The sequence below is a fragment of the Lepisosteus platostomus genome, chromosome 10 (genome assembly GCF_059453375.1).
Source record: "Lepisosteus platostomus isolate fLepPlt1 chromosome 10, fLepPlt1.hap1, whole genome shotgun sequence".
Lineage (NCBI taxonomy): Eukaryota > Metazoa > Chordata > Actinopteri > Semionotiformes > Lepisosteidae > Lepisosteus > Lepisosteus platostomus.
The window spans coordinates 51,506,737-51,644,329 of record NC_142620.1 but is presented as its reverse complement, the minus strand read 5'-3'; the positions used below and the strand labels follow the sequence as shown (position 1 = coordinate 51,644,329).

Sequence of the window (137,593 nt, the reverse complement as noted above, 5' to 3'; positions counted from 1 at the left end):
ATTGAGGTGTGCGTTGGGAAGAAAATACACACGAGAGAGCCCGTCCAGCTGACGAAAGGGGTCTCGATCAAATGGAGGGGGTTGTTTTCTTCTGCGGGATTAATAACGAGGGGGGAAATCTAAACAAGTAAAACACAGTACGTTTCGCGAGCTGTCTCAGTTCATTAGATATTCTGTATTATCCGGCGGTGAAACACCGTTATCATTTCGCGGTATTGCAAGGGTAGATTTACGCCTGTGCGACCCGTCACTGGCATTTGTAGGCTGGCGTGCTCGCAGAAATGCGTGGGTGTAAGAAACGAGGACCGGGGGGGGGGAGGCGGAGTGGGCTTATTCACGACTGGCTGACGCCCCCGCAGTTTTGTGCAGTTGTGATTTATTCACGCATGTGGGGAAAAAAAAATAATAAACGCCTTTTGCGTTTGTCACGACAAGGCAGCGTGGGGGCTGCAGTCACGCAGGGCGTACTACCCCAGCTGTCGTCGCCTCCGAGTGATGTTGGGCGAGGGACTGTAGCTACAGATACAGCTCCGCCGAGCACACCGCCCCGCCTTCCCCCGATGCTGGAGTTGTGACACAAAACAAACAGCGCGTCGTGAGGGACCTGAAATCTGAAGCAAACTTTGCGGGGGTAGTGGAATCGCTGCTCCCACCTCGCAAGCGAACGCATCACGTAGCGTTGTGTTACCGTCTGCCGTCATACCGTGCAGTATGACTGTCGTGTTCAGGCGAAAAGCCCCGGCGCGGACGTCATTCTGTCCCTCGAGCATCATTGCTTAGTTCAGTGCGCCAGTTACAATGAGAGAACAAGTGGCTGGAAAGTCGGGAATTTTGCTCTTTTAATGTGTTTGTGTGCGTTGTTTCCCTCCCCCCCCCCTCTGGATTTTAAATTACCTAAAAGAAATCTCCTCTGTTAACAATGGCCCTCAGGGGCAGATGGGTATTGTGTGATACGGAGTTCAACGCTTCAAGTCCCACAACTGACAGTGACAGGAGTGCTCAGTGACCTCTGACCCGACAGAGCCCAACCTTTGACTCTGCCTGCAAGCGTATTCCCAGACCGGATGACTCAGGACAGGCAGTGCCTTGAAACGGGGAGTCGGGCAGCTGTGGGTTTGTTTGTGTGTGTGCGTGGGGAGGGGGTATTCTTGACCCAGCAAGGAGTCACAATGGGACAGGAAAGATCAAAGGAGGGGGGGTCTTGGCTCTGAGGCGTCAGCTTTCTGTGCGGGGAAGATGGAGAGACTGCTCTCTGATGACACATTAACCTACAAAGAGATCATGGCCTGCACTACCATGTGGCCCCGGTGTGGAGCGGGCATTTCAAACTGGGAACAGGAGACGCTTCTTTACGCAAAGGGAGGTGGGGGTGTGGAACAAGCTGCCGGTTTCTTTTGAGAAACTGCTGGATGAAATCCTGGGATTAGTTAAACTACCAACTAGCAAACCGGCCATTTGGATGGCTGGATGGCTCCTCTCATTTGTGACTGGTCTGGTTTCCCTGGAATGGACACACCGGATTGAGCCGGGAAAAGGAGACTTCTGTAACAAACAACTGAACCTCATCGCTTTGTCGTACACACATTCAAACTGGAGATGGTCTTTTTCACAGTATAAGCTTTATTTCCATGAATTCCTTATATTAAAGAATTTAATAAAATAGTAAAAAAACCATATAAAAATACAAAAATAGCGCTTTTCAAATTTGACTTTGTACAATATAAGTTAAATTTACAAATATTATTAGAAATCTGAATAGTTTTACACCCAAAATACAAAGTTTCGACCCGGGATAAGAGGAGTCTCATCAGCCAGCAAAGCCTCTGTCCCAATATGGGACAATATTCCACATCTTCAGTCTCGGACTCTCTAGCCTGCAATGAACTCAGAGTTTCTGTCTGTTGTGTCAAATAAAACGGCCACCGACAGCTCTGGCACAGGACACCGAGAGGTGAGAACGGAGGGACAGGAGATAACCTGGGCCCAGCCCATGTCAATGCACGAGGGGGCTAAGAGCACCTTTCCTTAAAAGGGTAATAAATACAATCTAAACTTACTGATAGGAATCTCCCCCCCCACCTCGTCACTGCAACTCCCCGCTCAGCTTAAAACCTGACAAGTGTCGGTCTTCCATATTGAAATGCCCCCTCCCACATTTCCAGTTCCCCCTGGAGTCTTTCCCGGGATTCATCACAGGAGTTGATGTTCCATCAGCGCAGAGGCACCAGCTCCAGAGCTCCTGCCATCGGCGCTGTGCCGGCCGGGACAGCCTGGAGCCCGACTGGGATAGACGCGGCATGACCCGCTCTCTGCAGACGTTGCACAACCGGCGCTGTGTTTCGGATCAGTGCCGGGGCTCAGTTGTAGCAGGAGATGCCGGACGGAGGTTGGCGCGGGCTCGTCCGAGATGGGTGGCACCCCGACTCGCTTTCCTCCTCCTCCTCCGTCTCACACCCCTCGTCGTCGTCGTCATCCTCCTCCTCCTCCTCGCTGTCAGACTCTTCATAGAAGTTGATGGTAGCCTGGGCTGGAAAGTTCTTCAGGAGAGCCTGTCCGTCACTGTACAGGTAGTCATAGGACTTGGACTTCGGCCAGAACAGTCTGGGGGGGGAAATGAGAAGGACAGGTGAGCTCAGACTCAGTAGGAAAAGTGTTTTTGTCAATGGACCTCAAATACTGTGTAGTGTAATATCAATTTTTCACCTCTCATAAAATAATCATCGTTCTGTATCCCCTAATGGATGACGTGTGAAGCCATGACACCACATACAGTTTGGGTTCCCAGAGTTTTGCTGTAATCTTACGGCCTCTCTGCGCGAAAACGGAAACAGAACGTTTTCAGTCTCTAGCGGCACTCTGAATGCAATCGACTGGAGCTGCACTGGAATCATCTTCGGCATAATGGCTGCAATAATGAAGACTGATGCCACCACAGATGGTGAGGACAATGTCAAACTGTCAGGCCCGAATGAGGAACAGAGCTTGCCACTCTCTAAGAACAAATAATCTACAGAGTCTCCGGGTATCTTTTGAATTAAAAAAAAACCCATCAGGCCCTTTAGTACTTGAAAACTTGTGTTTAAAAACATGTATTCTACAGCTCACACGTGCACCCGCACTGGAGCACACTGTCGGAGCACTGGCCAGCCATGTGGTCGCCCACACACTGCTAACTCAGAGGTCGGGACAGGGTGAAGGCCGTAGCGAGATCAGTGGAGCAGCAGCTCACCTGACAGGGTGCTGGAAGAAGGACTGCGTCTTTCCATCGCTCACACAGCTGTGCGGGTCTGCTGCTCTGGAGTAGGGCTGCACAGGAGAGAACAGATCGTCAGGTCAGAAACCGCCCGGATCAGACCGCTGCTAAAACCGAGCAGCCTTGCCAGTCAAACCACTGTGCTCATCTAGTTGCCCGCTGACCCAGAATCCTGACGCTCCAGACTCTTCCTGAGCTCCCCTGCTCACTCAGAATTCAGCATGTGATCATTAGCCCCAGCTCTTGGTGGAAAGGAGCCTTTCTTGATGGCCGCCTCCTGAGTTTAGTCGGACTGTGTTTTCAGATCTCTGCCCCTGGGGCTGGATCCCGCACAGCGATTGTTTTCCTTTTAAAGTAAGGGAATAAAGGAGCGAACGCCATCCTGCCACGGGCAGCTCTGTGAGTGCGGGAAGCCCGACAGGCTTCAGAGCAGTGCCAATGGGAAACAGGCCCCAGGTCTGCCCCGGTCTGGCGCCCCCAAACGCACAGGGGCTGTGGGACTGACAGCAAGTGGGGCTGTGTTTGCACATCTCACCTCAGGCGTCAGCTCCGGGCTCAGTGCCTGAGCCTCTCTGCCCATATGGCATCGTGTCTCGGTGCTAAAATCCCTTTCTCTCCTTTCCCCACTCCGCCCTCTCTCAGGCCTGTCTGTCCAGGTGTCAGGAATCTGCCACACTTCTCCGGCACACCCCAGACACCCCCCCTTGTTAACCCTGCCCCCTCTCCCCCTTCCATGCCTGGACAAGCCAGTGCAGAACGGCACTGGATGAGTTGTTTCACCTCTTAAAAAAAAAAAAAATCTCATCTTCATATTGCAGAACGACAGATCGGGCAAACTAGGCCCGCCGATGTTTTCTTACAGTTCCTGCACAGGCAGAAACAACGAACAGCGTGCACGGGAAACGTGCTGTAGCTGCTGGGGAGGACTACAGATGGGAATGTGTACAATACGAATTGTGTAGAAAGGGGGAGTTACGTCTGTCCCGTGTATTGTAAAAGGTTTGCGGCTGGACTGCACAAACAGTTACGAAGAGAGAATAGAGACCGTGCGTGTAAATGCCTCTCACACATTGCACAACAAAGGCACAGACCGACGGGAACTTACACAGGTCAGCTGCCGTCTCCGAGCTGCTCTCCGCGCATCCTCGGCCGTCGCGAGCCAGGGTCTCCACAGGGCTGCCGGGCTGCGGGCAGGGCACGAGCGCACGGGGTTAGCGTCAATCAGCGCTGAGCGCGCGCGCACTTCATTCTAAACCCCATCCGCGCGGCTGTAGGAGTCACCGTCGTGCAACTGTGATTCTGATCTTAGCCGTGTCGGCATGCAGCGGCAGAGCGAGGATTTGGTTTAAACTGCACGGATCCTCCAAAACCTTCCCACATCACGCGTATTTTTTTAAATAACAGACATGACATTAATTTTGCAACGCACACGGTGCTCCATGCCGTTTTATTATTATTTCTTAATCTTAAGCACCGGTTAACTTCCCCCATTGCTCTTATGCTGTCGCGCAAAGAAGAGTAACATTTGCAAATCCACAGCAGAATGTCCTAAACCGGGAAGGCATTCGCCACTGATCGCGAGCGGGCACGAAGTCTATCGTCACCAGCCTCTCGGCGACAGGGGGAGATGCTGACTGCTGGCCTGGCGTGCGAGGGCTCACCTGCAGCCGAGGGGGGGCCCGCTGGTGCTCAGGGCACACCGGAACGACACCGGAGGCGTCCCGAGAGACGCCTGTTTGCTGGCGACGCAGGCGGCTTCCATTGTCTGTGGTCGCGGGGTCTTCTCCTGCAGCGCAGCGCGAGCCGTGTCTCCCTCTCTTCCTGCTCTGGACGCGTCTGCTCTCGCCCTGTCTCTCTCGTGGCCCCGGGACGGTCAGCTTCGCCTCGACAGAGAGGAGTCTGCTCTCGGTGCGTGTGATGGCTGCGGTTGTGCCTCTGTCCCGGCTTTTTAAAGACCTCAGCAAAGGTGGGGGGGGTGGTTGGGTAGAGGGAAGTGGGGGGGAGGGCGCACCGCTACCAAACGATGTGCATTTTGGTGTTAAAGTGTCCCACTTGGATAAACAGAGACACCCGCAGCGAGGGGGTGAGAAATGCGGTACCAGAGAGGCGGCAAGAGAAAACAAGAAGGCGGAAAGTCAGACACCATCTGTGAGAAAGTCCGCGGGGGGCGCGGGAGCAGGGGGGCGGGGGGCTAATTAAGACTGAAAATTACTTTCCAGCCCAGAGCTGATGATAAAGAGCGCTGTAGCTGCTCGGCCCGTGAGAAGCGAGGGCAGTTATTTTAAGATAAGAATATCGAGGGCGAAATCCCGATATGAGTTTGCCCTTATTAAAACCTTACTGTGGCACATACCTTGATATGTCACACACAATTTGTATATGAAAGCCCGTTGCGTATTAAGCTTGTTAAAAGAGTATGTTAAAAGGGCCATTTTTAACAGATCATACTGTTCAGTTACAAAATCATTGTAAGATATCTTATCACTGTTTGTGATCTATGTAATTAGTGTTGCAAGACCTAATAGCCCACGGACTTTGCTTGTTTAGGAGTTTTCGGGGTTCAGTCTAAACCCCCTGTCCTGGACTGCTTGCGCTCGCGAAAGAAGGCCCAACATTCTGACCACATTATCCGAGAACAACAAAAACTTCTGACGATTAAAGAGATTAATAAACCCATTTATGACTCAAAGATGAATAAACTACGTATTTTTACCTGGTTAAATGTTAATGACCGAACACTAGGGAGAAAGTCTTACGTCTTGCTTGATGTAAGGTGCGTCTTTATCTAAGTATACGAGTCTTGGGAGAGAGAAAACTGTGGAAATTGATTGGCTTTCAAGAATGAATGCAAGCAGTCCATTCTTTTTTTCTAACAACAAACAGAACATCATCAGAATCGTGCGACTATTCGAGAAAACAATACTCTCCTTTCTCGCTGTCTCTCGAAACATTTTTCTTCGGTGAAAACCGTGAAAGCCTACACGAAAGCCACCCGTCCTACAATTAAAAAAAGCCTAGCGTGTTGAAATCTGCTGGCTGCCCTTGGAAACCCGGAGCGCAAGCCGCACGCGCCTGCAGCCCGTGTGTGGCGAGGTGTGAGGTGGGAGAGGCGACTGTGTCTCTGGGTAATGACCCTCTAATGGGCTCTGAGGGCTTCGGGCTGATATCCCCCCCCCCCCACCACACACACACACAGCCCCCCCGCCAGGGCAGCAAACTGACACAAACGGCACAAATGGACGAGGTTCGAGCGATAGGAATCCCCATTATTTCTTAACAGTGCACAGATGCGATATGAGGTTCACTGAAAGCGAATAAACATACCCTCCACACACATACATAGAACAAGCTGCACAAAAACGCCGCTCATTCTTCATTGCATTTAGAATTCAAATATCATATATACTTTAATAACCCCCATAAATACTCCAGATGACCCATATCTACTTATATAACCCATATGTACTTCAAATAACTCGTATATTCTCCAGCTAACCTATATTAAAAGTAGATATGACCAGGTTTAAAGACGAGAAAGATATACCCTATCTGATTTTTTTTTCTTGTTTGATGGGCTAGACGCGATACTGGTAAGGACCTTTTTCACGTACAGTGTAGATAAACGAGACCCGCAGTCTGCAGTAAACCTCCAGTTTATTTTAAGGCTCGCCCCTTCGGAGTCTTTGAAAACGGACGTTTTGGGACCGGCTCCCTCCCGGGTCAGTCCTCCCCGCCCCGCGGTAGAGCGCCGCGACAAAAGTTCACCCCGCGGATCCAGATGTCCGCTCCCCCAGCCCGGGCCCCGACGCGGTTTGTTTGCTCCGCCAACTGGTCGCGGAGCGGGCGCTTCTGTTTTCACATTTGCCACCCGTTGGACAGCAGAGCTCTGCAATAACATCGTCCCCGGCCCCCGCTGAGACAGGAATGTCGACCATCTACCCCCTAAAATCAAGCAATTGACAACTAAATATACTGTATATATGTCAGCCGAAATTGTACCGTCCCTTCGACAGCTCAGTAAAACTATTAGTTGTAATATTTATTAATCATTACTATTCTTGCGCGGTTCCCCGAATTACCCTGCACTGTTTCTGTCCTGTTGTATTATTTTCTCTGCGGATTTTGCACAGTTTTTATTACATGTTATGTTATTACACTGTTATTGTTATTGTGTTACTGTCTATTGTCCTATCTTCTGTTCTATTTATATACTGCACCTGAGCGACTAATGAGAAACACAATAAAGTTGAATTGAACATATATTGCAACATATATATATATGTGTTCGTGATAATGCGGAGTACTGTAATGCTTATTTCACAGTGTGCACATAAATGGCTCGTCAGAGTATAACGGCAGTGCAGTTTGTCGAGTATTGGCAGCAGTTTGGAGTACTGGTTTGGGTTCTGGGCTCCTAACTGCAAGGACAGTGGGATTAGCAGTGCATCGGGCAGGTCAGCCCAATAACACGCCCAGCTGTGTGAATGAGCACCAGCGCTTGCTGCCTCGCATGAAAGTGTCAGCAAAGCAAGTTCACAATTAGACACACGGATGTACTTAATATGTACAGAACTAGGTCCACATTGATAAAGAGAAAGCATGTACAGTATGGAGTCAGCATATGGCCTCAATAAATACATTAACATGTACAGGATGCTAATACTTAGTCAAAGGCTGTAGTAAAGAAGTGCACTATGAGCACTGAAATTTGAAGCTCTCATCCACACTAAGTTCTAGTGGACAATGGCAGCACGCACCACACGGCACTGTGGTCACTGTTGTCCACACTGGGAGTGTGCTGTGTTCCCCGGGTACAGATCCAAGGGAGTCCCCTTGTTTTAAGAGCCCATAAATCTGCACTGTTGCTGTCCATGAGATACTGTTCCCCTTCAGCTGTAGCTTGGGGCGGCAGCGCGGAGCAAGGAACAGGTCCCAGGGGCACTGCGGCTGTCCACCAGAGACGCTCTGGGACAGGGACAGGGACAAGGGCCAGCAAGCTGCATTTCCAGAGGGCTTTCCTTCCAGTTGAGCTCTTCACCAGCCCCGTCAGCTCATTATTGGATTAATGGGACCAATTAATCAACAGCTTCCTGCAGCTCTTCAGGGGCTGCTACCCCCCAGATCAGAGGGTTCTTGACCTGCTACACTGGGACATGAACAGGAGACCAGAGTCAGACAAGTGAAGACTGCGAGGTGGGGTGAAGATGGTAAATCAGACAGGTACCGAGGTGCCAAGCCAAGGAGAGCCTTATAGGTGAGCATGAGGGTTCTGAAGTGGACACAAAACCTGATGGAAGCCAGTGCAAGGACTCCAGGACAGGAGTAACGTGAGCACCTGCACTAATAGGAGCTGATGAGAAACGTACTTGAAGTGACGATGTGATCATGGGGTACTCATCCATCTTCCCCTGGTTCCTTGTAGATTAATCCCTTATTGAGAAGGGTTAGCAAAAAGATCACAAGTATTCCAGACCAACCTACATCAGATCATTATCGGATTAACGGGATCAATTATTCAACAGCTTCCCGCAGCTCTTCAGGTGCTGCTGCTTTGGAGAGACCTGGCAAACCTGCAGACACAGCGCCCCCTCCCCCCCATGTATGAGTAAGGGTCTCAGGTTGTCATTGTAAATGAGCCTTCCTTTCTAACTGGGTCTATGAACAAAGGAGCACCTCTAACAGAATTTAATTGCTCCCCAGTACAGCAGCCTAAACAGGTCAACTCGTTTTTAAAAACACCCTGTACGGTATGCAGAGTAAGATGTGTCCATGCATAGAAATGCAATTGAATCTGTCAGTAATCCGTTTCAAAACTAAAATATTATCTTTTATTTAGATGAAATATTGCTCGGGCTTCAGTAGGTTTCCTACTGGAGCACAAGAGGGTGAGTTTCAGTTATGTTTATGAGTCACTGTATTCACACAACCCCCCACCTCAATTGTACAATCAAACCTGTGCTAGAATTAAGTGGAAAGTGCCTGACTGATGCACCAAAATCCTTGTTGATCTTTCAAACAAATACCAAGATGGCTTCTCAGGAGCCCCCTTTGGGAGATTTGCCACACACAGGGCAATACTGTACAATGTGAGGAAAACTGTTTTCTCCGACTCTCACACTGATGATCCAGCCAAGCACACAATAAGCAGCCTGAACCTCTTCATGGACGTCTTACTCAACTCTTCATAAACGACATCTAAAGTGAGTTTTCACTTTAAACGGCTCCGCTTGACAAGAGCAATTTCCTTCATGGCCTATAGTCTACAACACGACAAAGCAAGACACCAGTTCCACCCGAAGAAGACTCCGTAGCCGAAACGTCGTGTTTCTTTTCTTCTCTTTTCAGCCTGGAATAAACCTTTACCAATGGAAGATGCAGCGGAGGGGGGTGATTTCTGTGCAATGAAGCCGAGTCAGACCGTTCCCTGGATCAGGTCAGACCGTTCCCACCCCAGATCGCAGCTCGCACCTCCAGGCCTGGCAGCAGACTCACACCTCTGCAGGCACACTTCGGGGAGAGGCTGGGCCCCCCGCCCTCCCCGACGCCCCGGCACCTCCGCCTCACACCTTGTTGAGCTCGCGCCCGGAGGAGACACTCTCGGCACCTCCGGGATAGCTCTGGGATGGCCCCGGGATTGCTCCGCGATTCCCAGGCCAGCACTGATCCGCGCAGCGCAGCCCTGGCACGGCTCCAGGTGGACTGTGGGTGAAAACCACACAAGGCACTGACCCACCTGACCTTGGACAGCAGCTGTTCTCTGCAAGCCGCAGCCCAGCACCTCACTGGCCGTACAGTGGAGCCCAGACCTGGCCCCCAGGAGCCTTGTTATTAATGCTTGAATAGCACTAAGGTTAGATTTAGGGCCATGATTACAATTATGGTTAATGGTAGGATTGGGTTTATGCTTAAGGCTCAGCTTGACAGTTTAAGAGCAACCATCTAGACATGTCTGAAGACTTGTACCGCTGCCCCGGCTTGGGTTAATTTAACGTGTAAGTTATCCAGATAATTCAGGGGAGAGAGCGTCTCCGATCCCGGGACGTGGCTGGAACATTCCTGTGTTTCCATTCCAGGGGATCTCTGTGTCTCTCCATTGTTCATTTTCATTGCGTAAACATGACTGATATTTCTCGCAGTTCGAGCAGGGAGCTGTGTCGAGGCTGCAGAGGAACGGGTAAAAGGTTTATCTGTGCTGAAAGGTAAAGAAAAGAGACTCAACATTTCGGCTGTGGAGCCTTCTGCGAGTGTCATAAATATGTATTTATACATCGCTCCTTCTATGGTAATTCAGTGCAATAACACGCAAGGGTGACTATATTTTACAGGACCCCTGTGCCACCAAAATAGACCAAATCACTGCTGCTGGGAACCGTCTGCATGAAGTTACAGTACATAAAAGAGCCATTAAACGTGAAAACAACACACAGTTCTGTACCCAAAGGGTAGAGGGGGTGTGAAACAAGCTACCCAGCCACGTTGTTGAAGCCACTACCCTATTTTTTTTTTGTTGTTTTCAAGAGATAGATGGATGAGCTTCAATTTGGATCAATCGACTACCAGCCACCAAACAAACAAAATACGGGCCAAATGGTCCTCGCGACCTCGTGTCCTGTATGACTCTCGCTCTGTTCTCAATCCCCCGTCCGGCGGCCACAGCTGAAGCCCGCAGTAAAGGGCTCCCTCTAGTGGACGCAGACCGCATCGCAAGGTGATATTTTTTTTATTCCGGACGGATAAAGGATCAAAACATTTCAAAGCAGGTGCAGCGAAGATTGGTTCTGGATGGCCACGTCGCTGCAGGTTTCAATTCCTCAGTTTGTGAGTACTTGGGGCACAATAATTCTGGTTCCAGATTTATTCAAGGATGCAGTTTAGACATCCCCCCTGACACGAAATAAAAATCGCAAAACTACATGTCGGTCTCAAGGCCCATCGCTGACCCATTCCTGGGATAATCAAGTTACTACATTAACAAAAACGCACTTGTCCGCAGGGTTGCACACACCCGTGTTATAGGATCTCGCCTTTTGAAGAATACAATTGTAATTTAAACTCTTGCATGGTGAAGCATAATACAAAATGTTTACATTTATGTTAAAAAATACATCACCCACACTGGAGAGACATTGGGCCGTTTTCGCCGTGACCTGTCCGATCACAGAACGTCCTGTGCCTTATTTTTTTGAAAGGGAAAACCAGCTCAGCATTCCGAAATTAGACAAGACTCCTGCTCCTCCTAACCTGGCCTTCTGAATGGTTCGTGTGACACTTTATCTCTCCAAGGCAAACAGCACTAACTGTGGTGGTAAATGTTTTATGAATAAAGAACACATGTAAATACTGTGGTGTGGCAGGGTCACGGTTTCTATAAGGCACCTGTGTCAAACTATATATACAATAATATATATATAACCAGCAGCCTGGCCAGTACCTGGAGGGGAGACCTTCTGGAAAAACTAAGGTTGCTGCTGGAAGAGGTATTAGTGGGGCCAGCAGGGGGCGCTCACCCTGCGGTCTGTGTGGGTCCTAATGCCCCAGTATAGCGACGGGGACACTATACTGTAAACAGGCACCGTCCTTCGGATGAGACATAAAACCGAGGTCCTGACTCTCTGTGGTCATTAAAAATCCCAGGGCGTTTCTCGAAAAGAGTAGGGGTGTAACCCTGGCGTCCTGGCCAAATTTCCCCCTGGCCTTTACCCATCATGGCCTCCTAATCATCCCCATCTCTGAACTGGCTTCATCACTTTGCTCTCCTCCCCACTGATAGCTGGTGTGTGGGGAGTGTACTGGTGTCACATCATCCAGGTGGGGCTGCACACTGGTGGTGGTGGAGGGGAGTCCCTATTATCTGTAAAGCGCTTTGAGTGGAGTGTCCAGAAAAGCGCTATAGAAGTGTAAGCAATTAATTAATTAAACTCAATCTGTTTTAATCTGGCCCTTGGAAGACTTTTCCCGGTATATTGCATGAGTCCCGCGACAGAAGGAACTCCATTTCCCATGAGCCCTCGGCTCCAATCACATCACGCGACAACTGAGTATTGGCGTCCTCCCTTCCCCTCTGGAGTAAAACTAATTAGATTGGCTTCCTTTACGCAGATATCACCTCGAGTCTAGTAGTAGAAAAACACTATCATCTTGCTATTCAACGTGTAACTGTCGTGAAGGCAAGTTTTATCTTGGCTGAGGAAATAGCTAAATCAGGGAGACCATTCTGTGAGGGCGATTTTCTGAAGTAGTGTGTCCAGAGACAGGGCCTGCTTTTGCAAACATCAGTCGTCTCACTAGACGTACGATGGCTACTCGAGTGGACGAGATTGCTAACGATCTACAAGAGCAGCTTTCAGAGAAAGCGACCAAATTTATTGCACATTCCTTTGCCGTTCAGGATTTTATGCCCAGATTAGACTTTCTTGCCTCAAAGAAAAGAGCTCAGGTTGCTGGCCTGGCAAAGCAACAGTAGGCTTACAGTTTGTGATGCAGACCTATCCTTATCTGGGTTTGTTTGTTTTTATTTATTTCAATTCATGTATTTATTTCCATTCATTTTGTGCAATATAGTTACATTGCCAAACATTACCTAAAATGCTTGATCTTATTTTTATCTTGAATGCATTTTCTTTTATGAAATGCTCAACCATATTCTTAAATAGAGGAATACTGAAGCAATGTTTTGTTTGTAGAGGCTACATTCACTTGCATATGTGGAAAAATTTATAAGTTATAAAACTCTAATCAGTATGTATCTGCATGTGTGGCCCACGGCATAATTAAATGTTTTTAGTTTGGCCCCCCTTAAAAAGTAGTTTGACACCCCTGCTATAAGGCAATAAAGTGACTCAGAACATCATGTGCTCTGTTTATAGCACTGTAACAACTCATTAGCTCCTCCATCACAGTTTTCCATAGCAGGTTCACAACATAATCTTTGCTCTTTGTGCCCATGTGTTCATCACACATTTACCCTGTTCCAGTGCATTTGCTTCTGTCTTTGACCATGATTTGCCCCGCTGGGTTTCTGTAAAAGCTGTGGTGTGTCTGTGCTGTGTCTGGTGTGGGGTGTGTGTGTGATGTGTTGTGTCTGTTGTGGGGTGTGTGTGGTGTGCTGTGACTGGTGCAGGGTGTCTGTGGTGTGTTGTGTCTGGTGTGGGGTGTGTGTGATGTGTTGTGTCTGGTGTGGGGTGTGGGGTGTGTGTGGTGTGGGGTTCTGTGCTGTGTCTGGTGTGCGGTGTCTGTGCTGAGCCCTGTCTAGTTTTGCTGTACACAGTGCTGCCTGCCCAGTGCTCTTTGACCACTTCACTCAGACAGGAGCTGGATCGGGAGCTAATCTGATTACCTTGCCCCCGAACATGTGACACGGAATTAGGGGAGAGGTGAAGGATCTGATCCAGGAGGGAGGGGGCTGGAACAGCCAGGAAACAGGAAAACGGTAAGTCTGCTTCTCTCCTTCGTGCCCAGCCCCCAGAAGTCCAATACCACCCCCTACTGGAGGGGCAGGCCTGGGGGTTACTGTCCTGCAGTTTCTGCACTGGAAAGATCCAGCCTGTCAGCTTCCCTGCCCATCCTGCAGCCTGCGATGTGGACGCCACACACGCATCACGGTAAGTGCCTGTGTTTAGGTGTCCTGCCAGGGGCTGTTCTGAATGCTAACCTGCTAGAAATCCCCCGGTCTTTCCATCTTCTCAGAAAACCCTGCGGACAAAAGCCTGTCTTTCCCTTTTCTCCCCTTTCTTTCCTTCTGCCCTTGTCCTTCTTTCTTTAAATTATTTCAGCTCCCTTTGTGAGAGATGTTTTTTTTCGCAATGTTTTGTTTCGTGTGCCTTATAATCGGTATCACCATGAAGCTGTTCTGACAAATGTGTGTTGGTAACAGTATGTATTTTGCATTGTTAATCCCTCTCACTATACACACTATGTTTATTCCAGAGAAGCCTTATCTGGGTGTTTTTCGTGTCTTTGTTGGAAAAGTAAAGTCAGATGTTCATCTAGGAGTGAGATCATTGTCTTTCGGTGAAAGCCCTCTGATAATCCTATCATTTGACTGCAGCATCTGCACAATACTGGTAAGGCATCAGGAAAACCCCATAGGATTGTGCAAATCCTATCAAATGCCTATAGTAGTAAAAAGGGGGCTTACCTGTGGCTTTTCCTTGGAGATACGCTGATTCAGACAGGAAGGAAACACCTTTTTTGTCATGTACCCGCATTGCGATGGAGATCCATGAAGATGCAGCTGTCTGAGCATCAAACTGGGTTAATTGCTTTTTGCTTCATAATAATGAAACACACTAAAACAAAGCATCCATGACCTGGCTTTACAAAGGGGCTGTGCCAAACCAGTCTGTATGTGGGGAAGAAACCTTCTTCTGTGCTTTCTTGTGCTGACCAGTAATCTGATTAACTCATGACTGACCCTAACATTTTTCAGTAGTTCTCTATGACAGCTGTTTGCCTAGTCTACAGACTAAGACCAGGTACAGGATAATAGCTAAGGTTAAGGTTGTGGTTAAGACTTTGGCTATTGTGGAGTGAAGCTAAATCCAGCATTAGGACCAGGAATAGTATTAAGGTTAGATTTAGGGCTATGATTACAATTGTGGTTAATGTTAGGATTGGGTTCATGCTTAATGCTAGGGTTAGGGTTAGCACTAAGGCTAGGACTAGACCTAGGGTCTGAAACTGCCTGTCATTGTGATAGAGGCAATGAATTCCAGGACAACAGATTTAAATTAGAACTAGATACTGATTCGACGGTGAAGGACATTCAATAAAGATTAGTTTCATTTTAAGGTTCCGGCAATCGCTGACTCTGAGGCTGAGCCAGTCTGGTGAGCTGAAACTCCCTTAAGCAAAACAGTATCCCTGCTGAGCACTTGTGTTTCTCTCCCTGTGTCCCTGATGGATCGGAACACCTCAATACAGACGGGCTGTTCTCCAGCAGGAAAGCCTGCCCAATGTGGCCTGGAGTACATACAGACACTTACCTGAACTCACACACCTGCAGAATGAGTGACTGCTCCTGCTTCATGGTCAGGGATGGTGAAAATCAAACAGTTCTAAGACCGAAACTGTGGAATAACCAGGCAATAAAATAATTACCCGATTTCCAGGTGTCTAAGTCTTAAAAGAAGTTGACTTGTTATCTCTGTGCGTCTGAACAGAGGTATGCTGTGCTGTCCTATCAATATGACAGAGCCATTTCCCAGGCCAGCTTCTGGGAAACCACCCAAGACTCAAAGTCTTGCGCACTTCCTGCAAAAACTCCCTCAGGATATGTGCCAGATTCATGCAGGATATTTTGAGCAAAAGTTTCCAAAAACCCCTCAAGGAATCCTTTATCTTTTCTGCCAAAGACATCCTGAATTGATTTCTGAGGGAGTTCTGCAGGATAAAAATATGCAAAACGTTTGGCTACAAACGCCAGTATTTTTTATGCTTGTTTCGGGAAAAGGGGAACAGATGTAAGAACCTTGGGATTATTTTTTTAATTCTCTAGAAACAACATTGGAAAAAACCCATCTATCCATCCATCCATTTTCGTATCACTTTATCCGATTCAGGGTCACAGAGGAGCCCCAAGCCTGTCCCGCCAAGCAACCGGCACACGGCAGGACACACCCTGGGTGGGACGCTAGTCCGTCGCGGGGGACACACAGATACAACCTCACACACACTCCCACAGGGCCGGTTTTCCCAGAAGCAACCTCACCCACCAGCATGTCTTTGGACTGTGGGAGGAAACAGGATCACCTGGAGGAAACCCATGCGAACACAGGCAGGACATATAAACTCCACACAGACAGCTACCCAGAAACTGATACCAGGGCCGCCTATCTTTGGAAAACCTATAGACCATTCACTGTCAGTTTTGGGTCCTACCCAGAACATATATTTGATTCTTAATTAAATTAAAATAAATGACTATAATAGAGATGAAAGGAAGGAAAGCAGCCGGAAATATTTATAGACGATAGAAGTGCTGCCACCCTTCATTTGAAACAGTATTGCTACCTGCAAAGCAGCTGCAGGATGAATCGGTGTTCAACAAGAATTTGTAAAAGAGATAGACAAAGAATCACAACTACGTTAATACTATTTCCTATGGCTGGATGGATTAATGGATAGCAATGCTTCTGAAGGTGATGCAAGCATTTTGCTGCTGGTGTTAGCGACTCACTGGGATGGGAGGTGGCAAAGAGAGTTAGTTCGGGGCACCTGTAGAGAGCTCCACCACAGGTTAAAGATTTACAATTCGGTCGGATTATTGATTAACTGTCTGGGTCAAACAACAGATAAAACCTTGGAGGATAGCCAGCAGGGACAGAGGAGTAGGGAAGATTGTTTAGCTTCAGGAACATTAAAGAATTTGTTTCCGAAACAGGGTATTAATAATATTAGTAAGAGGGTTTTAGGTCCTAGTTTTATTTTTTCCTGTCAAGCTGCAGTCTGACCAGTGAGGGGGGGGCGGGGGGGGGGGGGGGCATTACATATTTACTGCAGTTCCAATAAAAGCTGTTATCCTATATTTTGGTCAAACCAAAGGTCTGTTTGAATGGATTTATCTGGGATCAGTGAATGTTTAACTAGCTGTAAATATATGTGTGTGTTTTTCTCGTGAGTTCCTGTATTGATAGATGTTGAGACAACAGAGAGATGAGAGCTGAACTTGAGCTTTCTCTCTCACACACACAGAGGCTCACCGGACACAGCCATCCCACCGACATGATCTGACCTGAGGAAGAGAAATACCAGAGAAACTGACTGGGGATCATAAAAGTCAGGAGAGGAGGATATAGAGCTTCAGCGCTTCCCCACGCTGCGGACGGAGGAAGAGAAGATTGGATTTGGGAAGACAGGAGACGGGCAGGACACGGCAGCACAGCGACCAGGAGCCGGGTAGCACAGAGAGGAAGGCAGACGAGCACGGGTACCTGCCCGACAGATGGGCTCGGCAGGGCTGGAGCTGGTGGGGTTCCTGCTGGCGCTGCTGGGGCTGCTGGGAACGCTGGTGTCCACCGTCCTGCCCTACTGGCGCACCACGGCCTTCATCGGCTCCAACATCATCACGGCCGTGGGCTACGTGAAGGGGCTGTGGATGGAGTGCGCCTACTACAGCACGGGCAGCTTCCAGTGCGAGACCTACAACTCCCTGCTGGCGCTGCCCGCTGACCTGCAGGCCGCCCGCGCCATGATGGTGGTGTCCTGCGTGCTGTCGGTGCTGGGCCTGGCCGTCTCCTGCCTGGGCATGCAGTGCACCACCTGCCTGCAGGGGCAGCCGGTGAAGCCGCGCGCGGCGGGGGCCGGGGGCTGCTGTCTGCTCCTAGCGGGGCTCCTGTGCCTCGTGCCCATTGCCTGGACCACCAACGAGGTGGTGAAGCTGTTCCACAATCCCATCGTGCCCTCCAGTTACAAGTCTGAGATCGGGGAGTGTCTGTATGTGGGCATGGCGGCGGCGCTCCTGTCCCTGATGGGCGGGGGGGTGCTGTGCCTGTCGTGTTGTGGGGAGGAGCCGCTGAGAGGGAGCCGAGGGGGCCGCCCCCGGGGTGGCAGGGGCATGGCGGGGTACCCTTACCCCGGGTCCTCCGCCCCCCACCCGCGCGCCCACGCCAACGCCATGACCTTCCGCAACCCGCTGGCGCACGCCGGGGTCCACGCCGCCAGCAAGAGCCCCCCCCACAGCAGCCACAGCGAGCAGAGCAGGAGCAGCGCCCCCACGCCCTCCCCCGGGCAGCGCGGCGCCAGTGGCTACGACCTCACGGGGTACGTCTGACCTCTGGGTGACCCCAGCCCACAGGGTGCCTGCCTTAGACCGGACAAGACCGCCACGGCCACTCCGTTTAACACCAGGGGGACGAAAAGTAAGGAGCCAGGGAGCAGCCTGCAGGACTGTCTAACTGCACAGTGCCCTAACATAGTAGTAATTCAGTGGTGATACAGCCTGTAGCACTGGACAGTGCAGTAATTCAGTGGTGATACAGCCTGTAGCACTGCACAGTGCAGTAATTCAGTGGTGATACAGCCTGTAGCACTGGACAGTGCAGTAATTCAGCAGTGATACAGCCTGCAGGACTGGACAGTGCAGTAATTCAGTGGTGATACAGCCTGCAGCACTGGACTGTGCAGTAATTCAGTGGTGATACAGCCTGTAGCACTGGACAGTGCAGTAATTCAGCAGTGATACAGCCTGTAGCACTGGACTGTGCATTAATTCAGTGGTGATACAGCCTGCAGCACTGGACTGTGCAGTAATTCAGTGGTGATACAGCCTGTAGCACTGGACAGTGCAGTAATTCAGCAGTGATACAGCCTGCAGGACTGGACAGTGCATTAATTCAGTGGTGATACAGCCTGCAGCACTGGACTGTGCAGTAATTCAGTGGTGATACAGCCTGTAGCACTGGACTGTGCATTAATTCAGTGGTGATACAGCCTGCAGCACTGGACTGTGCAGTAATTCAGTGGTGATACAGCCTGTAGCACTGGACAGTGCAGTAATTCAGCGGTGATACAGCCTGCAGGACTGGACTGTGCAGTAATTCAGCGGTGATACAGCCTGCAGGACTGGACTGTGCAGTAATTCAGTGGTGATACAGCCTGTAGCACTGGACTGTGCAGTAATTCAGTGGTGATACAGCCTGTAGCACTGGACTGTGCAGTAATTCAGTGGTGATACAGCCTGTAGCACTGGACAGTGCAGTAATTCAGTTGTGATACAGCCTGTAGCACTGGACTGTGCAGTAATTCAGTGGTGATACAGCCTGTAGCACTGGACAGTGCAGTAATTCAGCGGTGATACAGCCTGCAGGACTGGACTGTGCAGTAATTCAGTGGGTAACACACTGTGAAACTCCTGGACACATGGGACAGAGCAATGTCATAATGGAGAACTGTTAGCAGTTTTTAGAATGAGTTTATTACAACGGTATTCTGCTAAAGAGTCTGTTTTGATACAGCTGCTCATTTTTTTTTTTAGCTTTCACTTGACATCTGTGGCAGTCTACACAATTCCAAACACAAAACTAACATAAATCATCTTGAAATTACAAATTACATAAAAAAGTATATGAAGAAAATGATTCTCTATGGTGTACATAGCTCTTTTGAGCTATGTACACCACTGTATATAGCGGTGATATCGCTATAGTCAGTCACTATATCACTAATAAAAGCACTGGAGCTCAAGGTCTGATCTTGATGGTTACGAACTGACTGGATGTTTCATTTTCACCAGAGTGAGTAAACACTCGAGTTCCTCTTGAGCTCGTCACCCAGTGCAGCGCCTGGTTGTGACAGCACGGAGCCCAGCTGAAGCTCAGCCCGTCTGCCGCCCAGTAACTCTCAATGCGGCCGGTGGACGGAATATCTCACGAGCAGCACTGTTTAAGCCGAGGCTGCTACGGCGCACGCGAGGCTCTCTTTTAAATAAAGTCGGTAGGTTCTTCCGGTAGCGTCCCCTGTGGGAGAGCTTAGCCACAGCCCCTCCCAGAGGCTCAGGCAGCGGAAACGCCGAGCGCAGCAGCAGAAGGTGACTCCTAACGCCTGGTTCATCAGCTGCACCGCAAGGTTCTCCAGCATGCGCTATTATTATTCCGATGATAAGTATTGCCGCAAAACTTGAATGAACTCCAAAATACCTCCTTACACTTGTTTTCTTGTGTCAGCAGGATTGTTTTGCGGATGCGCTTTTTTTTTTTCAAACGAATTTGAAAAAAAAAGTGACAACCTTCCCAAAATCGCATTTACGGTTTAGGGTGACTTCGGCACGTGCGTGAGACCCCCCGCGGCTTCACGCGCCAGTCACAGCTTGTCTCGGGACCCGGGGTCGGACAGTCGATACGCCCGGGTTGCAAAACCTGATTCTCGGAACTGAGTCTTGTGAGAATTGTTACCAGAGGTGTACATGAGCTCTGTAATAACAGTGCATCCTGACTGCACTTCCGTGGCTTATGTAAGTGTATAAATATATCTGAATAAAGGGGAAAAGTCGTTTTTTTTTTACCATAGTCTCAATGTTTGCCGTTTTGTTACACGCAGAACAACACACAGTTGCAGACGAGGACCTTAGCTTTTGTTGAATCACATCTTTTCTAAATTTATTCTAAATTAGCTCATCTTGGCAAAGGTTAATTAAGGAACCAGTAATAGGTTTATTCCATGCTGGGGGGAAAAGGAAGAAAGAAAACACGTTCATTAAGTCCCGATGAAGTAATTAAGTTCAAGAAAACGACAATGCCGATTCCTACGTCTGCAAACATGATTTGTTCGGAAAGTCTATTGATCTGCCAGCACGCACGAACGTGACCGAAGCTGTCGATAAGCATCGCGCGCCCTCTCGACAGCGGGGCGGGTGGAGACCATATGCTGGCTCGCGCTGCCACTACACTGCCGCCGTGCTCGCAGCGGAGGTCTTCCTACAGGTGGGTTCTGCTCCGAGAGGCACGAAATCCCTCACGTGCAAATGATAAGGGTGAGATAAGGCCCGCGGGGGCGGGTTTACGGAATGCTTGCGAGAAGTTACATCAGACACACTCTCTCTCCTCGCGCTTCGCAAGCTGTCGCTGCGAGACACCGCCTCGGTCCAGTGACAACCCCCAGCACTGCGCGCAGGGATGTTCCTTCACTGCGTTACTGCACCGAAAAGTTTGACGGCCCTTCATTCTTCAGGCGTACCGCTGGCCGGAGCTCCTTATCGATCTTCCTCACGGGTGCAGGTGTTCTGGGGTTATCCCACCACCCACCAGAAACGGGCTGCACAGAAATGATCACTTTCACTTAAAAGAAAAAAGAGATCACACGGTGATCATTTTTACTGTGCCTTTACACGTGTTTACAGTGGTACTGTGACATTGGCGCATTTCTAGACTGCAGTTTGGAATGAGCTGCGCATCCGCGTAGCACCGACTCTCCGTCCCGAGCGTTCCGTGTCTCCACAGCAACGCCCGAGGGCGAGGGCGAGGGCGAGGGGTGGGGTGTCAAGAGAGCACGGAACGTCTTGCGCTCTCGGCCTCTTCCTTTCCAGCGCTTACCCGTTTGATGCACCGCGGTAGGAAGAGCGTTTGTAAAAAGCTCTTTTGCCGGGAGGGAAGTGAAGGCGCCGAAACCGTGCAGCTGAGTGACGATCGTTAACGGCCCGCTCGCCTCTGTCTTACAGGAAGAACAGGCTGCTATCTCGTTCCTGTAACTGGAGATAAGGCCAAGCTCACCAGGGCCCGTTTCCAACCGCTGGGCTGTAGCTTTCAGCAGCTGTAAAAAGTGCTGCAGGCTGCTGTAACGCTGAGTATTACAGACAGGAGTTCAAAATCACAATATATAGTAACATAACAACATAACAAACCAGAGGAAGTCAAGGGGATAGAACTAGCCCACATGGTTGTTAGTATCCACGTGGATTAGTAGTCCATTGGGCAAACTGAAAATGAAACTGAAAGTATCAAAGCTGGTTCACTGTATGGGTCTAAGGTTTACCGACGTTGAAGGATCATTCCTCCAAACACGTGCGAGCAGGTCTGAGACCGAGCAGGGCAGCACACAGGCACAGATCTCAAATTAGAGCTGTCCGAGGCTCCCAGCTGAAAGAGCTGTTGAATTGAGCTTTGTGTGTTCAAAGAGGCTCTGCCAGGTGCCCTGCTGTGGCCGGTCCACTCCCTTCTCCGGTCAGCTGCCAGGGAGGTCCAGGGCGCGCTGGCATGGTTTTCCTTCAGGACAGGACACGGACTCGGGGCAGCGCGAGCTGCTGCAGCTGTGTCCAGGGCTACATCCTCCAGCAGCAATCCAGCCGATCTGCTCCTCTGTTGATTTATTTTGCCATTTTATTCTAACCTGGGCCGCCCAACCGCTGCACCGATTTTTAAAACAACCGGGGGGTTCCGGGACCAAAGTCAAACGCGCACCCCTCCGAGCACCGAAATGATCTTTGTCGCAAATTAAAAACTTGGAAAAAGAAAAAAACCCGCCGTCACCGATGAAACCGTCGGGGAGGGCAGGCCGAGCTCTTACCCTGCGCTCTCGTCATTGTAATTCTGCTCAACTTGACGATTTCACAGTGTGCAGCACAAGGCGGCTCAGTTACTCTGGGGCTCCTGCGGGGCTGGGGGTTCGTCACGCCTTGACACATGCAAGGCACGAACCAAGCCTGCGAAGTCCGTTCTTCTGCCCCAGTATCGGGAAGTTCTGTTACCCCCAGCAGCTTTCCAACACTAAGGGTACTGCCATACTCCTGTGTTGGAACGGGCCGGCACGGTCACCGGGCCGGCCCGCCTGTGAGCTGCACGCAGCCATCTGTCTCACAAGCTGCAACACAGCAGCGTCCCCAGAACTGAAGAAGTCATCGGTCGCGGCTCATTTCTTTTCAGTATTCATAACCCAACACATCCTCCTGTAGTTCAAGCGAAAGCAGGAAGCTCGGGTCACTAAGATGGGCCCCGACACTTGTTCAAAGAAGCGACAGCACGTTGACTGCCCGTCTCCTCCAGCAGGCAGCTTCTGAGAGAAGATAATAATAATAATAATAATAATAATAATTGCTTACACTTATATAGCGCTTTCCTGGACACTCCACTCAAAGCGCTTTACAGGTAATGGGGATCCCCTCCACCACCACCAGTGTGCAGCCCCACCTGGATGATGCGACGGCAGCCATAGTGCGCCAGAACGCTGCCCACACATCAGCTCTCAGTGGGGAGGAGAGCAGAGTGATGAAGCCAATTTATAGAGGGGGATTGTTAAGAGGCCATGATTGATAAAGGCCGATGGAGAAATTTGGCCAGGACGCCGGGGTTACACCCCTACTCTTTTCGAGAGACGCCCCGGGATTTTTAATGACCACAGAGAGTCAGGACCTCGGTTTTACGTCTCATCCGAAGGACGGAGACGGGGACGCGGAGGACGGTTCGATTTGGGCCAGCAGGTCCTGGCAACAGGGCGGCATGTTCTATTTCCCTGCTAGTTCCTCCGAGAAGTGATGGCTGGGGATGACCTTGGCAAACCGCACGCTGGCTTTGCTCCGCGAGACTTTGCGATCGAAGGTTTGCCTTGGATTTGGACAGGAAGCCGGAGTGGGGGAGCGTCATTTCCTCCTCCTCGGGTTAGCAGCACATGTGGTTTAATTATTTCTAAAAGCAGACCTCAGATGTGACACTGGGTCAGAGCTCATGAGATTGCCCAAGCAGATGTGCGCCCTGTTTACACTGAACTGCTATTGCTTCTTCGAAGGCAACGTTTGTGAACTCTTTGACCGCGGAACAGAAAGACCACAAACACACACGCAGCAGGGGGAGTACAGTTCAGGTCCTCCTCTCTCGGTTAATATTTACAGCCACGGCTCCCTGTTACCACGTTATCTGCTGCACCTCAAGGACTGGATGTGGGCTCTCGCCCAAAGCGCGCACACAGACAGCCGCAGCGCTGCGTGTGACCCGAGCCAACGCAGGGCGCGCAGCCATGGCAGTCTCCACCAGGGGGCGACGGAGAGCCAGACCGCCAAGCCGAAAGCGGGCAAAGCAAGACGCCACTCCGTGTTGGACAGAAGAAGAAAGCATTAAGCTGACGGACACGTGTGGGTTATGGCGGTGCATTGCTCCCCCGACACAACCCAACACTCACGGACAGGACAGACACGACAACAGCTTGTAACATGTTCCCTGTTTTATATGTATCGTTAAAAAAGGAAACTTCCCTTACAGTAACAATACATATTTTTTCTCCCCACACACAGTAGTACAAATGACATATCTAGTATAAAAAAATGACAATAAATAAAACACGTAAGAATCGGTATTCTACAGTGAAATCCAGAATTTTGTCAGAGTTTACTTGGCGCGTGGGGTGTATCACTCTATACTCTGAGCCCAGATGTTGGGTCACGGATACTTCATAAAAGGTTAGATTCGCGATCTTACATTTACCTGCATCTTACGAATGTCTCTTGATGGCCCATAACAGGCTGCTGGAGATTGAAATCCTACATAAAATCGAATTACTCATATATATATACATATAGAAAAAAAATACGTCAGCGATGTGTGAGAAAATCAAAACGCGAGGAGACGTAATAGACAAACTACCGGCTAAACTCAAAACGCAATTTCCACCCAACTACTTTTTTTTTTACCAAAAAAAAAGAAGAAGAAGAAAAGAAAAATGTGACAAAAATCACAAAGACCTTTTCGAGGAAAAACCCGCCTTCCAGGTATTAAGGACTGTTATAGTTCTGGTTCTTCGAAAAACTCAATAGTTTAGACAGTCTTAGAGTTAGTTATTTGCTTTTGCGTATGTCTTTTTCATGAATGCCAGAGGTACTCGAAATGTTGTTAAAAGAAAAACGTTTTTTTTTTAAAAAACTGTGTGCTGAGTTTTATTTTTTACAGGAAACGCATGCCTGTTGAAACTAAATTTTATAAATAATTGAGAAATATTAAAGCAAGGAAAATATGATACGTGTAAAATATACAATTTGATCACATAATTGCTTAATTACCTCTGGTAGTTAAATGCTTTTTTCTGCTACGTTTTTTTTTCAATTGTACATGATTCTGATCCTCTTGTATTTGTATCTGTAAATCCTATATGTTTAATAAAAATAAAAAAAACCCCGGTGTGAGGGCCGCCCCCTGCTGGCCGGAGGCGGTATACAAGTAAAGGCACAGACCGCAAACCTGCCGAGAGAGGGAATCTGCTCTCAGAGCGCCTCCCAAACAGGGGAGTGTCACTTATCCTATCTCATCTCCAGAGGCACGCACAGAGGAGCCACAGCTAATGACTCCGGTTAACCTTTAGAAATTGGCTTTTTTTTTGAGAAAGCCACTGGACGCTGCCTTCTGATGTGTTTGGGCCGAAGACCTGTTCCAACTGAATCCAAGAGCAAAAAGAGACAAACACAAGTCACAAACTCAACGACAGGAGGAAGAGACAGCTAAGCAAACCAACTGCATCCTTGCTCTAGTTGCACCCGAGGCACACAGGCGGCTAACGAGTTTCTGCAGAGTCTCTCGAGTGTGTGCGTGTGCGTGTGTTGGGGGGGGGGGGGGACTTGGGGAGAATCAGATCTTGTTGGCCTCGATGACCTGCTCCAGGATGTTGTCCACGTCCCCAGTGTCCAGGCTGATGCCCTGCAGGTCCAGGTGGGGCAGCACGGAGGTCAGCAGGTTGACCACGTTCTGCCGGAGGTCGCGCAGGCGCACCATGGCGACGCTGGGGGGGGGGGCACAGACAGAGGGAGAGGGGTGAAGAGGGGCAGTACGAGAACGGTACCTGCAGCACCTCGGGCAGGGCAGGGAGGGGTTTACCTGTCTGTAGGCTGGGCTGTGAGGGGGTCACCTGTCTCTGGGAGTGGTAGTGCGGGGTCACCCGTTACTGGGCAGGGCAGGGCAGTAAGGTGGGACAACTGTCTCTGGGCAGGGCAGGGAGGTGGGTCACCTGTTACTGGGCGGGGCAGAGAGGGAGTTACCTGTCTCTGGGCAGGGCAGTAAGGTGGATCAGCTGTTACTGGGCAGGGCAGTGAGGGAGTTACCTGTCTCTGGGGCAGGGAGGTGGGTCAGCTGTTACTGGGCAGGGCAGGGAGGGGCTTACCTGTTTCTAGGCAGGTAAGGGAGGTGGATCAGCTGTTACTGGGCAGGGCAGGGAGGGGCTTACCTGTTTCTAGGCAGGTAAGGGAGGTGGATCAGCTGTTACTGGGCAGGGCAGGGAGGGGCTTACCTGTTTCTAGGCAGGTAAGGGAGGTGGATCAGCTGTTACTGGGCAGGGCAGGGAGGGGCTTACCTGTTTCTAGGCAGGTAAGGGAGGTGGGATCAGCTGTTACTGGGCAGGGCAGGGAGGGAGTTACCTGTCTCTGGGGCAGGGAGGTGGGTCACCTGTTACTGGGCAGAGCAGGGAGGGGGTTACCTGTCTCTGGGCAGGGCGAGGGCTCCCTCTCTAGGTGTTGTAGAGGGGAAGTACCTGTCTGATGCAGTCTGGGACGTGCTGGTGCTCTGTTCCCTTGTCTCCCTGCACCTCTGGAGGCGCAGCTCGGCTTGCCTCAGCCGGTTCTCCAGTTCTCTCTTCTCTAGCTGCAAGCGATCCACACTGGCCCGCAGTTGTTCCAGCTCGTGGTACTGGTAGCTCGTGTACTTTTTGCCCCAGTAGATGTCCTCACCAGCCCGTGAGGGGGGGCTGCGTAGCAAAACGACTTCCTGTTGGCTCTTCTCAATCTCCTCCTGCAGCCGGGCCCGTTCCTGCTCCAGCTCCATCACCTGAAGGACGCCGTATGTTGTCAAGACTCCGGTAACAACAGACCACTAACACAGACAGCAGTGTGCGCCGCCGACGACTGCCCCACCGTGTGCGCCACTAACTTCCTGATCGTGTGCGCTGTTGACGACTGCCCCACCGTGTGCGCCACTAACTTCCTGATCGTGTGCGCTGTTGACGACTGCCCCACCGTGTGCGCCACTAACTTCCTGATTGTGTGCGGTGTTGACGACTGCCCCACCGTGTGCGCCACTAACTTCCTGATCGTGTGCGCTGTTGACGACTGCCCCACCGTGTGTGGCACTAACTTCCTGACCGTGTGCGCTGTTGATGACTGCCCAACCATGTGTGGCACTAACTTCCTGATCGTGTGCGCCATTGACGACAGCCCCACCGTGTGCGCCACTAACTTCCTGATCGTGTGCGCTGTTGACGACTGCCCCACCGTGTGCGCCACTAACTTCCTGATCGTGTGCGCTGTTGACGACTGCCCCACCGTGTGCGCCACTAACTTCCTGATCGTGTGCGCTGTTGACGACTGCCCCACCGTGTGCGCCACTAACTTCCTGATCGTGTGCGCTGTTGACGACTGCCCCACCGTGTGTGGCACTAACTTCCTGACCGTGTGCGCTGTTGATGACTGCCCAACCATGTGTGGCACTAACTTCCTGATCGTGTGCGCTGTTGACGACTGCCCAACCATGTGAGCCACTAACTTCCTGATCGTGTGCGCCATTGACGACAGCCCCACCGTGTGCGCCACTAACTTCCTGATCGTGTGCGCCGCAGAAGACTGCCCAACCATGTGTGGCCCTAACTTCCTGACCGTGTGTGGCACTAACTTCCTGACCGTGTGTGGCACTAACTTCCTGACCGTGTGCGCCGCTGACGACACCCATCCGTGTGCGTCGTTGAGGACAGCCAGTCTTACGAGTTTCTGTAATCGTGGCTTATTCCTTTAGAATGAAAAGGAGGGTGAAGCTGTCAACTGTGCCAACGCTGCTGCTGTCCGCGGTGCTGAGCCGACTCTTACCTTGAATTTGTACTTGTCCCTCTCCGTGGATATTCTTACGAGCTTCTCCGCTGCCTCCGAGAGCCCCTGGCTCAGCAGCTCTCTTTCCTGGCTGAGCTGTTGGCACAGCTCTGCTGTCTGATCCGTACTGGGGTGACCCTCTTCCCTTAAGGGGCTTCGGGGCAGAGGGGGCGTCCCCAGGATCCTACGCAGCCTGTCGGCCTCCTTCTCAAGCTGCGCCACCCTCTGGCAGAGAGTCACCCTATCCATGGACTCCGGGTTTTCCTCTGGGATCAGGGCAGCCTTACAGGCCTCCTTCTTTCTCAGAGGGAGCGCCATGCCCGTTGGCGAGGACTGCGGTTCCAGGGACCTCCCTCCGGGGGGCGCCTTGCCGTGCTCCTGTTTGACCGCGACTGTGTTGGGAGAGGTGCCCCGCTCCTCCACAGGCACGGTCTCTTCCTCCCTGCTCTCCCGGAGCCCCCCTCTCTTCCTCCCCCCGTCCTCCTCGCTCTCCTGCTTGGCTCCGCCGCGGGGGGGCCGGACCTCGCCCTCCAGCCCGGAACACAGCTTCTTCTCCGGGCTGCTTTCCTTCCACCCCGGCCCCGGCTTCCTCTTGTTGCTGCGCACAGACAGGAACAGGCAGGACAACGGCGATGAGGCGGCTGGCTATGACACAGGAAGACACAGCTACAGCGCAGAGCGCTCGGAAAGACTAGCTGATAAACTGGCCAGGAGGTGTCCTATGATTCTGTGGACCGGGATGGATTCCACCAGATTTTTCTAAAAGATGTTACCAAAGTGTTTACCGCCTGAAAAAAACAAAAATCAAACTGTAAAAGAAAAATGACAAAAACCACCATTTTCCCAAAGGTACATTGCTGAAATCTGCACTCGTAGAGCAGAGCTGAAGAGTGCAAGTGGGGGGAGTTTAAGCTGTGGGTGTCTCGTGTTCTAGTTGCAACATCGGCTGCGTTTGTGCAGTCGGGCGATAATGCCCGTTTTAATTGAAAACAATGTTGCAGGTGTGAGGGGATCAATCCAGTACACCAGGGCAGGCTTGAAAGATTCCTCCCGTCTCTAGCTGGGAAGGGCGCCCCTGTTGGGCAGTGCCGCTCAGACCTGCAGGCTGCCATGTGGTCCTCCTCGCCACTGCGGGTGCTATAGTCAAGCGCCACCTCGTCCTCCAGCTCCATTTCCTCCTGCTTGCCCAAGGAGTGATTGGCTGGCTCAGACAGGCCCCTGGCCAGGCCTGGCCGGTTCTTCCCCTCCTGAAACGGCAAACAAACGCGCGCTTCAGAGCTCAGCTCCTCGGCCCCCCCCCAACCCCCCCCAGCCGTCCAGCAGTCCGATGACCTGGTCTGTGTTTGAAACGCTCAGGTGTTAAACAAACACCAAGAACAGTGGGACGCATTCACGGAAAATACAGTAAAAGCAGTATAAATATAAAGCTTCTCTCCCTGTCTGTGTGTCTGTGTCTCCATGGAGAAAAGCTGGGGTATGCGAAAAGACGAATTCCTAATGCAAGAAATTGTATAGGGCTAATAAAGAAACATTATCATTATTATTATTATTATTATTAATAATAATATTCCAAAGTCTTACTTCTATTGAATGCAGTTCTAGTATACGGTAAATGTTAAAGAATCAGCATAAAACCAGATGTTATTTTATATTAGTACCATGAGACAGTGGATAGAAAGCACATATTCTTTAACTGAGGTCAACGATAGGGTAAGTGTTACTTGTTAGAATGTGGTTGATTAAATTCTACAACTAAAGAGGAATTCTCAAGATGAGAACTGTAGGGATACAAGGTTATGTATGCTTGAGAATGATGAACTTGATGATAGCTATGATAGGGGAAGGGCTGACTGGGGTGAAATAATTAGTGGTGTGCCACAGGGCCCTGAACTAGGACCACCGATCTTCCCCATTTCTGCTCAGTCTATGTGCAAAAACAAAACCAAGAGTAGAGTAGTTATTTCTTAAACTTGTTACACTTGGAATAATAATTCCTTGCTATGCAGTGCTTAGTTGTGTCAGACCGTGCAAGCCCAAAGTGGAATTTTACCATAACATTAGGAGTTGACAAACGTTTGCATCCTATCCACTAGCAGGCTAAAGCACCACTTCCTAAAATGTGCTTTCTGCAATGTGAATACCATAGGTATTCAGAGAAAACATTTCATGCCAGACATATTTCTCCTAAAATATTTAATACGTGTGTATCAAGAATACTAAGGTTGTCTGAAAAGCAGTTAAACTGCAGGCATAACAATATTGCATTCATAATAGCATAGTTAATACATGACTCATGCTGAGCCTTAGATTCATGAGGCACAAGCTGTGTCCAGAGAACTCATGTGGTTATACATTGGAGGGGTAAGGTGTGGACTGGGGGTTAATTTTATGGGTGGACAATCTTTTTTAACAAAATTATCCTTCCTATATTTATATACTAGAAGGACACTAATCATCCTTATTTGGACTATTACACTGATACTTTGTTGTGGGTTAGTACTTTAATTTTTACACTTAATTAGGGGGTTGCTGATCATCCTGCTGCTAGAAGGAAAGTTGCTCATTCAGATGATTAGCTGTTCGTCCCTCTATATTGTTTTTGTCCTTTGGACAATAGTTTCAGTTTCAGTGGTCAATCCCAGGATAGGAACACCCAGCTTATTCTGCAGTTTGGCACATGGTCAAGTTCTTGTTTTATTTTAGCCCAGAACTCTGTTAACAGTGAGCATGTCCAAAATCTGTGCAAGTGTTCCAGGGTCATTTCTGTGTTTCAAACTGGTAGGAGAGATCCAATCAATGCAGAGAGTCTGTGTGTGGATGACTTTCGAGTATCTACCCACCTCCAGTGATCTGCTGCGCTTGCGATCCCAGGCGGGGTCTCTGTAAATAGACACACGGGGATCACCCACAGGCCTGCACATGTTCCCTCCCCCCAGTTGACACATACTGTCCCTGCCCTCCTCCGCCAGTCGTGGCTGCAGAAATAACCCCACTGCAACTGAATTCACACTTCCCACAGTGCACAATCACCACAATGTGAAACCGCAGCTCACAGGAACCAGCAGGTGCACAGGCGAGCTCACACATACACTGGGTAAGGCTTGGGAGAAGTGCTTTAAGAGATGGCCAGGCAGACAGACAGACAGACAGAGAGAGAGAGAGAGAAACTGTACTGTTTTTTGTAGGTTTTCTCGTAGCTGGGCATCAGCTCATCCTCACTCTCTTCGGGGTCCTCTGGGACAGAGCAGCTCCTGCACGGCAACACACATCTGTTTTATCTCCTCTCATTTGCCGGTCAGGATACAGCTGCATCGCACTGATGAGCCCTAATGAGGGCAGCACAGCTATCCCCAGCTGCACATCTTGATTTCATGTCCACACAGCATAATTAGAAGTCTCTTTAGACAAGCTACTGTGTGTGACACAGTCATAGCGAATTAATATCATCTTCTCTATCCATCTATTCCTTTTCTCTTTTTTTCCCCCCTTAATCAGCTTCTCCTAACTTAAATCAAGTCTCAGGTTAAGCCTTAAAGGGGGTCAATAGCAGTGCTGGTGACAGTTAACAGTTCAAGCCTATACAATCCCATGCACTTCTGTAATATCCTGCGTCTCCCAGCAGCAAACCTGTACCACACCCCAGACTGGGGCACTGGGTCTGGCACCCTCCTCCAGCAGCGGGCAGCCAGTCCAGACACCTCACCCACCGTCACACCTGCGTGTTCCCGGCCAGCACACTCACCGTGACCTGGGGTCAGGGTGCAGGGCACAGTGCCACTTCTCGGGTAACGTCTCAGGCTGCACCCAGGAGGGTAGCTTCCTCCACTTCAGACACTCTTCACATTGCACCCAGGGCTCTTCCGGGTAACACCTGTGTGCAGGCACACGCGTGTGGTTAGACACGGATGTGTTCGCATCAGGCACCTGCCTCGAGTCACAATAACGCACGCACGCACGGCAAGACCAGTACATACTCTCCCACAGGCAGACGCACAACCCACAACCACCCTGAACCTCCCGTCCAGCTCGGAAGTCCCACATGCCCCCCCCCCACCAACCTGCACGGCTTCCTGCTGCTGAGGTTTCTGCACAGCATGCCTGCCCCCTCCCCCCCACCCCCACCCCCACCGTTTACTGTTGCTGGCTGTTTGAGAGCCTCTCAAGGCTGCTGGTCACCACAACCACAACACTCTGAATACAACCCCTCCGCCCAACCTGTCCACAATGCTCTGCACAGGGCGCGAGAGAGCCACACTGCACAATGTTGTTCCGCTCCAACAGCACCGTCCCACACGCAGAGAAAAACCCCTAGGACGTGCCGTATCATGTCTTTTAACCACGTTCTAACTAACCTTCCATTTTGCGAGCCTCCATCGAGGCCTAATGAGGTCACACGATATTAAATATATGCTGCATAGTGTCTGTCCTTTTGTTGGTCCTGGATGCATGGCGAGCAGAGCAGGCCCTATTCTCCCGACATGTTGACATGTTTTCCACTTCGTCTCCAAGGTTCTGTGAAGGCTGGCTTTATCAACAGAACGGTACAAAGGCAATCAGAACTTCAAGGCCAGTCTGACGGAGCCGGCGCCTGGAGCTCTGATGGTACTCTCCTCTGACTGTCTCCCTCTCTCAGCCACTCACTCGCTTTCATCCTGCTCTCCTTCCACCTCCTCCTCCTCCTCCTCCTCCTCCTCTTCCTCTCTCTCCTGCTGCTCCTTCTCTCGCTGCGCTCGGGCCAACGCCTTCTGCTTGGCTTTCTTCTCTTTCTTCTCTCTCCAGTAGTCATTCAGCTTCAGGCCCAGAGCAGCCAGAGTCAGCCTGCAGGGGGAAGCAGAGAGCGCTCACTGGGGGGGCAGAGTCAGCCTGCAGGGGGAAGCAGAGAGCGCTCACTGGGGGGGCCAGAGTCAGCCTGCAGGGGGAAGCAGAGAGCGCTCACTGGGGGGGCAGAGTCAGCCTGCAGGGGGAAGCAGAGAGCGCTCACTGGGGGGGCCAGAGTCAGCCTGCAGGGGGAAGCAGAGAGCGCTCACTGGGGGGGCAGAGTCAGACTGCAGGGGGAAGCAGAGAGCGCTCACTGGGGAGGCCAGAGTCAGCCTGCAGGAGGAAGCAGAGAGCGCTCACTGGGGGGGCCAGAGTCAGCCTGCAGGGGGAAGCAGAGAGCGCTCACTGGGGAGGCCAGAGTCAGCCTGCAGGGGGAAGCAGAGAGCGCTCACTGGGGGGGCAGAGTCAGACTGCAGGGGGAAGCAGAGAGCGCTCACTGGGGAGGCCAGAGTCAGCCTGCAGGAGGAAGCAGAGAGCGCTCACTGGGGGGGCCAGAGTCAGCCTGCAGGGGGAAGCAGAGAGCGCTCACTGGGGAGGCCAGAGTCAGCCTGCAGGGGGAAGCAGAGAGCGCTCACTGGGGGGGGGGGCAGAGTCAGACTGCAGGGGGAAGCAGAGAGCACTCACTGGGGGGGGGGGCAGAGTCAGACTGCAGGGGGAAGCAGAGAGCGCTCACTGGGGGGGCCAGAGTCAGCCTGCAGGGGGAAGCAGAGAGCGCTCACTGGGGGGGCCAGAGTCAGCCTGCAGGGGGAAGCAGAGAGCGCTCACTGGGGAGGCCAGAGTCAGCCTGCAGGGGGAAGCAGAGAGCGCTCACTGGGGGGGCCAGAGTCAGCCTGCAGGGGGAAGCAGAGAGCGCTCACTGGGGGGGCCAGAGTCAGCCTGCAGGGGGAAGCAGAGAGCGCTCACTGGGGAGGCCAGAGTCAGCCTGCAGGGGGAAGCAGAGAGCGCTCACTGGGGAGGCCAGAGTCAGCCTGCAGGGGGAAGCAGAGAGCGCTCACTGGGGAGGCCAGAGTCAGCCTGCAGGGGGAAGCAGAGAGCGCTCACTGGGGAGGCCAGAGTCAGCCTGCAGGGGGAAGCAGAGAGCGCTCACTGGGGGGGCAGAGTCAGCCTGCAGGGGGAAGCAGAGAGCGCTCACTGGGGGGGCCAGAGTCAGCCTGCAGGGGGAAGCAGAGAGCGCTCACTGGGGAGGCCAGAGTCAGCCTGCAGGGGGAAGCAGAGAGCGCTCACTGGGGGAGGCCAGAGTCAGGCTGCAGGGGGAAGCAGAGAGCGCTCACTGGGGAGGCCAGAGTCAGCCTGCAGGGGGAAGCAGAGAGCGCTCACTGGGGAGGCCAGAGTCAGACTGCAGGGGGAAGCAGAGAGCGCTCACTGGGGAGGCCAGAGTCAGCCTGCAGGGGGAAGCAGAGAGCGCTCACTGGGGGGGCCAGAGTCAGCCTGCAGGGGGAAGCAGAGAGCGCTCACTGGGGGGGCCAGAGTCAGCCTGCAGGGGGAAGCAGAGAGCGCTCACTGGGGGGGCAGAGTCAGCCTGCAGGGGGAAGCAGAGAGCGCTCACTGGGGGGGCAGAGTCAGCCTGCAGGGGGAAGCAGAGAGCGCTCACTGGGGGGGGGGGGCAGAGTCAGCCTGCAGGGGGAAGCAGAGAGCGCTCACTGGGGAGGCCAGAGTCAGCCTGCAGGAGGAAGCAGAGAGCGCTCACTGGGGGAGGGGGCAGAGTCAGACTGCAGGGGGAAGCAGAGAGCGCTCACTGGGGGGGCCAGAGCCAGCCTGCAGGGGGAAGCAGAGAGCGCTCACTGGGGAGGCCAGAGTCAGCCTGCAGGGGGAAGCAGAGAGCGCTCACTGGGGGGGGGGGGCAGAGTCAGCCTGCAGGGGGAAGCAGAGAGCGCTCACTGGGGGGGGGGGCCAGAGTCAGCCTGCAGGGGGAAGCAGAGAGCGCTCACTGGGGGAGGCCAGAGTCAGCCTGCAGGGGGAAGCAGAGAGCGCTCACTGGGGGAGGCCAGAGTCAGCCTGCAGGGGGAAGCAGAGAGCGCTCACTGGGGGAGGCCAGAGTCAGCCTGCAGGGGGAAGCAGAGAGCGCTCACTGGGGAGGCCAGAGTCAGCCTGCAGGGGGAAGCAGAGAGCGCTCACTGGGGGGGCCAGAGTCAGACTGACCCACACTCATCACATTTTACTTTGTCAACTGCACGACAGCTTTAAATTGACAAGCTTTAAAAGAGGTAACCGTTAAAAAAATATACGCTTTGCCATAAATTGAAAAGGAGAGGATTCCTCAGAAAAAAAATTGTCCACTCCTTGTGAAGATCATGTTATCATTACTACGTGACTGAATAATCCAAGGAGTTCTACTACGTTTAGAAAAGTCCAATATCTTATATCGTGCACGCTTGGAAATCCCTGTGCTTCACAGAACTGCTGTATTGCAAAGAGTAAGACCAAGAGCAGTGGCTGGCACTGTCAAGTGCAGTTGCTTACTTGGAACGAACTGCATCACACACACACTGACCGCCATGCTGGGCTGCCCCCACGCTACCTGTACTCCTTGGTGTACTCAAAGTCCTGCTTGTTGTGCGCTGGCTTCAGGAAGTTGCACTCAATGACCCCGATGACCCCGACCCCTGACCCTCGGCTGGTGGACTGCAGGGGACAGACAGGGGACAGGCAGAGCCAGGATCAGAACGGAAAAGAGCACAGCGCCCCCCCTACTGATGGGTGAAAGGGGGAAGCGGACTCCAGAGGCACTTATTTATCTGGAGAAAATAAAACTGATTTAATCTGAACTGAAGGATCATTGTCAGATTTCTTCAGCAATCCTAACTTGAAACAGTAAGACTAAAGATGAACTCTTAAGGTGGCATAGTGGCACAGTGGTGCCTTGCAGAAAGAACTAGGGCCCTGGGCCATAGGTGTGGAGTTTGTATGTTCTCCTTGTGCTCATGTGGGTTTCTTCCCCCAGTCCAAGGACATGCTGGTAGGTTAACTGGCTTCTGGTAATATTGGTCCTAGTGTGTAATGGACTGGTGTCCCATCCAGGGTGTACCCTGCCTTGTGCACTTGGCTTGCCAGTATCGATTCTGGCTCCCCCCCCCCACCGCCCAACACTGTAATGGAAGAAGAGGTTAAAAAATGGATGGATGGATTGATGGATGAATTCTTTACACCAGGGGTTCCCCAAACCTGTACCCAGGAATTCACGAACCCACTGAGCTCCTTACTGACATGAATCCTTAGCTGAACCAACAAACAGGCCGGTAAGAACCTCTGCCGTTTTTTTTTAATCGAGTGCATATTAGTGGGGGTCCCCATGCCCAGGATTTTGGACCCCTGCATTGCACGGAGGGGAAAGAACGGGGTACCTTAATCTGACACCCCACTTTCTCGTAGGACTTGATGAGCCGGTTCTTGTGGTACATCATGATGCCGTAGTGGTCCTTGTTCTTGTAGTTGAACCCGAAGGTGATCTTCACTCTCTTGTTCTGGAGGCACTTGTTAAGGCAAACAGGTCCCAGGTAGAGTACTGGACACTGACAGGCAGGGCTCACTCAAGACAGATACGCCATTGAAACTGTGGCAAGAGGCTGGGTCGCGCTCTCAGACATGGGTACTGTGCATGCTCTAGTACCCCAATATTTCTGACCCCACTATTCTTAAAGCAGGGGTGAGTGCGGTATTACTCTGTTCACGTCCGCCATGTTCCATTCCCCTTATCTCCAATGCACTCTGACAACATGCCTGTCCTGTGCTCACCACGCAGTGCTGTGCAAGAGGACGCTAACCCAGCCTCCAGTACAAGTACGAGTACAAGTCCGAGGTTACAGGTCCATTTCCGAAACTCAGCAAACGGGGAAATCAAGAAAAAGAGGAAAGCAAAGAAGCTCAGAAAAGGGGAACGGCAGGAGAAGAGAAAAAAGCAAAAAAAGCTAAAGAAAAAGGAAAAAAAAACACAAAGCAAGTTAATAATACTAATAATATTACTTACACTTATATAGCGCATTTTCTGGACACTCCACTCAAAGCGCTTTACAGGTAATGGGGATCCCCTCCACCACCACCAGTGTCCAGCCCCACCTGGATGATGTGACGGCAGCCATAGTGCGCCAGAACGCTCCCCACACATCAGCTCTCAGTGGGGAGGAGAGCAGGGTGATGAAGCCAATTCATAGAGGGGGATTATTAGGAGGCCATGATTGGTAAGGGCCAATGGGAAATTTGGCCAGGGCGCCGAGAGAGAGTTCAACCTCTCTCTGCCCCGGTTCTCTTGGGCTTCCGTCTGTCACGACCAGCTTATCAGAACTCGCGGCCCAGTCGCTGTCAGCCTCTCTCCATGCCGGTTATCCCAGTTCTCTCCCCTAGTCCCAGTCGGAGCACACACTCTCCTGCTCCCCGCGACATAATTTGACTCAGGTTTGATTCCCAACAGCTGTGCCAAGAGCTACAGCACACAGTCCCATTCTCACTTCCAGCCCTGCCCCCCGCTGGCATGCAAATCGCCCTGCTTTTACAACACTCAGCCTAGCACTGGAAAAGCAGAAGATGCAAATAAGAGCATTAAAGCAACGCAGCCGGAGAAGGGGAGACCAGGAAGAAGGGAGACAGCTGGAATGGGAAAGAGGGAAGGAGGAGGCCAGGCAGAGTGAGACAGGGGCAGCTGTTTGTGGAGGAAACAGAAACACTGGCGGTTCCAGCTTTTTGCCTGGACTGGCCTTCCCTGTGCTCGGATAAGGCCCTCTTGATCTGTCTCTGGAGGCCTTCTGGGATAAGTCACCTCTCCTCTCCCGTTTCCGAGAGAGCAGGACGCGACTGCGAAGAGCCTTCAGCTTTCCCGTTCTTCGCAAGGCGCTACCGGTAAGGAATTCAGTTTTGGGATTACCTGGAAGCCCTGTTCCTGACAGGAAAACGATGCAAAGAGCTGAGCAGGCCTGCTGAGACACGCAGCTTTCTATTCCGATTGACAAAACTCACCCATGCGACAGCATTCCTTCAACGAAGACTTGGAAAAAAAATGGACAGGGAAACTGCAGATCCTCCTTCCTAATATGGCTTTTATATGTCCTTTGCAAGCACCACAGCAGCTGGCAGGAGAGCTAGAACTGACTGGAGGAGAGGCACGTCTCTCAGTGACATCACCACAAGCCTGCCGAAGCTCAGCCAATCGCCAGAAAGCAGAGAGAGCACCCGGGCAGACCCCAGCCCTATGCTGGCTGCGCAGCTGTCCTGGAGAAATCCTGGTCATAGTCAGCGACTCAAACTACCAGCCTCCATCCCATAATGCCTGAGTCAAAGATGAACAAGAAAGAGTTGTTCCTGTTTGAGCCACTCACTCTCACTCTCAGTCTCAGCTTTAGGCCACTTTGGTCTCTGGGTGAGGTCTCTCTGTCTTGGAGCAGGATATTGTTCTGCTGGTTATAGGGGACAATGGGTACAATGAACGTCTGTGTGAACAGGTCTTTGTGAATATCAGCATGGCCCTGCTGATTCCCTGCCTCACAGGGGCCACCACAGGCCAGAAAGCAGAGATCTAAACCCCATCAAAACCCAACCCCAGCTGCTCTCTGCCAATCGCATAGTGCTGCTGGTGGTACCCTGGTCCCAGACGAGATGTGCCCAGGGCTGAAAAATATTTTGCAACACTTCCAGGATCTACCAAAAAACACACGAGTTAAAGCACAGCAGCTCCATAAGCTTTATCACTGAATGCAGTAACACCCCAATCCCCCCACCCCTCCAAAGAACGCTTGTTCTTGACTTGTGGATACGATAAAGCTGGGCTTGTAGACATCGTTCTCGATGTTGGCCAGGCTCTTGGCGATCAGCTTGGTCTGAACCTTCCTCGAACGCAGGATGATCTGGGTCCGTGGCTTCAGGTAGAGGATACTGCAGTAGGCCTGCAGAGACAGAGAGGGGGCGCTAATGTGCACGTCACGGGGAAAGCCACAAGGAGACACATAGGCTGCATCCACACTGGGCTTGAAGGAATTTCGAGAGAGAACTGAGCTGTCTACAGCAGACCAGAACGAGTTCTTCTGTTTGTTGATCATAATATTGGCTTGCTGTCATTGTTTACTTAATAAAAATTAATGGGAAGCAAAGCCTTGCAATATCGTATTCGTCACTGGCCTGGCTCATCGCCTTCCAAATACATGTTCACACTTGTAGTCCCAGAATGCAGTAGAGCAGTTCTCAGCTCAGTGTTGTCCTGCACACTGAGTAAACTACTTCATCTGCCTTCACAGCCTTCCTCTTGGACACATAATTCATTCTGAGCCAGTTTTCAATGTGCACACCCCCATCTCCCCCATCTTCTGCTCACTACAAGGTAAACCATAAGGAACAATGAACCACCACTGCAGCAGACTCTTCACATGCACTCACCAGATGCACCAGCAATGCCTGCGTCAGTTTTAGCCATATGTACTGTAATTGTATACCCACTGCACCCTGTATCCAAGCATTTCCTTATCTGCAATGCCTCGTGGGCCTTCAATCCATGTCAGAGGGATAGACGTGGGCAGCTACCAGTGTTGTGATCTTAAAGCCAAAAACCATTGCTATTTTGTTCACAGTGCCCAGTGCAGGCGTTAAGCTTATATCTAGGGAACAGTCAAATAATTAGCTGTAATTGTTGCGTCTAATTAACAGCTAATTAAATAATTAATGAGCAGCATTTAGTGATTGTCTTGCTATATATGGTATAGGCCACCTAAGCCAAATACAACATTCTAATCTTGATGTGTTAGAAAACATTTCTTCTAATCCTTCTGTAGTTTGTCAGGCCCTGTTTTTCTGAATCTTAGACTTAAAGGAATGCTTTCCTCATTGACGAAGGCTTGCAGTTCCCTGCAACCCCCACCCTGCAACACAGACTTGTGCATCTGCAAACAGGCCGATGAAGAAACATCAAACGTTATTTAGGGAGTAACTGTCTGTCTCAAGGGCACAGCACTGTAGCCACTCAACAAACCACGAACGCTTCAGAGCACGGAGAAAGATCACAGACAAAAACAGGGACTGGGAAAGATCAGGGATGTTGAAGGCAGTGGCCGTCTTCCAAGAACATATCAGTTGTTGGCTGGAAAAAGTGAAAACCTCCCATATCACAACGACTTTCTGTAAGATGCACGAAGACGTCCCGCAGGATCTAAGAAGATAACAGTGTTTCTAGATTCCTGCAAGCAGTCCTTTACTTCCTTCCCCAAGAAAGGCATCATGCCTGTCAGAGAACCTCGATGGGATTTCCTGTGTTTCCATCTGTGTGTGTACGGCATGTATTACTATTGATGAGGGACAAATTTCCCAGCAGACTCCTAATACACATCACTCTGGTTTTTAAAACAAAGGGGCAAGTTGTTTAAACACAAAAGTCACTAAATATTTGTTTTGTATCTGCCACTATCCCCAAATAGCAGTTTGGGATACTAATTAAAATCGCATGATAGGCAGCAGGTAGTTCCCATACAATTGTTGCCACATGTTTGTATGTGGACATTACAGACCGTGTATGCATGATCAGGACTCTGAAGGACTCACTCACCTATCTCCACAGCACTGTTATGCTTCTAACAAGGACTTGATTCATAAAGAGATAAGTGGCCTCTTAATATCTGCCACCTATCCTATCCTGATGGTCACTACAGGCCGGGGAAGTGACTGGAGTCCCTGGTATTGGCAGGGGCCATTCTGGTGAGTGAGAACGAGCAACTCTAAACGATGCCTTTGCACTCACTCACGCTAACACGTCGAGAGAGAGAGAGAGCGAGTGTCCAGTCGCACGCTGTCTGCACCACAGAGCAAAACACCTCCTCACTATCGGGAGAGCAGCCAGTGTTAAATGGTGAGAAGCCTGAAGGGTGGGAATGCTGTAGCAGCTGTCCTTCTGGTAGCTGGGACTGGTAGGTATAGGAGGAACCCAGTTTGTGCTGGATGTTCTTCACAATGTGAGCAGCCCTTGTTGCTTCGCCAGCTTTGTACCTCCCTTCCTCCCTTCTGCCACCTTCCTCCATTTCTCATCTGCCCCCATTTCTGCAATTTGCCCCCCCCATCCCCCAACTCACCCACCCCAACCTCCTCACTGACCCTCAGGGAGTAGTCCATTTCGGGCACGGATTGATCAGTCCTCTCTGGTCCTGGAAATCTCTTCTTCCCTCCTGTCCTCATCTCCTCCGGACGGATATCGGGCATCCGGATATCGTACTTATCCGTCTCGAAGTCGAGCTCTGGCTTCCCATCCTTGTTCCTGGAAGAGAGATTTCGGGAAGATGGGAGACGGGCTCTGAGCAGCTGATGTGCGGTCTGAGTGTGAGTAATAACAGACTGCACAGGCTGCACTGGAAGGCCAACACTGCTGGCCCGGAGCTGTGTGCTGTCAGCAGATCAAGCCAGATACCTTGCGGCACCGCCTTCCTTTAACTGGCAGCCGCCCAGTAAGTTTCTGTTGGAGGGCTTTCAGGAAATCATTTGGAAGGCCACTGACAGCCTTGTTGGACCCAGGCAGGGGTCAAAGTGCAGAACACAGAGAGTAACAGAAACCTCTGTGCTGCCTAAGTGCACAGCCCCTGCCCTTGAACCTGCTGACCCGCAGATTATTTACGTCACCGAGGAACAGCGCATCCAGATCGCAAAGCAGGAAGTAGCCAGAAAAAATCCGCAGCCCAAAACAGGAAAGACCTGAACCTGAATTGCATAAATACTGGTGCAAACTGCCCTGCACGCAATATAATCCTTTGCAACTTAATGGCTCAAGAACACTGGATATGCAGGCTGGATTCTTTTCTACACTTTTCAAGGCATACATTTCAAGACTACATGGGGCATTTTAGCAAAACCAGCTCTGCTTTTCAAATGGTTGAGAGATATAATGTTACTATAATATTTTCACTCTTTATACATTTTCTTCTTCAGTGCACTCAAACGGTTCTATGCAGCAACCCTGTCTTCTGGCAGTGTTTGGCAAAGCTGTCCCTCAAGAGACATGTGCGGTACACTGCAATTCCAACTGGGCTATTTTTATTATCTATTATACGAGCTTGCGAGTGTGACCACATATGGGGAGGTGCCAGGCTGACCGCTAGCATGGCATGCCCACCTGCGGATGTTCCAGATGATGATCTTGGTGCCCTTCTTGCTGGGAATGGTGTCAAACTGCTCCAGCAGCTCCTCCTGGGTGCTGAACAGGGAGTGGGTGAGGATGGCGTTCAGACTGGCGGCCGAGTCCTCCGTCACAATCAGGTTCTGTGAGAAACCGGGTCAAGGAGAACACTGGGACACTGCGGCGGGGGAGTCTGCTCTGTGCACCAGCATCCTTTGCCCAGAGACTGGATTCGGGGTTCTGACCCAGAAACGCCTTACAATGTGCATGAGTGAGCTGAGAGAGAGACCAACTGGAGTGCACAAGGGACCGATACTCTCCCCTCTCCTGTCCACTCCAGTTCGCACATGTAGCAAAAGGGACCCAGGCTGAGCAGTAGACATTTCATACTGACTCTCCTGTACCGGGAAAAGCCATTTTCTAACGTACTGAGTGTTGAATATGACCGCTAACCTGTATTCATCTGTAACCACTTCTAGGTCTTTCTAACTCTTGCTGGGTCCCCCAAGCATCAGGAACTCCCCAGTCCCAGGCAGCTACTCGAACTACCAGCCTTCCCTGTCTACACCTCTCAGCAGCCCCTGGCACCTCGTGGTCTTCCCTGTCTCCGCTGTCTCGTACAGCCAGATCCCTCACTCTCGCCCTCATCTTCAGGCGGCCAGGCCTCTCATCCTTGGGGCAGGATATTGTTCTGCTGGTTAAAGGGGACGATGGGCACGATGACGGCCTGCGCCCGGATCTTCTCCAGGTAGGTCTGGGACAGCAAGCCCACGCTCAGACATCCCCCGTTCTTCGTGAAGATCAGCGCGTCCTTGCCCAGCCGCATGGAGCCCGACTTGAACCCGTTGCCATAAACCCCAATGGGCTGGTGGCTCTTGCTGGAGCTCTTGTCCGTGAAGCCGAAACTGCAGAGGTGGAGAGAGAGCAAGATGCAGAAGTAAAACAATGCAGGAGCCCACCCATGACACAACCTCTGACAAAGACAACAGTCTTTATAGTATAGAACACCGTGCATGACATCATCTCAAGGCCCGTTGCAGAGAAACATGAAGAAAGCACAGACAACCGAGATGCATGGATACAGCTGAAGGAATTGCACCTGAAAATCCTAACCTCCCAGAGCTGAAATGGACACAGATCAAGGTGTGCCACCAGCAATGAGTCAGTTCAACAAAAAACGTTTTAGTTTTAACATGAAAATACCCAAGCATGATCAGAATAATAGATATATTTGAGACCGAAAACAAGTGCCCAGCTGATTAAGTAAATTAAAAAGTATCTGTACAGAATTACAGTATGTAGTATATACTCATTCACTATCATAATGCTGTACATCCGCACACAGGGACAATTCAGAGACACTTATTATTAATGCAGCCCGCATTTCTATGAGAAATAACACAAACTTTACACAGAAGGACTTCTAGTCTGGAGTGCAACTCAAAACCTGCGAAACACAACTGCAATGCCAAAATGTCACTGTATACATTTATCAAAATGTATTTATATATGTGTATATAAGTATATCTTTGGGACACACTATAATATAATCCGCCATTATATTGGTTCAGACAATGACAAGATTCTTATCCAACCAACAGCACTGAACCATGTTCCCTGCTTACTTAGCAGATTCTCTGTGCTGTGTTAATGAATGGAATTAAAACCTCTCAGTAAAGAGAGATTCATTGTCTGGCTTTACAGTGTGAAAAGTGTGATGACACCTTCTAATCTAAACTAATCTCTTACATTCCTGTTACATCACTAATGTCCCATCACAGGACAAAATCTAAAAAAAACTATGCAACATTTGCAATGACTTCACTTGCAACCCCCAGCAATGAAGACACCTAGAGCAATTTTCAGAACATCAGAGAAAACATAACACTTTACTAAAATCACAGGAATCAATAGAAGAGAAGCTGAATTGCCTTAACACACAACATAGAGCATTACCAAGCCTCTTCCGAGACATGCAAGTTTTTGCACACAAGAATGGGCCCTTGAGGAACACCTCCATATGGGAATAGGCCATGGGGAACACCTGCACACAGGAATTGGCACATAAGGAACACCTGCATGTGAAAATAGGCCCATGAGGAACACCTCCACACAAGAATGGGCCCATGAGGAACACCTCCACACGAAAATCGGACCATGAGGAACAGCAACACGTGAGAATGGGCCCGTGAGGAACACCTGCATACATGAATGGGCTCATGACAAACACCTCTGCACAAGAGTGGGCCCACGAGGAACACCTACACCTGACCAACCAGAAAAACCCCGGACTGTTACCAAGTATTCAAATCTCGTATAACACCTAATACAAGAGAGATAAACCTATATAAATAAATCCAAATGCAATAAAGTGAAGGGGACCCTATGCCTATTCTAAAAAAATCCACTAACCAGAAAAGACTGTTTTTGACCTCGGGATTCTCTATACAGGAAATCAGAGTTTCCTAAAAACTCAGAGCAGCCAGCTCTCTTAAAAAGGTTCAGATACTTAACTTGAATCTGGCCTTAAAGGCTGACTGGAACAAGGTACTCCCTCTTGGCATTGTCCTTCGCGTCCTCTTATGCCATCTTTCCTATTTTTCTCTCTTCTTTCGCTCCCATTCTTTTTTATCCTGTTTTCCCGGACTGTTGATGACTCTTCATAATTTACCAAGAACTTAACTGAGGTAAACCAGACAAGTTCTTCGATCACTGTGTCTCTAACCCCCTACACCTCAGCAAACGTCTCAGTTTCTTTCTAGCTTTGAAGCTCCTCAGTACTGCAAAACTTGACATTACCATTGTCTCCAGATTCTTAGGAGACCTCAATAGTTGAAAAACCATTGATAGTCACCTTCAAAACAAACTAAATACTGAGATTCATGGTGCAATTAGTTTAATTTATTTCCAAAAAACGCAGATCTGATGGATACAAACATACTCTAACACCAGCTCTTCCACCTGAAGTGTTAAACACCTCATTTATTGTCGTTGCTACACATGACAGAATCTGATTTACTGAACAATCACTGTGGAATGTGGACGACAGAACACAGAACTGTAAGGGAAACAGTTACACACACAGGCACATACACACTCTCTTGTGCGTGCTCTCCCAGGCACTGATACACTCACACCCCACCACAAACTCACACCTCGCGTACACAAAAATAGCAACAACTGATCCTCTGTCACACACCTTGAACTTCCTCGGCCTGGATCAGATAAGCGTGGCACCCAAGGATATGAGAAACTGTCACATGCTGAAATATCTACACATCAGATCACAGGGCTTTTTTTACTGTTGTTGTTTTTTTTTTTGGTGACGAATGTCATCTGTTTACCACGTCTGTGAGAGAGTGACACACAGCCAGAGAACCACACTCTAAGAAGAAGCAGCACCCTTAGGGAGAACCCAAACTCCTTATTAGCAGTAGTCTCCAAGCCTGCAGGACAGCACCCCCTGCTCATCCATCTCCGACGTGGGGCGCACAGCCCAGAAACCCCCCGCCTGTGAAGAGGCTGTGCAAATGCTCTGCACCGCGCTGAGCATTAAACAGAGCAGGAACAAACACGGCCGTCACAGGACTGGCTGTGTGAGTCACACAGGACCAATGCAAAGAGCTGGTATCCATACCACCAGCGGTGCAGACTGTAGACCCACGTCTGTTCTCCGTCTGGGGCACACAGGAACTCCAACTCTACCGGTCATTGCTGGGTGTCTGTCTCTGCACTTTGCTGTTTCTCTCTGCAGTCGAGTACTATTAATAGCATCCTGGCTGCAGCTCAGCTCTGACTCACCCTTCCTCTATCAAACATTCCTTTATTTTCTGAAGACCTTACAGTCTCATCGGTCAGGCGGCTTCGCAGAGAGGATGTACAAAAAAAAAACCCAGAAAAACTGCCCATCCGTCTCTCTATCTGCATGTCTAACCACATATCCAAGTATATGCCCCTAGAAGTGTTGATCAATGCTTAAGAGGGTCTGCAAGTGGTCTAATCATACGGCCTCTGACCCCGAAGAGACTCATCTGACACGAGACCTCTGTTGCGAGAAGAGTGCTGGGAGTCTTTAACGAGCTGACCAGTCGTGGTGTGGGAGCCCAGACCCTGGCTCTGTCGAGGAAGCAGCTGGAGGGGATCCTGGGGTCAATTTCCTACTAGAAATCAAAGCACACAAACAGCCTCCCCGTCTGTAACCTCCCTTATGTATCTTATATGGCCAGCAGCCATATCACCCTGCAACTCACCACTGGCAGCCCACTGAAGCTCAGCAGGTGTGAGCCTGGCCAGTACCTGGATGGGAGACTCCTGGGAAAGCTCAGGTTGCTGCTGGAAGAGGTGTTAGTGGGGCCAGCAGGGGGCGCTCACCACCATGTGGGTCCTAATGCCCCAGTGTAGTGACAGGGACACTATACTGTAAACAGGCGCCGTCCTTCGGATGAGACGTAAAACCGAGGTCCTGACTCTCTGTGGTCATTAAAAATCCCAGGGTGTTTCTCGAAAAGAGTAGGGGTGTAACCCCGGCATCCTGGCCAAATTTCCCATTGGCCCTTACCAATCATGGCCTCCTAATAATCCCCCTCTATGAATTGGCTACATTACTCTGCTCTCCTCCCCACTGACAGCTGGTGTGTGGTGAGCGTTCTGGCGCACTATGGCTGCCGTCGCATCATCCAGGTGGAGCTGCACACTGGTGGTGGTGGAGGAGAGTCCCCATTACCTGTAAAGCGCTTTGAGTGGAGTGTCCAGAAAAGCGCTATATAAGTGTAAGCAATTATTATTATTATTATTATTATTATTATTATTATTATTATTATTATTATATGGGAGGGTGTTAACGGAGGTCTAATCTTCTAGAGAATGAAAGTAAAAGAGCCTAACCCTACAGCGGTCTTCCTGTCCAGCTGACGGATCTTACTGGAGTGTAGCGGTGCAGCCGGGTTCTGCGAGTCTTGGGCCGCTAAGGGAGAGGTGTGCTGCAGACCACATGGGCTCTGGCTGGCAGGGTAACAGTGGAAGAACACAAGACGGGTCACAAACGAGAGCAGGCGAGTCGGCCCACCTGGTCCTTTTGGCTGCTAGTAGCTAACCAATCCAAGGGGCTCGTCCAGCTGTCTCTGGACAGAAGCCTGGGTGCTGTGCTCCAGACTCTCACAGCCAGGTGCACCCGACTGGAGGAATCTGGTTCCCCTGTGCTGGAATCCAGCCCGGCTCTCACGGTGACGAAACTCTGCTCACAGACCTGCTGTGCCCTCAGTCACCGGCTCTCTCTCTCTCCGTCTCCCGTTTGCTCGCTGTCTTGCGATCTCTGTCCCTCTCCCCCGTGGAGCCCCTTGGGCCTCCCTGCTGTCACGCAGCACACAACACACCCAGCCCTCAGCCCATTCCTGTGGCTGTTTCTGCGAAGCCACAGGTAGCACCTGACTTCAGCCCACAAGCATTTCAAACACGCGGCGCTCCAACGGCGTTGGAAGAAGGGGAGAAACCCAGCCAAGGGGGGGGGGCGACTGAAAGGAAACCCAGGGTAGCATTTGCCTCCAGTCTCTGCAGAAACACAGGTTTTATGAGCTTGCCGGACAGCATTCCTGTCTCAGCGGGGTCTTGGCTCAGCCGGGGACGATGTTTTTGCCAAGCTCTGCCGCCCAACAGGTGGCAAATGTGAAAAGGGAGGCAGGCCCTGCAGCACACTGGCAGGGCAAACTGGTCTGTGGCCGCGGCGCTGTTTTCACAAGGCCGGCGTGTCTAGATCTGGACCAAGGGGCTGTTATGCTGGGCAGGGAGGACTGAGCCCGAGGCAGAGGACAAACGTGGATTCAACGGAACGCATCGCATTCCACAGTTCCCAAACTTAAGACTCCGAGAAGAAAGAAAAACCTTCACATTCTACTGTTTCTACTGCTTTCTACTGTTTCTACTACTAAAATTTCTACTGTTTGTTTGTATTCTACTCTTTGTTTGTATTCTACTCTTTGTTTGTATATTGTCTTGATGCACTGTCTGCACTTTGTGTTTTTACACTTCTTTTAACAATCGAGAGACTTTCTGTAAGTCAGAATTCCATGGTACCAGTACGTGTACCGGTTACATATGGCAATAAAGTTCAAGTTCAGTGGAACTTTTTTTTATACCTCATCTGATAGAATCCACCCCCCCCCCCCCCGCCCCCTACACACCCCAACTCTGGCCGCCTTAGCGGCTGCTTGCCCTCAAAATACAGCACAATCTTGAAAGCTGTTCCCTGCAAGGTCTCACTGGTCAAGCGCCGCCAAGGACTTCCAGGGGAAAACAGCTAACCAAGGCTGCAGACCTTGACGTTATAGATGGAAAACGCCAAATTAGGAGTCTATTTAGATGCTCAGTGTTGTGAAAAAGCAAGATCTCGTTAAAATAATTCCCATAGTTCACTGTGCTTAGTCTTAAAAGAAGAAGTAGTACATGAAAATTTAGAAATCTAACAGGGGTGACTGGTTAGATAGACAGAAGGATAGATAAGCAGTTTGCTAATAGAAAGCCATTTTTGTCTTGAAGACAATGTCCTTGACAAATTAATAAAACAACTTAAAAATATAAACCAAAGCGCCATGCAGCTGTGTAAGACACAGCCGGGACAGTTGGGTTGCATTTTCTGTCGAAGTGGTGCTGGTCAGAGGGCTGTTTCCTCTTCTCAGTGTTGACGGGTTGGCTGGGCCACAGAGCGCTGAGAGGAAGTGTGTGCGTGTGTGAAAGAGACCCCCCCCCCATGCATGTTCCTCAGCTCGTACAGCTGGAGAGCGTGTGGCTGTTCCTGCGTCAGAGGCGAGTGTTGTCGAGAGAGAGAGAGACGTGCACAAAAAAAAGTGCAGAGCTCAAAACACAGCTTCTCGCGCACGCCGAGTGCATCTCTCGGGCTATAAAAAGGTTTCCAGCTTTTATGTTGCTTGAAGGCGGACCGAGACAAGCCCTGCTGCTGGTACGGCTCTTAATCATCATAAAGAAAGCCTGGCGTTCGCAGAGAAGGGTCAGGACTTGACATGTGCTCAGCGTGTGTAAGGCTGTGGGAGTGCGTCACTGTGTGCACAAACACGGAGCACTACCTGACCGGGGCTGTACAAGAACGAAGGCAAAATCACAACAAGCCCCTCGTGCATTTAATTAAACTAGTGGGCAAAATCGTACAAATCAAATTAAATCGCAAACACGAATGTGTAATGAATTCAGAATACTCATCCTATCCTATCATCCTATCTCCACCTTAAAGGGAATACCAAAGAGTTTCCTAGAAAGCAGTAGAGAGAGAAAGCTGACTGTGCATGTGAGCTTTCAGATACACTGTAGTGTTGTTTTTCTAAAGGCCCTGTGAGGGGCCTTATCACCCTGTTTTTAGTTACCGTCAACAACCTTTTAGTTTGAAAGCCCAAGGGCGATGTGGGCATCAGAGTTCATCTTTGATGGATCTCCACATAACTTAAAATACTCATAACCACACAGTATAAAAAACTCCTTGTTTCACAGAGTCACACAAACACCCCTTGATGTGTTACGAGGGAGACTAAACAGACTAGACCGGCCTGGCAGCTTGAGGCTACATGGTGTTGTTTTCATGGGCAATACAAACCGTCTGTGGACTCTGCACGATGATCGAGATGAGATTATAGATCACACACCACAGTCCGCTGTGTCTGTCCTGAATGGCTGCCAGTTTCCTATTCCCAAATGCCATGCGGGGATCCCACTAACATCCCAGGTCGGAGATTCATCAAGCACATGATTAAACAGCCCTGCTGCTTCACAACACTATCAAGAGACTCACGTGTCCAGGACTCATAGTCACACCTGGGGAAATATCCAACTGTACATAGTGCAGGAATTTTACATATGTAAAACCATGGCCAGCCAGTGGTGTCCCAGGGGATCAGAGTCAGGAATCAGGGGAGACAGGGACTGGAGGAGACACCTGACCTGTGCTGATGCACAGTGTTGAAGGTCACAACATCGGAAGGCCAGGGTCTATCCCAAGCCCTGTTCCTGCACGCTCACGCACAGTTCTTCCTGCGTGCGTGGACACTCGTGGGGTTTTATGGTTGAAATGCACACTCAGTACACACACAGAAAACCTCCACCTACCAGTCAAACCCATCTGTGCCTGACAGAGCACACTGCTCTGGCCCTGGACGGGCCACAACACCTGCTGTTCCAGCTCTGAGTTACACAGCTGAACCTTGAACCGGCTTCATCGGGACCTTAGTTCAAAATGTTTGACTGTTTTCAGTCAAACAAAACTGTTTCTAACGATTGCATTTCATTCATAATTAATGTGCTTTTGAGAGAAAAAACAAACTTGCAGATATTCCAATCAAGTTACTTGTTAGGTCAATTAAGACTTCAATTAAGCAATTAAGCTGGGACGGAAAGCAGGAGCTGTGTGTTCCTCCGGGACCAGGATTGCGAGCCCCTGTGCCTACAGTGGGAAAAGTCTTCTGTCCCGGATCTGGAGCCCAGTGGCACACGGGCGATTCGTGCGCGGCAGGACATGGAGGCGCCACAGGCGGAAGTTGGGGTGCCATAGATCAGCTCACCTCAGCATCTTGTGCAGCTTGCTGGGCGTCATGCCGCTGCCGTTGTCCGTGAAGGTGAGGCACAGCTCGTCCTTCACGTTGGCCACGTCGATCCAGATCTGCTTGGCCGTGACGCCCGGGTCACAGGCATTGTCTGCCAGGAGAGAGGGAGACTGTTGGGAGAGAGAGGGCGAGCCGGCAGCACCTGCAGTCCCATCTCACGGTCAATAACATGCCACCCTCCTCAGAGCCCCTCAGCATCATCCCACACTGCACTGCTTCACTCTGAACTCCTCAGCATCATCCCACACTGCACCGCCCCTCCTCAGAGCCCTTCAGCATCATCCCACACTGCACCGCCCCTCCTCAGAGCCCCTCAGCATCATCCCACACTGCACTGCCTCTCCTCAGAGCCCCTCAGCATCATCCCACACTGCACTGCCTCTCCTCAGAGCCCCTCAGCATCATCCCACACTGCACTGCCTCTCCTCAGAGCCCCTCAGCATCATCCCACACTGCACTGCCTCTCCTCAGAGCCCCTCAGCATTATCCCACACTGCACTGCCTCTCCTCAGAGCCCCTCAGCATTATCCCACTGCACCGCCTCTCCTCAGAGCCCCTCAGCATCATCCCACACTGCACTGCTTCACTCTGAGCTCCTCAGCATCATCCCACACTGCACTACTTCACTCTGAGCTCCTCAGCATTATCCCACACTGCACTACCTCTCCTCAGAGCCCCTCAGCACCATCCCACACTGCACCGCCCCTCCTCAGAGCCCCTCAGCATCATCCCACACTGCACTGCTTCACTCTGAGCTCCTCAGCATCATCCCACACTGCACTGCCTCTCCTCAGAGCCCCTCAGCATCATCCCACACTGCACTGCTTCACTCTGAGCTCCTCAGCATCATCCCACACTGCACTACCTCTCCTCAGAGCCCCTCAGCATCATCCCACACTGCACCGCCTCTCCTCCGAGCCCCTCAGCATCATCCCACACTGCACTGCCTCTCCTCAGAGCCCCTCAGCATCATCCCACACTGCACTGCCTCTCCTCAGAGCCCCTCAGCATCATCCCACACTGCACTGCCTCTCCTCAGAGCCCCTCAGCATTATCCCACACTGCACTGCTTCACTCTGAGCTCCCCAATAGACACACATTCCTGTTCCGAGGCATTAAGCAAACACAAAGTGGAAGGTCTGCTTTGTCTTGATTTGTTTCGTTCCAGTGTTGTCACGCTGCTCCGGGCTGTCGTGCAGGGGTGTGCGGAGCTCACACACATTCTTCCGCACACGATCACGTGCCGCAAACACAACGTCTCCCAACCTCTCCCCATCCCGCGATTCCGCTCTGCTCCGGAGTAATGACAGGAATCTCGGGCAGACAATGACTATGTACACACAGAAGCGAAGGCATGCATAAGAAAATACATGCCGTGCCGATACACACGTGTAATCAAACCCCAAAACGATGCTAACGTTTTGTTACAGTAATGCTACATTCGGCTGCCTATCAGCTGGGTATCAACCGTACCTACAGCGTGTATTGACTGTGTTCTAACAACGTGTGAATAACTGAGGGGTGAGAGAAGCTTGTTGTCACTGTAAAGAAAAACCCGCCCTGTTCTCTGCTCATTTTCACGTGGCCTTTAGCTGGCCGGTGAACGATGAGCAATACCCTCGTCACCGTCACGCAAAACCTTCGCGCACAGGGGCGGCGAGCGGCCGTCCGCAGCGCTGACAGAAAGGCGGCGAGAGAGAGGGAGGCCGGCGCCTTGCCATTTTTTTAAAACAAATTCTCAGCGAAAGGGGAAGTTAGATGCATCCGGTGAGCTTCAGACTACTGCGCAATAAAAGGAAGAAAAATAAAATATCGGAGATCTCGAATGTACCTCGGAGGAACAGAAAACCCCCGCAGCTCTCGGCTCTGTTATGATGACCTAGTATAGTGCGATTGGACCGACGCCGACTGCACAGTTGTTCGGGTGTTAAAACGCACCGTGTCCGAGCCGCAGCTCCAGAAATGAAACTCGCGCAGCTGGACCGCGGCTCGGCCCCGCAGCCCCGCGCGCTTCGAGTCGGCTGGGGCGCGCGCGGAGGGCCGCTCGCGTGGCCACAGCTCGCCCCCACCCGGCTCTCGAGCGCCAATGACGGCGCGCGGAGTGGAGCAGGCCGACCGCTGATTCGCCCGCTGAATGCGGAACTCGGCAAAGGTGTTGATCAGGAAACCAAGCGCTGAGCAGCACAGGAGCCAAAAAAAAAAAAAAACACGTCACGTTAATGATAACGTGTTCCGAGTTTTTAAATACTATTTTTACTCGTGCAAAAATGAAGGAAATGTTACAAGGGGCATAGATCACCAATCCAGTCGCATCAACACCTCCCAGATCTTCACATTTGCGGAGAAACAGTCATGTAAAACTGAAGCAGACCGTTCTTTAAATGCATTCTGCATTCTCTGTCCTCGTCTATCACAGAGGTGGTAACAACCCCACCCCCTTCTCAATAAGTCTTATTTTTGTTCATCTTTTCAGGCGAGGTTTTGTAAATGGTACAGAGGAGAAAGGACGACGTGTTACACGAAAACTAAAACTTAAAATAAAACCCCACACCCTCAGAAGTACTCTATATCACACCTACATGCTCATGCCTGTTCTGCATTATCAGCGACCTGCGAGCGTGAGCTCAGCTCGTGGTTCCCTGCAGACACGAGCTCCCCGGTTCTCCAGGCGCGCGGCGGCGGCTTGGCAACAGGTGCGTCTCCAGCAGGTCCGCACGTTGTAAACAGAATGAAAACACGGAGACACGGCGACCCGGCGTGCAACCCGGGGCGCCGAGCTCTGCACCTGTCCCGCAGACCTGACCTCACAGAGCTCTCTAATAACGCGGATCGCACGAATGTGTCGTTATCAAAGCGGGGAGTTAAAAAAAAACCCCGAACTGTCGGCACAGTGTTATTCCGAGGTTTCGTGCGCAGCTCGGTGTTGCCGGTATTTAAAAACCCCAACTGCAACAAACCTGCTAAAGGAAATAATCGCACTAACGGATATTTCAAATACCGTATCGAAATTGTAACATTTATTTCGCCTTACCTATAAGTTCCGCAACTGCACTGAAAGGCCAGGTGTGACTTGTTGAATTGCTGTGCAGGTATGAAGGGCTCATCTAAATTAAGGAAAAGGCATTGAAATATTAATATTTCTGTTGAGTTACAGGCATGCTCATCGAGAAATCAGCAACGCATTTCATAATTGACTGCGCTATCATGTTTTCATCCGTGTCATGCTTAAAGCTCAGCGGATAGCTCGGTCTACTCACACAGCTCAGCCGAATCCCGTGCTCGCTCAGCTTCGCCATTTTTACGAACTGTCAGAAAAACATAAATAAGACCAGAGAGCGAGAGAGACAAACGCACAGACGGCGAGACCTGCGGCGACTAGCTGTAAATGCAGCGCGTCGGAGGCACGCGATTTCGTGATCTCGTGCCTTCAGGCCCTCCCCAGGCCCTGTACCTATGAAGTGCCGTACAGCATGGCGCTGCACAGGAAGTAACCCTGCAGGGAAACGCCCTGTTGTACGGCTAGAAGTCGTTATCCGCCATGTTGGTAAGGGTAACGCTCCACAGAACGGCGTTACTGTTCGATGAGAGCGTTTTCTGTTCGGCGAACGCACAAATGAACTGCTCATGTCAAGAGAGTTTAAACTAACACACTCTAGGAGATCTTATAGTATCCCCTGAAGATAACTCTTCGTTCATAATGCAGTGATATTTACTCCATAACCACCTAATTATACCTTACAGTAGAACAATAATGCATTCATCCATTATTAGAAAGCTACTCTTTCCTGGCAAGTTTGGACAGGGTGCAAGGTGGGATTAGATCCTAAATGGAACACAAGCCCATCATAGAGCTGAAACTCTGGACCAGAGAGAAAAAGCAGAGACACATAACATCTATATTATGTAATCCATAACCAATCAACTAACCAGCATGTTTTGGGAAGAAATTTGGAAACCTAGTGTCTGAAGAAGATCCTCACAAAGCCACGGAGAACATGCACACTCCACACAGAAGGATCCCTAGTCAGAAATCAAATCCACCCTGTTATCCAATAAGCCTATTTTCTAAAGCACTTTCTTTTGTAAAAGTGCTTTCATCTCAAGTGATTGTACAAAAAAGTGAGAAAAAGGTATGTAAAAAAACACACACAAATGTAAGAAGGGTTACAAAACAAGGGGGGAAACCTAGGTCTTTCTCACAGGTAGGACATTTAAGGTCAGCTTTTCCCATTTTGATTAAAGTTTGCCTTTGCTGCTCCTCACCTCCACATTAAATCCCTGCTACCTGTTTGCCCAGTCTTACATTTTATGAATGTTTAGCTTTTTTCTTCTGCGGTTTCTATTCACTGTTGGCTCATCCTCCTGTTTCGGTGTCATCACCCAAATGCCACCAGTTTACGAACTATTCTGAAGCCATGCATTAGGAATCATAAATTGGGAAGACCAGTGGTCCTCACAGACAGCCCTGTGATACTCCACTGATTACCTGACCTCACTTTAGCTATTTTCTCTTACCTGTTCTCAGTTTTCTACCCATTAATTAGTCCCCCTTCCAAAGACATGCATCACTGAGACTGCTTACTGCCAGCAATTAATTATAAGAATTAATATTTTATGAGACACTTTAGTGAAATCCTAATACACCATATCGAGTGCACTGTGTCCATTACTGTTGCTAGTACGCGTTACTTATGGAACACCTTCATTTCTTTAAGTATTTTAAAAAGTGGAAAATGTTGACAAGACTAGCAAAACGAAGAAACAAAAAAAAATATAGAAACACGTAAAAAGCGAAACAAAACACAACACAGAGGCAAAGAAAAAACAGCTCAAACTTGCTTTTGCCTTTTCTTGTTGAAGCTGGAGAAGAGACAGGATCCACGATAAAAGTGACTGCAGACTGTTTAGATGTGTGAAGTAATCAGTCCTTTTCAAAACATTCAAAAAAGGCACCCCAGATCTACCGTGGCCCCGATTTCCACAGCACACTCGATCATGAATATACTGTTCTGCTAGTGTACCCTGAGAACACCCCAGACACTCCGATCAGTTCCAACGGAAGGAGAATTTCTCACTCCGATACAGAGTGAGAAATATACAGGCTTCCGCCTTGACAACTTCAAACCCTTCACTGGTGAGATGGTTTCTTCCCCTAATTGCCAGGGGTTCTAAGGCAACATCAAAAAGACAACTTTCTTTGGCCCCGGTGCAACGAGAGGTGATCAGAACTGTCACAATTAGTTACAATTGTGGCTTCCAGCCTGCATACAGCATTTCAACACGCTTTCCAGACGAGGCTCCTAGACTGAAATGTTAAAGTACTACCGAGCGCATTCCCGCATCTGGCGATATGAGGTGCTGGTGTTCTTCTCACGATCAGTATGTAAAATATTCAGCAGCTGTCGCGCCTGAGACCAGGAAAATGGGCAGGGGCGAGGAGAGTCCTGACTGGTCGGGGTGTAAAGGGCCGACACATGTTTAGCTGTTCTGATGAAGACGTACCTTTTTCGAAATCCTTGCTGATAATCCCCTCGCATCCTGTTTCCATATCGTTGATCCTCTAGTTTAGTTCTAATTAACATTTCCAGAACTCTCCATGTAATAGAAGATGTATTGTCCTGTAATTAATCTTGTTCAGTTCCGCCAACCTGTTGGACCTGAGGCCCAGTGCCTATCAGTGTCTGGAGTGCCCCTGCAGGGGGGGGGGGGGGGGGCGTTCTGATAATAGTGTTAATGTACCGTCTCATTTCCTTAAGAGCAGGTAAGAATCACCTGACAAGGCAATGGGAAATCGATCTATTTGTAAACCTAAAGTGAATAAAAATCTATCTGTGATAAGGGCATAAGGGTGTTCCGCCTGTTCCAGTAAAAAAGAAGAGAAGCAGAGCTACTGAAGATTGCTGCTTGTCCTACTGTTTTGAAAGCAGGTGCTCCAGTGTCTAGCTTCAGCTGCTTTTATGCGGTATATTTAACTCTGCTGCTCTGCTGGTCTCAGATGGACGGGTGTTTCAGTTTTCGGCACGCACGTACAATCATTCTAACTGCTTTAAAACAGGACTTCCTCTCCTTGTTCCTGGAGACCAACAGCACTTTCTAGAGCTTGAGAATTATTTCATTGAATCAGTCGTTTGAAAAGTCTGGTCAAAAGCCAGTACGCCTACCTTCTGTATAAAACCAGCCAGTGGATCTTCAGGGACAGGGGTTGAACACCTGTTTAAAACTAAGCTTTGCACACCACACAAAGACACTACTGGACTAAGTAAATCATATATCAGGGCTCATGCTATTAGGTGACCTCTGTGCAGGAATATGGGTTTTGTGCAACAGCAATAGAATTCATGCATGTTTTGCACATCAACTTTAAGATATATACACAGCGGTTTGTTTTTGCTATATTTATGTTGATGTTTGGAGAACCATAAACAGAAATATTCTATTTGCAAAAACGCCAATGATATGTTGATCATCCATATTGAGAAGTGATTAAGCAAAAACGGCTAAGCTCACCTGGCCCTCTTTCCAAGATACTGGCAGTGCTCTGGATCCCACTGCCCAGAAAACAGCGTGGGGTTGCGCAGGAACCATTGCATTGCATTTGGCGCCCTCTTCTGTTTGCGTTGCAACTTAAAAAAAAATCAATTCAGACGAGCACTGCCCCCTGGTGGGCTGCGACAGTTATAGCACAAAAGTCCCTTTCCATTTTTTTTTTAATTAAAAATGACAGTAATTTTAAAACAAAAAAAAAACATACGTACAACACATTTCGGTCATCACTATATTAGTCATTTACAACTCCAAGGAAACGGGACATTCTGTGCACTCGTACAGAACATTCACCAAGTCTCCTGGCATCACAAACATAGTTCAGGTCCAGCTCTCGCCGACAGACAGGAGCCTTCTTCTCCCGTGGGAATGCGCGTCAGGGCATCCCTCTCGCCTTCCCAGGACTGACGACGGCAGAACCAGTCTCTCGGCTCAGGCCAGCTCTTTCTCGGCACGTGACGGACATGAGCACGGCCCTTACAGCTTCCCAGGAGCCTCCCAGGGCAGGGATCAAGCCGGGATTCCGCGCTGCCAGCTCTTCCCTGCTCCCTCTCTCTCTTCCGAACCCGGAGGTCAGGGGAGGACACGAAGGCAAGGCTGCTCCTCCTCTTCCTCCGCCCCCTCTCAGCCGCTCCCAGCACCGAGCTCTGCCGGGGCGCCGGCTCCCCTCTCTTCCTCTCGCTCCCTCCCGAACTCGATCACCAGGGGCCTGTCCAGCAGCCGGAATCCGTTCGCCAGCTCCAGCGCCTCCCTGGCCGTCGCCGCGTCTGGAACGGAGAATCGGATCTGAGCCGCCGGAGGCAGGGGCTGGACCTGGAGGGCCAGCCTCACCCGCCATCGCCGGCGCGCCCCGAGTTTGACTGACTTTTTAAAAACAAATATTTCATTTCGCACGAAATCAACACCCAGAACTGCGGGTTATCAGTCCATGCTTACACCATCGCTCACGCCAGACGTGATCTTTTGAATGGAGCTTTTCGTTCAATTAGTTCTTTGTTTTTTGGCTTGGCGAGACCCACCAGGGAACGTGATGAAGGCCTGGCCCTTGAGTCGGCCAGTCAGCAGACGGTACCGGAGAGCCGGGGCGCGGGGGGGCTGGAACCGGGAGAACACCGAGACCAGCTGGGCCAGTGAAGCTCGGGGACTGAGGTTCCTCACAAACAGCACCTGACAGAGCGACAGAGAGAGAGAGGGACAGGCAGCACAGGCTGGTTAGTGCCTTCTGCACGCGCAGTCATGAATACGCCCCCCCCCCCGCGCAGTGCTTTTCATCACTGACTCCAATCGGCATTGCTCGTCGAGTGTCACAGGCAGACAGGTGCTCAGCTGAACAACGTGTTGCAGAAAGCCCTACCTTGGAGGGCTCCCCCTGTTGGTAGTTGCGAAAACGTGGAATCTGCTGGATCTCCTGCACAGTGGCCCGGTTGGCACGGATCTCCTCCTCCAAAATGGGCTGCACTGGTCCGGTCACGGTCACTGGGGGGCCCCCGCCCACACCACACAACTTGCCGATTGGCTGGCTCACACTCAGACTCCTTGACACGGGCAACCCCCTGCTGCCCTGGGGTCCTAACTGGTCAGAGGTGGTGCTCTCCCTCTGGGATTGGCCAGAGCCTGCGCCGCCGCTCTGTGATTGGTCAGAGCTGTGGATATCCCCCTGTGATTGGTCGAAGTGGCTGTTCTCCCTCTGGGATTGGCCAGAGCCTGCGCTGCCGCTCTGTGATTGGTCAGAGCTGTGGATATCCCCCTGCGATTGGTCGAAGTAGCTGTTCTCCCTCTGGGATTGGCCAGAGCCTGCACCGCCGCCGCTCTGTGATTGGTCAGAGCTGTGGATATCCCCCTGCGATTGGTCGAAGTGGCCGTCTTCCCACGGTGACTGGCCGGCTTGCGCGCTCTCACTCTGGGATTGTCTGGGCTGCGGCGAGCTGTGGTCCGAAGGCCCCCCCCGGACCTTTGCAGAGAGGGCCTGCTGCCCGGCATCTCTCAGGACAGCCCTGTACACGGAGTCCAGCGAGTCAGAGCACAGCGTCTGGCCATCGTCAGGCTGCGGCTCCTCTTCTGTCAACGAGAACAGGGAGTTCAGGGACAGGAGGGGAAGACTGTTTACAGGTCAGAGTTTGGGGAGCCCAGAGGGCAGGAAAGTGGCGAGAGACCCCTCACCTCGGTGGTAGAGCGCCGTGAGGAAGCGCTGCCGGTCGGCGCCGCGGAACAGCGCCTTCTCGATCTCCATCTCCCGGCGGCTCAGGGCCCGGCTGGCCGAGAGCCGCTGGGGCCGCGCCAGCAGGGCCCGCCGCGCGGCCAGCTTCTCCTCCACCTGCTGCAGGCGCTCCTCCCGCGCCCCTGGGGCTGCGGACACCCCCCTGCGCTGCAGAGACAGAGTGGGGGTCACACTCCTCCCGCGCACCTGGGGCTGCGGACACCCCCCTGCGCTGCAGAGACAGAGTGGGGGTCACACTCCTCTAGCGCCCCTGGGGCTGCGGACACCCCCCTGCGCTGCAGAGACAGAGTGGGGGTCACACTCCTCCAGCGCCCCTGGGGCTGCGGACACCCCCCTGCGCTGCAGAGACAGGAGGTCACACTCCTCCCGCGCCCCTGGGGCTGCGGACACCCCCCTGCGCTGCAGAGACAGAGTGGGGGTCACACTCCTCCCGCGCACCTGGGGCTGCGGACACCCCCCTGCGCTGCAGAGACAGAGTGGGGGTCACACTCCTCCCGCGCCCCTGGGGCTGTGGACACCCCCCTGCGCTGCAGAGACAGAGTGGGGGTCACACTCCTCCCGCGCACCTGGGGCTGCGGACACCCCCCTGCGCTGCAGAGACACAGAACACAGGCACGCCTCCGAAGGCCGCTTCACGGATCGGAAGCACTAATGCAGACACCGTTCATGCAAAACACAGACTCACAGCCCTCACAGAAATGTTCCAAGCTGCAGGGCTTCACAAATAGGGTGGAGCGGTGGCTCTGTGGCTCAGGATCTGTGCCTGTGACCGGAAGGTTGCTGGTTCAAATCCCGTGGCCGGCAGAGGAATCCTACTCCATTGGGCTCCTGAGCGAGGCCCTTCACCCCAACTGCTCCAGGGGCGCCGTACAATGGCTGACCCTGCGCTCTGACCCCAGGCTCACTCCCTGTCCGTGTCTCATGGAGAGCAAGCTGGGGTATGCGAAAAGATGCATTCCTAATGCAAGAAATTGTATATGGCCAATAAAGTGATCTTATCTTATCTTATCAAATGCAAACCGCTTACGACTTTTCAGACAGACTTATGTATTTGCCAGCCGCCGTATCACCCTGCAACTCACAACTGGCAGCCCCACTGGAGCTCAGCGGGTGTGAGCCTGGTCAGCACCTGGATGGGAGACTCCTGGGAAAGCTCAGGTTGCTGCTGGAAGAGGTGTTAGTGGGGCCAGCAGCGGGCGCTCACCCTGCGGTCTGTGTGGGTCCTAATGCCCCAGTATAGCGACTGAGACACTATACTGTAAAAAGGCGCCGTCCTTCGGATGAGATGTAAAACTGAGGTCCTGAGTCTATGGTCATGAAAAATCCCAAGGAGTTTCTCGAGACGAGTAGGGGTGTAACCCCGGCATCCTGGCTAAATTTCCCATTGGCCTTTACCAGTCATGGCCTCCTAATAATCCCCATCTCTGAACTGGCTTCATCACTCTGTTCTCCTCCACACTGAGAGCTGGTGTGTGGGGAGAGTACTGGTGCATCATCCAGGTGGGGCTGCACACTGGTGGTGGTGGAGGGGATCCCCATTACCTGTGAAGCGCTTTGAGAGTGTCCAGAAAAGCACTTTAGAAGTGTAAGGAATTATTAAACAGATTTGTCCGGAAATGAGAGAGAGGTGAGAACAGGCTTAAAAGTTCTACCTTAAACAAAACAGGTAATGAGATATTAACCCAGATCTCTACCTTCTCTGCGTTTCTCAGTGCATCCCTGCCCAGCCACAGCTCGATCTCGGCGTCGGTGAGGCCTAGCTCCCTCAGGCTCGCCAGCTCCTGCTCCCCGTCCTGCAAAGCCTGAAACTCGGACAGGCTTCTCACTCCGGCTGCCTGCTCCCCAAAGGGCTTGTACAGGGCCGCCGGAGCAAAACACTTCCTCTTTGCCACGCACCTAGAAGAGGAGACAGCCACGGAGAAGTAAGATTTTTTCTCCCTGCGTCTCCCCCCCACCTTCGTCCTACTCTGAGGGGCTGAAAGAATCCTCTGAAGGGACCTGGTACCAATATCGAAAATGCTCAAAGGCACTCGGAAGGTCAACCCAGAGGTCATCTTCACAGTGAACCAGGGGAGACGACACTGGAAACTACGTGGAACGGCCTTTACAACACCTGGGGCTTTTCCATGCAAAGGACTGTGGGACGGACCAAGCTGGCCAATGCTGACTCTCGCCACCCCACAGCCCGGGTTCGATTTCCCCATCAGGCTACGCTATCTTGGTGAAAGTACGTGGAAGTGCAAGAAAAACCGAGAACAGGAGGCGCCGCTTTGCACAGAGGGGGGCGGGAGAGTGGAGCGTGCAGTCGCTGGCCTGGTCTCTCTTTCAGGAGGCAGCGGGGTGAAGCGGGTCGCACGCCCACCCGCGGGGGGCCTCCTCACCTGTCCAGGTCCACCGCGGTGTCCAGCTGCTGCAGCAGGAGGCCGCGGAGCTGGCGCTGGCCCTCGGTCTCCTGCTCCTCCGGGGCCGGGGCGTCCTCGCAGGAGCGCCGGCTCACGCTGAGGGGCGGGGGGAGGGGGAGGGAGAGGAGAGTGTGACACAGGGTGTTAGAGCACCAGTTACTACCAGCTGCTATCCGAGACCTCCTCCTGACCGAGCTCCTCCGAGTGGCCCCACAGTCCAGGACACCCTGTACTGCGTCTTGGCCAACATGCTGTCTGTCGCGAACGCACTGCTGCCTTCCATCTCCAGGCGCCATAGCCACGTAGAGCGTTATTAAACGCCGTCGGCTGCAGGCGGCACGCTGGCGCAGCGGTGAGCATCGCTGCCTGAGACCGCTGGGGCCCTGGGTTCAATTCCGTGAGAGCTGGCTGTGTGGAGTTTGCATGTTCTCCCATGTTCACGTGGGTTTCCTCCAGGTGCACCAGTTTCTTCCACAGTGGTCCAAAGACATACTGGTAGGTTACTTCTGGGAAAACCGGCCGTGTGTGTGTGTGTGTGTGTGCGCGCGTGTGTGTGTGCCCTGCGATTACTGATACAACGACAACGACCTGTGGAACACCAAGGGGAACCAAAATCCGTTATTTTAACCTTGTTTTATTTTGGATTGTAAATGTTATGTTATTGTACTATAAATGTTAACCTCTGATCACTACAGATGAACGAGCAGTTGAACAGGAGAGATTTCACAGCCCAATGAGTAGTATTGAACTCTGTTACACTGAGGACACACTGTAGCACAATTTGCCCACAGCTACTTCACGTATGAACACTGCTTCGCGTTAAAACACCGGACAGGGGTAAATATTCGCGCTGGGCAATTTCCCGCTCACTTTCTCATTAATCTCAGGATTAATACTAATATGGATACTTTGTCAGAGTTGAAAGAACGACTCTTCCCCTGTCAGTCCTATTCCGGCTTCAGTTGTACATAAAAAGTGAAAGATCAACGCGTTCCTTCCCGACAAGCCTGCCCTGAGCTGTTGGGTCCCAAGAGACAGCAGCAGCACTGCGGGTAACTGCGTCCGAACCACAACTCACACTACCGATTCACGGACTACGACAACAGCCAGTGTCAAAACAAGAGCTATTTCACCATATCCCAACCAATTATTTAAGACTTTTAAATAAAACAGATCCTTCCATTACTACCGATACACCATTCAAAACGTGCACGTAATGTCGGTGCCTGTAACGAGGCACCGAGATTGTAATCCAAATACAAATACCGAGATTCCCGATTATTAAAAAAAACAACGTATTTTCACTTTAAGTTCGAAGGAAACGAATGTAGAGTTTAACGAGATTTACCGGCGCATTTTCAGTTGTGCGGAAAAGCAAAACGACTCCCTTTTGTTGACAGCAAAGCACTGTGGGAGAATCAAACAAACCGAAGGGAATTCTGGGAAATGTAGTTCGGAAGAGCGGAATGAATAACACAAAAGGGTAATGATTATTTGAAGCGAGTGAATGGGCCAGGTTAAATTGTATTTATAAACTGAAAACGGCGCTGTTAATATTGTATGAATAGCATATGTCCCTACCCTGTGATTAAATCAGGCTCTCTGTTGCATCTCTTTAAACCACGCCTTGCGGACACCACCCTCACCTGTGACCATTTTTTACCAAGGATTTTACACATCAACAACACATGCTGTGCCGCTCTATCTGTCCTCTTCCTTTCCTCAAGGGAACTGCAGCAGCGTCTGCAACAGGGACTCGAACCCACGACCCGTGGGCTACAGGTGCCGAGTCTGCCGCGCTACTCTGTGCTGTGCAGGCTGTCTGTCTTATCGTTATACCCTCACACTATATTACCAAGGTTTTCAAACTAAACGCACACCTAGAGTCGGACACATCGCACTGCGTCACCTGGGACCCGATAGCGCACACGTGATCCGCCCCCGCGCCTTCAGGCTCAAACACGGGGGCAGCGTGGCCGGCGCTCGGTCAGCCTCATTTCTCATTCCATTTACATCGGGAAGACTGGGGAGAAAAGGCTGTCTCACCGTTTCAGAAAAGTGAGGATTACAGGCCTCGTCTGGACGCTAGCCCCACGATGTTTGTCATACCCAGATTAGGTCTTTTCAATTTTGCACAGCATGAATTACTTAAATGGCAAAAAAAAAAGACCAATCAGTATGTTCTTAGGTGAAAATTAAATTAACCACAGTTTTACTCGTGAAAACGTGGAATTGGTAAACGTCTTTTCGGGGAGGTCGAATGAATAGTTTGATTGTTTCCTTTCGAAAATCTTTACAATACGCTGCAGCGGTTTTTTAAAGCCGTCACTAGGTGGAGTCTGAACATACCTCCATCTACTGACAGCAAAGGCCACGCCCCCGGCAGGCCTGCCGGCGTCACACGGTGACGTCACTCCGCTCAACGCCCTGCTCCCACCCCAACACTCCACAGCGAGCAGAAGTTCCAGCACCTGCCTCTCAGCGTGTCGGTAACTGTTTCGCTGTTTCGCAGTATGTAAATAATACTTTATCAATAAAAATAAACTGAATAGAGAATATAGCTTACTTCTTTGTTTACACTGCTGATATCTTGCTCAAATCCTGAATGTTTTCCTTCTGTCAGATGTCATCAACCTTGCAATACCCAAGAGCAGTGCATACCAATAAGACCTGAGACATCACCGTCATTGATAATTACATCCTCATTTAGTGTTCCCAGCTCTGTGTCTCCCCACAGTCTCCAACACTGTGTCTTCTGTTTTTTTACTTCAGTTATGTTTGTAATCACAGCCACAGACTTCAGGTTTATTTTTTATTTGAGGCCTTTATAATTAGGAACTTTCAGACCAGCTGAAATGAAGAAGAAGGAAAAATACGCACATGCCCATAGCAGGCTGGGTAGCTATTAAGATCTTTTAAGTTAAAAATAAGTTCCTAAGAGACTGTATAAAGTTCTTTGTCTGGGAGTTGCTGGAATTAACTGGGGTGTTGCTGAAACCAAGGCCTTACTGTAAAAAAATCTAACAAGGAAACAAATCAGCTACAGGTACCAATTAACACTTGTGACTAAGGGCTCAGCTGGAATGAAAACGAGCAAATTCAGGCACAACGTGCAGTTGTGTTACATTCAGGTATAAAAACAAACTCCACGTACAAAATGATAAACCCAGTTCTGAAGATGTTACATATGAATCTATAGTAAAAAGAGCACAATTTAAATCAAGGGATGTGATGTTAAAATGTTACTATGCACTGGGAAGATCTCATTTAGAACATGATACCTTCCTGAGTTTAAGGGAATATCCTGCACCAACAGGCTGGTAGGACTGAGGCTGTGAGTGGACCTGATTCAGCACAGTGGACCTCTTCAGGATGAACCGTGAAACAAACACCAATGGACACAAGTGCAAATGACACAGAAGTGCATTTAAAACCAAGACCGGGAGGCACCCTTTACCCACAGAGTAGTGGAAGCATGGAACAGGCTGCCCAGCCACGTTGCTGAAGCCCATCGCCTACCTGGCTTCTTTCACAAAATGGCGGGGTGAGACCCTGGGGTTAATTTAATAGAGGGAGTAGATTTTACAGATTAATAAATGTTGCAAAGACCAAAGAGGACGCAAGAAGAAGAATGTGGTTTGGAGAGCGTCTGTGTCCTGTAGGATGTCCTCAGTGAAATAATTCCTGACTGTGAGAAATCTACACACGAGGAATGGGTTTACAGTACAGGAAGGGAACAAACCGAATGAAATCAGTTGGAGACTTCAGACAGACAGACAAACTCCACTGCTCCTCCGAGGTGTGAATGTGTCACACCCCGCTGTGAATTCCTCTCTGTGGGTGGAAACTTCTTTTCAGAACGGGTATTTGAAAAATAATTGTCTCAACCGGGAGAGACCAGTTCTGCTCCTCACAAAGGCCGGAGTCCTGCTGGTTTACAGCTTAACCTTTCAATTAGCAACTGAATAAGTCCATCCTTAAAAAAAAACAAAAAAAAAAACAGGTGATCTGACTTCCTCTTCAAAGAATTGGCCCAAAGACGTTAACGGGGATCAGGAGTTGAATGGCAACCAAGATATCCTGTACCCCTACAGGCCTGGGGGCTCCGTTTTTAACTTTTACCTGCTTAGGACCTCGACTGATGCTCCAGTTAGGCGAGATAATCGCTTCGGTTGATTAGTTATGTGCTCACCGCTGGAACAGAAAAATGGAAGGACCTACAGCCAGTGATGTCTGAAGCTGCACTGCGCTGGTCCTAGTGGTCGATTTAGCAACACGAGATCTTCAGTCAGCGCAGGGAAGCTGTTTTAAAACTGCGTGGCGGTACTGGACAAGGGAATAGCCAGGCACATTGTTTTTACTGAAGCACACTCAGGGAGGGGGGGGGGGGGGTGCCCACTTAGACCTTTCCATATCCCAGTGTGGGGGGGAGGGGTATCCCCCTTGGAACCTTCCATTACCCATGGTGGGGGGGAGGGGTGATCTCACAGCTCCACATGTCTTGGAGCTGGGAGCAGGAGCAATCTTGAAGTTGGGGGGGGGGGGCTGTTTTCGCATAATGCTTTTTGTGCTGTGAGAGGTGGAGAAAACAATTCACCTTGGTTTACACCCTCTACTCCTTCGATATGTGCTAGGGGACTAATGCCATTATTGTACAACATGCCTTGTGTTGGGTATCCCCACTCCTGTCACGGTCCAGTGGAATCACAGGGGCCAACAATCTAGCCCTTTAGTACTAAATTGAACCCTGAGCAGAAGAACATAAGGACGATTGCAGTTTGTCTCTAAAACAATGCCGATGTTTTGTTGCCTGCGCCAATAGTGGACTTACCTAGAATTAGACACATGACTTATCTCAGGGTTGCTTATCCTTGACTGATGTACCTCCCAATCTGCTCCATTCGGGAACCTGGAGACGACCAGCTATTTAATTCACATATCGCCTCTGCTGAGTCTCGCCTCTCTGTTTATCAATAAACTGCTCAGGGGTTGGTGGTCTGAAATGGAGCAGAATGGAAGGGCTGCAGATTGAGAAGCCCCTGAATGATGAATATAGTAACAATCAACAACAGCCCTTCATCCAATCAGATGAGAGCAAATTCTCATTGACGCTGGCAGCCTTGCCTATAGGCCCATGAGCTGCATCCAATTCTATTGCACTTCAGTTGCTGACATGTAATACTGTATCTTTTGGAAGCATTTACACATTAGGCCCTTGGAGTATTACCTCTGATACTGTTGCCGTTTGAATCCATAAGCCTGTGTCCGGACGGGCAGTTTCCATTCCTGCTCGGCTCATCGTTGGTGTAGCTTGACCACACTAACAGCGCTGCCGCTTCAAAGAGGCGCTGAAACCCTGCAGAGACACTGTCCACCCCCAGGACGGCCAGGAGCAGGACCGCCCACCCCCGACCTACATCCAACAATCCATTTCTGACTGCTTTATCCACTTCAGGGCCGCAGGGAAGCCACAGGCACAGAGCGGGATGCTCCCTGGACAGGATACCCGTCCCGTCACGGACCACTCACAGCAGGGCCCAATTTTCCCAGCAGATAATTCACCTTCCAGTATGTTTTGGGGCACCCTGAGAAAATCCCACACAAACCCGAGGAGACCACCCAGACTCCACGCAGACAGCGCCCCAGGAGTTGAACCCAGGGCCCCCAGCACTGCAAGGCAGCGACACTCAGCCACTGCCCCCTGACTGAGACCCACCCTTGCATTTTCAAACCGCTTCTTGCCATGCAGGCTCGGGGGGGGGGGGGGACCAGAGCCTGTCCCAGCTGTCCCACCCTGGACAGGACACTAGTCCATCTCAGGGCACACAGCCACAAACACACAGGCTCACGCCAGCGTGTCTCTGGGGCCCCCAGAGGACCCCACGCGAATACAGGGAGACCATACGAACTCCACACAGATGGCACCCCAGGAATGGAACGCAGGGCCCCAGCGCCTGACTTATATACAGTATGCCAAACAAGATCCGGCATCATATGCTTCATGGTTAGCATTTTATTTTTATTTTCAGTCATGCGCGGACGGACATAAACGTCTAGTGCTGCTGTCCCTTCCTGAGCCGCAGCTGGCATACTGGTTTCAAATGGGAACGGATACGTACACTTGGCCGCTACCAGTGCTCACACGACTCATGATCAGACACCGTTGAACACGCACTGGGATCCAGCGGCTATGGAGGAGCCGCCGGTTTGCGCGGTGAGGTCGTACAGAGCAAACGTGCTGGGCTTCGCGGGAGACGGGACGGCGAGACAAACTCCAGCCGCTTTGTTGTCGCGCCCAGTGCGGGGCGCCCGTGGGGTCAGTCAAAACCACGTGTGTCCGAGGAAAGCAAGCCAATCGCCCCCCCCCAAAAAAAAAGCCGTCGGGATTTACCAGTGTGGTAATTTTTTTTTTTTAAAAGCTGTACAAAAGTCGATCTTTTTTTTTTTTAAATGCACGTCCAGCGATGCGCCCGTCTCTTTGTGATGCAGCCCCGGCAGCTTTCGCGAGGTGTGGCGATAGGGCGGGTGCGGGGGGGTTAATGTGCGCGACAGCCGTGGGTATTAAAATACACACACTCGAGTCTACACGCCGCACAGCAACAAAATTAGGAAACTGCCCGAGCCCGGCGCTCGCACGCCCCAGCACGGCTCGCGGCTGGCTGGCTGGCTGGCTGCGTGCGTTACCTCTGATTGACACCGTGAGCCGCGAGCGGGGTGGAGACGCAGGGTGGGGTCAGAGGCAGGGGAGAGGCGGACGAGAGAGAGAGAGAGAGCCCAACCCGAGCACAGCAACAACGGACGCGGCAGAGAGAGGCACACACGCACCAGAGCGAGAGGGGAGGCAGAGAAAAGAGGATTTTCGACGGCTGTAAGGGATGATCTAAAAGAGGCGGCGATCCGGGGAAGCGACACGGGGAGGAGAAGGCAGAAATTTCGCCGAGAGAAGAGGGACAAGGGGAAGGAAAAAAAAAAAACTGCTCGCCAAGATTACCGTACCCCCCTCCTCCTTTCCTCCACCCCCTCCTCACCACCGCGCCCCGCCGCCCATCGAGATGCACACGGAGACCCGTAGCAAGAAAGTAAGTCAGTTTCGTTTGCCTTGTTTTAACCCACTACCAGCCCCCCCCCCGCCCCCCAGAAAAAAAGATCCCGGACGCCTTCTTATTCCCAGATTGGCCCGTGTCCGCGGCCGCGGGCAGTGCGGACTGGCACTGGGCTGGGGAGCCGGGCGTGGGGCTCGTCCTGCTGCCGGCTGGGGCGGCTGTGGGCACCAGCCCGGCAGCATCCGAGCGGGGGAGCGCGCAAGGTTGCAGCTCCGCGGGACGGACAGGCGAGAGCGTGTGTTTGTGTTCTGTTGTGTTGTGTGTTGTGTGGGGGTGTGGGTGCGCGCACAGCCGCGCGTCTCGCCCGGTCCCCCCCACCCCAGGTTCACGGCGAAGCCGCCGCGCCTGGCAAAAAGAAAAGTAGGTCGCTCTTGCGGGCTGGCGCAAGCCGGTTCGCCAGGAGAGGTATATACGGACGGGCGGGCAGACCTGAGAGCTGCTGCGCCTCTCTCTCTCTCTCGTTCCCCCTCCCTCGCTCGCTCGCTCCCTCGCGCTGCCGCTGCGGGTTGGGTTCAGGTTTAAAGTGCGGGCAGCGCGAGGCAAGGCAGGAAGGAAGCACGAGACGCTGCAGCGCGAGAGAGACACCATCTTAGCTGCCTTAAAGCGACAGCATCGCCACGCCACCCCCGCCTGCAGGGATGGGGGACACGCACGGAGGATGCCGGGGCGTGAAAAGCTGTAAATGAAGATGATGATAATAATAATAATGATGATGATGATAATAAAGAAACAAAAGCGCAGCTCTCCCAGGAGCACGGCCGAGTCTCGGGAGCTCGAGTCTTTGAATACTCGCTGTACCACTTTGAAAGGTTTTGCCATTTGTATCAGCCGGTATCTTAATTCACAACGTATATAACCTGGCTTTTAGCCGTCCCTTGCACATCCAAATGTGAAAGCGGACAGGAACACGTTTTTTTTTGGGAGGGGGCGTGTGTCGTGTGGGAGTTGTTACAGTAAGGGCAGGTGTTTCGTGGTTAATGGCTCGGTCTGTCTTTTTGCTTGTCTTGGCATTTCAGAGAGCAGATAATTCCTGTATCAAAATGCAGAAATGCGCGTGTGTGTGTGTGTAGAAAGTCCCCTTCTGACGCCTGAATGCGGTAATACTTCGCATTTTGGAGTAAACTGGAAGGAAAACACCGCATAACTCGCCGGAAGGACACAGGGGGGCGGAGGGGGGAGGGGGCTGAGATAGGCGTGACCAGGGCGCGCTCAGGTGAGGCGGCCTCGCGTGGCTGTGGGCTGAAATCCCGAGTGGGAACCCTCCTGTTGTTTGCCGGAGCAGCATATTTCACCGCTGTTGCTCGCCATAAAAAAAACACACAGGCAAGAATGTAAGTCGCTGGGAAAAAAAAGGCGTCAGGGCAATGGAATAACGTTCGTTACTCAAGGAAAGACCAAGCCCCGTGAAAGGCTCTTGTAGCGGTGTCAGCTCGAGGTGCCGGGGGGAGGGTGGTGTGAATGAAGAACACATTTCAGTCTCTGGCCGGGCCTGTGGTCTGTCTCTTCCGGATCCACCCGTGGCACTGCGGGGTGCGAGCTGCCGCGCCTGGGCTGCTGTTTCGCAGACCTTTCCCGTGTGGGTTAGCGTGTTAATCACCAGCAGTGTCTGCTCTCTCCTGGGCCGGTCCTGTCCTGGGTCCGGGGGGGCACTATGTCTGCAGGTGTGCTCCGTGGCTTCTAAACCTCCAGCGCCTCTAGTCATACTGGCCGCGTTCAGTCAATAATGAGCTGAAAACCTTGTTTTAGCCTGACCGTGGTGGGGGGTGGGGGGGGGTTGGATGACAGGAAAAGCTAGAGAGGACCAACTTTGGTTGCTCCTGTCAGTGGTGTAAGGAGACCAGTAGGTGGCGCTCCTCCATCCAGACCAACGCCCCCAGTCTGGTGACGGGGGACTGTGCTATGGGATGTTCTGTGCTTTGATGAGTCGTTTCCCAGAGGTCCTGACCTCTTGATCTCGGGGGGGGGGCAATCTCGATTAGATTAACCTGCCGTCTTGGTTGAATCCTCCCCTGGGCTCGGCACAGTCTGGCCCCCCTGAAGCCCCTCCTGATTCGAGCTGGCGAAGGGGTTGCTCACCCCGCCCCCTGGTCAGCAGTGCGGAGCCCCACTGGGAGCTGTGTGTATGCTGTGGTCGTAGATATGGGTTCCCTCCTGTAGGCCGAGTACTTTGGGATCCTTTGGACTGCTGAGCGCTATAGAAACGCGATTGAGACTGACAATGCCCTAGTGTTTTTTGTGCCACTTGATTGTAATGTGGGGAAGGTCATACATGTCTGAGGTTGGGAGCCCCAGGAGATTAAGCCCCCGTCTTCATGTCAAGTCTGTGATGGTGCAGGGGCAGGTCCAGCAGTTTATTTTGCCAGAAGGGAAGAAACGAGGTGTCCCCTGCAGTACTGAGCAGCGCAGCGCGGTCTGGGGCGAGATGGGCTGTCGGGGCGCGCAGCCGGGCGTGTGCACGCACTGATACGGCACGGGCAGAGCTCTGGGTGTGTGCAGTCCCAGAAAGTCGCAGGGAAGTGTTGACACGCCCTCCTGCTTTTCCAGCGCTCCTGCGTGTGTGCAGCTCAATGACCTGCATGTGCACGCGAGTCCCAAGACCCCATGGTTCAGCAGACGGAGGCTGGGGGGATACATTGAGGACTTCGGGGGATCCAGGCTAGAGACTTGCAAGTCTCGGGGGACACCAGAGCAAAGATCTGCTCAGTGACACGCACTTATCAGAGGGCGGGGGCGAGACAGCAGACGAGGCGCGGCGTGTGTTAGTGTGCCTTTGTGGCATTTTGACAGAGTGATACGCAGAGAAGGCAAAGCCTCTTGCATAGCAGTCTGGTCCATTCCAGGTTTTGCGAGACTCATGCATATCAACAGGTACCAGGCTCTTCCCTGTCCAGGCGTGCCTGAGGAGCCGATTGACAGGGCGCTGGGGAGCGGTTCTGTTCAATAGGTTCTTTTTTTTTTTTCCCTTCCCTTCATCGCCATCAGCGCAGTTTGCAGCAGACCACGAAAAAGCCCGCCAGCCGTCTTGCTCGGTGTCTCTGGCTCCATGAAATGAAACTTTGGCTCCGGTCCTCCAGAAACCCGCGGGGGCTGGCGGCCTGCTCGGTGAGCGAGCCCCGCGGAGAAGCCCGGGTGGGGGGGGCGTGATCCTGCGGTCAGCGGCCTGGGGCGAGGCCTGTGTGCTCAGGCTCACCTGAAGCGATCAGCCGAGCGCACAGCTTCGCCATCGGCGGCCCTTAGAAGCCAGAACACCTCCTATTCCGACGCAGGGGCAGCGGGGAGGGGGCGGGGGGTTCTCCCCAGCAGATTTCGAGTGGGGCTCCAGGCAGCTGTGCAGATGTTGGGTCTGAGCGGCTGAATTATGAGCCGCTCCACTTGTGGCGCCGCGCAAACAAAATTTCCTGGAGACGTGACGTCAGGGCTGTAGGCAGGCTGGCCCCCAGTGGCCTTTAGCCCCTCTGGCGGAGTTTCACAGACCCGTCTGCGTGCGGCTCGGGGGGGGTGTGGGGACTGGTCGGCCGCACTGGGAGGAGGGAGGGAGGGTGGGGAGGAAGAGGGAGGGGAGGGGCTGTGGGATCCACAGGGGTGGGGAGGCCATAGGGGGGTCTCAGTGGGGGTGAAGACCAAGGAGGGGTTATAGAAGCCACAGCATTGTCCAATACCCCCCTCCCCCCCCACCGCCCCCACTGGCATCTCCCAGAATAAAGCTGATTGGCGACCTAGCAGAATGACCCCCCACAATCTCTGCACAATCATTAACCGGAGAAGGAATCCCGTCCCCATGGCAACCTCAGCAGCCCTGCCAAGGCTGGCTGTGGAGTCCGGAGAGGGAGGGAGGGAGGGAGGGAGAGAGTCGCTAGCAGGGCTGGGGCCGAGGCTGGGGCAGGAAGGGTGTGGCTGCGCGCTGGCCTCCACTCCTCACTGGTGTTCCAAAAAAAATCTGTCCTGCCCTGCCCCCACGACAACCCCCCCTCTCCCCGGTTTAGGATTGCTTCAGTCGCTCGGCACCTGATCGCGTCCATGGTGACGCCCCCGGACTGTGTCTGACGTGCTGACATCTCTCCAAGAGGAAGGCCTGTGTCCGAGTGCCAAGTGCTGTGTGGCCTACAGCCAGAGCTAGCCTGGAGAGGTGGATTCTGGGACAGGCGCGGGGGGCAGACATGTGGGCCTGACCAGACCAGACTAGACCAGGGCAGGTGTGGGAAGCAGTGCTGTAGTGTGGGGGAAAACTGGGAACACCGGGAGAGCGTCCGAGATGCTTGAGTGTCTTTCCGGAGCTGCGAGCTGGTTCTGCCCTCCTCTGTCGGTTCCTGCTCTTGTGTCGGAAACCAGCAGCATCTCGTTGCCACGGGAAACGGGAGATGTTGTCGAAGGGGGTGCTTGCTGGGTGTAAAAACACCACAGTACGTGTTCTTTCTTCATCCAGGTTTTGTGAAATTGGCTGTAACGTGGAGCTCCACTCTAGTGGCGCAAAACACAGCTCCTGTGCATTTTCTTTGCAAAAAACCCCCCAGTTTTTTCTTCTTTGTTTGCTTTCCTTCGGCCTGTTGTGACAGGATGGGGTGTTCTGGTTCCTGGGAGGAGTTGGGAAAGAGTTCTTGACTCTGCATCTCTGTGGGAACTGCATCTCTTGGCCCTGTCACGCCCTCTTTGGGGGTCGACCTTTTTGAGGTGCGGGATCGTCGCCAAGAACAAAACCCCGCTCTGTACTGTATGTACTGCGGAGTCACTTGTACGAGCAATTCAAGTGAAGCGCCTTTAAGGGCTACAGCCCTGTACTGGATCTGAACCCGCAACCTCCCCTCTCCACTGCTTGATTCGGGCGATGGCTGTCACCTTGTTTCTTGGTGTCGTTGTGGCTGGATCGTCGGCCTCTGCTCTAGAATCGGCGAAGCAGTTTTGTTTCCTGTTTGTTGGGGAGCGAACACGAGTCGCAGTCGGTCTTGGTGTAGCCGCTTTTTCAATTAAAGGGTGTGGAGGGGTACCTGTACTGACTCGGGGGCTTCTGGGCATTACTGGGGATGCTTGGGATAGGGATGGGGGGTCCCCACGGCCTGTTCTGGTATCAAGTAAACAGCCTTGCCAGCCAGACTAGAGTAAAGGTTTTTGTAACCCTCATTCTGACCTTTGAATTGCTTAATTGAAATCTTAATTGGACTAATATGTGTGGGGGTTTTTTTTAGCTGTTTTTTTCAGTATCCAAATGGAGCTCATTAATAACATAGATTCCGATGCCCTGCAATCTTCCAGCTGATTAATGAGCTGAAAAAAGAAATGCATAGCAGAGATCTTTTTTTTTAATCCGGCAGCTGGTTTTGGTTTAATTAAGTCCCTTCATTCTGGAAGGTAAACAAAGGCCGTCTCTCCAGGATGAGCGCCGAGCGGCCCTGACGCAGGACGGGCATGTGGAGGATTATGGGACAGGCCTAGCAGAGCTGTAGCAACAGCTGTGTGGGGTCACAGAGCGACACACCCAGGCGTTTCCTTGCTAGTGTGTGTGTGTGTGTGTGTGTGTGTGTGTGTGTGTGTGTGTGCGCGCTTGTGCAGGAATGAGAGCAAGACTCCCATTACGCCATCTGAGACCTGAGCCAGCATTTCTAGGGTTTTACGAGCAGTAAGCGCCCGTCCACAAGCCGGCATCAGGTTTGCCGAATGTTTCCTGCCGGTTCCCTCGTATTGCGTGAATACCTGCAGGGAGATACACCCTCGTCTTGAGCGCGCTTGCCTTTTCTGGGGCGCAGAAGTCGTACGAGACCCCGCGACCGGGGAAAGACTTTGAGATGAGAAGCTGCTCCCTTCCCAGTGACTAAAGGTGTGTGTGTGTGTGTGTGTGTGTGTGCGCAGCTTGTCTCGGCTGCCCCTGGCACCCTGACAGTCCGGTGGCAGTGTTCGCTGAGGCTGACCGCCCTGTGGCATTAACCAGGGGTGGTTAAACTTCAGCTCCTGGCGTGACAAACCCTCCTCCCGTCTGCCAGAGCACGCTGTGCCCGTGTGCATCGATTTGTGCCCTGGATGGCGCAGGGACGGGACCAACAGGCAGGCTTGCATGGAGCTTCAGCCAAGGTTCAGCCATGCTGGTGCTACGCCACAGGTTTTGGGTGGGGGTGGGTGGAGTTGAGGGGGGCGCTGCCCCCTCGTGAGGCTTGACGTCTGTCTGCTGCGGGCGTGCGCAGAGGAAATCCAGCAGCTTCGGTGACTGCTCTGAGGTCCCTGCACTCGCCTCGCAGAACGATAACCGTGGCTGCTGTTCGCCGCCGACACTGCAGCCGGTGCTGGAAGACAGAGGGGAAGAGAGAGGGAGAGGCCCAGGGAGATGTGGGGGAGGCCGCACTGGTCCGGCCCTGCGCCTTTAAGGCCGAGTGGACTGAGCGAGCGAGGGAGGAGGAGGAGGAGGAGGAGGATACACATGGAAGGTCACAGCCACCAGGGGTGGGGTGACAGAGGGGGGGTTAGTGACACACGGAGCGCAGTGACGCACAGGCAGCGACAGCAGTGCCAGGCACCCTGTCCAACACGCCCTCAGGGACAAGGCACTGAGCACCACAATTATCATCGGCTTTCAACACTAATGATAATAAATGGGCGTTCACCTCCCTGCTGCGCAGTTTCCTCATGCTGCCCCACGCCCCAAACGGCAGCAGACACCCTTCGGACACCCCGGCTCTTCTGGAAGTTAGGAGCTGACCGCTTCGAGGGTCTCGTCTCCAGGGGGGTCTCGGCTTCGGCCACCCGGGCCAGGCTGGGTTGCTTGTTCCACGCTCCCGCTACCCTTTGCGCGCAGAAGCGTTTCCTGTCCTGGGTTTTAAATGCGCTCCCCCTTCGCTCTCCGCTTGCGTCCCCTGGTGCGGGTTTGGCTGTTGCGTCTGGAGAAGCAGAGGGAGCCGTTTCTGTCTTAATGCAGGGGGGGGGAGGGTGCCGGTGTGCTGCCCGTCTGCAGCGTCCAGCCCCTCGCGGCAGGGTGCAAGAGAGGCGCGCTGTGACCGGTGCCCAGGCGGTACAGCAGCGCCCTGGGGTGGGATCCGGCTGTAGTTTTGACTTTGTCGCAGGGAGGGCGCAGGCAGGGGCAGGGCGTGTCGGGTGGGGGGGGGGTGGGGGGCTGTCGCAGACGGCATGCGACCGCGCTCAGCCCCCCCCTCGACCGCAACGCCGCTGTCCGTGATCTGGCCCCCGCGGGGCCCCAGGAGCCCCATTTCTCGACGCCCTGGCTCAGCCTGTTCTGAAGCAGAGGATTCTTAAAGGGAGGCGCAACTTTGAGACTTTGAGGGAGTGAAAGTAATTGAATCGTGAGCTGATTCTGTTTTCTCTAAGACTTCCACAACACGGTGCAGAGGCCAGCTTACTGCAAAGACTGGGGGGTTTATTTTTCTGAGAATAGAAACTTGTTTTCGCTGTGACAGCAGAGAAACCCCCCCCACCTCCGCCGCCTCCTCCGTTATAAAAGGAATAGTCCGTTTCCTCTTCTTGAGCGCGACCCCGGTTTTGGGAAACCTTCTCTTGACCCTGCTGGTGCTGGTGCTGGTGGTCGGGGGAGGGTGGGGGCGGGGGGGAGGTCGAAGTGGAGGCCAGAGCTTCGGAGGCGTTTCGAAATCGCCGCCTGCAGACACTGAGAACAGAGAACTGACGGTCGGGCTGGAGACAGAAAGGCTGCCTCCTTCCTCCCTGTCGCCTCGGCTCTGGGCGAGAGCTCCCTCCCTGGGCGGCTCTCTCGGCAGACGGCGCTGTCATCTCGGCTTGTCGCCCTTCCGCGAGAACGCCGGGCATCGCGCAGCCCTCTGCCCGCGCACACGGCGGAGGCGCCGAACAGAAAACCCGGTGGGGCTCTGTTAAAAATGGAGTCGCGCTTTTAGGTGGAATTTTTTTTTAAAAAGAAGACAATTTAAGGCATTTAAACGCTGAACCCAGGGACCTGGTCCGGGACACGTGCCACAGGCTGTCATCTGCCTGCCCGCGGGGTTCAGAGTGCAGAGCGTTCCCTTCCTGGGGGGTGGAGAGGTGAGATCTGACCCAGATTGAGTGCAGTGCATTGCACCGCGAGCGTCCCTAATCCCACCCCCCCCCCCACCACAACTTCTCCTCATCCTCTTGCTGACTTAGCTAATGAGCCCCCCCTCCCCCCCCCCCTCGTGAGACAGAGAGAGAGAGGGCGGAGGGGGGGCATGCTGGGAGAGAAGGAGGGGTGGGGTCACGCCCACTCAACCCCACCCCCTTTTTCCTGGAAGTCCCCACAGCAGGGGATTTGAGAGCAGCCAGCACAGCCTTTGCATGCACACACACACACACACATATACACACCTCTCTCTGTCCTTCCCAGAGACCCCCCTCCTCCCCACCCGCGCTGAGGGATCAGCCGCCAGGACCCAGCTGGCTGTGTGGGGAGCTGTCTCCAGCCAAGAGCCGAGCTCGGCTCAGGCGTTCTCCCCGGCCCTGGCTGCAGCTGCAGACGGCACTCGGGCTCGGCTCGCAGGCATGGCCTTGCCGGAGCTCGGGATGAGAAGGCAGTGCGTTTAAAAAAACAAACAAAAATCTGTTACGTGCAAAGGCAGACACAGCACACACAAAATATGCATGCAAAAGCAAAAAAAATGCTAGCATTGACCTGCAGTAATATGTGTCATCAGCAGGAACATTTGAGGTTAGCTGTCAGAAGTGGCTCTGTCATGAGTCCTCATTTTGTGTCCCTTCATGCTGTGACAGGGTGAACCCCAGGGGTACCTCTGTGCAGAGCCCTAACTATGTTTACCCCCAGGCTGTGACAGGGTGAACCCCAGGGGTACCTCTGTGCAGAGCCCTAACTATGTTTACCCCCAGGCTGTGACAGGGTGAACCCCTGGGGTACCTCTGTGCAGAGCCCTAACTATGTTTCCCCCCCAGGCTGTGACAGGGTGAACCCTGGGGTACCTCTGTGCAGAGCCCTTGCTGTGGGTCCTATAGTGAGTGGAGCTGTATGATTCCTCCCCCAGGGGGACAGCTAGGTATTGTGGGGCTGTCTGAAGTTGTGCTGATCTGGGTGCCCCTCAGGACATTCCGGGAGACAGTGAATGGCCCGCTGTCTGGGCAGCTGTCTGGGACCGGAGCAGCACTGGAGGGCAGCTGTGTCTCCTCTGTGCTGGGCTGTGCTGTCGGGGGCAGTGTGTGCGTGTCAGAGGCAGGGTGTGTCAGAACAGTGTGGGGGCGCGCTAATGAGAGCCGTGTGTGAGGCTAGGGTGGAGGAGGGCCACACCCAGCCTGCCTGGGGGGCCACACCCTGTCCAGGAATCTGCTGGTGGACCTTACGAGCTCATTCTTTCACACTGCACGGTCTCGGCCACGCGGCAAACAGCACAGTGGGAGCAGCAGGAAGCTGAGCACGTCGCGTGACACGACACGACGGGCGCTCTGCGTCGAAAACCGTGCGGACTGCGTCGCGGGCCTTCCTCCGATGCCACCGGCCGAAGAGTCGTGCGTTTCTAGTGTCTCGCTCGCGCCCGTGAAGGGCGAGGAGCGTGGTGGCTGTCGCACAGCCCTACCTCACTGGATGAGCGACAGTAAAGCGCAGGGCTCAAACGAGAGGAGGCCGTTCAGCCCCACCCAGCAGATAGCCGGTCACCGGAGCTCGCCCTGTCGTTCCCTGGAGGACACCAGGGAGCTCGACAGGCTTCAGCAACGTGGCTGGGTGGCCTGTTCCATACTCCCACCACCCTTTGGGTAAAGAGTAGGAATCGAACCCGGGCTGCAGCCGTGACAGTGTGAATCCTAGCCACTAGACTACCAGGGAGCCTTAAGGGTTAACCCTGAGGACAGGGTGTGCTCTGGGTCGCTGGGGGGGTGGGGGTAGGGACCTCTCTCTCTCCACTGAGTCAGAGAACTCTCACCCTCTCGGGGACAAGGCTACGTCTCTCCCTCCCTCTCTCTCTCTCTCTCTCCTTTCGTTTTCTCTTTGATTGGTTTCGGAAACGGTTTTGCACCTGCATGTTCTTGTGGGGGTGTGCAGTGAGTCAGTGGCGTACAAGCGGTGAGTGGTGTTTGTGATGATTAAAATCTGTACGCTTATCGCGCACAAAACATTTCTGGTTGTTTTATAAACTGAAAGTTTTGTATCCATCTGAAATTCCTTCACCCCCCCGCCCCTAAATTCCTTGGCCCCTCCTCTTTGTCCTGTGCCACCCCCCTCTTCTGCTGTTGACTCTTTTCTCATCCTTTCAGTTTCATCTGCTTTATTGACTGGACTGACGGATTACAGTATTGCTGAAGCAATAACATTTAGCTAGACATTTGCAACAATAAAATGTTATTATTTGAGAGGCTCACTGTCTGTTCCTCAGGCTAGGACAAGTACTGGACTGCAGCTCTATTGAGTTTCCTCCCCCAGCAGGATTGGAAACTGTTCTGGTTCTAGCAGGAATGGGAAGCCTGGGAAATCTGGGATTAGATTAGTTAGTTTAGAGGGGAGTGTTTGTCTCATGCTGGAGAGTTGTCTGCAGTGTAGCAGAAAGTGTATCTCAGTAACTGTCTCTGCTTCTCCTGGCTGGCAATGGGACCACAGCCAGTCCTCTCTGGGTAGACGGGTCTGCTTGTGTCCAGTTTCTATGGCCAGGCTGTGGTCACTGAGCCTGTCCTCTCTGGGCAGCCAGGTCTGCCTGTGTCCAGTTTCTATGGCCAGGCTGTGGTCACTGAGCCTGTCCTCTCTGAGCAGCCAGGTCTGCCTGTGTCCCCAGTTTCTATGGCCAGGCTGTGGTCACTGAGCCTGTCCTCTCTGGGCAGCCAGGTCTGCCTGTGTCCAGTTTCTATGGCCAGGCTGTGGTCACTGAGCCTGTCCTCTCTGGGCAGCCAGGTCTGCCTGTGTTGCCCAGTATCTATGGCCAGGCTGTGGTCACTGAGCCTGTCCTCTCTGGGCAGCCAGGTCTGCCTGTGTCCAGTTTCTATGGCCAGGCTGTGGTCACTTAGCCTGTCCTCTCAGGACAGCCAGGTCTGCCTGTGTTTCCCAGTATCTATGGCCAGGCTGTGGTTACTGAGCCTGTCCTCTCTGGGCAGCCAGGTCTGCCTGTGTCCAGTTTCTATGGCCAGGCTGTGGTCACTTAGCCTGTCCTCTCAGGACAGCCAGGTCTGCCTGTGTTGCCCAGTATCTATGGCCAGGCTGTGGTCACTGAGCCTGTCCTCTCTGATCAGCCAGGCCTGCCTGTGTCCATTTTCTATGGCCAGGCTGTGGTCACTGAGCCTGTCCTCTCAGGACAGCCAGGTCTGCCTGTGTTGCCCAGTTTCTATGGCCAGGCTGTGGTCACTGAGCCTGTCCTCTCTGGGCAGCCAGGTCTGCCTGTGTCCAGTTTCTATGGCCAGGCTGTGGTCACTGAGCCTGTCCTCTCTGAGCAGCCAGGTCTGCCTGTGTCCCCAGTTTCTATGGCCAGGCTGTGGTCACTGAGCCTGTCCTCTCTGGGCAGCCAGGTCTGCCTGTGTCCAGTTTCTATGGCCAGGCTGTGGTCACTGAGCCTGTCCTCTCTGGGCAGCCAGGTCTGCCTGTGTTGCCCAGTATCTATGGCCAGGCTGTGGTCACTGAGCCTGTCCTCTCTGGGCAGCCAGGTCTGCCTGTGTCCAGTTTCTATGGCCAGGCTGTGGTCACTTAGCCTGTCCTCTCAGGACAGCCAGGTCTGCCTGTGTTGCCCAGTTTCTATGGCCAGGCTGTGGTCACTGAGCATGTCCTCTCTGGGCAGCCAGGTCTGCCTGTGTCCAGTTTCTATGGCCAGACTGTGGTCACTGAGCCTGTCCTCTCTGGGCAGCCAGGTCTGCCTGTGTCCAGTTTCTATGGCCAGACTGTGGTCACTGAGCCTGTCCTCTCAGGACCGCCAGGTCTGCCTGTGTTTCCCAGTATCTATGGCCAGGCTGTGGTCACTGAGCCTGTCCTCTCAGGACAGCCAGGTCTGCCTGTGTTGCCCAGTATCTGTGACCCATGGTATGTATGTATGGTTTGTGATGGCCCATACAGGGATTGAACCCATGAGCTTGGCGTTATCCACACCAGGCTCACTCATCTCGTTCCTCCGCTCCTCCCTTCTTCACTCTCTCAGTCTGTCCGGTCTTGTCGCTTTGCTGTCCCTGTCTCTTTCTCTCGCCCCCTCTCGCGCCCCTGCTCCATCTGTCCTGCTCTGCCATCACGGGGATCACAGGCCACCATGGGGAAAGGACAGAAACAACACAGGTGGGACGGAACAGGAGGGGCGGCGCCGAATGAGCAGACCCACCCCCCTCTCTCCCTCGCTCACTGTCCCCCCCTCCCTCTGTGTCTCCCTCAGCTAGCTGCCAGCCGCAAGAGCCCTGGCGCCGGCGGCGTCGCCCGAGCCGAGCGCCTGCCAGCTGTCCAGATCAAACCCGAGCCGCTGGAGAAGGAGTGCACGGTGAGTTTGAGATCTCCACGCGGGACACTTTTTGTCCGGGGCGGGGATAGGCAACTCCAACCTCTTAACATCAGAGCTCCGCAAATCCAGTGAATTCCCTTGCTGTTCCTTATTGCCAGATACTTAGCGGAATTGATTACTGTGATAAGAGGTCCAACCACCTGGGCGGTTTTATAGATCTGGGGGACTGGACCCGCCCCTGTCTGGTGTGTGTAATTAGGGTGCCAGAATACCTGCGTGTCCTCATTCCAGCTCTGCGCTTAACGACTTAACGACCTGAATCAGCTCGTTATTGGCTTAATTGGACTGGTTGGCCGGCTTGACCCAGCTCTACCGGTGCCGGTGCTTTAGAGAGACCTGGTAGAGCTGCAGACATCAGCGCTGGTGCGGATCGCTGGGCTGAGGAAGCCTGGATCCCTGAATTTGGGGGTGGGGTGGGGTGGTGAGGTCAGGCCGCAGAGAGGACTGGTGGCGTTAGGATCAGAGAGAGAGAGAGACTAGGGGGAGGGAGGGGTAAAGAAGGAGGAAGAGAGCAGGAGAGGGGTGGGGGGGAGTCAGGAGAGGAAGAGGAGCGTAGTTAAGTCAGGGTGTCATGGCTGCTTGTGGGGGGGTGGGGCAAGCCCTGGGGGACAGCCAGGGGCGTGTGTGTGTGTGTGTGTGGGGGGGAGAGTCAGTGTAGGTCCAGACCCTGCGTGTGCGTGTCTGTGTGACTCATCCTGCAGCTCCTCCAGCCAATTCCTGACCTGCTGCTGCGCCACAGGGCTTGCTGAAGCCCCAAGTCTTTACCCAGAGTGCATTATTACATTCACGATGGCCGTGGTGACGGCGGGGGTGGTGATGGGCTGTACGTAGCACAGCGACATACGGAACGGGGAACATGTTTCCCAGCTCAGACCCTGGGGTGCTACTGATCAGTGCTGGTTTGAGGTGTGTGAAGGCATGTTCTGGTGCCTCAGCGAGCAGCGAGCAGCAGAAGTCTCCCAACAGCAGACAACAAAGGGTGTTCTTGTCGTCCGCTACCCTTTTCGGGATGGAAAAAAGTTCAAGAGCCTGAAGACGGCACACACACACAGACGCACGCACACACACACACACACAAAAGGGGAGAAATCACGGCGACCCCTGACGAGCCGGGAGTCTGTGCAGGATGTGGTTTGCAGCAGTCAGCCTGTCCCCCTCCTCTGCCTGCCCGCCTCGCCCCGGTCTCTTCCAGGCCTGCTGGAATGGAGGGGAGGCTTCGTTCCCGCCGTTGCCATGGCGACCGGGCTCTGGCGGGAGTTCCAGCGATTGTGATGTCGTGCGTTCCACACCCCTTCCTCTCCCTCCCGCCCCCCCCCCCCCCCGCCCAAGATAGTCTCTCTCAAGACACACGCAGAGACGCAGAATTCTCCCTGATACACACACACACATACTTACACACACACACAGATGGGCAGGGAACACGCACACAGCTCACGCACGTATGCACACACACCCTGACACGTCCTCGAGCGCATGCCGAGATGGAAGCAGTCGTGCGCACATCCATCCAGACACGCTTAAACACACACACACACACACACAAGCGCGCGCGCACACACACAGAGGGAACGTGGGAACAAGTAGTGTGTTCTGTAGATGCACAGAACCTGAGACAAATCAAGAAAATGACAAATATAGAAATCCGACTTTGTTTCTAGACGTGACGCAGCATGCACGTCTCAGACAGGGTCTGGTCTGATCACCGGACATCGAAGACTGAAACCCCTTTAAAGGGATCTCGGTTTTCGGCACACCCCGCCCCTCCCAGCAGGCAGTGCAGACGCAGAGTCTGTCTGGAGCGGCTGCTCCCGAGGCGTGGTTTGGTCTCTAAACGTTCAAAATGAAAATCGCCCTCCGGAAGGAAGGCTTCTGCAAAAGCGCGAGACGGCTACAACCCCAGGCGCGGTGAGGGTTTGGCTTTATGTCGGCCGCGCATGAAGGGGACTAATGTGTGCAGAACAATGAAACGTGCAGAAATCCAGCCGTCACCACGGCCCCCCCCCCAGTTTACCACCTGCGGGGCTCTAGCTGTGCTGCGCCAACAACTGACACAGGGCCCAGCCGTACCGGACCTTGACCCATGCAAAGTGTGACACAATTCTGAGCACAAAACGGAGCCTACTCAAACATACACTGTAGTCCGGCTGACAGCTTGGTATCGGGCATCATGCACACTAGAGGACAGCACTGCCCCCACACACAGACTTAGCAGTGCTAAACACACACACACACCACACAAAGACACACACACCTCTCCTGTACTGGGCAGTGCCACACACACACACACACACACACACACACACACACAGACACACACACACAGACAACCCCCCCCCGGACAGGACAGTGCTACACGCACACACAGGTGACACCCCCCCCCCTCCTGTACAGGGCAGTGCTACACGCACACACAGACACACACCCCCCCCCTGTACAGGGCAGTGCTACACACACACACACACACACACACACACACACACACACACACACCCCCGGACAGGACAGTGCTACACGCACACACAGATGACACCCCCCCCCCCCTCCTGTACAGGGCAGTGCTACATGCACACACAGACACACACCCCCCCTCCTGTACAGGGTAGTTCTACACACACACACACACCCACACCCACAATATCCTAGCTCCCCCTCCCTCCCCTGTGCAGTAATATCGTTTGCAGCTGTTGTTTTTCTGCTTTTCTCCCCTTCTTCTGTTTTTTTAAGAGATGTCTTCTGGTTCGCACCAGAGGCCTGTGTCTGCTCTGCTGTCAGCCGTGCTGCCACAGTAAAAAAATCACCTTTTAAAATAGAGCATGAGGAGCCGTTCTGGGGGGGCGGGGATTTGTCTAGGAACTCCCTTGGCAGGGCTGGGACGGTCTACAGCAGTGCAGCACAGAGATGGGGGACGGAGCGAGGGGACAGCAGAGCTGTGTTCTCACACAGCGAATTTTTTGTTTGCTTTTGCTGTGGCTCCTCCGGCGAGCAGCCCGTGCAGACAGCGGGGCAGAGCTGTGCGGCAGCCGATCGCGATAAGGCCGGGACCGCTGGGCGTTCTCCGCTCGCGGCGTCTTTTCGGATCGGATTCCAAGACGCAGGGAACAGTTTCCCAGCGGAGTGCCGCGCTGCACTGCCGATGCTGCCGGACTAGTGAGCGGAGGAGGCCGAGGGGGTTGTTGATTTCAGATGAAGGGGTTGGAACTCGGACGTTCCTGCCAGTGAGCGGCTTTCCCAGGAAAACAAGGCTCCGAGTCTTCCTGTCGCATCAGGCCACACTGCTCCCGTTACCCTCCGCTCTGCTCCCGTTACCCTCCCACAGCTCCCTCTGCTCCCGTTACCCTCCGCTCTGTTCCCTCTCCTCCCGTTACCCTCCGCTCTCCTCCCGTTACCCTCCCGTTACCTCCTCCCGTTACCCTCCCACAGCTCCCTCTCCTCCCGTTACCCTCCACAATGCTCCCGTCCCTCCCGTTACGCTCCCTCTCCTCCCGTTACCCTCCGCTCTGCTCCCTCTCCTCCCGTTACCCCCCGCTCTGCTCCCTCTCCTCCCGTTACCCTCCGCTCTGCTCCCGTCCCTCCCGTTACCCTCCGCTCTGCTCCCGTCCCTCCCGTTACCCTCCCACAGCTCCCTCTCCTCCCGTTACCCTCCGCAATGCTCCCGTCCCTCCCGTTACGCTCCCTCTCCTCCCGTTACCCTCCGCCCTGCTCCTTTCATGCTGCTCCCTTCACTCCGTCCCACACTGCTCCCGTCCCACAGCGCTGGGCGAGTCGGAGCGAGCCGCAGTCAGACTCGGGTTCGAACCGGGCCGCCTGTGGCCGGGAGCCCCCCGCCCCTGTTTGCGTTTCTGGAGAGGGGAGGGGGGTCCCCTGGGCCTGCAGGGGGTCGCGGGGGCAGAGTGGCCGGGTGGTGGGGATGCTGCAGGAGTGAACTGGGAGACGGAGTGGGAGAGGGTGGGGGGGGCACGCAGGAGAGAGAGCAGGCAGGGGGAGGATGAGAGTCGCACGGCGCTGTCAGCTGACACTTCCCAGTAGCCATGGAAACTGTAGGCCCTTCCCGCCCACTCCGCACCCCCCTTTCCTCCTTATCCCCTTATCCCTTCCTCCCTGCGCACGTCTGTGCTCTCTTCCGACTTCCTGTGAACTCCCTTCTTTCTCCATTCGCTTATCTCTCCCCCTGCCTGGCAGTGAGTGCTGCCTCGCCTCCTCTCTCCCTGTGTCCCCCCCGTACCCCCACACTGTCTCTCCCTGTCTCCCTTCCTGTCTCCCCACACTGTCTCTCCCTGTCTCCCCCCCGTACCCCCACACTGTCTCTCCCTGTCTCCCTTCCTGTCCCCCCACACTGTCTCCCCCTGTCTCCTTTCCTGTCCCCCCACACTGTCTCTCCCTGTCTCCCCCCCGTACCCCCACACTGTCTCTCACTATCTCTCCCTGTCCCCTCACACTGTCTCTCCTTGTCTCCCTTCCTGTCTCCCCACACTGTCTCTCCCTGTCTCTCCCCCGTACCCCCACACTGTCTCTCCCTGTCTCCCTGCCTGTCCCCCCACACTGTCTCTCACTGTCTCTCCCTGTCTCTCCCTGTCTCCCTTCCTGTCTCCCCACACTGTCTCTCCCTGTCTCCCTTCCTGTCCCCCCACACTGTCTCTCACTATCTCTCCCTGTCCCCTCACACTGTCTCTCCCTGTCTCCCCCCCCGTACCCCCACACTGTCTCCCCCTGTCTCCCCCCACACTTTGCCCTCTGCCTCGCTCTGGTCTCTCTGCGCGCCGCCCTGTCAGGCTCAGGCAGGAAGTGGCCCGTGAGTGTTAGGGAGGGAGGGCTGCAGGCCCAGTGATGGCGTTTGTCTGTGTGGTCGGAGCTAGCTGCAGTCCAGAAGCCTGCCGGGTTCTCATCAGAAGGGCACGCGGCACCACCTTCAGGAACGCGGGGGTCTTGGAGCAGGCCGCCTGGCCTCTGGCGCTCTGCAGGGCCTGATGCAGAAGCTCAGTCCCCCCCACGCCGTGGGGTGCTCAATGTGAGGTGGCAGGGCTGTGTCCCAGCCGCGAGTGCTGCAGTGCGCGCCAACTGCACAGGCACATAAATAGGCGGCGGGGAGCTATAGATAGCCCCACTGCAGTGCTGCTGTCAGCCTGGCCCACAGCTTGCTCAGTGCAGCCGCGCGGGGTGGCTTGTCGGTCAGGGAAGCGCATTCCCACTGCGGCCAGAAAACCCTGTTCACACAGGAGCGCAGAGGACGCACACACTGGCTCTCAGCTCCGCTTCCTCCACCCTGAGCTCTTTGTCAATCCCTCCCTCTCCTCTCTTTCCTTCTCTCGGCCTTTTGCTGCCTCCCTCCCTCTCCTCCCCCCCCCCCCCCTGCCCACTCTGTTTCCCTCTCTCTCTCTCTCTCATGGAGTGGGCTGGTCCTGGGTGGGTATTAATCCACAGCATGCGCCTGTCAGGGAGGCCGCCCCCACAGTGCTGCTGTGCAGTGGAAGTGGAGAGTGACGGGGGAGTGGAGTGGTGCAGTGCAGAGCCACTTCAGCTGGCGAGAGGCCAGGGCCAGGCCAGAGGGTCCGGGCTGCGACTCCACATTTTGGCCCTGACCTTCCTGTGGGTGGGTCCTGATCAGGCCTTGTGCACACAGCCCTGCCCTGAACCGGCCCTGCCTTCCTGTCTGCCTGCCTGCGTGACCGTTGCCCTGAATTGCAGGGGGCTGTTTTTCCGTTTTCAATGGCATGAGATTGAGATCGAGTGTGAGACGCGAACGCTGAATTTGAAAAACGATTAGAAACGAGGGGAGGCCATTTGGCCCGTGTAGCTCATTGGGTAGTTATTAGTTAATTGATCCGAGGATGTTGTCCAGCTTTTTCCTGAAAGAAGGCCAGGTTCAACAGCACGGCTGGGTAGCCTGTTCCATACACCCACAACCCTTTGTGTAGAGGAAGTGCCTCCTGTTTTCAGGTTTAAATGTGCAGTTATTCTACACTTTCTACTTGTTCACTGTTGATTCTGAAGTCTTTGTCGATTGACTTTGTCAGACCCTTTGAGGGTTTTGAAGACTAGGCTGGGTCCAGTTGTGGTGTTCTCTGCGCTGTGCTTCAGTTCTTTTAGCCTGTCAGTGTGGGGTGTAACACAGTCTCGGCTGATTTGCTTTCTGCACTTTTAACGATGTCATGACGTTGTGTGCCTCTGTAAAAAGACGCGTCAATATGAACGCTCAAGGTTTTCTGGTAGGCATGTTTTCCGAGCGCAGTGTCCCATGCACACATGGCTGGTTAGGAATGTGCTTGGTTCTGTACAGAAAGAACGGACTGTATTTCAAAACGAGCACGTCGCACTTTCTTCTGTAGGTTGTCATTTCTTCTCTAGAAGCCCTTACTGGACGCTGGAAGGAAGTTGCTGGGACTGCATTTTCCCTTTTTCTCAGACCCGTTATTAAATCTCGGTCACAGAATAATTTCAATGAGGGTATAGGGAAAAAAATGAACAAATTCCGGATGGAGCACAAAATCGTGAATTTGTGAAGGTCCCGTGTGCTCGCCATGTTGTCACAAACCACGGGCGAGAGCGAGAGTTCGCCAAAAGTGTGACGAGGTGCGGCCCTTCCTGCTCGCTAGTCACCATGACGCCTCATTTGACGTACCAGCGAATGCGTACAGGTCGTGCAGCAGACATTTCACTGCAGCAATGTTCCAAGGTGATCGGCATGCAGAGTTAACAAGTTGTATTTGTCAGCAAAACCACCTCAAAGTTGGGAGCAATGTTTGTATTGGGTTGATAGAGATGTACTCGCAAGCCTGCTTCTTTACAGTGTCAGAGAGCCGCATCATGTCACCGGCAGGTTTGCCTTGTTCCGAATAGCAGACGATGAAGGCGCTGTGCTTATGTGGAAATGGAGTCCATTTTATTACATAAATTGGAGGTTTGACACGTTACGGTGTACATCTTACTTTCACTGTGGTTTGAAATGCACTCATCGATGCCGATTCTTTCTGACCCTGAAATATAAAAAGAGTGCTGCAGTTCCCCTGTAAGCATCCCGTACGCAGGAACAGTTTCATGAATCTGATCTCTCCTCCTGTCCTTGCCCCACTACAGCAGTTGGAGCATGAGGAGCAGCCCCTGCAGCCTGCTGTGGTGAAGTTAGAAGTGACCCCCTCGCCGCCCCCACTGTGCCAGGTGAAGCAGGAGCCCCCCGAAGACCTCCTGTCTGCCGACCAGACCGAGCCCGTCGACCTGTCACTCAACAAGTCCCGCCCCAGCCCGCCGGTTACTAGGGCGACCGGCCCCGCCCTCTCCGCGCTGGCCCCGCCCATCGCCCCGACCCTTCCGTCCTCGGCCACGCCCATCCCCGCCGTCCTGTCCCCCGGGTCGATCCTGGCGTCCACGCAGGGGGTCGGGGGGCAGCAGATCCTGCACGTCATCCACACCATCCCCTCCGTCAACCTCCCGAGCAAGATGGGCGCGCTGCAGACCATCCCCGTGGTGGTCCAGTCGCTGCCCGTGGTCTACACCACGCTGCCCGCCGACGGCATGGCCACGGCCGCCATCACCGTCCCCCTCATCGGCAGCGACGGGCGCTCTGAGGGCTCCGGTAAGGACCGGGGGGTTAGGGGTCCGAAACTCGCTGCTCTGGTGCTGTCTGCCCTCCTGCGCGCCTCTCCCTTCTGGTTAACAGAATGGTCCCGTACTGAAGAGACCATACTGAAGCAGAGGCTTGTGTCCGTTGAGGAGGAGATTTCCTTTTTAAAACCACTCATTCCTTTGCCTTCTGGTTTCTAAAGCCAGCCTACAGAAAACCTACAGCCGAGAGCAGGCCCTTTGTTTGCTGGTAGTTCATGGATCCTAGAATCTCATCTAGCTCATCTCACATTTAAGACACCAGGGTATCTGGTTCAGTGATATGTCTGGGCAGCTTGTTAAACGCCCCCACCACTCTCTGTGGACAGTAGTGCCTCCTGTCCTGAATTGGAGGATCTCCTCCAGCTGTGTCTTGAGAGAAGCCAGGGAATCAGCTTCAACAACATGGCTGGGCAGCTTGTTAAACACCCCCACCACCCATTAGCATGCACAAGTGCCTCCTGTTCCTGGGTGTAAAGTTAATCTTTTCACTGTTCACTTTGAAGACGTCTGCTCAGTCGTTTTAATGCCTGACGGTTTTGAATGCCTGTATCAGGTTGCCTTACAATTGTCTCTGTTCAGGACTCAAAAGGTTAATTTCCTTCAGCCCGTCAGTGTAGAACATTCCCTTAACCACCAGAATATAACCTAGTTGTTCTTCTCTGGAGGGATACCAGAGCAGCACTAGCTGTTCTCGAACATGGTGACCACAATCGTACACAATATTCTAATGAGGCCTTCCTAGTACAGTATACAGTTTTAACATCAGATCCTCGATTTAAATTCTCTTTTAATTGTAGACCCTGCCATCGGGTTTTCCTTTCCTAATGCTCGCCCACATTGTCCAGAAGACCTGAATGACCGAAGTCTTCTTCGGCAGTAAGGCGCCTGCCAGCGCAGTCCTTCAGTCTGTGAGCGAGCCATGAGATGTCTGGGTCACTCTGGACAGTCGTGCAGACACTCCCCCTTTGCCACTGTCGTTAGAGTCCGCGTGTTTTACACCTGCCAGCTGTAACCTGAGCTCTGACGGCGCCCCTGGGGAATCTTTATTAGCCCTATACAATTTCTTGCATTAGGAATGCGTCTTTTCGCATACCCCAGCTTTTCTCCAGGGAGACACAGACACACAGACAGGGAGAGAAGCTTGGGGTCAGAGCGCAGGGTCTGCCATTGTACGGCGCCCCTGGAGCAGTTAGGGTTAAGGGCCTTGCTCAGGGGCCCAACGGAGTAGGATTCCTCTGCCGGCCGCGGGATTTGAACCGGCAACCTTCCGGTCACAGGCGCAGATCCTGAGCCACAGAGCCACCGCGCCGCCCAAATCTGAGTGTGTAAACGGCGCCCCCTGTCTCTCCCGCCCCCGCAGTGCAGATCAAGCCTGGCTCGACCTCTCCGGTGGAGATGCACAGCGACAGCGACGCCGAGAGCGGCACGGAGTCCGGGTCCGCGTCCTTCAGCGCCCTGACCCAGGACCTGGGGTGAGTGGCAGGCCGGGGCACCCCGCTGGGCCGGTTGGGGGTTCTGGCTGCAGCCGGTTCCTTCCAGAATCGTACATGTTCTGGTGCTTGCGTTCCTACCAGGGAAATGTTGTGCGTGTGTTTTCTTCTGGCTCTGTGTACAGGTGTGTTGTCAGTGTATAGAGATGTGTACAGGTGTGTTGTCAGTGTATACAGATCGAAGTAGGAACAGGTAGAAGTTTATTTCCATGCTGAAAGGAAAAGAAAAGAGACGCATCGTCTCGCCTGTGTGCGCCTTCTTCTGCACACCTGAAGAAACCGAAATGTTGTGTCTCTTTTCTTTTCCTTTCAGCATAGAATAAAACTTTACTTGTTCCTTTGCAGCCTACACATGCCGATGCAGCTCCCTACTTCAATGTCTTTTATAAATCTAAGAGTACAGGTGTGTTGTAAGTGTACATAGATCCGAGTGTACAGAGGTGTGCTCTAAGTGTACATAGATCTACGTGTCTACAGGTGTGTTGTAAGTGTATATAGATCTAAGTGTGTACAGGTTTGTTTAAGTGTACATAGATCTAAGTGTGTATGGGTGTGTTGTAAGTGTACACAGATCTAAGTGTGTATGGGTGTGCTGTAAGTGTACACAGATCTAAGTGGACGCAGGTGTGTTGTAAGTGTATATAGATCTAAGTGTGTACAGGTGTGTTGTAAGTGTACATAGATCTAAGTGTGTATGGGTGTGCTGTAAGTGTACACAGATCTAAGTGTGTATGGGTGTGCTGTAAGTGTACACAGATCTAAGTGTGTATGGGTGTGCTGTAAGTGTACACAGATCTAAGTGGACGCAGGTGTGTTGTAAGTGTATATAGATCTAAGTGTGTACAGGTGTGTTGTAAGTGTACATAGATCTAAGTGTGTACGGTTGTGCTGTAAGTGTACACAGATCTAAGTGTGTACGGGTGTGTTGTAAGTGTACACAGATCTAAGTGTGTACAGGTGTGCTGTAAGTGTACACAGATCTAAGTGTGTATGGGTGTGCTGTAAGTGTACACAGATCTAAGTGGACGCAGGTGTGTTGTAAGTGTATATAGATCTAAGTGTGTACAGGTGTGTTGTAAGTGTACATAGATCTAAGTGTGTACGGTTGTGCTGTAAGTGTACACAGATCTAAGTGTGTACGGGTGTGTTGTAAGTGTACACAGATCTAAGTGTGTACAGGTGTGCTGTAAGTGTACACAGATCTAAGTGTGTATGGGTGTGCTGTAAGTGTACACAGATCTAAGTGGACGCAGGTGTGTTGTAAGTGTATATAGATCTAAGTGTGTACGGGTGTGTTGTAAGTGTACATAGATCTAAGTGTGTACGGGTGTGCTGTAAGTGTACACAGATCTAAGTGTGTACGGGTGTGCTGTAAGTGTACACAGATCTAAGTGTGTACAGGTGTGTTGTAAGTGTACACAGATCTAAGTGTGTACAGGTGTGCTGTAAGTGTACACAGATCTAAGTGTGTACAGGTGTGCTGTAAGTTTACACAGATCTAAGTGGACGCAGGTGTGCTGTAAGTGTATATACATACAATGGAAGTGTATATAGATACATTCTAAGAGTGCGTAGCAATTTTCTGAAGAGCTCTTCAGGAGTCATGTTCTGTGTGACTCGGGGGTGTGGGGAGCTTCTCTGGAATGATGTCTACCCAGTGTGTCTGTGTGTGTTTGTGCGTTAGTTGCTGGGCAGGGCTGTGTCGGAGCTGGGTGTAAACAAGCTTATATAACCGTCTGCCTGCTCTCCCACACCCCTTCCACACAGCGGGAGGGAGGGAGGGAGGGATGGCGAAGTGCAGCTTTCTCACCCTGTTGCCATAGCGCGCTCCGGAGACGTGGCTGGGGAATGGGACGAGTGTGCAATGGAGAGAGAGGAGAGAGGGGAGCGAACGCGCTGGCAGACAGGGTAGAAGAGAGGCATTTAGGAAGGGAGGAAAAGAGGGAGTGAGGCAATGGAGGAAGGAAGGGAGGAGGAGAGAGAAAGAGGGAGGGGAGGAGTAAGAGAGTGAGGCAACCATGGGCTGGAAATGAGAAAGCAAGGACGGGCTCAGACAGGGCAGCTGGCTCCCTCTGGTGGCTGCTTTATAGTACTGCACCCTGATGCTGAAATTGGAGAAGGGAAAGAGCAAGTCAGTGTGAACGTACAGGGCAGTGTGTTGAAGACGAGCCCCTTCAGAAACTGAATGCCTGCTCTCGTTAATATGATCTGCCTTTTTCAGCAGCAGATTCATGGCTGATCTTGGGATTTAATCTGTTGGTTTGTGATATTGACAAATTCAGAGATTTGCACAATTGTTTTTACACTTTAATTGGCTATGTGGAGGCTCTGTGCACTCCCAGAGAGTGAAAAACAGTGACTCGTGGTAAGCTGTCTCCCAAATCTACCTGAACGTGATGCTTTGGGCTGTTAAGGACACGTACTGGACCTCAGACTGGTTCTGTATAAAGAGTTGAAGTTCCAGTGCCGAGATGGACAGCTGTTAGTTGATAGGGCGGATGTTTGACTAGAAATGTCTGGCCATGTTCTGGTGTTTGATTGGTGCTGCCTGTCCAGTTGTTAACAGCTGTTTTTTTTCTCGTCTTAGCTCTGCCCCTCACTCACAAACACAGTCCCCTGATTCGCCGGATATGAAGAGGAGGCGTGTCCACAGATGTGACTATGATGGCTGTAACAAGGTGTACACTAAGAGCTCCCACCTGAAGGCACATCGCAGGATACACACAGGTATTCTACTGCACAGCACACAGTGTACAAGCCAAATAATAATAATAATAAAAATTATTAATAATAATAATTGCTTACACTTATATAGCGCTTTTCTGGACACTCCACTCAAAACGCTTTACAGCTAATGGGGATCCCCTCCACCACCACCAGTGTGCAGCCCCACCTGGATGATGCGACGGCAGCCATAGTGCGCCAGAACGCTCACCACACATCAGCTATCAGTGGGGAGGAGAGCAGAGTGACGAAGCCAGATCATAGAGGGGGATTATTAGGAGGCCATGATTGATAAGGGCCAATGGGAAATGTGGGATTTTTAAAGACCACAGAGAGTCAGGACCTCGGTTTTACGTCCCATCCGAAGGACGGCGTCAGTTTACAGTATAGTGTCCCCGTCACTATACTGGGGCATTAGGACCCACATGGACCGCAGGGTGAGCGCCCCCTGCTGGCCCCACTAACACCTCTTCCAGCAGCAACCTTAGTTTTTCCCAGGAGGTCTCTCATCCAGGTACTGACCAGCCTCACACCTGCTGAGCTCCAGTGGGGCTGCCAGTTGCGGGTTGCAGGGTGATATGGCTGCTAGCCAAAATACCCAAAGAACAGCCCAGAACAGTGCAAAAAAGTTATAATACCTTACACACTGAGAGCTTTATCTTTATGAGTAACATATGTTTCATGCACAAAAAAAAGGTTGCAAACAGAGTGGCTTTCCTGAAATCTCAGATTAGCGTGGAGGCTTAGAGATGGAGGAATTGTGGGTTTAGAGTGCTCTTAAGGAAAGAAGTAAAAGTAAGGGAGACCACGGAGGTAACCGACAGGGCACAGAGCGAACATGAGCACACGTCGCCAGTTAAGGAACTGCGAGCTCGGGACTCATCGGCGCCCCCTGCTGTCCGGTTGTGTGTATTGCAGGGGAGAAGCCATACTGCTGCACCTGGGAGGGCTGCGCGTGGCGGTTCGCGCGTTCGGACGAGCTGACCCGGCACTTCCGCAAGCACACGGGCATCAAGCCGTTCCGCTGCACGGACTGCGACCGCAGCTTCTCGCGCTCCGACCACCTGGCCCTGCACCGGAGACGCCACGTGATGATGTGATCGGCACCGCGTGAGGGGGCGCGGCTTGCAGACTGAAATGGCGAAATGGGGGGATGAGGGGGCGGGGGGCGAGGTGTGGGGGTGCGACTGTGAACCCACGACCTCCTTCGCCCGTCTCCCCTCCCTCCCTCCTGCGGCTCGGCCGGCAGTGGGTGTGTCCAGCAGGGGAGGGGGCGGGGACGGCAACGGCTAGAGCACTTGGACACGCCCCCCGCCTGCAGACAGGCCCCTCCCCCTCTCCCTGCCTGTGATTTTACTGTGAATTAGCCAGCCCACACACCCAGGCCGCATGAGGCCAGAAGAGACTAGAAAGCACAGGAGCCTCCTCCAATCCGCCAGTGCCATCTAAATATATCATCATATAAATAGTGCCGAGCTTGAAATTCCAGAGCTGGGAATGGATGGGCGGGGGCTCGGTTTTTTCCCAGGTTGGAGAACACGCGCGGCTGGATGGGGGGAGAGGGAAGTGCTCGGATTAGGGATGGCGGGGGTGTGGACTCCGCGGTCTGCCGCAGTCCTCTTGCTCGTATTGACGTGCCGCCTGAGTTCGTTGCCGCCTGGTGGGCGAGCGGGCCTGTGATTTTGACGTGTGTGTGTGTGTGTGTGTGTGTGTGTGTGTGTGTGTCGCGAGGGAGGTCTTGCCTTTTCCAGACGATTCGGGGATCCCCCTATCCCTGCTGTGACCCCACAGAATCCCCCCTGTCAGGGGAGTGCTGTGTGTGGTTCAGTGTGTTGACCCACCGCCCTGCCCAGCCCCTCGGAGGTCAACGAGACTGTGAATCTTCTCCTCGCTGGTTTTTTTTTGGCCCCTTTTCCTTTGGTTTTGCAATCCACCCATCCCCCGCCCACCCATCGCCCCACGAGACTTTATTTCCCGAGAACAGTATTGAACTCTTTCTTATTTTTTTTTTTTAAGGGCTGTTTTTGGACTGTTTGCCAAAAGTAGTTTGTTGTTTTTTTTTTTTTAAATTGGGAGCGAACAGCACGGAGGCTTGGAGATGAGGCTGTGGGAAGACACAACGGGAGCAGGGTTTTTTTTCAGGCTGTGGGGTTTTGCATGCTCTCTAAAAAAAAAAGGCTGCATTGTCAATGGATGTTCCTGGTTTCGTGGTACTTGTTACACCTTATAGCAAGCTGGCAGCAAAACCTTTGGCTGCAATCTGTGTTGATGTGGCGCCTCCAGTAATAATGTAGTATATGTCCTGCAAACTGAGGAAGAGTTAATACAGAAGCAACTATTATACATCTGTTAAAGCAAATTAGAGTGGATTTATAGCTTCCCTCTTCCTCCACTCCACTTCTCCCTCGTTCCTGTCAACCCCCCCCCCGTACACCGTGTGGGGTGGAGGGCCCAGACCAGGAGGGGGCGCTGCACGTCGTGAGCTGGCAGGTGAAGAATGCAGCTCCCCCTGCACAGCTGCGCAGGCTCCAGGCCCAGCCTTGACGCAGAGGCAGCGTCGCTAAAAGGGATCGAGACACGAACGGGCCTCTGTCCGCCAGCCAGGCCACGCATGTCAAGCAGGGCCTGACGCAGAAGCTGTGATACTGCTCCCGTGTGTGTTGACACAGTGGACAAACTTCCACTGCTTCTCGCTGCCTGAGGGACGCCCCTTTTTCCAATGGCGGGAGATCGGTATTTGCACACGCGATGGAGAGTCAGTGCAAATAGTTAGGATGATTTCTTTCTTTGTTTTCTTCTTTTTTTTTTATTCACTCACTAAGAAGGCTGTGAAAAAACATAACCCCAGAATGTGTTTACAGGACAGTAGTAATGATCAAGTTGTGTACATGTGTTGAACCCGTGTTGTGCAGTGTGTGCGCCCTGGACGCACACGGATCCTCGTACTCCGGTTTAGTCAGGGATCGAGAGGATGCGGGCAGGAGATCTGTTCTGCCCCGTGCTGGGCAGGAGCTCAAAGCACTGAAGGAAAGAGCCCCATGTGCAGACCCATAGCGCAGTGCACGATGCACAGGGCGGAGAACGCCCTGGTTTTGCCCCAAGCCCCTCGAGCCTCCAGGGGGCGCTCAGGCCTGGAAGGTGGAGAGGAGTCCTGCCTTTTAATTTCAGCACGCCAGTTCAGCGAGGGGTGATGCCAACTCCGACGCAGCCAGCTCTGCGTTTGGGGCCCTTGAACAAAACCGAAATCGGCTTGTCCCTTTGAAAACAAAGGCGGGATTCAGGTCTCGGGGCTCTCCAGGGGCAAAATCTCTTTGCCGAAGGAAGCAAAAATCGAACTGGTCTCTGGTTTATTAAATGGGTCAGCATTTATGGTTTCTGTTTTCTTTCTCATCCAGCTCATGGTGTGGTGTTAACCAAGCACATCCTTTTTAAAAGGACAGTACAGATTATGTAGAGTTTTGTAAAGTAAAATCTTATCAGTCCTAACCACAGGGAGGAACAATACACAAGTTGTACATACTGTATATAATCCAAAGTCCAGATTAAATGTAACGGGTGGATTTCTATTTTTAACACTGACTAGATAATGTGAAAAATGGCTTTTTCTGTTGTCGTTCTGCTCCTGGTTTTGTTTCTGTAGTGGCCGAGGTGAACTGAGCGCGTCTCGCTGGTGTCCAGTGAGGGTCTCGTTTCGGGTCGGTGGCCCGGTGCCACTGGGCCCGATTCGGTGTCCTCCACAGCACAGCACACGGGGACGGCTGTGAAACTCCCGTTGCTCTGCACCTGGAGCCATTCCAGGTTTTACCTGCTGGAGGCCTTTTCAAAAATTCGCACCGATTTTCCCCCCCCCTTCCCCCCCACACCTCTTGCGTTCATGCTTTTTACAGTGTTTTGCGTCGCTTTGCAGAGGTAGACAAGGGACTAAGATTAAACTGGGGAATAGAAAGGCCGTTTTTACAGCTCTTCAGTGTATCAACCCGCCGAGCAGCTGGAGTTTCACTCGTACCTGTGACTGACAGCTGACGCAACACTGCGAGCTCAGGAGGGGAGGGGAGAGGGGCGGGGGGGGTGTTTTGGAAGAGTGAGAAAAGCGATGAAGAGATCATTGGAACCAGACTGGAGCCCCGCCCTGTGAATGCAGCAGGCTGCTATGGATTTAGAGGCAGAGGAAACGGGACAGGTCCTGGAGCAGGAATGAAATGGCGGAAGACGATGAGATGACAGTGGGGTCCCTCAGTCCCACGCTGAATCCCTCGCAGTGGGGCATGTGTGCAGTCTGAGTCGCCAGTCTTCTGCCATCGGCAGAAACCGCCTTCAATTAAGAAAGAAAATATTTCTGGATGGCAGAGTTGCGATCCGAGGAAAACTAGTCCCCCAACCCCCAAGGTCCCTCCCTCTCCCCTCGTCAGGTCCTTTACAGATCCTTCTGTTGAACCCAGACTGAGTGATCTTAAGAATCAAGACCATCCTCCTGTCCATGTCCTTGTGCAAAGGCATAACCACACCGGAGTGGCCAGCTGAACATTTCCCTATGGATACAGCGCCACCTAGTGTAAGCAAGATATAAAAGCCTTTTGGAGGGGGGTGTATTTTGGGGGGGTTTCTTTGTGTGTATGTGTGTGCGTGCTTTTAATCTCAAGTACCTAATTCTATTTCTTAAAGCAAACAAATCATAGGTATTTTATATTGAATGCAGTAACTTATGGGCCAGTAATGTAATACTCAGTGCAATGCAGTTATTATTATTATTAATATTTTTTTGTATTTGTATAGAACAAATGTTTAAAGAGCAGTGAGGAAAATGCAAGGTTTTTGATACTGTGAGAAATGGTGTGAACAGACCAGTTTCCCTGTATATTCATGATTACACCCCTCCTTTTATAGAATAAAATGTTTTTTGGTGGAACACTTTCCGTTTCCGTCTCCCTTTATCTTGCTTTTTGGAAGATGATCCGCAGTGCCGTGGTGGAATGAAGTGAGCACTCATGTGGCCTTGCTGTTCGGCTCGGTGTGCGTTGGCCACAAAGGAACGAGTCACTGGTCACTTCAATGCTGTAGAGCCTCCTTCACACCTGAAGTTCACACATGCCAGCAGCCATATCACCCTGCAACTCACCACTGGCAGCCCACTGGAGCTCAGCAGGTGTGAGCCTGGTCAGTACCTGGATGGGAGACCTCCAGGGAAAAGCTAAGGTTGCTGCTGGAAGAGGTGTTAGTGGGGCCAGCAGGGGGCGCTCACCCTGCGGTCCATGTGGGTTCTAATGCCCCAGTATAGTGACGGGGACACTATACTGTAAACAGGCGCTGTCCTTCGGATGAGACGTAAAACCGAGGTCCTGACTCTCTGTGGTCATTAAAAATCGCAGGGCGTTTCTCGAAAACAGTAGGGGTGTAACCCCGGCGTCCTGGCCAAATTTCCCATTGGCCCTTACCAATCATGGCCTCCTAATAATCCCCCTCTATGATCTGGCTTCATTACTCTGCTCTCCTCCCCACTGAGAGCTGATGTGTGGGGAGCGTTCTGGTGCACTATGGCTGCCGTCGCATCATCCAGGTGGGGCTGCACATTGGTGTTGGTGGTGGAGGGGAGTCCCCCTTACCTGTAAAGTGCTTTGAGTGGAGTGTCCAGAAAAGCGCTATATACGTGTAAGCAATTAATTAATTAATTAAAGGACCCATTCCCACCCAAGCAAGCCTCAACAGCTGAGACACATCTTGTCAGCGCGGAATTAACTTGCATGTTTTTCTACTCCTGCGTCCACAGTGTAACACAACGCACCAGTCCGATCAGGGCGGCTGGTCCCAGTAAGCAAGTACATGCAGGAGTGAGAACTGGGTATGTGCCCTGTATATGCCCGTCACACATTTCACCCAGTCATTAATATTCACAGTGGCACAGCTGGCTCGCTGCATGCCGCCTGTGCTCAGTTAAGGAACAAGTAATAGGTTTATTCCACGCTGAAAAAAAGAAGAAAGAGAACACAACGTTTCGGCCGTGGAGGCTCACCTGAAGAAGGCTCCACGGCCGAAACGTTGTGTTCTCTTTCTTCTTTTTTTCAGCATGGAATAAACCTATTACTTGTTCCTTTGCAGCCTGCGCATGCTGACGCAGCTCCCCACCTGAACTACTGTGCTCAGTTAATGCTGCCAAGGCAGTGCGGATTGTCCTGAGATTCCAGATCTAGCTCTTAACGTCAACTGTGATGATGACAGACTTACGACAGACGTCCCGATTAAAGACTTCCAGGTGTTGCTCTGCAGCTCCAACACCTCAAGGAATCGGAGAACATGTCCGACCGGCCCAGCTCTACCAAGAATTAAACCAGGCAAGTGGATGAGACTAGTAAAGTGCTCAGGCGAGACGCAAATATATCAAAGTTCTGGTTGGGGCTGCATTTCATCCTACATCATTATTTAGGGATGAAAAACCCTTAATACGTGTGATTAATTACTGAAGGGGGAAAAGACAAGCCATTTTAATGCAATTCTATACATTGTCTACTGTCTTTCACGCCAAAACCTTTGATACCCGATTATATGGTAGAAAATTTACTGGAGCAATTTGAGTGACGTCTTACTGAAGTCCCAGGTACGGTAACGCACTGCTAGCATAGCAAAAACACGCATTTTCTTACGTGCTAATCATCTAAGACGCGGCATCACGCCAATGATCCTTTTGAAATATTTAAAACGGCAATAAAAAACAAACAAAACTGAAAAGTTAAACTAGACCTTAATTGGGGAAAAAAAACTAACATGGCTGATGTATTTCTGGGAGTTTCAGTTTTGGACATGCAGTACTTACCTGTTACCAGAGGGTGGCGATGTCTGGCAGGGAATTCCTCCACCTCCAGTCAGTCCTTTTCTGACGGATGACTGTTGATGTCGGGCTCTACGCCCGAGCGGTTTAAAATGACTAAAGAGGACTAAAAGGTGAGATAATCGATAACAAGCAGTGCCCTCGTCAAGGATCTTCTCGAGTCAATATTTGCTGTCTACTGTGTGACGATAAGCCCAGCCTTTCAAAAACGACTTTTCTCGAGGACCGAAGGAGAGCTCCTCCGAAACGCCTTGTAGCGTTGCACCGAGTCGATTGTATAAATAATGGATCAGCCTTTTGTAAAATGCATCGAGCGCAATACGTGCCAATTCTGAGATCCTGCTCAGGCACTGCTTCACCAATTTAGACCTGAAGCAGGCAACTTAAGGATGCCTCGTCGTTATTTTTGCAAGAATGAAATAACGAGAACTTCCATTTAAACTCCAGTCGTCATCCTCCTGAGTCAACAACAGGGTTCATCCATCTCTCCTGCCATCTGTCAGTCAGTCCTACGTCCACGCTCCCACGTTCTCTCGATACCAGCGGCTTGGCCATCTCTCCCTGCCCCCGGTGCCAGAGCTCCGTGAAGTTGCCCCCTCTACAGACAGCACAAACGATGAAACCCACCTCATTCGTTAGTGCTACGTTTGTGCTGCTTTCGTTTCCGAGATATAGCGCCTTGTTTTTCCGGTGATCACGTGATCATGCACTGGAGGACTTTGACCTCCAGTGACCCCGTCTGCCGAGTTCAAGCGCTCTGCTACAGTTTAGCTCGTACCCTTCACATTTTAAAGATAATCAATATCCATAAACATATGAGCCTCCTTAGATGTGAATAATAAGATGCATTACAACAATTTAACCATGACATAAACATGTGGTTGTAATGTATGTAAAATCACAGTGATTGTAAGATCTATGGTTTTTATATTCTAAGGCACGTTTTCCTTTTTTCCGCTGTTGCCAGACGCGTAACTGTGGGACACCATCGTGACAAGACCTCCGCAGCAGATCATGATAGGGACCCCATGTATATCGCGGCAGTGTATATCACGACTGGCGCCTTGCTACCATGCCACTCTGACACCGCTGTCGCAACAAAGGTCTCATATCAGACATGATACACCCAGATAGGACGTGTCGCGATATAGACATGGGGTCAGCATATCCTGTCAGGGTCCTATTGCAATATATGGACTCCATGTCGTGACATGAGGGCGGGGCATTTTGTCGAGGGGTATGGCATATTGTGATATAGGGACTTGATGTCGCGACATGGGCGTGGCAGTTTTTGTCATATCGCGATATATGAACTCCATGTCGCGACATCGGGGGGTGGGCGTTTTGGCTGGGCATGTCATATCGCGATATAAAGCCTTTCGTGTCGCGACATGGGGGCGGGGCATTTTTGCCGGGGTACGTCATATCGCGATATGCGGGCTTCATGTCGCGACATGGGGGAGAGGGTGTTTTGTCGGAGTATGTCATATCGCGATATATGGACTTGATGTCGCGACAGTGGCGCCATGACAGTCGACAGACTGTGCCAGTCGCAATGGGTATCGGGATGTGATCGTGATGCGCGCACTCCTATCGTGACGTGCTATCGGAGTCGTGAATGCGCTGTGGATGCCATGACATCTTTGTCTGCTATTAAGTTTTGACCTCTGTGCGGTAATTGGAAACGAATGGATGTGTTACTGTATATCCAGCGTGCTCATACAGCACACACGGTTACCCAGGGTACAGTATTTGGACCAAGAAGAACATCCATCACCTGTGTATCTACGTGTTCTCGGAACTTCCGCTGTGGCGCTTTACCCAATCAGAGTGTCGATTCTCAATCACGACAGGCGGGTGGGCAACTTCATGGAGCAGGACAAGGAAACGTGTGGGTCATTACATTGCAGACTGCAGAAGACTCTACTTCACCTGAGGATCTAACACAGGCGCCCACACCTGTGTCTTCAGAGGGCAGGTGTGCCCTCACGCTGTGTTCTACACCAAGGACTGGCCGGAAACACAAAGATAAAAGAACTGTGAGCTCATCGCTTCATATTTGGGCATAAGACCCCGGTAAATACAAACACACGGGTAATGACAGTTTATTAAAGAATTCAGATATATGTTCACTTCTGTTTTGTGAAAATAAAAAAATATGTTTCCAATATTGCCGCGGTCCGCAGGTGTGTGACGGTGGACTTTCCAGTGTTGCTTCTTGGATGTGTTATTTACTACCCGCGACAACCTTGTACGCAGTGCCCTCTTAAAAACACCCTGGTTCTTTTTCACTTTAACGAATGTGCTTTGCATAAAAAGTGCAACAGTGGTCTTGATTTTGCAGATTCAAGCCTTTTTGAACACGTACCTGGCTCGACTCTACAAGTCCCTTGGTGCGCGTGTTTATTTCATAAGGAGACAATGAGAAACTGATCCCTTCTTCAGATGTTTAAAAAAGCACAACTCTACAAAGTATTAAGACGTGCTCGTTAAAAACATGCAATTGTTTGCTAGTGTTCGCTTTTTGAGACTACATGCAACTCTTCCGATGAGGGTATTTTAAATTCGTGACAAATTTTATTTTCCTGATCATACAAACGCACAGAAGACACTGATATTAAATGCAAAATCATCCGCTGCCCCCCACCCGGGCAAACAGAGGAACACAACTGCAGAACTGTTCCTCTTGCACCGGTAACAGACGCTTGAACTCGGCACACGGGGTCACTGGAGGGCAAAGTCACCGTGCATGTCTCACGTGATCACCGGAAAACCAAGGTGCCATATCTCTGGAACGGAAATAGTATTAACGCTACTTTTAACTGCACAAACCGGCACAAACGCAACACTAATGAATGAGACCGGTCCGGTTCCCCTACGACATTGTAGGGGGGCCGAGTGACGCCACGACCCCGAAAAAACAAGGCGCTATGTTTTGGAAACGAAAGCAGCACAAACGCTACTTTCAACGGCACAAGCATAGCACTAACGAATGAGGTGGGTTTCATCGTTTGTGCTGTCTGTAGGGTGGCCACCTTCACGGAGCTCGGTGCCAGGTCTGGGCCACTCTTCCTGTGCTGTTCCCTGCAGTGCCCTAGGCTGACCACTAGGGGCTGCAGTAACATTGCTGGGGAAGAAAGAGGAACTCGGTGACTTGAGATGATAGCGCGAGTGTCTTCGCCTGTGATCCCTAGTCTTCTTTCACTGTGCTTCTATGATCAGTCATTCAGGGACCGCTTTTTAGAGTTCTGGTGTTTTCAAAGAGCAGGCACGCGCTATGACATTTAGGGTTTTGGGAATAATTTATAATTAAGTAGTCTGTCTTCCTATAGAGGGCTATGTGTCTGAGGGTCCAGTTGTGGAAAACCTGTGCTTCTCCTGTGATCCAGTTTTTTGTCTGGTGTACCGGTGCAATTTCAATGAACCTGGCTTCTTCTGTCAGCTCTATCACCCCCTTGCCCCTCTGCACCCCAGAACCCGAGACTCCCCCACTCCAATGCCCCAATGCACTGCCTGCTCTTTCTTCTCTGTTTGAGGGTCAGGAGTCTGCAGGGAAGGGTTACTCCTGGGCACCCAGGTCCTGCCCCAAGCACAGCAATGATGAACAACGACGGTCAAGATCACCCTCAAGACCAGCGTCAGTTCTTTCCAACAGAACAGAAACCAGTTCTCCCGCCGTAACACCCTCGCACAGCTCAATCCCCACGGGCTGGCCTGCATTCCAACCCTGTGATGAAACTGGATCCAGGAGTGCTTGGCGAGAAGCTGGGATATTGTATCCTTTCTTAAAAATGAAAACTTCCCAGGGTACCGTTTCCCTGGTCTCTCCCCGAGCGCACGGGCACAACGCCCAGGAGCCGCGCCCAGCTCGCGCACACACAGTATCTCTGGATCAGCAGTGTCCCACACGGTGTCCCCCGGCTGTTGCAGGTGTCACAAGGGGCTACCGATCTCCTGCGGCTTGTGTCTTACCAAGCTAACAGTCCTGGAGATTGGAAGCTCAGCTGGAATGAGAATGGGACTGTTTCTCTCGAGCGGGATGTGATCACCATCATTCCCAGAGTCCTGCGTTCCCCAAACACGCCAAAACAGGGGCTGGAAGGCACCTGGTTCTCCACCAGTCCGGCCAGACCCCCCCCCAGAACGGAGCAGCGGAAGAAACAGCACCGTGCTCCAGGCCGGGCTCAGCTAGAACTGTCCCCCTGTCGCACCGGGACATTACGGGGGTCCCGTACTGGGGGCCTCGTGCCAGGAGAGCTGGGTGCAGTCTCCCCAGGCTCACTCCACGATCAGGCGGCCCTGATCTTCTGAACAAAAGTTAATTCCTTATGGGAGAGGACTCCTCTCTGTACCCGGGATGTGACGTTACCACACGCCCCGATGGAGCTGCTGGCAGAGGGGACAGTCGTTTTTCTTTTTGTTTTTCGTTTTGCTGGGACTTAATCCATGAGGAAAACTGGTTAAACCGCCGGGCCTTCGAAACAGCCATCTCCCCCCCACCGGCACCAGCGCTGCCACTGCGCCTCAGACCCGAGCTGTCACTTCCCAGAGTCGCGGTCGGTTTTAACTGGATTCCTCTGGGAATCCCGGTCTGGTCGCTCCACGGGAAAGAGGCCCTCCAGGGGAAAAGATGGTGGAATTGTGCAACGGTTAGCTCTTAAAGGGAGCACCAGAGGGAGGGGGGAATTATCGGTGACAGCCGCTGCAAACTCTTCTTCTTTTCTCAGCCCTCCAAGGCTGAACGTTAAGCCCCCTGTGAGCTGTTCTCTCAGCCCCATTGTTTGAGAGCTTCACCGCAGGCTCCAGGGCTACCAGCTCTGCGCTTTGTATCGGGAGCCTCCTGCACGAGATCTGTCATTTTGGAGCTTTTAAGGGATTAGCGCGGCCCATCACGTGTGTCACTTTTCAAAACGAGCCCCCCGGACTGACTCCCGCTGAGCTCCTGCTTCCATCACCCGATCGACTTCTTTGATTGCGGAGCCCTACCCATAAACCGCCATCCAGATCAGGAATGGATCTGGAGGAGCTGTGAGCGCTGGCTGCACTGGGAGCACTGGGCCTGACGATGGAGGCCGCAGTCCCGCTCATCCTCAGAGAGGGAGCCGGGTCGGAATTGGCCAGACTTGGGTCCGACCTCCCAAGGCAAGCTGGTAGGATGCGGCGGTTTTGTTTGTGACCTCACCATCGATCCTCTCGGCTGTGCTGTTGCACCTGGTCCCTCCCCCATTAGGGGAGGTCAGCTGGTAATGCCCACCGTTGTTTAACTGCGTGAAGCTAACAGACACGCAGGCCAGGTGGATTGTCCTGCGGTGTGAGGCAGGGTGTGGCAGGGCACACACAGCCAGACCAGGCCCCTCTGGGGCTCCCTGTCCTCAGCTGTACCCCTGTGAGGAAACTCAACTGGTGCCCAGTCCAGCCTGATGGGCTCAGCTCTGGAATACGGGAGAGAAATCGGAGCGAGACCTACGCCACCAGGGAGGGGAACATGCAGACTCCACACGCAGAGGTGCCGGAAGAGTCTGTTCAATGCAAACCCCCTTAGCAGCCGGCGCTCATGATCAAACCCTGTCCTGGATACCCCACGAATCCTCCCCCTCCCACCCCCACCCCAGTGGGTGTTCCTCGGCCTCTTTTCTGTGAGCAGCAAACAAGCACCAATGACAGAGCAGCTGCCCCAGCAGCAGGGAGACCGTTTCTAAGCACAGCTGTACGTCTTCCGGATTTCAGCTATAAATTATCCCGGCAAAAATATAATGATTATTTTTTTTATGTCGGGCAATAGTGCACACTCCACCCTGTTTTTTTTTTTTTCTTGTTCACCAAAGGGAGAAAAAAAAAATCTGAAAAGCAACTGTCTGGTCTGACGTTCCCACTCTGAACAGCGTGTGTGCAGGGCCATGTTGAGCTCGCTTGAGGGTTTGCTTGAGAAAGACTCGCCGGCTCTCCCCCCCCCAACACCCAGACGGCCTGGAATCACCAATTTAAAAAAAAGACCTTTCGAACGCCCAGTGCACGGTTTCTGAATTACTTAGAATCAACAAGGATCTCTTTTCAAGTGGTTGATCCAGTATAGCTGTGTGGTATTCATATTTCCGATGGCTTTCTAATTAAGCATGTACTGAGCACTCTTTAACAGCTGCTTCTGGTTTGACATTTCCCTGTTAATGATCTTGGGATCAAAAAGCTGGATGCATTTTAGTATAGTCTGCAAGCTGTGCTGTTTTAACAGTAAACGTGAGGGGTAGTTGCTGCTTGCGGTTTTCCCCCCCGTCTCCTTCACTCCTGCCAGAGAAAGACAGAGGGTGAAAATTACAAGCAGAGAGGAACAGGGGACCTCGAGGCCACTGAGACAAACTGCACTTCTCACTGTTTCCCTCAGGAGCCTCTGATCTGTCCTAGTTTTCACAGTCAGATACAGAAGACAGCTTTCATTCTCTGTGCCGAGGACAGTTTTGAATTGTGTGGTTCTCTAACAAACACTAATCCAGGGTTACGACTGCTAATTGTTTTGCATCCATTGTTCCTGGTGAAGATCGCAACTACCTAAAGTTTGTCCTGGACATATAGCGCACCAGACAGGATACACCCTGGACAGGACAGCAACCTCTATGGGGAAAAAGGGGAAATGACTATTTCTTTAACAGAGTACTACAGTGCAAACGTGTCAATTTCAAGCCACGGCCTAAATTGCAACTCTAGTAAAAGAGTTTGAACGGTAACAGGCTGGGCCTCTGCTTGCGCACGTCTTAAAAGAGTTTGTACCTTCATCTCCTGACTTGTAATTTTCAGCAGTGGCAGGATCAGCTCCAGGGATGGTAATGCTATCTGGGAGGGATGCCACCCATCGTGCCACCTCCACAGTGGGCGGCACTGTGCAGCAGTGGTTGAGGTCCTGGACTCAGGAGGCTGCGGGTTCGAATCCCAGGCGAGAGACACCGCTGTTGTGCCGTTGAGCAAGGAGCTGCACTGGAGCTGCTCCGGTACAATACCCACATGAATGCATGGATAGAAATATCAGTTTCTTTGGATAAAAGCCTCGGACAAATTAGTAAAGAACACCACCAAACTGAACTCAGGCAGCAACTGCAACCCCCAACTGGCAGCCCACTGGAGCTCAGCAAGTGTGAGCCTGGTCAGTACGTGGATGGGAGACTCCTGGGAAAGCGAAGGTTGTGCCTGGAAGAGGTGCGAGTGGGGCCAGCTCATGGGGGCTAGCCTCACGCAGATAACTTTATAGCAGCTCGTGCATTTGATCACGGCTTCAGGGGAAAACTCGGCACTCTGGGACAAGCAGATCCTTTCCATTCTATCCTACAGGCAGGACATAAAGCCATTGGAGGCCCAATGGGAATTCAGGTTTTTTTTTTTTTTTTTTAAATGTGGCATTTGAATCCACTAGAATTCAGCAAGGAATTCCCCTGCAGTGTCTTTATGAATAGTTGTCCTGTCCAAGGTTGCTGCCTTGAAATCCAATTCCAGTTCGCCTGAAGGACAAAGGGAAACAGATTTTTATAACTCTGCCCTGAGAGTTTCAGGTATAATTTGCTTTATGAGCAAATGAGCTTATTTTACAGCCCAAGGTATGTCAGAGGTTTCACAACAGATGTGAACGTGCATATGTGGGCTTGTGTGCGTGTCTGTACACTGTGTTTTAGCAGACAATAGAGGCAGACCAAAATTATGATAAAAGAGTATCATGATGATAATAAGCAAATGAAATCGACATCGCTCACTAATCGCACAGTTTAAGCAAGCAAGCACTGTGGTCCCTCAACGTGTCAGTCTATATGTCCCAACTTACTAATCGCTTGTTAATGACGCTCAAAACCAATTTCTTAAATTTCCATTTAATCTCCATTGACAAAACACACCAGCCAAATGCTGAAGTCTATAAACACTTTATTATTGTACTTTTTCTATACAAGTTTTTATTTTGCAGTCTCAAAAAGAAATACAAAAGTTGTTCACCATATAATTATTTTTACAGAACTTGATTTGTTTTTCATTTATCAAAAATACATAATACCATGTATCAATTTAAGAAACGTTTAAAAAATAATCTGCCACCCTTCAAAAAACTAAAAGAAAATCCCCCTTTTTTGTTCAATATTGACATTCGTTCATCAAATGGGAAAAAAATATTTACATCTCTCTTCTTCATCTAAAACTACAATATTTACAGAGACTTTGATAGCTCCTGTGTTAAAAGGGAAGGAATAGGAGTGTTTAACACAATCCAACCAGACAGGTGTAACAGCCCTCTTAAATGACAGGTGTGTGTCCACCACTATCGGATCAGATGTTGATGAACTCTTTAAAAAAAAAAAGATTCCTCAGCTAATTAGAATCCCCAGGGAAGATTTCTCACTTGGAGAAACAGGAGCTCCTCCAGGAGATTTTGAGAACTTTACAATGGAATATTACTGCGCTGCCCCACAGCTGCAAAAACCTTTGACAGGGCCAGTATCCCGGCAAGTACAGTGCTGCCCTTTTAAAAGGGCATTCCTTAACACATTTTATTATTTACACCCATTTTGAAACAGAGTAGCCGAGCCACAGGGAAGACTTCTGCAAAGAATCGCCGTTTAACGGTTTTGGGAACCCCGATGAAGAACGTTCTAAAATCATGTTAAAAAAAAAAGTGTTTTTTGTACACTTTTCTGAGGCTTAGTCAGCGCCACCCGAGCTGCAGAGCACAGGCACTCTGCAAGGAGCTGGCCGAGCTTCATGCTCGACTCCCAGTCACACTCCCTAGCCAGCAGGAGTGCACAGTCATGCTGCGCTGGACTTGTACTCCGATCCACTGAGCAACAACAATACTGTAGAGCAAACCTTCCTCCAGCGAAGCGCTCGGGGACCTGCTTTAAACACCTGCCTCATGCTCTGGTAGCCTGCAAGCAGGTTAAGGAATTGCTTTGGCACTTGGAGCAGAAATGTCAGCTTGCTGTATTTGCAGACTCGGGGACACAACTGCCTTTGTTTGTCATGGTTGTCGCAATACTGACTCAGTACTCTGGTTCTAGGAGTTAGTGCTGGTACCAAACAATAGAGAAATGAGATGTGCATTAGAATTTTTTTTTTAAATGTAGCATTTAGGATCCTATTTGCAGTCGGGGTGCATTAGGTTGGCATGCACTAGAATGATCACACGGGCACATCTGTTACCCTGACAAACATTAGATCCTCTGTGCAGACAGCCAGTGACATGCCCATATTAACTGCCCTCAAGCTGCAGCTCCAGAGGCAGAGAGAGACGGCCCACATGAATGCCAGCTCCCCTCTCGGACAACACAGCAAGCCCCAGTAAGACCAACCGACCACAGATGATCCCAGGTCCCAGAGAACCACAGTCCTGCAGGCAACAGACGGCAATTTAAAAACCTCTGTGGCTGAAGCCCTAAGGTGGCACGGCTCAGCTGGACAAATTAAGTCACATTCATCAATTAAACTCATTCAATTAAACAATTACTCAATTTAGATCAGTCACTGACCTAAATAAGGGAGCAATAGCCACCAGCTGCTGTGCAGCTCAGTGGCACCTGAACTCTCCACTCCTACACTATTGCTGCCCAGAGTAAACCTTCAACAGAGCGCAGCTGGCTCTCAGTGGACAACACAACATGGAAAGTCAACAAACTTCTTATCTGTGAGAAAGAAATACAGGCAATTTGTCTGGAAGCAAAGACTTCATTACTGTCTGCTCCCCTGTCTTAACTGTCCCTGGGGATGTGCTGTTTACAGCCTGTTAATCCAGTAAGTGCTATGAATCTGCAGAGCCTTGTCCTCACCCAAACTAAACATTGCTCAACCTGTGCTGGGTTCAGCACCACGCTTTGGGACAATGAGTGAGCTCTGGGGTGGAGAAACTTTTCCCGTTCCAAATGAACTATTTTCGTGGCATCTATCCGAGACAGATGAGTATATCTCTCAATCTGAAATTAACCACTTGCCCTGTAGGTATTTAAGACAAAACCATTTGAGCAGGACACTAACTACATCGTCAGTTTTCCATCCCCAGGTGAGAACTCCACGTTGCCGGAGAGATGTTCAGTAGGCTGAGCTCAGGCCCCTGCAGGGCACATTATTCCACAGAGTGCTTGAGCGCCACACTGCCCGTCCACACAGTGTCAACACAGAACGGGAAAAGAAGGAGACAATCCAATAAGAAGCCTATATTCGGTCATAGAAGCGCTTGGATTTCCAGGAGGCCTGGGGAAAGCTGGCCCCTGCGGTCCCAGAAAAAAATCCCTGGAGCAGTTGCACACGTGCAGACTGTGGCTCCCCTATCACACCGAGTCCTCCTGGCTCGTTTTCCACCCCCACAGTGACTGAGATACACCTTCTAGGCACGGGCAGCCCCTGCCACACTCTTCACCAGAGCAGACCTTCGGTCCCCACTGGTGTTCCAGAGCCAAGCCACTTCCGGGGGGGGAGAGACACCCCCACATCCCCAAGCGCGAATGGGGAGCCAGACCGAGTGCCCTTGCGCCTGGTGGGAGACAACTCCCTCCATAACCTGGACCTCAATCTCTAAGCTCTCCGCTACGGATGCTAAATTGGCTCCCATGTTTTTTTAAATAAACAAAAGACGGGTGGACAAGACTCCCCTCCTCTCTCTCTCTCCACATCGAGAGCTTTGGAATTTTTGAACAACAGTGAAGTGAAAGTGAAGCCCTCGGGGATCTGTATCAAATCTGAACTCCACCGTAGGTCTTACATACCAGACAGAGCTAGCGCTGAGCTTAACTCAACCAATCCAGACCATTAACGTCTTTTCTTCCGCTGCAGACGAGACCTGAAAAACCTGACTGACTGGGCACTGTCCATGCCACGCAGATGTGCTTTTCTCACAATACAGGTTCCAGAATGGGGGGGGCTGGAGCCATTTTGTCTGTTGCACTGGAAGAACAAAAAGACCCGACCGTTTTAGAGAAGGGTGGGGACTGCAGGGGTGAGAGAGGAGGAGATCTCGGGACCTGGCCGAGACGCTCGTGCGGTTTGCGTGCTTTAGTGCGGAAGAGAGACAGGGCACAGGCGTGAAGGTGGGAATAAATAATTGTTAAAATTATCATTAAATGGTCATTGCCTTAAACCTTCCTGTTAACTGTAAAAAATCTGAAGTCAAGTACAGCGAGATACATTCTTTGCAAACTTGCATCTTTACAAATGTGCACGCACACATACACACACACACACAATTATATGCATTTACCGATATATATAAGTATAGTACTGATATATAAGCATGCAAATGCCATCTGGAAGAGCCACACTTTCTTACGCTTATGTTTCTTGGCAGCACGTTCTAAATCTGTATGTACAGAAGATTTTGATCTTATTATATATATTTATAAAAAAAAGGGAAAAAAACAACTTTGAAAGCAGGGGAAGAGGGCTGCAGAGGAAGAGTCAGTCAGTCAGACGGGGGGGGTGGGTGGCGCCCCCTAGTTCTGGTGGCGCTTCATGTGCAGGGCCAGGTGGTCGGAGCGCGAGAAGCAGCGGCCGCAGGACAGGCACTTGAAGGGCTTGGCGCCCGTGTGCTTGCGGTAGTGCCGCGTCAGCTCGTCCGAGCGCGCGAACCGCCAGTCACAGCCCTCCCAGCCACAGCGGTACGGCTTCTCCCCTGGAACACAGACAGACAGACAGACAGAGAGAGAGAGAGACGGGGGGGTCAAACAGGGGCGCGCGCGCTCGGGATCGAACGAGCCTCCCTCACGCACGCGCCCGGCAGCTCAGCTGAAGCCCGGGGGCCCCGAAAACGGAAACCACGACCAGCGCCGGGGCCCACACACGCAGGCGGAGACGCGCGGGTCACGCAGGACAGCAGCCCGGCCCAGAAGACGACGCAGAGGAAAGCGCCCCAGAGCTCGAGTGGGGGGAAAACCTGGAAGACTTCTCCAAGGCGGTGTTTGAAAACCAGCTGCACGAAAGAGAGGACTGGAAAAAAAACGTACTTTGAATTTGGATAAACGTTAACCCTTGTATACTACCCAAGAGGGGAAAATCAGGGTCTCCTTTAATTTCAACACTTGAAATTAGGAGTCTAATTGGGGAAAGGGGGGGGGAGGTTTTGCATAGGTACATAGGCAAATTGGATTCTATGAACGCCAGAGCACAACAGAATGTGGCTTTTAATCCACTTTTTATTCCTTTATTTTTATCGCCATTTCCTGTTCTTTACAGTCACGTTATGAATTATGGTCACCACCCACTCCAGGCTGTTTGATCTACTGCAGTATCAGTCCAGCTACACAAAGTTCACTTCTAACGCTGATTAACGCTGGTAAACGGAGTATTACAGTATCGGGCTCTGCTGTTTGCCAAATCACGTAGAAATTAAACAGGTACATGCTTGTGGCTGAGAGGGCAATTTAGCAAATTTTCTTGTGTAAACAAAAGAAGTCAGTGGAACGATTAAAACGATGCACAATAATCTGTAATTAGTGCAAGTCACACTGCTTGGGGGAAACGAGCTGGCAGAACACAGGCAGAATGTGCACTGAGCAAATTCTGAACTGCAGCGGAGCAGCCAATGCCGGCATCAGAGAGAGACCACAGAAAGACAGCAGAGAAAATAAGAGTCAGGAGAAAGGGATAAAGGAATAGGCACAGCTACGTTTTGCTTCTCAGCCAGGATTCTGATTTTCCAAGCAGAGAGCTCAAGAGTCTACAGAGGCTATTATTCAGCCAAGGAGCGGGCCCAGCACAGGTAGCTACCTGTCCCTCATACCACAGGTGCCAGACCACACACAAGCACACCGAGTCTAGAGCTCAGGGCTCACAGCCTCTGCTCTCCCCGAGAGCCCTGGCCTGCCTGGGTACCGGCCCACTGACAGGGATTGGGAGGAGGCTCAGCAATCAAGACCAGCCTGGCCCACCTCCAGGCCCACATGCTGATCCTGGTTCTTTCGATCCTACCAGATCCTTCTGGTAGGATCGAAAGAAGGATAAGGAAGGATAAGGATCCTTCGATCCTTCCTTATTTGTCACCTTAAAATCCCCACTTAACACGCTTCATACACCCATGGGCTGTGGGAACACGTGCTGTGCCAATACTAACAGCAGTCCTGACAGGGAAGTGTGCAAAGGCACATTATCAACTGCAGATGAAGCGCTAACGAACAGCGCTATAGGACACAAATAAGCTCCCGGCTCTGTGGTTAACGGCCCAGTGTGAGGGCTCAGCGAGGCCAGGGGGTTCCGTGTTTCGAAAATGAAAATAGGAACGGAGACGCGGAGATGGAAGAAGGCGAAACCTGGGATTCCACACCTCGACCGACACGCGTGCCATGGGCCAGCCCTGCCTACCCGTCTTCAAGACTGACTCAACCCTTACTGGAATACCAGGGCACCATGCCATGTGGAAATCCACTGCCAGGCAGTGTAAGGAGAAGAGAGAGAATGAGAAAACAGACACAGAGGAACCTGAGGAATCACCGACTTTCTTCTGCCTAAGCTGCACCTGTGTCTTGACACCCCAGCTCACAGCGGGGACCCCTGTCCCCCACACAGTGCGGAGAGAGAGGGAGGGCAGACCAGCTCCTCTGACCCGCCTGCCCCCTGCACCATTTGTCCTGCCACACGCTTCAGGGCCGACAACCGACCTTCAGGAGGCTCAGGGCCGAGTGCAGCAGCTGAGCAGTATCCCTCACTGGCATCGCAATGACCCAGGAAGTCACAGGGGGAGACGTTTTTCCCCTCGAGCCAACTAACCTCTCTCCGGAGGTGCATATTAAAACAAATCTATATATATGGATTGAAGTATCATGCACAACAGCCAGAGAAAGTACTGCTAGGTTTAAAGCCTGTAATAAAATGATACATTTTATACGTCCCACTAACACGCAATATTGCAAATCTGGGGTGTCTTATCGTGGTCCAGGAGGGGTGGTGTATCTACAGGTCTTAAACCCAGCTAATCAATCCTACAGGTCTTCAACAGCACCCGAAGAGCTGGGAGAAGTGGTTCAATTGGTGCAGATAAGCCAATACTTCACCGCTACAGAACAGAGCTGAAGTGAAGTGAAGGCCTGTAGAGATACTGTAGTACCCCTCCTGCAGGCCTGGAATTCACCCCTCCCATGTGCAATGCAATGTTTCAAAAGTTGAAAGACATGGAGACACGTACAGCCATCCCAGGAAAGTCGAGGAAGCCTCTGGGACACTGCTCGGGTGGGGGGGACGGGCTCAGATTTCCCGCAAGATTTCCTGTCGTGGGGGGAGGGAGGCTGTGGGGCCGAATCCCAGCCTGTCCTGCGGGCTTTCTCCATGGCTCTCCCCGAGGAACAGGCAACTGGAATTTCAGGTTTGACTGGGCAGCAACAGCATCAGATTACTGACCGATCAGTCTGTTGAGGACCTTGCTGCCTACATGCCCCGTATAGCACCCCTCTCCCTGCCATGAGCGCTCCACACATCAGTCCCAGACCCCCTGACTCCCTGGCTCGTTTTTCCACAATCCCAAAGCAGCACCACAAAACAACAGAGCACCTCCGATTTCTGTGCCTAACAGTTATTAAAGGCTACCTTAAGTTTTAACTTCAGAAAACCCTCCCTATGAGCACAACACGAGGAGAACATCTGGCCACAGCTGTATACAAACAGATCCCGGGGGCCACATCTGAAGGAACGCCCCCCCGGGCATCACAGCAAAATCCCACACGGCGCTCCTCCACTGGCGGGCACGCAGAGCACAAGTACAGTGTCCACGGCCAATCAAAACTCAGGCGAGGACCCAGGTTTCATCTGGGAAAGCTGCTCTGTGTCAGACAGGAGGAGGGGGCAGCGGGGGCAGAAAGCAGTGGTGGTGGGGGGGGGGGTGGAATAAGGTAGGGTTCACCTTTTTCAGCCCCCCACTCTCCCATGTTTGGGGAAGGGGGCCCGGGCAGGTGTGTTTGATTTAGCGCTGGCGTTGGAAGGGTCAGTGGTATTGCCTCACCTGCTGGAGCTTATCAGACCCACAGCAAACAGCCTGCAGATAAGGTAGCACTCAAAGGCAGAAAAAACAAACTTGTTTTTAACTCCCCTAAGGAGTTGACACAGGATCAAATGCCCCCGCCAGCCTCTCCAGGGTGACAATTTCATTACCTGATGCCTCACTGAGTTGCAACCTGCAAAGAGCTCTTATCGGCAGTCTCTGTGGCTGCTTACTGCCAGACTAACAACAGCACTGCACTGATTTACAGGTATTTAGTAAGGTGGAATGTTGTGCAACTCTTCATAAATATATACTTTTTAAAAAAATGTAAATATTAAACAGTACTTGCTTCTCTTGTGAGCAGCGGACAGAGGCAGTTTATGGAGCACTTACCATTCTTGAAGGGATATTAATATTTTATAGCTGACAGTGAGTGAGTGATTTGTGTGGCCCAGCCCTTTGTAAAACTCTGAAAAGGCCATTAATGTACCTTTATTGCTACTTAACTCCAGCTTTACTGAGCATGTGCACACAATACAGTAGGCCTGTTTGCTTTCAGAAAGCTCATCAACTATAGTGCTCCAACATCTTTTATGTTTCTCAGGCTTTCATTGGACATTTCTGTTTGCAAAGGGAGTGCAAAGCATTGCAGTCAGATACATAGATCAGTTGTGTACACACACGCACACACAGAATGTTGCCAAAAGGTTTGAGAGAAACAAAATGAGCAAAACAAACTTGGGAAGTCAAGCTGAGCCACAACTCAGATCTTACTCATGCGATCTGAGATGTTCCTTCTTTAATATCTAGAGTAAGGAATGTTCTAGCTTACTAAAACAGTTTTAATTTTAGTTTTACAGTGTTTACAGTATAGGGACTTTGCTACCATACCTTCCAAAATTAGAGAAACAATTAGCTCACCTTTCCATATCCTATTATTCAGCTGCCTCTGCTTTAACAATAGTTTTAAAACACCTGCTTGCAATTAAGGGCCCTTCTGGAATAAGGACATGCTGTTGCTCAGTTAAGCAAAGCACCTCTTTAAAACGCCTCTAATTGTTTTCAAGTGTAGCACCCCTCGTTCTGGGCGTGAGCTTTCAAAGACCAGCTCGTAGACAAAGCCAAAACATTCCTTTATACTGGGGCGTGTGCATGTGTAAAAATAAACAGCAAAGCAGCGAAATGTGTTTTTGACATTCTGTTGTTTTCATCTTCAAGAACTGCCTCAGGCTTTCCTGAGCCTCATTATCTAGTGGTTAATCAGCGTGCTGGGCTGCAAGTTCTCACTGCTGCTCTATAAATATGCTGGGAGGGGACACTTGACATTCCTGTGCTTCAAAAGAGCTATGAAATATCGCATTCCTCATATACCTGCAGGGTGTGATCACAGGGTAAAGTTTATGGAGATGAAATTCCCCCCCACCCCCTTGGTAAAACAACCTCGTTCACCCCATCTTGTTGAAGGTTTGGACTGCGGGGAAAAAAAACATTGTTTCGCAGCCTCATAGATCTGTCACATTAGCCCTCTTAAATCGGGCCCACTGCAGACTCAAGTTCCAAGGTCAAAATGCCACACTTATCCACAGTTTACCCCCCCCGTCTTTCAAAGCCTCTTCTCTCTCTTCCATTCTTAGCTCAGCCTTCTGCCCGTCTCTCCGCTTCCCACCTCATCCCCTCCCTGGCCTGCCCTGGGAGAAGCAGGGCTGGATGACCTCTCTCTCGCTCCGGGAGCGCTCTGACCGGGACACTCACGCTGCGTGGTTCGGAAGAATGCCCAGTGAGCCGCCTGCAACGCAGTCGCTCAGGAGACGGGCGTCCTGAAAGTCGTTTACAAAAACGAGGCAGCGCCGACAGCGCCATGCTCAGGGAGCCCACACAATGACTCTTACACCCAGAAGAGCTGGGCACACTACACATCTTGGATGCCAAACAATTCTTTTAACGACAAGCATGTGATAACCAGAAAACATTCCATGCCTGGAACATATGACCACAGACAAGAATCGCTTTTTTGGATACATCAACGTGCTTGAAAGAGTTAAAAACCTTCGGTGAATCTTAAGGCCCAGAGGGATGTTATATCATCAGAAACCACAACACACCGTTATGCTTGCCAGGCAAATAAAATTCAGGGTGATGTCACTAAACACTGTCACAAGCAAACGGGCTGAAAGGGGAAGGGACAGCGGGGTGGGGCATAAATGACAAGAGCAGTAAAGAAATGAGAACGTGCTTTCTGAGGGTGGTGCGATTTTGTAAGACTAACAAGAAATCCTGTTCCTTCCTTTAAATCACAGCTTCAGTCCAAGCTTCCAAGGAGACAGCTGATCAGAGAGCCCAGGAAGATCTGGACCCATCACATGAAACCGCGATTGTAATACGAGTATGCTTTGAAGTTCATTTTGTAACTGAACCGATACAGAGTCCCAAACAAAACCTTTACAACTTCGGGAAAGTAGCAGTAAGTATTAAGGAATGAGACCCAGTTCGAAAGAAGAATCAGACAGGACAGATATGGAAAGAGCAGAGAGGAAACAAGCCAAAGATATTTTCCGAAAATATCTTAAAGAAGTTAAAAAAACAACGTATCCCATAAGTCAATCAATCAGAGTTCCTTGAACAAGCAACAGTGGTCATGGATACAAACAGAGAACATGATATGGTTTATTTATAGAAGGCTTTTGAAAGGTCTTCATAAAAGATTAATTCTAAGATAACAGGTAGGAGGCTTTCAGGGTAATGCATGCACTTAGGAACTGGTTAATACACATAAAAGAAGGTACAGATATAGGGTGAAGCCTCAGACTGGAGTGATGTAATTAGAGGAGTACCACATGGTCTATATTAGGACCACTGCTCTTCTTCATTTATAGTGGTGATCCAGATTCAGGTATAGAAGAGCAAACTATTCAGTTTCACAGATGATACCAATATTAGAGGATTACCTAAACGCTGCAGAGAAGTAATGATCTACAGTAACAGGCTAAAAGAAGAGAATCCTTTTTAGTCCTGAACAGAAAAGACTATGAAGCGACTTCAATTCAAATACTCAGAAGTCCTGAGACTTTGACAGAATCAACCCGTAGGGTTCTTCAGAATGAAAAGTGAAACATAAACCAGAGCACACAAATGGAAACTAAATGGAAGTGCACTTAACAATAACAAGAGTCTCTCGGATAGACAAAGTGTTGTGGGAATCTGGGGAAAAGCTGCCCGGCCATGTTGTGAAAGCCAACGCCCTGGCTTAATTCAAGAATCGCCTGGATGAGATCCTGGGATCAATTAGCTACAGGCAACCCAACGACCTAGATGGACTGAATAGGCTTATGCTCATATGACACATCCCCCCCTCCCTCTCCTCCCCCCCGGCCCAGGCCTGCTGAAGGAATGTCAGGAAGAGCAGGTTTTTCCAGGTCCAGGTCCTGAGCCTCTTTGCATCTGCAGGACTCTGCCTGGCAGGCTTACGGGCTTGTGCGGACATGCAGGCGTGTCGGAAAAACAACCACAGGAGTTACAGCAGCCCCTCCCCCCTCCCACGCACACTACCCCCCCGAAAACTACCGTTTCTCTTCCCACTCCTGCTTTGGTCCTTAAAGAGCATTGTATTTTGCGAGGACGTCCGCCTCACTCTCTCACGCACCTACCCACTCCCACTGGAGCAACACGAGGACAGTCCGGATCCCCCCTCCCCCCTTGCTTTTCATCTTTGTTATCCGTGCAGCAACATGATATTGGTGGCAACCCTGCGTGACAAGTTATAGTTGCAGCTCAGCTCTCTCTTTCTTACCTGTGTGTGTCCTTTGATGTGCTTTCAAGTGAGAACTCTTGGTGTAAACTTTGGTGCACCCTGCAAGAAAAAAAGAAAGCAAAGAATTAAAAGGAAAAAAAAACAAAAGAAAAAAGAGTCCTTCACTCGGATCACTGACAGCAGCAACCTCGTGATCCGGCCGATTACATCAGCGCTGGCTGGGACAGGCTCAGCACAAAGCGGCCTGCTCTGGGGTTCAGGGCACCCCTCAGTCAGTGAAGTCCCAGCGGGACCCTCTGCACTACAATTCCCAGACTGCCTTGAGGCGGGTCAATCCTGATACCACACATTGAGTGCAGATTCTCCACCGGGATGTCTTAATACACAATACTGCTGATGATAAATCAGGATAATCAAAGTGCTGAACAGTGTGGAGATATTTCAGTAGGGTGAAAGAAATCAAGTGAGTTTCTTCATGACATGGGAAAAGCAAAAGGAATATCAGGCACCTCTTTTCCCTCACTACTCCCCAACCACCTCCTCTATCCCGACTTTGCTCGGCCCCCTCCTCCTCTTCCTCTCCTGCCTACCTGGGAAGTCACAGTGGTGGATCCTCCTCTTCTCCAGCTCGGGATTGTTGCGGCGGTTGTACCGCGGCCCGTTCAAGATCCCTTGCCCGTGCTGGGGCACCAGCACCACCTGGGAGTGCATCTGGGAGTGGCCCGGCATCATCTTGAGCCTGGGTTGGTAGGGGGGAGGCGGGGAGATGGTGTTGATGAGCTCTGCCTGGTTTTCAGGGCTCCCAGGCTGTGAATTCGGGGGCGAGGGGGGAAGGCTCAGAGGCTGGGCCTGGTAGAACTGGTCAGGCATGACAAAGCCACCCTGGGTCCTCAGGGGATGCTGGAAGGACTTGATGGTGCCACCGACTCCGGTTGTCATGGTGACGCTGTTGAGCGTGTGCATGGTCGTGCCGCTGCTGCTCCCCGACTGGCTGCCGGACAGGGGCATTGTGATGTCATTGCTGCCCACAGGCAGCTGGTAAACCTGAGGCTGCTGGGGCCCAATGTGGAGGTCATCAGCAGACATGTCCTGCTTGATGAAGAGGTTATTGACAGTCTGTGGGACGCTGAACACCGAGGTGAAGTCGGGGAGGGTCTGCATGGAGGTCGGAGGGTCGACCCCGGGTTCCGTCTTTATGGGCTTGGTGGGGCGGTACAGGCCTGTGCGCAGGTGTGTGGTGTTCGGCAGGATGACGTTGATGTTGACGCTGTAGGGAGCTGGCTTCTCCGTGGAGAAGTACTCGTCCACCACCGAGGCACTCTCCCGCCGGTACTTCTTGTCCATCACGGAGGGGACCTGGGGTGGGGCGCTGTGGGGCAGGTATTTATCCAGCTCCGATCGCACCTAGTGAGAAGAAGAGAGGCGCAATAAAAAAACTGACTTCTTAAGGCCTTAAAGATTTCTTGCCTCCCCACCTCCCCAGATACGCAGGACTCTCCGATACCGTGTTGATAACAGCTAAGAGTTGTTCATATAACCGTGCAGAGCAGCAGAATTGACTGCCAAACGAAGGACCACGTCTGTGGAAGGGTTTCAGGTTTGGATCTCATTCAATCTCACCGCAATGGCAATGCAGAACAACGAGATCTGAATGCTGTTCCCCTGGCGGATAATTCCCATTAAAAACGGGAGACGCCTGGAAGCCGCAGCAGGGAAGTCCTTCGGGGTTAGGGCTCTAATCTGCACCGAGTGCACCACGTCCTTGACCAACAGTTGTGCCGGTTCTCTGCGCTTGGCAGTCTGTGTGCAGAAGGAGCAGGAAGAAGCGCGTGTGTGAGTGGCCATTCAGGGAAAAGACAAGACCCCCACAGAAATGCCTTTGCCTCAGCTGGGAGCCAGAGAGGAGAGGCAAGGGGAAGCTGTTCGGGTAGAACCAGCCCCTGCTGCGCCTCAATCTCCATTCCCAGGGTTCTCCAGGGCAACCACAGCGCCCTAGGCCAGCTCTTCAGAATGCTTTCTCTATGGACCAGAATGGAAAGTGAAAAATGACATGGGGCACTGGGTTACCCGCTTTTCTGCTCCAACTAGGAAGTGGTCACTGAAGGGAGACCCAATTTCTTCCTGACCAGTTCCAGAAGAAGAGAAGATCGAAAGGGACTGATTTCGACCACCAAGGTGCTTTTCTCTACCCCTTTACACATAGGCCAGGTGACAAGAGAAACTCTTACAGTCTCCCTGAAATCTCTCAATGCTTAGCGTGCCCCATACTTCATGCGCATGTGGATGTAAATGTAGTACATGATCTTGGTTGGACTGCATCACAGAACAGGCATTCTCTCACCTGGCTTCGCTCCCAAATAAAAACAACTATGAAAATAAGATAAAGAGCTGCAGGCAAGTTTGCCCTGACAGCTGTGCCACAAAACAGCAGTTCCAAAGCACGCCATCTATAAGAGGGAGTTAAGCACGCCCACACAGAGCATCCAGTGAGCCCTGGGCTGCTCAGGCTACAAACCTGACCAAAGTTCTGGCCTGAACAGCCCTGGCACCCATTCAAACTGATGCACGCAAGCATTACTATCCCTGTGGTAATCTCTAGTGTAAGTGAAACACAATGGCCAACGCCCGCAAAATTACGCTCCAAAAACATCCATGTTTTTAATGTCAATAAAGATGTAGTCACTTTAACTTTAGAGCAGGTGTGCCGCAGAACCTTTCTAGGTGTTAAGGTGAATAATGCAGTGGCTGCTCCAAAGAAAAGGTGGCACCTTCCATCAGAAACAATGGAGTGAGTGGGATGCAGACACATCTTTTGCTCTCCAAAGTGCAAGGCTCCTCCTCACCGGTCACTACAAACCAGCCTGAAAACACGCATCAAGTCCAGGGCCTGGCTGCCACAGAAACCTACGCGCCCCAGAATTAGTACTGTTGTCCTGGAACCGAACCATCTCGCTTCTCACTGGGCCTGAGACAGGACCACGGACAGCTGTCTTCATGTGCGACTTCAGCTAGCACGTTGCGAGCAAGGGTGTGGCAGATCCCTACAAATCTACATAATGTATGCAGTGACCACAAAAAACAAAAATCAGCAAATGGCATACTATATTTTGCATCATCGAGCGGGTTCTGCTTTTAATGACTCTGTGAGACTCTTTGACTCTTGTTGTTGCATTTGCATCACAGGCAGATACTGCTCTCAGTCCAGTGAAATCCAGTCAGAGTGAACGTTCTCCCAAGAAATGGGGGCTCCTTCCATTAGAAACGATGGTGTAAGTGAGATGCAGACACTCCTGTTTTGTTTTTCATATTGCAAGGCGCCACCTCACCAGTCACTGCAAAGCAGCTCAAACACACAGGAAAAAAAGCTCTCCGTGGCATTTGAGCTTCATAGCTAAGGGCAGTTCATGCAATAAGACTCATTCACTGCCTTGCCAGGGGCTGTTGTGAAGCCATGTGGTTTGGATACCAGCTGTAACCTCTTATTATCCAGGCAAAAAACCAAGCTACCTCATTTCTGCTAATCACAGAACCAGCTGCATTTGTAAATTCTCCAAAAACGCTGAGTCAAGACAACAGCACATCAATTGATCTATCTGAGCTTTTCTGGGTATTCCACTTCAGGTCAAGAGAATGCATGTTCGTAGGGTGTGGCAAACTGTACTTCACAATTAAGTGAAGTAACATTAGCACTTTCACCTTACCTTGGAGGTTATAAAGCAAAACACACAAGACCATGACCCAGAAATCTTCTTGCATATTTTTACCAACTTCACATCAAGTAGAACACAAGAACACTCCTGTGTGCAATGACAACACTCGGGCGAGATCCAATGTAGGATACCCCGCAGGAAATAATGTGGGGTGATCTCAGGTATGATCTAATATTACAGTGACTCCCAACTCTGGTCCTGGAGGAATTACGTCTGCTGGTTTTCATTCTAGCAGAGCACTAAATCTCCAGCGTTAACTGGCAACTTAAAGGGGACCGGCAGCGCTGTTTTTATATTTCTGGGTTAGAAAGAATTGGCATTGATGATCGCATTTCAAACCACAGAGAAAGTCAAATGAACACAGTAACGTGTAAAACCTCTACTTCAGATCACAAAAAGGAAGACATTTCCAGGTCTGTACAGCCCCATATCCTGCACTTCAGAATGAGGCAACAAAAACTCCCAGTGAGGTGAAGCAGCACCGTGACACTGTCACAAGCCGGCTTGTGTAGGTCTCTTTAAATCCAATAGAAATATTGCTCTCGACTTCCAAGATGGTTTTGCTGACAAATGCAACTTAAATATTAACTCTGCACGCAGATCACGTTGGAACATTTCTGCAGTGAAATGTCTGTTGTGCTTATTTGCTCGTACGTGGCGTGACATTAGTCACTACAGTGACTAGTGAGCAGGAAGGGCGGTTTTACGTCAATTCTTGTGAACTCCTGCTCTTGCCCGTGGCGAGAGCCAATGGTTTGTGACATCATGGCCACCACACCATTCCTTCACAAAGTTCGAGATTTCATGCGTAGTTTGTTAGAATTTCAGTAACAAAAACAATTATAACCGACTGGTCTAAGAAACTGGGACTGTAGTCCCCCATTATCTGACCTGCCTGCTTGTTGAATAAAAGTCTACACATGCGTCTTCAGACAGTCCCGAGTATCGGAAATACCTGACCCCAGGAGGACAGTTTCCATCCGCTTTGTCTTCCACAGCTTCACTCGGGCTCTCCTCAGCTCACGGTTATTTCTGACGGGTAATTTGTGATAGACAGACACAGGTGGGAATGGCACTATCGGAACCTCCCAGAATGAGAGCTTTTTCCTTCTGCAGGGGCCCGGTTGATTTCCTTTCAGGCAACCACACCCGAGCAAGCTCGTCAAACTGATGCAGACTTAAGACCAAACTGAATCCCACTGGCCTATGATTCAGAGCTCAGACGGAACACATGGTGTTCCTCCAGGGCCAGGGCTGGGAACCGCTGCAGGATCTCATGCCTGCTCTCCTGTCGCCTGCCCCTCCGTCTTGGATGGCCTGTTGTGTGCGGGCCTGAAGCCCCTCAGGCTCCACACCCAAACCTTGCCTGCAGTTTCCCTGGGTTAATGAGTTCTACACATTTACAGCCTCCCTGTCATGCAACACAACAAAAGATAACCAACCAGAGTGAAAATCATACAATAAAAACAAACGCTGCTCTGGGTGAAGGCAGAATCTAGGGCTGTTAATGAGGAACACTCCCACTCTTCAATTACTTACAACAAGATAAGAATGATTAAATAAGAAAATAATTAGTAAGGCACTGGACAAGGGAAAATAAAGATTACAGATGGCAATATAGGTAATGATCGAAAAACCGCTTGCATTTTTATAGTGCTTTCCACCTGAAAGGATGCCAAAGCACTTTAAGTATGTAGGAGGGGACCCACGTGATCCAACAATGAAGTGTGGACCGAACAGCACATTGAATTAAGGGGGAACTTCAGGCAGGCCAGATCAAACAACCCCAGAGTGGAATTCGGTCAGGGTATTGAGGTTAGCACCTCAACTCCAACAAACCGAATCACCTTTTACAACTGATCTTGACATTTCAATATTTCGGCACACATCTACATCTTCATTTTTCATTGCTGTGCAGGCTATAAGGCTGTAGTGTCATAAAGAGAGCTCCTCCAATTCCTTCCCCTCTTGCATTAATAAGGTGAGATTCACCTCCCCAACCATGACTGTCACCCTGTTCGTCTGTAATTGTAGCCATAACCAAATAACTCACACAGATCATCCCGAGACAGTGAAAATAAAAACCTTTGAAACCACTCTGGTGTTTACGACTTCTGAGAAAGGAGATAAGCATCAGTTCATGTGTTTTGGCTTTAAGCACTAAAAGCCAGAGGAACAGAGGCCAATTATCCAACAAAAGCAATATTAAGACACGAATCTTCAGTGAAGGATATCTGCCAGCGAGCTGTAAACCTTGGAGCTGGGGAAATCAGGCACCAACAGCTATCCCTCTCTGCCAAGAAGCTCCCACATTATGAGAGCCTTTCAGGAAGGCCGATGTGGGAAAGTGGAAAGGCGTCCACCTGCAACAAACCGTGTTCATTCCAGCACTATCTGTATAGTCAACACCGAGACTGAGATTTTTTTTTTTTTAGAAAGGGTTGCCAAGCTAAACAAGGCATTTACAGTGAAAAATCTATTAAAAGGAACACTGTACAGATACAGCGCTATCAATGTCCAAAGTGCATAACTAAATGAATATTATGAGTAAGAGTCTGGACATGAACCTTCTTGGAAATTCCCCCATCTTAAGACGCAGCTATCCCTGCAATTTTATCCTGAATAACTCACAAGGTTCCCGTCTTGCCAAACCTGTACGGACTTCTCTTAAAGACAGTCAGCCAGATCACCTGAAAAGCCTGGATTGCCAGACAATGACCTGTGGATAGCTATATCTGGATTGCAAACCTGTGCAGTAAGTAAATATCCTTTCTCTGCTTGCTGTTACAAGCAGAAAACTCTTGGATTAGCTCAGCAAGATTGTGGCCTATATTTAGAGACCTTTTAATCAAACACAGCAAATAGCTTCTTGTTTGGAGATAGGGACTCCCCAGCTATACGGCTGTGATGATCAGAGCTGCTCCCATGAGGATAATAGATGGGAACCACACAGACACAGTTTAGGTAACACAGTGAAAGCCAGGGAGAGTTAAGGCCTGGTGAAGACTCCCTATTGTGTCCCAGTGTGTCAGACTGTAGTTGCTTCTCAAAATCACGTGTCAAGCTTTCAGCACATCTTCACCAGAGACATTCTACGATGGAGATCTTACTACTGTCCCTGCAAAGTCCTCTGTTTGGATGTCAGAAAATGGAGGAAACTTGAGGGAAAGCCCCTCACACAGATGGTAACTCCCAAGAAACAGGTGTTCTAGTCCTCACAAAGCACAACGACTTTTTAAGACATCAAACCTGCATCTTCTTTAAAATGTAAATGCAGCAAAGCTATTTTGTTTTGGGTCTAATGCCATGCCGAGATTTATTTCAGCAGAGTAGAGAACAAGCACAGTTCTGGGCAAGATGAATGTCTTGGTGCCCCCTCATCTTAACACAGGGGGCAGTTCTCTACTCCAAACTGGAAGCACCTCCAGACATGAAGCAGGTCTGCGTTTTCAGGTTTTGGGGTGGTAGCCAGGAACTGAAATACAATCAGACGGAACCCCACAATTATAGGGAGGCTGGGTGTATGGTTGCCCCAGGATGACGGGAGACCTGGGTTAATTGGCTGGAAATTTCCAATAGATGCAAGAACCTGGATGTGACAGCAAGACGGCTGCCATCCAAGAATGAATTAGATTCTTGTTCTTGCCAATACTAAACACTCCCTCTGTTAAGAATGGGTAAGTAGGACAAGACAACTGCCAAATTCCAAGACCCCTGGGTAGTTGGGAGAGCAGCCCGGCACCATGACAGTTAACAAACCTTTACCTCTGCTGTAAGCAGGGAAATCCCTTTTTTTTCTGATTATGTGCAAGGTACATAGCACTGGAGACGTACTTCTTCCTTCTAGGCCTTGGTATTGCCACCCTGTTAACCAGACCCATCTTTCAGGATGAAGGGGAGGAGAAGTCTGCACCTTACACAGAGGGCTGTTGGTGTCTGGAACAGTCCCCTACATGTGGAGTGACTCGAAAGTCTCGTTAATCACACATGGTGATGGTGTTCTCATATCACGAACCTCACATCCAGATGGACAAGACAGACACTCTAGGACTTCCTCTTCTGTCAAGGGTACTGTTCAGGAGCACAGTCGTCATGATGACGGAGATAAAACCTCCACCCAGCATGCAGTGCAGCCGGAGGAAGCCAAATACACCGTGACTCACTAAATGGCTCAGATTCTTTTTTCCCCCCCATATACAGTATATTCAAACACTCTGTACAAACCCTCTACTTCAACCCCCCCCAAAAAAATAGGATAAGACAAAAAAACTTCTGACAGCATGATTAATCTCCACGTTGCTAAAACATTGCTCTGTCACACAACCACTTCAAAAGCAACCACCAGCTCTTCAGGCCCGCACAACACAGGCGCTCCACGCCGGCAGCCCAGGGAAACGGAAAAATATACACTTAATCATCCCACAGGATTTCGCAGGGCTTTTGGAACCGAAGCCAAAATGCCACATTCGGTTTGGTGTTTTTTTAGAAGACTGCTGACATCACACATTCTGCTGCAGGCCTATAAAAGCAGCAGATAGAAGCTCTTCTAAGCTTGCCTAAAACTCAAACCTCCTAAAAAAAAGAAATAAACGCCCATGATAACAAGTACGGATTCATCCAATCGGTCCCCGTCCCGTCAGGACATGGCCAGCGGCAGATATGCAGTGCGTGTAATGTACAGGTGGAAGCTGGACAGTACTGACAAAGGCCTGGGTGAAACAGCACATCATTGGGATATTTTATGACCAACACTTAACGTGCATGCAGTTGATCAAACACAATGCAGCCAGTACCAAAAAACAACAGCTGGGTAACGAGGGCCATTCTCCAAACCTCTGAAACATTCCCGGGAAATAATTCCATAGCTTCTTTTCCAGCTTCTTGCATAACACAAGATGACAGCACTTCCTGTGCCTAGCAATGATGCAATTCCACATAAAAGCCAGAAGCAACACAGAAAACTAATCTCTTGGTGCATCCCTAACGATTTCACTACAGATCTCCCCCACCACCCAGAAAAAAAACCATACAGGTTCAGAAATCCAGTTTCTATAAGATTCCTTCTCCAGTCTGTCCAAGCAGGTCTAACTGCATACTGCACAACATTTCCCCTTTGAAAGAAAAGATTATTTCTTCAGGCAAACGTTAACCTTTTCTTACAAAAGACGCAGAGGGCAGAGTTTAGGTTTGAAAAATGTGTTAATGTTCATGTTGTAAATGAAAAACAAAATCAGAATGATCTTAAATGCATCCAAAAAAAGATCTATACCCTTTCTCTGCTAAAACAGCACCAAGTTCATTAAAATTATTTTAAGATTTGATTAGGAAAGATCCTTATCCAGGTCCACCTAAATAGAACAACCATTACTACCCAGGACAAATACAAAGTTTGGTAAATGCAAAGTTTACATTAAGTGGATGTACAATAGCTACAATAACAGAAGTGCAATACAATAAAAACAAAATGGCCATTAGGCTAGCACGACAATGTTAGAAGTGAAATGTTAAGAATTACAACAATATTAAGCATAAACAGACAGCGTGGCTACAAAGCAGTAACATGAACACCCTGCTGGTACGTGTTCAATGTTTACATTCAGCAAGTGCAAGTTTCAGATAGCATTACCCATGTGAGAATTAAAAACAATGCGAGAGGTTTGAAGACTGTACTGGAGAACTGAGAGATGATAGGCACATCTTGCGATTGCAGTGAGGAAAGCACAGACAGGCCCTGGAAGTGGAAGAACACAGAGGGAGTACAGGGTCAGTTGGAAGACGATGTAGGAAGCAATAAGAGACTGAGAACAGGTAGGGCTGTGGGCTGATCCAGTGGGAGTTACAGTAGGAGAGTACCAGATCTGGGATAGAAGGTGTGTAGAACAGTAGATTCTGCAAAAGTTGCTCAGGAAGAAGCGACTGAAGTGTGCCAGACATGTTTATGAAACAAGAAGGTGACACTAAGATCCTTGGCAGAGGCAGAGGTGGAAAAGGTGGTGGAGTCCGAAGGGAAAGGAAATGGAGAGGTCTGGAGAGAGGGGAAAAAAGGAAGCAGTTGAGGTTAGAAAAGGCCGAGCTTACGCTTGTGGGAGAGCATCCAGAAGGAGACAGCTGTGAAACAAGTGGGAGCAATAGGAGGAAGCAGGGGTGGTAAATGGGGATCAGAAGTGGGAAAAGAAGAAGATCTTAGCCCCTTAAACCTGGACATGATAGAAGAAACCAAGGGAAGGGATGAGAGGACCCAGGTGGAAGGTATAGACAGAGAACAGGAAGGGACCCAGGACAGAACCAAGGGGAACACCAGAGAGGAGAGAGAGTGAGTCATGCCTAAAGACTGCATATGTGTAATATGCAAAGAACAAATTGAAAGCAGTGCCGATTTCAGAAACTGTTGACAGAAGAACAAAGCGATACGCATGGGGCAAGTTGGCAGAAAGATCAAGAAGATTTAAGGCATAGATGAGGAAGTAGCTGCTGAGCGATGAGAATCAGTAACAGATAGACATCTCTGAGGGTCAAACAGCACGCTCTGAAAAGTGCGAGGTGGAGGCACCACCCACTAGAAGCTGGTGTCTGTCTCACTCAGCTATCAGAGAGAAAATGGGGAAGGAAGGGAGATGGGACGACAGTTCTGTAGTTTTGAGGGGTCAAGGTTGACTTTCAAAAGAAGTGTAATCCAAGCCTGTTTAAAAGCAAAAGGTCAACAGCCCGGGAGTACACAGGAGGTAAACCGAGGACAGAGAGTGAAAGCAATCAGGATCAGAAGGAAAATTTGGAAAACAAGACGCTTTTGCACAAGGTGTGCCCCTATAAAAACACGTGGGTATTATTTAGTTAAATACTAGTCAATATTTGCTCTGTATACTTGAATATCACTATCAACTGCTGAGTAAGATGATTGGCTAAATTAAATATTTATTTGCCAAAATATACTGCTATAAATTAAAGACAATTCAAAACTGATTACAAAATAAATGCTAAGCCTTTCAGCTTCAGCTGAAACAAACACATATTCAATGAACGTTCACTTGTGTTGCATAAAACGATCCTTGAATTAAATAAATTTGAAATATTTTTGTAATTTGTAATTACAAAAGTCTGCTTTACTTACGTAAATAACTGTGAAGTATGTTTCAATTAATGTGAAAACAAAAAAAGGAACTTTATGGTATTAGTGTGACATTAATATTAAGCTGATACGCAATCGAATTTTAACAAAAAACATAATGCCTTGAACTAAAAAAAAAAACCAATTCTAAACGAAACCAAAATGACCTAGGCTTACGTCTTAGACATTTGTTGATACGGAAATTGATTTTCTTTAGGCTTAGCTCAAAGCTTACTCAAAAGGAGACATTGCATCATTAACAAAATGTGTACAATTTTTTTAAAATAACATTTAAGCGAAGGAAGTTTATTTCAAGCTGCTTACATCCCGCAAGTTCAAGTACGATTCACAACACAACGCTGTGAATTCAGTGAATGCTTGCTGCAAACAATGAAGCCTTCAATAATATAAAAAAATCAACTTTAAAAGTTCCCAGCCACCGTCCTTTGCGCACCTGTAGAGATTTAGGACTGAAGCGATCGAGACTGGACCGCCTAACACGTGAGTGGACAGGAACGGACTGCTCCTCGACAGGAATTCAAACCACCGGGGAGACTGTGCTGTGACTTGAATCCATACGCCGACGACTGTAGTTTATTGAAGTACGTACATAACTGAGGTATGTTATAATTCCTGAAATGTACATCCCGGGGAGCTGTATGTTTTAAAGCGACTGCACCACGATTGTACAGCCTGACACTTTTCTGGCCCCTCATGAACGTGCTTTTCTTTCAAGATCAGCTCCCGTGCTGAACTGATAATGGTAGACCAATTAAGGTTCTGGGCGCATCGCAGTGCTACCCTGGAGAGGATCCGCGCGGCGGAGTTACAGGCCCTTCATTCTGACCGGCCTCTGCCGTTTATTGGGCGTTTCAGGGCGACTCCGCTTTCTTTTTTTTCTCTCTTATTTGTTTAAATAAAGAATTCCCCCTGCTTGATAAGCGAATTAGCTGGTGCGTTTCTCGTCGTGACCATACTATTTCCATAACCGAAGAGAAGAAAGCGCGTGTATTGTTTCAACTTTGCGACGAAAAATGTTAAGTCTTTTGTGCTTGTAGGTTCCAGACCTTCAAACATCAACAAATCAAACTCAAAAACAAAAAGCAGATTTTCTCTCAGCAAATGTTTCCCCCCCCCAGCAAAGATCCCACGAACCGCACAGCCTAGGATGTCTAGAGTAGGGCATGCTCCAGCCGTGTGCGGGGCCGGCGCCGAGGCTGTCCAGCAGACGAGAGCCGAACCCGCCTGTATCCCGGGCGGTAAGTCCGGTATCGGGCCCACTCGGCGCCAAAGGAGGCGAGCCCGGGCGCAGGGGAATCTTCCCCAGCCGGGGTCCGAGTGGATCTCCTCCTCTCTACGGCGGGGGACGGGGCCAGCGAAGGCCGGGGGGTGAGAATGGATCTCGCCTGCCTGCACACCACGACAAGGACCAGTGGGTCAAGCCCCACGACTATCGAGTAGATAAGAATAACATTGCACTCCCAGGCCGCCTAGCCCGTAAACGAACACATACAAATCCAACCAATACCTGCGTTACCGTGGAATGTAAGTAACTTCTCTAAGTAATTCTTTCTAGTGGAAAGTAGGTGCTTAACGTTCAGTAGTTTTGCATTCAGAAGTCCTTTTGGCTAAGTCTAGATGATCATCACTATCTAATCGTCACAGATAGTCACACAAACGCGGTTATAAGGGTACCAACGTACACACCAAATTAAGGTTATAATTGAAAGAGTTGTTCTAAAGTCAGGTCGTCTTCCCTTGTAATGATAGGGAAAACGCATAATAATTATTAAATTATTATAACGCGTCTCTCCCAGGATTCCTTCGGAGACGGTAAAACATGGCACACTGGGGCTCATACGAGCCTGTGGCTGCGAGTTCCGAGGTGTACAGAAAAGTCTGTGCACAGTATGTCTAAGGCAACACTCTATTTAATATCCCGCATGCCGTATATTTACATAATCCATTAATTCATAAAGCGTCTTGGGGGTTGTAATTTGTCGTTTGCGAATTTCAATGCCCCCCCTCCACGCAATCTCAAGACACTTAAAGAGGCTACCTTGATAAGACCCGATACTGAGAAACGCCAAGACAATTGACGGGCGTGGGACGCCTTTAATGACTTTTTTGTTAAACATTAACCGAAGGTAACGCAGCAAAAAAATATAAATACTAGGGAAAAGGGCCCTTAACTGGACGTTAAGTGAACCCTCCCAATAAAACGGCACTAACGGGGAGTTAAGAACTCGTTTGCATTCCAGCACCTTAGCGATTCCAACCTCTCTATTTGTGTGCAAACACCTCTGCACCTGCAAGGGCACCAGCCTTGCCGACCCGCGCTTTTAAAGAGCCTCTTCCCGGGCTGCTACCGCGACAAGCCCGCTCCCGACTGGGGCAACCCACAGCGATCACGAAACGCCCTTTAATAATAAAAAAACTTTGGAAAGGGTCAGGCGTTGAGCGAGATTGACGGGGAACAGCCTTGTCCCCTGATCGAGCCCAAATTCCGTTAATTTAAACGTCATTTACCAAACAGGACAAAAAAAAAAACAGATCAATGTGTTTACATACATACTACGATACCATTATTAAGCTAGACACGAGTACGGTTACAATGGGAGATTTTCCTCTGGTATCTCCTGAATTTAAGGAATACCCTCCCGCTTCTTTAAAGGCGGGTGACACGTTTTGTTGTCGTTAAAATGAGGCGAATCGGGGGACAACACGACAGTGCCGGCGTCTCTCCGTCGTCCGAGAAAAGACTTTCGGGACGGTGAAGCCTGACGTGTCTTTGACAGCGGAGGATTAAGGACCCTGAAGACTCCTCCAGTTGTGGAACTACAAGCCTGCCCTGGAATGAAGGCTTCAGCCGAGGGAGACTAGTAACATGATCCGAAGAGCCAGCGCAGTTGGTACAGCCAAACGGAGCTGTGCTAAGCGCTCATCAACAGCGTGTTTTAACAAGTCACTTTTACGCAACGCTTTATATTAAAGAATACACGTCAATGGTTACGACTCAAGATTTCTCTTTAATAAAGAATCTTAGTTCCACTTGGTTTGGATTCGTTACTGGATATTATAGAACGGAAAATAATGTACTTTTATGGCTACAAATAATAAAAAAAAACAGCTCTCCGTATCAATACCCATATCCGCACCCCATTATGTCTGCTCCAGATCTTTCATATATAAACAGCTGTACCCAGCAGATCATCCGCAACACAACCACATCTGTACAAAGCTCGGCAGAAATTTAAAAGTTAATCACTCGTCTCGGGGTTAGGCTTCTTGCACGTGACGGCTGTCGAAGGGAGATGCGTGACCCCCCCCAGCACCAGATCTCGCGCCCCACCTCCCGCCGCCCCGGAGAGCTCGTGCGAGGGGAGCCCCCGGCCGTACCTGCGCGAGCTCCAGGGGGCTCGCCGCGATCCTCGCCGCCGGCTTGACTTCCTCAAACACGGGTGGCTCCTCACTGCCGTCCCCCCCCGACATCCTCACGGGCTTCAGCTGGGTAAAGACGGCGTTTTCCTCCGTGTTCGGCACGTTAATAGCCAGTCCTAAACTAGCCATAGCTCTCCGGGAGAAATGAGCAACAACTTTCCTATTTTTTGTTTTTACAACAATTGAAAGCAAAACATACGCACACGCTAACGAGTCCTTCGTTACTCCTCTATTGCCTCTTTCAATCCTTTGTCAAATCCAGGTGCGCCGTGACTCCAAAACCCTCCCTCTGTCAGTGAGACGCCCTTACCTGCGCTGAAGTACGGGCCGCCTCGCGCCGAGGCGCCTGACTGACAGGCCCGGGGCCCAATCAGAGCGCCCGGCTCGTTCTCCGCCAATCAGCTGCGGGGAGGCGGCTCTCGCACCTTGAAGAAGGTAGAGAGCGGAAGCGACGTGAGGCAACGTTGAGCGCTCCGTCGGACAGACGGCCCTTTTTTTTTCCTGTTTGTTTAGAAAAGGTCAAGCTCTTTCTGAGCATCTTCCAGCTGCCGAAGATGGCTAAAAATTTAAGATTTAGTTCTACAATTCTTGCACAAGATTCCATTCGTGCCTCTCCTAGTTTCAATTGAACACATCTGAAGTTTGGTCGGGAATGAAAACCAAGATAATCTGTATCGACATCACTTAGTTGAGCCTTTCTTCATCTTCATCATCATCAGTCGCGGCAGCAGCTTGTGTATCAGGAATATTAATAGGAGCAGTACCTGTGCTGGTGGCAGGAGCTGGTTTTGTGTTCTGTGGCCTTGTCATACCAAGGGAAAATGAAAAAGGGGGGAAGACGGATCTCTCTCGAATCACATGGCTTCTGTAATTGTAAATGCAGACGATCTGTACTTCTATCTAGAGAGAGCCATTTATCCCCTGTCCTAGCTAAAAGGTAGCTTAAAAAAAGCTGACACCGCTAACCGCCTGGCTCTCCCGTAGGGCCCTGCAGTCTCCACACACACGCACGAATCTGTGCCTTGCTGGGGTAGACGGGGCAGGGGTCAGAACTACAGGGCACGGCGGCCTGGGCACAGTGGTGTTACCGCACCGTACTTGTCCCCCTGACAGCGCTGGGGCAAGAGCCGCGGGTGACCTCATACTGTCACAGGCACAGGTAATAATAATAATTGCTTACACTTATATAGCGCTTTTCTGGACACTCCACTCAAAGCGCTTTACAGGTAATGGGGACTCCCCTCCACCACCACCAATGTGCAGCCCCACCTGGATGATGCGACGGCAGCCATAGTGCGCCAGAACGCTCACCACACATCAGCTATCAGTGGGGAGGAGAGCAGAGTAATGAAGCCAATTCATAGATGGGGATTATTAGGGGGCCATGATGGGTAAGGGCCAATGGGAAATGTGGCCAGGACGCCGGGGTTACACCCCTACTCTTTTCGAGAAACGCCCTGGGATTTTTAATGACCGCAGAGAGTCAGGACATCGGTTTTACATCTCATCCGAAGGACAGCGCCTGTTTTACAGTATAGTGTCCCCGTCACTATACTGGGGCATTAGGACCCACATGGACCGCAGGGTGAGCGCCCCCTGCTGGCCCCACTAACACCTATTCCAGCAGCAGCCTTAGTTTTTCCCAGGAGGTCTCCCATCCAGGTACTGACCAGGCTCACACCTGCTGAGCTCCAGTGGGCTGCCAGTGGTGAGTTGCAGGGTGTTATGGCTGCTGGCCACATCACCCTGCTCACCTGCCCCCCCCCCCCAAAACTGCTTTGTAAGGTTCGGATTGGGGACCACAGATCAATCTTTTCGACCTTTTTTAAAAGGACATCTCCCTGGCGTGTGCCCCGCAGTGCCCTCTTGCACAGATGCACTGCCCCGTCCGGGCCGCCCTCTCCCGAATTCGCACGAGCAGCCACTCCTGCCCTTCTCTGATGAGCAGGACCTGCGTGAGCCATTACTTATGCAGTTACGTGGAGAAATTCCTCACACCCCCAGCCTGACGTCCCATTCTTGAGAACCCGGCTCTCTGTGTCATGAACCAAGCTGAGCTGAGCCTGCGTTGTTGAGTTTTTCCATCGCGCGCTTTCCTCCTTCCTCCACTCTTTCTGCTCCCTCGCCCTGCTGACTTTCTCAGTCAGCACGTCTTCAGGATCGCGTTTTCTCAAGACAAGATAATATTCATCTTTTTTTCTCCTCCCTTGGCTGGTTATACCCATAAGCACAACAGGGAATTAATAATAATAATTATAATCATTGCTTACAATTATATAGTGCTTTTCTGGGCACTCCACTCAAAGAGCTTTACAGGTAAGGGGGACTCCCCTCCACCGCCACCAGTGTGTAGCATCCACCTGGATGATGCGACGGCAGCCATTGTACGCCAGAACACTCACCACACACCAGCTCTCAGTGGGGAGGAGAACAGGGTAATGTAGCCAGTTCATAGAGGGGGATAAATTAAGGCAACAGAGCCTCTGTCTCTACCTGTTTTTTTTAATGCACTCATACCCTCATACAGCTGTCTATCTATCTTCTATCTACAGTGCTTTGCAAAAATATTCAGGCTCTTCCAGCTGGGCTGTCCCATTTTGTGAAATTATAAAATGGTGCACACACTTATTAAAACCTAATATTATATTCCAATCCGGAATGCTTCAGTTGAAGACTTCTAGAGGAAGAATGTTCTCAAGCTCTCTAATATTTATTGGGGATCCCTTAAGTCTTTCAGCAGATTCCAAGTCTTTCAGCAGATTTTCAATAGGGTTCTCAGACAGGATTGGACTTTATGGTTGAGTCTTTGCTTGAAATTCGCTCCCTGACTGAGGGAGCTTACAGAGATAGGGGTATTTATTCTGAAATCCTGTGAACCCCTATTATGGCCCCGCATCGATGTGTGTGGTTTGGAAATGTGTGCATCTAAATTCATTTAGATTTGCCACGGCAAAGATTCTTCAGTTATGTCTTTTCTATTTGTATTTGACTTCATCTGTCTACTTGTTTATTTTTTTTGCCTTGAATATGTAGAGTAGGTTGTGTAAACAACAATCATTAAACGCCTCCTCAAAGTGTTAGGACAGCAAGCTTTAAAGTCACAAAATGTGAAAATTGCACAAGGGCCTGAATGATTTTGCAGTATCCATCTTCTCACACCTGTCTGGCTAGCTTCTATATACTGTATCTGTCTACCAATAAACCTTCACACCTGTCTGTCTCCAGCTCTATTTTGTTTTCGTACACCTCCATGCCTGCCTGCCTGTGTTTTTATTGTGTATCTACTCTTCACTGCCTCTACTTGTGATTCATGAGTTTTCCTGCAGCAATTGGCAAACCTGGCATTTGGTTGCATTACAAGATCCTGGTTAGCAAGTCATGGTTACTTCAATGCCATGAGACAGTGACCACATCCATCTCAGGGCAATCCAGCGCAGTGCTCTGTTTGCCAGTTTGCCTGTTTCTTCAAGTCAACCCTTGTCCTGCCAGTGACTCAGCGGGCAGCTTCTGAAAGCCCTGAATTACAAAGATAACTTCTCCTAAAAAAAACTACAACAGGTTTCTGTCTGTTCATTGCATCATAACTGTAATCATGAGTGGTGCCAAACCATATAATCTATCCTTCTTTAAAACGTACATTTGATCCAGTGTTTTGGATACTTTTTTGTGCTGTACATGCTGCAACACACATACAGTATATGTATTCGGTATAAATAAAATATAAATAAAAACTGTGATTACTGTGCCTGCAAAAAGGCCTGTCTGTGAATTGTTGGAAAGACCAATTTTATGTAATCCTAGAATATTGCATCAGAAGATGAGAAAGGCCTGAGTCTGTCTGGCCCCTGGAGCTTGGCTGGTTTTATTATTCAATTGAATTAATTGAATTAACCTTAATGGCCCCTAAGAGAATTCGTCTTGCACATCAAAATCCTCGTAAACACATAACAATACAATGTTACACACCTCCCACACCTGAAGAAGGCTCCACGGCCGAAACGTTGTGTTTTTCTCTCTTCTTTTTTTCAGCATGGAATAAACCTATTACTTGTTCCTTAACAATACAATCGATCAACAATACCACAGCATTATTCCAAATAGTGACAACATCACTCAATCAGGGTGTACCAGTACCACAAAGATTTAAAAACAATTAATTAGCTTATGAAATGTCTAAAAAAAATAAAAGTAAGATCCCTTCCTGCCTAAATTATTATATTATCTGTAGTTGTAGGGCCAGTATTGGTGCTCCTGGGAACAGGCGAGAGTTTGAAATTTCCTCTTGAAACACCGCTTCCTAGAAAGGGACAAATTACAGTTGCCAATCAAACCTAACCAGTACAAGTTTGGGAGGATGCTGGAGAAATGGGAGAACACCAGTTCAAACACATGGATAACATGTACGCTCCACACACACAGAAGCCCCGATTTCGAATCAGACCAAGGCCTTGGGACCTGTGAGGCAGTGGCACAGATTGATCATTTTCACTGTGGCCTTTTATACCAATAGAAGTGAGTAGAACAGAGAAGAGAGGTGGAGCAGGAGACTGTATTACACAGAACATTCATCCTGGTGTTCCCTGTAACCTGTTGTAGCTACACAGAAAGAGAAAGAGAAAGAGAACCTTTACTCATTTTTCTGTTCGTAGCTTCAGTGAAACAGAAAACAAAACGGGTTAAATGTGGAGGTGTCTCTGTCTGTTTTGTTCCAGCCTGCCATGCTGGTGCTGCATCACAGGGCATGTGTACAGTGGTGACAGGATTGCTCCTTCTTAAAGTTTCCGTGAGTGTTACACTCGAACCACCATCATGAAACGATTTCCTTTTGACGTTAATATATTCCTTTAAAAGGCAAAAACTTTTTTTTGATCTGATCAGATCGATTAGGATGGGCAACCCCCATAGACAAAACAGGCCGCTGCTGTAAGTGGCATTGGTGGACCAGTAGGGGTCACTCTTACCCCTGGGCTGGAATTTCCCAAACAATGCTTCTTCCTTCGGATGACATGTGAAACCAAGGTCCTGAGGTCCTATCTATTACTGTTGTAGCAGGCGTTAGTAAAACCTATGGCAGTTGTAGTAAAACTAGGAGTGTTAACTGCTGGAGTTGGATGCTGTACATTGGTGGTGGTGGAGGGGAGTCCCCATTACCTGTAAAGCGCTTTGAGTGGAGTGTCCAAGTGTAAGCAATTATTATTATTATTATTATTATTATTATTATTATTATTATTATTATTATTAACCCCTATGTCCTATCTGAAATTCACTCTGGCCTTTGATCTCCTTAAAGTTCCCCCTTAACTCACATGACCTAACAGTTTCTCACATGTGTGCTGGTTTATAATGTCTGCCACATGGTGACAGATGAAGAGGCCTTTGGAATATTTACAGTGCTT

At 51.1% G+C, this 137,593-nt stretch overlaps 6 protein-coding genes and 1 long non-coding RNA gene across 11 annotated transcripts; 2 read left to right on the top strand and 5 right to left on the bottom strand.

The window, feature by feature from the left end:
* Positions 1–1,602: 1,602 nt before the first annotated feature.
* On the bottom strand, positions 1,603–13,698 carry ripply1 (ripply transcriptional repressor 1). Its single transcript, XM_088597082.1, has 4 exons — positions 4,915–13,698; positions 4,359–4,437; positions 3,230–3,306; positions 1,603–2,601 (listed from the first exon to the last, which is right to left on the bottom strand). Exons 1-4 carry the CDS (start codon positions 5,013–5,015, stop codon positions 2,358–2,360), a joined length of 501 nt encoding a protein of 166 aa, XP_088453208.1. The 5' UTR covers positions 5,016–13,698; the 3' UTR covers positions 1,603–2,357.
* Positions 13,699–13,730: 32 nt separating this feature from the next.
* cldn2 (claudin 2) lies at positions 13,731–20,250 on the top strand. The gene is made up of 2 exons (XM_088597081.1): positions 13,731–13,854; positions 16,888–20,250. Exon 2 carries the CDS (start codon positions 17,196–17,198, stop codon positions 18,021–18,023), a length of 828 nt encoding a protein of 275 aa, XP_088453207.1. The 5' UTR covers positions 13,731–13,854; positions 16,888–17,195; the 3' UTR covers positions 18,024–20,250.
* Positions 20,251–23,878: 3,628 nt separating this feature from the next.
* LOC148653960 (MORC family CW-type zinc finger protein 4) lies at positions 23,879–53,394 on the bottom strand. Its single transcript, XM_088597080.1, has 17 exons — positions 53,255–53,394; positions 53,029–53,101; positions 49,956–50,088; positions 42,080–42,302; positions 41,395–41,537; positions 40,386–40,545; positions 38,069–38,197; positions 35,669–35,788; positions 34,846–34,949; positions 32,151–32,327; positions 31,252–31,380; positions 30,683–30,760; positions 30,350–30,389; positions 28,608–28,756; positions 27,510–28,107; positions 26,186–26,478; positions 23,879–25,441 (listed from the first exon to the last, which is right to left on the bottom strand). Exons 1-17 carry the CDS (start codon positions 53,291–53,293, stop codon positions 25,291–25,293), a joined length of 2,739 nt encoding a protein of 912 aa, XP_088453206.1. The 5' UTR covers positions 53,294–53,394; the 3' UTR covers positions 23,879–25,290.
* A 3,292-nt stretch (positions 53,395–56,686) lies between these two features.
* On the bottom strand, positions 56,687–62,612 carry rbm41 (RNA binding motif protein 41). The gene is made up of 7 exons (XM_088597079.1): positions 62,509–62,612; positions 61,140–61,256; positions 60,453–60,654; positions 58,701–58,905; positions 57,895–58,598; positions 57,560–57,707; positions 56,687–57,307 (listed from the first exon to the last, which is right to left on the bottom strand). Exons 1-7 carry the CDS (start codon positions 62,514–62,516, stop codon positions 57,165–57,167), a joined length of 1,527 nt encoding a protein of 508 aa, XP_088453205.1. The 5' UTR covers positions 62,517–62,612; the 3' UTR covers positions 56,687–57,164.
* Positions 62,613–67,741: 5,129 nt separating this feature from the next.
* klf8 (Kruppel like factor 8) lies at positions 67,742–97,364 on the top strand. Of its 3 annotated transcripts, none has more exons than XM_088597077.1 (6): positions 67,742–68,239; positions 80,524–80,625; positions 87,721–88,213; positions 89,603–89,714; positions 92,320–92,459; positions 93,375–97,364. In XM_088597077.1, exons 1-6 carry the CDS (start codon positions 68,213–68,215, stop codon positions 93,554–93,556), a joined length of 1,056 nt encoding a protein of 351 aa, XP_088453203.1. In that variant the 5' UTR covers positions 67,742–68,212; the 3' UTR covers positions 93,557–97,364. The 3 variants fall into 3 exon arrangements, with proteins under 3 accessions (XP_088453203.1, XP_088453204.1, XP_088453202.1); XM_088597076.1 differs by having other exon boundaries at positions 67,744–68,239; positions 87,718–88,213; XM_088597078.1 differs by lacking the exon at positions 80,524–80,625 and having other exon boundaries at positions 87,718–88,213.
* Positions 97,365–107,158: 9,794 nt separating this feature from the next.
* Positions 107,159–132,506, bottom strand: klf5l (Kruppel like factor 5 like). 3 transcript variants are annotated; one of them, XM_088597072.1, is made up of 4 exons: positions 132,156–132,506; positions 118,532–119,345; positions 117,981–118,040; positions 107,159–110,899 (listed from the first exon to the last, which is right to left on the bottom strand). In XM_088597072.1, the coding sequence occupies exons 1-4, from the start codon at positions 132,324–132,326 to the stop codon at positions 110,721–110,723; spliced, it is 1,224 nt and encodes a 407-aa protein (XP_088453198.1). In that variant the 5' UTR covers positions 132,327–132,506; the 3' UTR covers positions 107,159–110,720. The 3 variants fall into 3 exon arrangements, with proteins under 3 accessions (XP_088453198.1, XP_088453199.1, XP_088453200.1); XM_088597073.1 differs by having other exon boundaries at positions 132,401–132,503; XM_088597074.1 differs by lacking the exon at positions 132,156–132,506 and adding an exon at positions 129,211–129,777.
* LOC148653957 (uncharacterized) lies at positions 111,427–117,972 on the bottom strand. Its single transcript, XR_015924892.1, has 2 exons — positions 113,391–117,972; positions 111,427–113,306 (listed from the first exon to the last, which is right to left on the bottom strand). It is a non-coding gene; the product is annotated as an uncharacterized LOC148653957 (long non-coding RNA).
* Positions 132,507–137,593: the final 5,087 nt, after the last annotated feature.

What these genes read in the sequence shown, in the direction of transcription:
- ripply1 (XM_088597082.1), bottom strand. Translation starts at nt 5,015, where the DNA reads ATGGAAGCCGCCTGCGTCGCCAGCAAACAGGCGTCTCTCGGGACGCCT. An exon ending in GGAGACGGCAGCTGACCTGT is followed by an intron (nt 3,307 to 4,358) that starts GTAAGTTCCCGT and finishes TCTCCTGTGCAG; the next exon opens with CCCTACTCCAGAGCAGCAGA. An exon ending in TTCTTCCAGCACCCTGTCAG is followed by an intron (nt 2,602 to 3,229) that starts GTGAGCTGCTGC and finishes TTCCCCCCCCAG; the next exon opens with ACTGTTCTGGCCGAAGTCCA.
- cldn2 (XM_088597081.1), top strand. Translation starts at nt 17,196, where the DNA reads ATGGGCTCGGCAGGGCTGGAGCTGGTGGGGTTCCTGCTGGCGCTGCTG.
- LOC148653960 (XM_088597080.1), bottom strand. Translation starts at nt 53,293, where the DNA reads ATGGCGAAGCTGAGCGAGCACGGGATTCGGCTGAGCTGT. An exon ending in GGAGAGCAGGATGAAAGCGA is followed by an intron (nt 31,381 to 32,150) that starts GTGAGTGGCTGA and finishes GCCTGCACACAG; the next exon opens with GTGTTACCCGGAAGAGCCCT. An exon ending in GACCACATGGCAGCCTGCAG is followed by an intron (nt 28,108 to 28,607) that starts GTCTGAGCGGCA and finishes GTCTGTGCGCAG; the next exon opens with CAACAAGAGGAAGCCGGGGC.
- rbm41 (XM_088597079.1), bottom strand. An exon ending in ACCGCGGTGGACCTGGACAG is followed by an intron (nt 60,655 to 61,139) that starts GTGAGGAGGCCC and finishes CTCCTCTTCTAG; the next exon opens with GTGCGTGGCAAAGAGGAAGT. An exon ending in CACTGAGAAACGCAGAGAAG is followed by an intron (nt 58,906 to 60,452) that starts GTAGAGATCTGG and finishes CTGTCTCTGCAG; the next exon opens with CGCAGGGGGGTGTCCGCAGC.
- klf8 (XM_088597076.1), top strand. Translation starts at nt 68,213, where the DNA reads ATGCACACGGAGACCCGTAGCAAGAAA. An exon ending in CGGAGACCCGTAGCAAGAAA is followed by an intron (nt 68,240 to 80,523) that starts GTAAGTCAGTTT and finishes TGTCTCCCTCAG; the next exon opens with CTAGCTGCCAGCCGCAAGAG. An exon ending in CGGGCGCTCTGAGGGCTCCG is followed by an intron (nt 88,214 to 89,602) that starts GTAAGGACCGGG and finishes CCGCCCCCGCAG; the next exon opens with TGCAGATCAAGCCTGGCTCG.
- klf5l (XM_088597072.1), bottom strand. Translation starts at nt 132,326, where the DNA reads ATGGCTAGTTTAGGACTGGCTATTAACGTGCCGAACACGGAGGAAAAC. An exon ending in GCCCCCTGGAGCTCGCGCAG is followed by an intron (nt 119,346 to 132,155) that starts GTACGGCCGGGG and finishes TCTTCTCACTAG; the next exon opens with GTGCGATCGGAGCTGGATAA. An exon ending in ACATCAAAGGACACACACAG is followed by an intron (nt 110,900 to 117,980) that starts GTAAGAAAGAGA and finishes TCTGTGTTCCAG; the next exon opens with GGGAGAAGCCGTACCGCTGT.